This window comes from Trachypithecus francoisi, unplaced genomic scaffold (genome assembly GCF_009764315.1).
Source record: "Trachypithecus francoisi isolate TF-2019V2 unplaced genomic scaffold, Tfra_2.0 Lachesis_group1, whole genome shotgun sequence".
NCBI lineage: Eukaryota > Metazoa > Chordata > Mammalia > Primates > Cercopithecidae > Trachypithecus > Trachypithecus francoisi.
In genome coordinates this window covers 24,329,679-24,473,857 of record NW_022681454.1, presented here as the reverse complement: position 1 = coordinate 24,473,857, position 144,179 = coordinate 24,329,679, and the positions used below count along the sequence as shown (strand labels likewise).

Below are 144,179 nucleotides of genomic sequence, written 5' to 3'. Positions count from 1 at the left end.
AAATAAATTTCCCAGAGGAGGCCATTAAGGCAGTCCTTTTGTTTCCTGTCATACTCTGAATCAGCTACAAGGACAAACTCTATTTGTTTGGGTACATTAATTTTGCTCAATGGCCTTTCTATAAAATGAGCATCAAATTGATGGGACTGGACCTCAGTAAAGAAGAAGTTCCAATTTTCTCTGGATGGATTGTTCTGGACGTGCAGTGGAAAATTATTATTAATAGCAATTCATGTTTACTATCCAGTGAGCACAAGAGAAAGATGGAGTTTAGAAACACAGCTGTATCTGACTAAGCACTGAGCACCACAGGACAAATTACTAGAGAATGATGAGCTCATCTTTGTCTTCGGTGTTGCTAGTCTACTTGGGCCATATTTGGTATGCTGGACCACAGGTTTTCTCTGACTGTGTCTTGGTTCAGTAACTTCAGGGAAGCAAGATAGGTTTTTAACATGATCTAGTCATTTGGGTTGTCTTGTTGCAGGTACCATATGGTGCTGATGTGTTGGATGCCTCCATGTGTTAATTTCAATCATTCAACTGGACACATGGTGAGAGACTGAACAGACATGCTTCCTTCCCTCATGGAGTTTATATTGCGATTGAATCTGGTTCCTAGACCTTCCTGATTCTGATTCAGCCTTCTAAATTCAAACCAAAGCAGAGGTATTCAATGGCCTTTGATTTTCCTTCTCAGGTTAAGGGGTTGGAAGTAAAGCATGCTAAAAGAATGTGTGAAGAAGGAAATTAAAAGAAGGAAAATAGGCCAGGCACCGTGGCTCATGCTTGTAATCCCAGCAGTTCGGGAGGCCAAGTTGGGAGATCATTTAAGGTCAGGAGTTCAAGACCAACCTGGTCAACGTGGTGAAACTCCATCTCTACTAAAAATAAAAATATTAGCCGGGTGTAGTGGCGCATACCTGTGGTCCCAGCTACTCAGGAGGCTGAGGCAGGAGAATCACTTGTACCCTGGAGGTGGAGGTTGCAGTGAGCCAAGATCATGCCACTGCATTCCAGCCTGGGAACAGAGCGAGACTCTGTCTAAAAAAAAAGGAAGGGAAGCAAAATAACTTCATCTTCCTGGGGCTCAGTCAGAATCCAGCAAGTTCCTGCAGACAGTGGGGTATGGAGAGCTGCTATAAATCACATTTCTCATAAATGTATAAGACTTTGCCATTTGCATTCTGTGTGTTAAGCTCATTCCTGATTCTACTTATCTTCTCTCCCATGGAAATAAACAAAGACCTACTCAAATGAGAGCAGGCAAAAGTTCCTTATTTATAGCTGGTTATAGCAAGGGAGTCAGCCACCATCACTTGGGTTTGGCAGAGCTTCAAAGGCAGTTAGAGGAGTGGGAAAGTTCATGGTAACAAAAAGGGAAGGCTTCCGGTACACCCTGATGGGAGGCTGTTGGCATGGAGAAGTTGGAGGCAGCAAAGCAGAAAGAGGGCATCCTATGTGATTGATTTGGGTATAATATTTGGCTTTCTCTGGTTGGCCTTGAGTTGGAAGCAGGGATTAAAATTAGGGAAGCTGGCAGTTATTAATCAAGTCTTGGCCGTTTGGGGCCAATGGCTACAGGGGTTATTGCTTAGCTTCCTGGGCTGTTGGCTAGAGATAATAGGTTGTTTACTATAGACTGTGGGTCAGGAAGTTCTACTTAAAAAAAAATATATATATATATATGTATATATATACACACATACATATATACACATAAACACACATATATATGTAAAGAGAAAGACAGGGAGTGTCTCATTCTGTCACCCAGGCTGGAGTGCAGTAGCTCAATCACAGCTCACTGCAGCCTAGACCCCCTGGACTCAAGTGATCCTCCTACCTCAGCATCCCGAGTAGCTGGAACTATAGGTATGCACCACCATGCACAGCCAATTTTTTTGTATTTTTTATAGAGATGGTGTCTTACTGTGTTGTCCAGTCTGGTCTCAAACTCTTGGGCTCAAGTGATTTGCCCATCTCAGCCTCCCATAGTGCTGTGATTACAGGCATGGACCACCGTGTCCAGCCTCAGAGTTCTACTTTGATAGATGGTCTGGCTATTGTCTTGTATATTCAATATCTCACCATTTTACCTAGATTGCTTCATGTATTTTAACAGATAAATCCTTTATCTTACTCATATCTATTCATAGCCATCAATTCCGCAACCTCCACAGTACATTTTCTAAAAATCTTTAATTATAAAAAGAATATATGTTCATCAAATTAAAAGTTTTAAAGGTAGAGCTAAACAAAAGGAAAAATAATTTCATAAACTCCCACCAACCACATTTCTGCTCTATGTTCTTTCTATGCATATATATCAATATAATCCCATGGTACTTTGTGTATTTGTAACTCTGTTATAAATAGTTGTCAGTGTGTGCTTCCTCCCCCTCCCGGAATTGGGGATTTGCAGAGATAGGGAGTGTTTTTCATTTAACCCTTACTCTCCAAACCTTACATGGTGTGTTAAACCTGATAGCATGTTTAATAAGCATTAAGCACAATTGGGAAATAGAGAAATTGCATGTGGTTAAACCCAGTGATGGATGGATAAATGGATGAATGGATGGATGGATACATTGTAATACCTTTAACCATTGTCAATTCTATTCCACATAACTAATGATTTAAACATCAAACTTTTGAATGAACATGTTGTGGCCTCTTGACAGCAATGGAGAAAATTCTGACTTCTGCTCTCAGCTTAGTTATTTCTCACATTTGTCTATGACTGATAGTTAGCCAATTACTAAATGACAGCGTCAATCCCTTTCATCCACACGTGCATTCAACATTTTTATAAAACTGCAATCTCCCTGTCATGAGTAGATAGATCATTTTCATTTTTCAATTATTTGAGATGCAGTTTAGGACTTTGGTTAATGGTTTTGCAAGTCATTGATTGGAGAGGTCCTTTTCTTTCCTGATTAAAAGCATGTATGATGTCATCTCTCTAGCTATCTTTTATTTGTATCTAGTAATTGTGAATCTAAATATATGACTATGGTGATCTGTCACATACTATATTATGTGAATTTTTCAGGAAGCAAATTAATTCTAAAAAATCATTTCAGAAGATTGTGATTAGTCAGATTTAGGATATTGGAAGTAAATCTTACGTAACATAAATTGTTTTCAATAAAACATTATAATAGAAAATCACTGTTGCCAACTCCTATTCAATATTCTTCCTATTATAATACCTGTGTATCATATCTAAAGAGGAGTTTCTACATAAATTGTCTCTATGGCCGTTGTCCTTGGAGCTTAGTCTTTAAAAAACTACAGTTGGTAGTAGCATGGAGAAGAGTACCAAGTCAGCCATCCTGAGCCCCCTCTCATTCTAGCTGTCTCTTACAGGTTTTGTGATCTCGGATATGTTATCATCTCTGCTGGAGTCTTACTTGCCTACCCTGTACAATGGGGATCAAATGTTATCTTGTAAAAGATAGTCATTCATTGTTTTATTCAATGTACACTTACTTATGTGTCCAAGCCCTATGGTAGGCAGAGCTATTGGGTGATAGCACAACTCCATGCACAATATGTTTCTGTTGTTTTTGATGCTTTGGGGATAAGTAGGATGGAGGCAGGCAAGGGGCTTCTTCAAATCTTCTGTTGTAGTGAAATTGGCAACTCAAAGATATAAGCCAGTTCCTGGTAACAACATGCTGTAGTTGGAGGTAGGAGTATTGGGGCTCAAATCTTTGGCAACTTGATATTGGGAAACTCTGAACTGTTCCCTTTCAATTCTCTCCTGGGCAAAATGTAAATAATGGTTTCTGTTTCACTTACTGTCCAGAATTCTTTAGGCAGTTATATCTGCTAACAGTTTACATTGTTACCATATTCAAATGAGATCATCAAAAGGTATTATCTCTGCACATGACCTTTGTAAACTGTAAATATATAATTGGTGATTAAAATTCTTACTTTTTTATTTTTTAACTCAGGTTGGTTTGAGGAAAGCAATGTTTTTCAGTTTTTTGGTTAAACTTTCCCAGAGGAGTTTGAAACTCTTCCCTGTACCTACCCTAGAGTTTATCCACAGCATCGCATGTTTATTGACATCAACTAGGAAGCATTTCAAAAATCCCGAGGTGTCTTGCCCTAAGCAATTGAATTGTATGTAATCTCTGGGGGTGGAGCAGTCAAAAAACTCCCCAGGTGATCCGAATGTGCAGCCAGGGCAGAGAAACACAGCCTTAAGAAATGATTTTCCAGTTTAACACCTGAAGTTCAGCCAGAAAAACTCCTAAGCATTACAACTGTTCCGGGTGGGCGGGTAGTGGTTTATCCAACCTCCCTCTGACTTTCAGGAAGGTGGAGGCTGCAGCCATTCTGGGTGCTTAGACAGGCGGATAGAGGATCTGCCTCTGCCATTACAAAATGCCATTGTCAGCATTTAATATTTTCAACAGTAGTAATAAAATCACTTTTTATAATTGAAGTGCTTCACAGATTCCAGAGTGCTTTCAAATGCACCGACTCATTGAAATAAATTTACTTTGCCCCCACCAATACAAAGAAACAAGTGCTTTTTAATAGGAATTTTAGAAAGTATAGAAAAGCTGAAAGAAGACATCAAAAAATCTTCCAAATGCCATTACTTAAAGACAATCATATTTTGTAAATTTCTTTCTAATTTTTTAAACAAATTAGTTAACATTTTATCATAAAATTATGCACATTTGTTGTAAAAAAAAGTTAAATACCAAATTTATAGAGCAAAAAATGAAAGTCCCTATCCTCCCTCCAACCCCTCACCTATCCCAACTCCTACCCTCACCTTATTAAATTACACTCTTCAGAGGCAGATGTCGTTAACAGTCTTTGTTTATCCAATTTAGATGATTTAAACTTTTTTTTTCATTTTAAAAAAATTTTCCATAGGTTATTGGGGGACAGATGGTGTTTGGTTACATGAGTAAGTTCTTCAGTGGTGATTTGTGAGATTTTGGTGCACCCATCACCTAAGCGGTATATGCTGCACCCTATTTGTAGTCTTTTATCCCATGTCCCCTTTTTACCCTTTCCCCCTGAGTTTCCAAAGTCCATTGCATCATTCTTATGCCTTTGCATCCTCATAGCTCAGCTCTCACTTATGAGTGAGAACATACGATGTTAGTTTTCTATCCCTGAGTTACTTGACTTAGAATAGTAGACTCCAATCTCATCCAGGTCACCATGAATGCCATTAATCCATTCCTTTTTGTGGCTGAGTAGTAGTCCGTCATGTATACATACCACAGTTTCTTTATCTGCTCGTTGATTGATAGGCATTTGGGTTGGTTCCATGGTTTTGCAATTGCGAATTGTGCTGCTATAAACATGCGTGTGCAAATATCTTTTTCATATGATGACTTATTTTCCTCTGAGTAGATACCCAGTAGTGGGATTGCTGGATCAAATGGTAGTTCTACTTTTAGTTCTTTAAGGAATCTCCACAGTGTTTTCCATAGTGGCTGTACTAGTTTATATTCCCATCAGTCATGTAGAAGTGTTCCCTGATCACCACATCCATGCCAACATCTACTATTTTTTGATTTTTAGATTATGGCCATTCTTGCAGGAGTAAAGTGGTATTACGTTGTGGTTTTGATTTGCATTTCCCTGATCATTAGTGATGTTGGGCATTTTTAAAATATGTTTATTGACCATTTGTATATCTTCTTTTGAGAACTGTCTATTCATGTCCTTAGCCCACTTTTTGATGGGATCACTTTTTTTTTTCTTGCTAATTTATTTGACTCCCTTGTAGATTCCGGATATTAGTCCTTTGTCAGACGTATAGATTGTGAAGGTTTTTTCCCACTCTGTGGGTTGTCTCTTCGCTCTGCTGACTGTTCCTTTTGTCATGAGAAAGCTTCTTAGTTTAACTAAGTCCCAGCAATTTATCTTTGTTTTTATTGCATTTGCTTTTAGGTTCTTGGTCATGAAATCCTTGACTAAGCCAATGTCTAGAAGGGATTTTCCAATGGTATCTTCTAGAATTTTTATAGTTTCAGGTCTTAGATTAAGTCCTTAATCCATATTGAGTTGATTTTTGTATAAGGTGAGAGATAAGGATCCAGTTTCATTCTCCTGTATGGGGTTACCCAATTATCCCAGCACCATTTGTTGAAAAGGATGTCCTTTCCCCACTCTGTTTTTGTTTGCTTTGTCAAAGATCAATTGGCTGTAAGTATTTGGGTTTATTTCTGAGTTATCTGTTCTGTTCCATTGGTCTATGTGACTATTTTTATACCAGTACCATGCTGTTTTGGTGACTACGGCCTTACAGTATAGTTTGAAATCAGGTAATGTGATGCCTCCAGATTTGTTCCTTTTGCTTAGTATTGCTTTGGCTATGTGGGCTCTTTTTTGGTTCCATATGAATTTTAGAATTGTTTTCTCTAATTCTGTGAAGAATGATGGTGGTATTTTGATGGGGATTGTGTTGAATTTGTAGATTGCTTTTGGCAGTATGGTCATTTTCACAATATTGATTCTACCCATCCATGAGCTCCTCCTCAATATAGTACTGGAAGTCCATAGTACTGGAAGTCATAGCCTGAGCAATCAGACAAGAGAATGAAATAAAAGGCATCCAAATTGGTAAAGAAGAAGTCAAACTGTCGCTGTTTGCTGATGATATGATTGTTTACCTAGAAAACCCTAAAGACTCCTCCAGAAAGCTCCTATAACTGATAAAAGAATTTGGGAAAGTTTTCTGGATACAAAATTAATATACACAACTCAGTAGCTCTTCTGTACATCAACAGCGACCAAGCTGAGAATCGAATCAATAATGCAACCCCTTTTACAATACCTGCAAAAAAAAAAATACTTAGGAATATACCTAAGCAAGGAGGTGAAAGACCTCTACAAGGAAAAACTACAAAACACTGCTGAAAGAAATCATAGACAACACAAACTAACGTTCTTTACATACAAACACTTTCTGGCTTTTCCTTTCTTTGTGCATAAGTTTAAAAAGCTTCCTTTTTCATGGTTGTATTCTTAAAGTATATGCAACTTTTATTCAGTTTTACCTCAATGAAAATTATATCATAAGTTTTCTTAAGTATGATTTTTAATGGCTGCTTAATATCCTATTGAATATATGTATTATAATTTGCTTAATTATGTAGTGTTGAATAATTACTTTTTTTCTAGCTTTTGACTATTATAAATCCTGCAGTAACCGTCTTGCACATAAAGCCTTTTCTGTTCTATTTAGGTAAATTCTTTCTTTCTTTCTTTTTTTGAATAGAGAATGGGTTCTCACTATGTTGTCCAAGTTGGTCTTGAATTCTTGGCCTCAAGTGATTCTCCCACCTCGGCCTCCCAAAGTGCTGGAATTACAGGAGTGAGCCACCGTGCCTGGCCTCTTTCCACAATTTCTCTAGGTATATCCATACTCCAGGAGAGCATTCCTGGGTTGCGTTGATGATTCTTTCTGTGACCCTGGGAAGTTGGCTATGCAGGTACCTACCCATTGGATACTAACACAGGAAGGAGCATGGGTTTTGAGGGTCAGACAAACTTGTATTCAAATCCTAGCTTTGACCAAATGTGGTGACTCACACTTGTAATCCCAGCACTTTGGAAGGCTGAGACGGGTGGATCACTTTAGGTCAAGAGTTCAAGACCAGCTTGGCCAACATGTGAAACGCTATCTCTACCAAAAATACAAAAATTATCTGGGTGTAGTGGTTGCACACCTGAAATCCCAGCTACCTGGGAGGCTGAGGCATGAGAATCACTTGAACCTGGGAGGCAAAGATTGCAGTGAGCTGAGATCACACCACTGCACTCCAGCCTGGGTGACAGAGCAAGACTCTGTCTTAAAAAAAGAAAAAAAAAACTAGCTTTGCCATTGATTAGCTGTGTGACTTTGGAAAATAACCTCTCTGACTCTCATATTGTGCATTTGTGATACAGAGATAATAATGCCTACTTAATGGTGCTACCATATTATGAAGATTATTTTGTAAAGCACGTATGGAGATAACTTCCCTGAATTAACACGGAGTAAAAGATATTTCCTGTACTTCCTTGAAAACAACAATGTTGTGAGGACTTTTAAAAAAATAAAGTGTGGCTTATATACTGTAAGGTGCACATAATTTAAACACATAACTTGACGATTTTAAAGCATATGTATAAACCTAAGTAACTACAATTCAGATCAAGAGATAGAACATTTTCATCACCCAGAAAATTCTCTTATGCCTCCCGCTTCCCCATCAGTAACCATTTTCCTTCTCAGAAGTAAGTGCTGATGTCTACCAAAATGGATTAGTTTTTTATCTTAACCTTTATTATTTTTTTCTTTTATTTCTTTAAATAAAGTCTCTTATAGATTTATTTACCTAACAATTTTGTCATTAGGATAGCATTGGCTTTCACCTAGATGACAAGACTTTTCAGCACAAATATAAAGTTTTCTGTGAGTAGCAGTCCTACCTGAATCCAAAACCTCTTATTTTGCTTGTCATTCTTTCCTAGTCTTCAGTTGCACAGCAGAAGGGGAAAAGGGTGGAATTGCAGAGGAAGAGAGGGTGCTATTTTGTCAGGGATAATGAGAGTTCAACATGGCTGGTGAGGCCTCAGGAAACTTACAATGACGGCAGAAGGCGAAGGGGAAGCAAGGCACCTTCTTCACAAGGCTGCAGGAGGGAGAATCGTCAACCTTTATTTGAAGGAATCAAGCAGTATATATTTTTGTGTTTCTTGTATCTTTTGCTCAATAATTATGTCTGTAAGATTTATTCATGCTGTTGTTTTAATAGTTTGTCCTTTTATATTGTGTCATATTTCAAGCTCTGAACATCCCAACATTTGTTTATCTATTCTGCTATTGATGGACATTTGAGCTGTTTCTGGTTTGGATCTATTATGAACACTTTGGTGCATATCTCTAGTGGACACAGAACACTCATTTTTTTTTGGTATATATACCTAGGAGTAAAATTGCTGCGTCATGGGGTAGGTGAATATTTAGCTTTGGTAGATATTTCCATTATCGTCTATGAAAACAGATTTCAAAAAGTTAAAGTCGGTCAGGCGCGGTGGCTCATGCCCGTAATTCCAGCACTTTGGGAGGCCAAGGAGGGCGGATTACCTGAGGTCAGGAGTTCAAGAGCGGTCTGGCCAAGTTGGTGAAACCCTGTCTCTACTAAAAATATTTTTAAAAATTAGCCAGGCATGGTGGCAGGCACCCGTAATCCCAGATACTCAGGAGGCTGAGGTAGGAGAATCGTTTGAACCTGGGAGATGGAGGTTGCAGTTGTGAGCCGAGATTGTGCCACTTGCACTCCAGCCTGGGCGATACAGTGAGACGGTCTCAAAAAAAAAAAAGAAAAAAAGTTACTTAATTATTTATTCGATAAATGGCAAGTGCTACCATGCATCAGCTACCGTCCTAAGTCCTGAGTTGGGGAAGTTCTATGGTTAGTCAATTGAGAGAATCAAAGACATTGGGGACCACTTTTTCTTTTTACCCTCTTTAGAGTGTTTTAGGGCACTGAACTTCATCTCCTTATTCCTACCCTCATGGTCTTAAGATGGTTTCTGCAGTTTCAGGTATTATATTAATATAATTACAAGATCTCATCCACAAACAAAAAGCAGGTGAGGAGGAGGGGAATGGTTCTCCTTGTGTGTGTGTTTTGTTTTGTTTTTTAATCAGAAAACTTTATCATAACTCCCCAGCAAGCTTTCCCTGTGGCCCCATTAGCTGGGTTGGGTGATATGTTCATGCCATAGCAGCAAAGTCTGGAGGAAGAGTTTCCAATGACTGGGTGCGGTGGCTCATGCATGTGATTCCAGCACTTTGGGAGGCTGAGGGAGGAGGATTGCTTGAGCCCAGGAGGTCAAGGCTGCAGTGAGCCGAGATAGCACCACTGCACTCCAGCCTGGGGTGACAGAATGAGACCCTGTTTCAAAAATTTAAAAAAAAGTTTCCAGCATTTTCTTTCTTTTTGAGTTTCCAGCATTTTAACCTTCTTTAATAAGAAGCATGTTCAGCCAGCAAAGAAGAAGAAAAATGGTTATAGACAAGCAACCAACAGCATCTGCCAAAGCTATTTTATAGCTGTTTAAACCTAGGTAAGTAACTTACTCACTTTCTGACTTTTCCATCAGAAAAATGGGAACAATAACAATTGCTTTAAAGATTAGGATCGGTATTAAGTAAAAAAAAAAAACATGTGATGTGATAGGTATCAAATAAATGCTAATACCCTCCCTTTATACTATTCCCACTCTATGGTGCTTAACATTTGTGATTGATTTCATCAATTGTCCAAATGAAAGACCAATTGAGAAAAGTGAAGAGAAGAAACTAAGAGAACGTATTTCATGTTGTGATATGTGCATGTAATTTATAAATTATATGGCTGGAGAAATTGTAGTTTATTATTTTAGGATGCAAAATAGAAGGTGGAAATCTGAATCAGTTACAGGGAGATGTATTGCAGTTAAATGAATTGTTTTGCTTCACAAATACATGAAAAAAAATATAGTCATGTGAAGGATATTGGATACCAAATGGACTTTATTTTTAACTGTTTGTTTTAATAGCTCATGAAAATATGGTGGTGCTTTTATGGCTGCAATGAATTTTAGGAATAGGAGACTTCACTGCAGCTTTCTAGCACTAAATCTTTTTAGTGGAGACATAAGAGACTTAGTATGCTGGTGTCTCTCCATGCATCCTGATGGTCAGTTCCTCCTTTGCTGCTATTCATGCTTTTCTAAAAACTGGGGGCTGTGAGGATGGGTGGAAGGGGTGACAATTTTAAGAGTTGGTGCCTAGGAAAGTCGTATCATCCCTCATGAGCTTCATTTGCTTTTCTTAAGTTGATTCTCTTGATTCACTTTTTTTTTTTTTTTTTGAGACAGAGTCTGTCTCTTGTCACCCAGGCTGGAGTGCAGTGGTGCAATTGTGGCTTACTCAGCCTTGACCACCTCCTGCTTCAGCCTCCTATGTAGGTGGGACTACAGGCCTATGCCATGTTACCTGACTATTTTATTACTTTTTTGTAGAGACAGGGCCTTGCTATGTTGCTCATGCTAGTCTCAAACTCCTGGCCTCAAGAGATCCTCCTGCCTCAGCCTCCCAAAGGGGTTACAGGTGTGAGCCACTGCACCTGGCCAATTCTCACTTCTTAAATACAAGCCTTTTCCTCTTCCTGTGTAGGATATATGATGGCTTCTTTGGAATTGACTTTAAACAGGGGAAGATTTGGGAGGCCAAGGTGGGAGGATCACTTGAGCCCGGGAGTTGGAGGTCATAGTAAGATATGATTGTACCACTGCTCTTCAGCCTGGGTGACAGAGCGATACCTGTTAAAAAAAGATAAAAGAAAAAAAGAGGGGAAGACTTTGTGGGTATATAAGATTATTTTATTTTGATATTAGAAATTCAGCTTAACTTTTTATCCATAAAAAGGGAATTGATGGCTGGGCATGGTGGCTCATGCCTGTAATCCCAGCACTTTGGGAGGCTGAGGCGGGTGGATCATGAGACCAGGAGTTCAAGACAAGCCTGGCCAAGATGGTGAAACCCCGCCTCTACTAAAAATACAAAAATGAGCCAGCTGTGGTGGCGGGTGGCTGTAATCCCAGCTACTCGAGAGGCTGAGGCAGAAAATTGCTTGAACCTGGGAGGCAGAGGTTGCAGTGAGCTGAGATGGTGCCACTGCACCCTAGTCTGGCCATCAGAATGAGACTCCGTCTCAAAAAAAAAAAAAAAAAAAAAAAGAGGAATTAATTAGCTCACACAACTGAAAATCTAGGTAATATGTGACTTCAGGAGTGGCTAGATCCAGGAGTTCCAAAGTGTCAAAGGATTGGTTTGCCTGTTTCCTGTCTTGCCTGCTTTCCTCTATAGTGGCTTCATTCTCAGACAAGCCAATCTCTAGAGGTGACAAAATACCTGCCAGTAGTTTGTCTTCTTGGCAAACTCAGAAAAAAATACCTTCTTTCTCCAATAGTTCCAGAAAAAGATGTCTATTCTGGAGGGCAAGGCTAAGGACAGGGCTGATTCTGAGCCAGAGGGCACCAGTACGTACAGGTAGAACAGCAGTTTCTGGTTGGCATCAGATGGGACAGTGCTTATGCTCTATCTCTTGTTAACCATTTTGAAGTAAGAAGTGGCAAATGAATGATCCCCTTGGGCTTTTGGTAACTTTCATTTCATTTCAATCATCTTCATCTTCGTTTTTCCCTTACCTCTTTCTTTTGCCCTTCTAAAATCTCCGTAAGTGGGTGGGTGAGATTTGATCCTAATTGGGGTAAAGTGAGGGTGATATAGTCATAGTGGTGGTGATTGTGCCTTTGGAAAGTGAGGCCTGGTTATGTCAGTTCTAGTTTTCCACCACAAATTCCTTTGTCCCCTTTAGTTGTCTTAAAGAGCATGGACAATAGAGCTAGAGCTCCCGGTCTTAAAACCAGGCATTTCAGCTCTGCCCTTATGAGCTGAGTGACTTTGAATTTCTAAGCTTATAAGGGTTTATAAGGGTTTTTTTTACCTGTAAAATGAAGATAGCAACAGGGAATTGTTGAGATAATTAAACAAATTAATATATATAAAATACTTACATGACAGACTCGATTTTTAATTACCTATATATAATCAGCTATGGGAAGAATGTATCTCCGCATCCCATTTGAAGTTAGACTTCGTCTTTTTTTTTTTAAGGCAGTATCTCACTCTGTCACCCAGCCTGGGGTGCAGTGACACAATCTTAGCTCACTGCAGCCTCGACTATCTGGGCTCAAGGGATCCTCCCATCTTAGCCCCCCTGAGAAGCTGAGACTACAGGTGCATTACCACCACACCAGGCTAATTTTTCAATTTTTTGTAGAGATGGGGTCCCACTATATTGCCCAGGCTGGTCTTCAACTCCTGGCCTCAAGCAATCCACCTACCTCAGCCTCCCAAATTGCTGGGATTACAGGTGTGAGTCACTGTGCCTGGCCTTAGAAGTTTCTTAAAGGAAGATTTACAAATGGCCAATAAGCACATGAAGATACTCAACCTCAATAGCCATCAGAAAAATGCAAACCAAAATCACATTGAGATACCACATCATACCTACTAGTATAGTTATTATTAAAAAGCCAGATAGGTGGGGCGCTGTGGCTCATGCCTGTAATCTCAGCACTTTGGGGGGCTGAGGCAGGCGGATCATTTGACGTCGGGAGTTCGAGACCAGCCTAACTAACATGGTGAAATTCCATCTCTACTAAAATACAAAAATTAGCTGGGCATGTGGTAGGCACCTGTAATTCCAGCTACTCGGGAGGCTGAGGCAAGAGAATCGCTTGAACCCAGGAGGCAGAGGTTGCAGTGAGCTGAGATCACACCACTGCACTTCAGCCTGGGTGACAGAGTAAGACTCTGTCTCCAAAAAATAAAATAAAATAAAATAAAATAATAAAAGCTAGATAATAACAAGTATTGATCAGTATGTGAAAAAATTAGAACCCTAAGTGCAATGTCTCACACCTATAATCTCTGCACTTTGGGAGACTGAGGTAGGAGGACTGCTTGAACTCAGGAGTTTGAGACCAGCCTGGGCAACACATTAGGACTTTCATCTCTGTATTTAAACAAATACATGAATGAATAATTTTTTTAAAAAAAGAACCCTTATACACTGTTGAGAGGATATAAAATGGTGCAGCTGCTCTGAAAAACTGTTCAACAGTTACTATAAAAACTGTCTGGTAAACTGTGTGGCAGTTACTCTGAAAGTTAAATATAGCTTAACCAAATGACCCATCAATTTCACTCCTAGATATAGACCCAAGACAATTGAAATGATATAAATTGGTATAATATTTCTGGGATGTAATCCTATTTGACCCATAAATTCTACCTCTGGTAATATATTCTAAGGAAGTATTTTCTTGTTTTTTTTATGTCCCAGACTATCCTCAAACTCCTGGGCTCAAGTGATCCTCCCACCTCATCCTCCCAAGTAGTTGGGACTAGACTAATGGCAGGCACCACTGCACACAGCTCTAATAAAATATATTCAGACAAGAGTGCAAAATATATGTATAAGATGTTTATTGAGGTATTGTGTAATAAATTTGGAAATAACCTCAAAGATCTATCAGTAAGAGATAAGTTATGACACAGTTTCTATTAGGCAGTGGAATACCTAGCACTTATTTAAAAGGATTTTGTTGATAGCTAGGTGTAGTGGCTCACACCTGAAATACCATCACTTTGGGAGGCCAAGGCAGGTGAATCTCCTGAGCTCAGAAGTTTGAGACCAGCCTGAGCAACATGGCAAAACCCAGTGTCTACCAAAAATACAAAAAAAGAGCGGGGTGTGGTGGCACACACCTGTGGTCCCAGTTACTTGGGAAGCTGAAGTGGGAGGATCTCTTGAGCCTGGGAGGTGGAGGTTGCAGTGAGCCGAGATCATTTCACTGCACTCCAACCTGGGTTACAGAGTGAGACCCTGTCTCAAAAAAAAAAAAAAAGAAGAAGAAGATAAGGGCAGATGCCGTGGCTCACGCCTGTAATCCCAGCACTTTGGGAGGCTAAGGTGGGCGGATCACCTGAGTCTAGGAGTTTGAGACCAGCCTGGCCGACATGGTGAAACCCCATCTCTACTACAAATACAAAAATTAGCTGGGCACGGTGACTGGTGCCTGTAATTCCAGATACTTGGGAGGCTGAGGCAGGAGGATCGCTTGAACCCAGGAGGCAGAGGTTGCAGTGAGCCGAGATCGTGCCACTGCACTCAAGCCTGGACAACAGAGTGAAACTGTGTCTCCAAAAAAAAAAGGTAAGAGGATTTGGTGTTACTGGACTGATGAACCTTTTACCCTGTAATTTTTATCTTGTTTGGAGATGGAATGAACAGACTAGGACAAACATATGCTTTTCTTATTCACTCACCTCTGGGCCCAGTTCCTAGAAGATACCACATATTTGAAGCAACAAAGGAGAATGTGCAATGTTTGCAAATTCCTTTTCTACAGTTCCTGGTTGTTGGAGGCTATGTTGAGTAGCTTTCTATGTTTCTATTTGACAATTGGGGGTGAAAGATTCCCTTCAGTGTCCCAAATCAGAGAAGAGAATTGTGATTGGGAGTGGCCAAGGTTCACAATTTCAGTCTGGAGGAAAGTTAAAGAGGTAAGGGCAGCTCCCACCTTGGAAAGACAATCTCCCCAGGCCTGCAGAAACAGACCTGCAGGATACCAGAGTCCCCTTGCCTACTTCCACATCACTGAGAGAGCTTCCCTAACTTGAGGCTCAGCAACATTTGCTATCCTACATTTAGGCAGAGGGTTGCAAACAGTAGGGGCAAATGCTTGAACTCTGCTTAACACTGAGTGGTCTTTGCTGCTTTTGGTCCTGAAATTTCTACCATGTTCCAATGAATCTAAGTACAATCTAGTCTCGGGGTCAGGGTGGGGTAGCCAGCCTAAATTTTGGGATTTTTGTTGTTGTTGTTTGTTTGTGTGTTTTGAGACAGAGTTTCACTCTTCTTGCCTAGGCTGGAGTGCAGTGGAGCGATCTTGGCTCACTGCAACCTCCACCTCCCAGGTTCAAACGATTCTCCTGCCTTGGCCTTCCAAAGTGCTGGGATTACAGGTGTGAGCCACCATTCCTGGCCTTTGATAGTTCTTAAGGTATCTATTTATTGAAAGGAAAGATGTCCATGATGTTAAGTAGAAAAGGAAAGCTGACTACGTTAGGACATAGATATGTTCATATGCTGGACCATATTCACATGTGTATCAAAACATCACATTGTACACCTGAAATATATGCAATTTTAAAAGCTGAAAAAGAGTGTGTGTGTGTATATACATATATATACACACACACATACATATATATACACACATATACACACACATATATACACACATATATACACACACATATATATAGTGATTTCTATTTTTTGTATTAAAAGCATACAAGTTGTTTGTATAGAGAAAACATTTTGATGGACATATATCCAGCATGGTAACAGTGGCTATTGCTGGGTGGTGTGTTTGGGAGGTGATCCTTTTTTTCTTTTGTATTCTTCACTAGCATTTTATTTTTATTTTGCAATGAGCATGTATTTTATAAACAGTAGAAATAAAACTATTTTTTAAAAGATGCCAATGTGAGAGGGTCAGGTAGATATTATTCATCTCAATAGCTACACTTCGGAGCTTGACAGATCAACAGTGACCCGTAGAAAAGCACATAACACAGGGTGGTTCCTGATTGCAAGGCAGAGGGTGCTACTTTCTGCCCGATATTTATCTCTCACCAGATGTTTGTGGTCATGTCTCCTCCTGCATTATATCGAAGTTAAAGGAATGTCAGAACCTGGTCTGCTAAATGGAGGATTGCTACGGGCTGAATTGTATCCTGCCCCTTCAAATTCATATGGTGAAGTCCTAACCCATAGTACTTCAGAATGTGGCCCTATTTGGAGATAGGGGCTTTATACAGGTGCTTAAGTTAAGATGAGGGTATGAGGGAAGCCCCTAATCCAATCTGACTGGTGTCCTCTAAGGGAAATTTGGATACACAAAGAGACGTCAGGGATTAACCTACCCAGAGGAAAGGCCACGTGAGGACACAGCAAGAAGGTGGCCGTCTGCAAGCCAAGGAGAGAGGCCTCAGAAGAAGCCAAACCTGCTGACACCTTGGACTTCCCAGCCTTCAAATTTGTGAGAAATAAATTGCTGTTGTTTTAAGTCACTCAGTCTATGATATTTTGTTATAAAAGCCCTAGCAAACTAATACAAGGATATTCATCATTCTGTGTTTTCGTGCATTGAAATGTATAAATATTTCAGCCTCAATATTTTCACAAATGCTGTCTTTTTTGTCTTCATTCAGAGTAGCTTTCTTCAACAAATATTTCTTTTTTTTTTTTTTGAGACGGAGTCTCGCTCTGTCGCCCAGACTGGAGTGCAGTGGCGCAATCTCGGCTCACTGCAAGCTCCGTTTCCCGGGTTTACGCCATTCTCCTGCCTCAGCCTCCCGAGTAGCTGGGACTACAGGCGCCCGCCACCTCGCCCGGCTAGTTTTTTGTATTTTTAGTAGAGACGGGGTTTCACCGTGTTAGCCAGGATGGTCTCGATATCCTGACCTCGTGATCCGCCCGTCTCGGCCTCCCAAAGTGCTGGGATTACAGGCTTGAGCCACCGCGCCCGGCCTCTTCAACAAGTATTTCATAAGAACAACTTCATAATATAAATTGTCTCTATTTATGATTCCACACAATTATGGGCTTCCACAATTTCATTTTATTCCAGTACAGAACATAAATTTATCTAATTAAAAATAGGTGCTTCAGCAAAAGATTCATCCTGCAAGTTGAGATATTCTAAAATGCAATTACAGAATTTCAACATTAATATTGTATACTATTTGAGGGCTTATTGTTTAATTTGTTCAGTACTCACTGTGCTTATGAAAGGATAAACTTGAAGTTTCTCTGTTTGCAAATCATTTTTCCAATAACCGCATTTTGGTATTTCATTTGACAAATACTTTGATTACAACTTTTTATAAGCATATGAAAATGTGCTCAACTTTATTATTCATCAGAAAAATACCAGTGAAAACTCCAGTGAGATACCACTGCACACTAGAATGGGGAATCATGAAGACTGACACTACCAAGTGTTGGCAAAGATAAGTTGCAACTGGAATTCTCAGATGTTGCTGTAGGAACACAAAATGGTATAGTAGCTGGGGCCATGGCATTATGTTATAAAGGTAGATTCATTATGGCCGGGTGCGGTGGCTCATGCCTGTAATCCCAGCACTTTGGGAGGCCGAGGCAGTGGATCACCTGAGGTTGGGAGTTCAAGACCAGTCTGACCAATATGGAGAAACCCATCTCTACTAAAAATACGAAATGTATGGTGGCACATAAGAACATAGCCTGTAATCCCAGCTACTAGGGAGGCTGAGGCAGGAGAATCGCTTGAACCGGGTAGGCAGAGGTTGTGGTGAGCTGAGATCATGCCATTGCACTCCAGTCTGGGTAACAAGAGCGAAACTCTGTCTCAAAAATAAATAAAGTTAGATTCATTACCATATGATCCAGAAATTCTACTTCCAGATATTTACCCAAGAGAAATAAAAACATATGTCCAAACAAAAACATGTATATGATAGTAGGGTGTGGTGGTGGATACCTGTAATCCTGGCTACTCAGGAAGCTGATGCAGGAGAATCGCTTGAACCTGGGAGGTGGAGGTTGCAGTGAGCCGAGATCGCGCCAGTGCACTCCAGTCTGGGTGACAGAGTGGGACTCCGTCTCAGAAAAAAAAAACCCACAAAACATGTACATGAGTGTTTATAGCAGCATTATTCATAATAGCCCCAACTAGAAACAACAGAAATGTCCATCACTATTAAATGGATAAACAAAGTGTGATATACTCATACCACAGAAAACTATTCAGTAATACAAAGAAAGGACATAATACAGACAATAACATGAATACATCCTAAAAACATTATGTTAACAGAAAGAAGTCAATCACAAAAGATTCCATACTCTGTGAATCTACTCATATGAAATTCTGTATTACGTAAAACTATAGGGACAGAAAGAGAATCAATGGTTGCCTGGGGCCAGGGTTAGGGGAGATAAGTGAATATATACAATTATGAGAAAACTTTCTGGAGTGAAGAATTGCTCCATTTTTTGACTTGGTTAAATGATTAGACACAATAACCAAAATTTACCAACCTGGACACTTAAAATTAGTATAAATAGGCAGGGCATGGTGGCTCACGCCTGTCATCCCAGTACTTTGGGAGGCTGAGGCAGGTGGATCACAAGGTCAGGAGTTCAAGACTAGCCTGACAACATGGTGAAACCCCGTTTCTACTGAAAATACAAAAATTAGCTGGGCACAGTGGCAGATGCTTGTAATCCCAGCTACTCAGGAGGCTAAGGCAGGAGAATGGCTTGAACTGAGGAGGCAGAAGTTGCAGTGAGCCAAGATCGTGCCATTGCACTGTAGCCTGGGCAATACAGTGAGACTCTGTCTCAAAAAAAAAAAAATTAGTATAAGTGTTACCTTGATAAACAAAAAGGAGAAAGCAGTTTCCAACCAATTTTGAACAAAATACAACCAAAATTAAGAGGACTTGTTTGTACAAAATTCAGTACAATGGTTGAATATCTATATTGGTTTATAAAATAGATATTAAAATGCTTAAACGTTTTTAAACATCAGACTGATGACAGGTAGCAGAGAGAAAACACATAATACCATATTGAAATATGTTTTTATATTCAGTGTCAACATTGTCACAAGATTTTGTAATATAGTTATTCTGTGCATATGTAAAAATATTTGTAGATTTTGGCAATTACAGGTTTTTGTGTTTTTTTGTTTTTTTTTTTTTGAGACAGAGTCTTGTTCTGTCCCCCAGGCTGGAGTGCAATGGCGCAATCTTGGCTCATTGCAACCTCTGTCTCCTGGGTTCAAGCAATTCTCCTGCCTCAGCCTCCTGAGTAGTTGGGATTACAGTCACCTGCCACCAAATCCAGCTAATTTCTGTATTTTTAGTAGAGACGGGGTTTCACCATGTTGGTCAGGCTGGTCTTGAACTCCTGACCTCAGGTGATCCACCCACCTCAGCCTCCCAAAGTGCTGGGATTACAGGCGTGAGCCATTGCGCCTGGCCCGGCAGTTACAGTTTCTTTTTGAAAATTAAAAGAATTATTTTTTGTGAGTTTGAATATAATTATAAATTATGTGTGTACCAAATCCAAATGCAAGTAAATCTCTTTAGTAAGAACACTACTTTTTTCAAAATGTGTATGTATGTTATCACCACAAACATTAGTCAATTTTCTTTAGCATTGCAATTTTTATGTTTTTAAGCTGGAGTCTTACTCTGTCACCCAGGATGGAGTGCAGTGGCGTGGTCTCGACTCACTGCAGCCTCCACATCCCAGGTTCAAGCAATTATCCTGCTTCAGCTTCCTCAGTAGCTGAGATTACAGGGACACACCACTACTCTCATCTATTTTTTTTTTAATTTTTTAATTTTTAGTAAAGACAGGCAGGCTGGTCTTGAGCTCCTGACCTCGGGGCATCCACCCACCTTGGCCTCTCAAAGTCCTGGGATTACATGCGTAAGCCACCGTGCCTGACATGAAAATTTTAATTTATTATAGAATAACAGTCATAATAATTTCATACATTAAACCTTCAAGAGAATAAACTTCAAAAGCTTTACTTTGATTCTACGCACTGGATAGAAAAAATTAAATAATTACTAGACTGAACTGGTTTTCTATTTGAAGCTGATGGCAATGATATACAATTAGCATTGTTCAACTGTAAAATTTTTCTTCATCACATATACTGCTATCACTTTTTCTATATACACAATAAAAAATGGCGAAAAAACGAGCAAAAATATGAATGTTGTTTCATCTAAAAGCCATGCATCATAGAGTGACAGATAAATCCACTTTTTGCAGCTACACATGTTAACTGTCAACTTTAGGCACAGACTTAAAATAACTTCTAGCTTTAGAAACATGTTGATGTTTCTTCAAAAATTTGTATTTATGGCCAGGCATGATGGCTCACACCTGTAATCCCAGCACTTTGGGAGGCCAAGGCGGAGTGATCACTTGAACTCAGGAGTTTGAGACCAGCCTGAACAACAAAGAAAAAAAATAGCCAGGCATGGTGGCACACACCTGTGGTCTCAGCTGCATGGGAGACTAAGGCAGGAGGATCACTTGGGCCTGGGAGGTCAAGGCTGCAGTGAGCTGTGTTCATACCACCGCACTCCAGACTGGGTGACAGACTGAGACCTTGTCTCAAAACAAAAACAAAAACAAAACCCAAAAACCTTTTGTATTTATTCATATTATCAGTGATATAATTACAGCCTATATGGTGATGTAAATGTTGACATGTTATGTGCAAGTATCCTATCATCGTTAACCTTCTTAGTTAACAGATACTCATTACCTAATTTTTTATTAAATACACACTTTGTATTTCTCAAAGGGGTCAGGAAAAGGAATGGATTATTATTGGCCATTCTTCAGAATTAGGGGGAGAGTTGTCCTTTCTAGATATGCATCTCATGACTACTAGATGAGATCATGAAAGAAGCTAGAAGTATAATGTGGAGGTTTTCCAAACCCATCCTAGTTTATCTTTTTAGTGAGGTAAAGTTTTAGTGAGGTGAAATGCAAAGATTTTAAGTGTATTCCTCATACAGTTTTAACAAAGGTATATGCCCATGTAACCCGTATTCAAATAAAGCATAGAATATTCTCATTACTCCAGAAAGCTCCTTCACTTCCCCTTCCAGTTAATTCCAACCCCTATAGGTTACCTGTGTTTTTTGTTTGTTTGTTTGAGACAGGGTTTCACTCTGTTGCCCAGGCTGGAGTGCAGTGGCATGATCTCAGCTCACTGCAATCTCAACCTCCCATAGCTCAGGCAATCCTCCTGCCTCAGCCCCTCAAGTAGCTGGGATTACAGATGCATGTCACCATGCTTGGCTAGTTTTTGTATTTTTAGTGGAGACAGGGTTTACCTATGTTGCCCAGGCTCAAACGATCCATCTGCCTCAACTTTCCAAAGTACTGGGATTATAGACACGAGTCACTGTGCCCAGCCTATAGGTGACTCGTGTTCTGATTTCTATTGCCACACATTTGTTTTGCTTGTTTAAAAACTGTATAAAAATGGAATTATACAATATAAATTCTTGTGAGTTTGGCCTTTTTTTTTATCTCAACATTATGAAGTAAGATTCAACTACAGTATTGCATGTATCAATACAGTGGTTTGTCCTTTTTTCTTTTTCTTTTTTTGAGACAGAGTCTCACTCTGTCACCCAGGCTGGACTGCAGAAGCGTGATCTCAGCTCACTGCAACCTCCACCTCCCAGGTTCAAGCAATTCTCCTGCCTCAGCCTCCTGAGGAGCTGGGATTACAGATGCAAGCCACCACGCCCAGCTAATTTTTGTATTTTTAGTAGAAACAGGCTTCACCATGTTGGTCAAGCTGGTCTCGAACTCCTGACCTCGTGATCTGCCCACCTTGGCCTCCCAAAGTGCTGAGATTACAGGCATGAGTCACTGTACCCAGGCCTCTTCTTTCAGGTTTTAAACTGCTGAGTGGTATTCTGTTCCATGCATCTATCACTATTTATTTATCCATTTTCCTACTGATGGATATTTTTCTTCAGTGGTTAATACTTTTTGTGTCCTGTCTAAAAAGAGTCATTTTCTTTTTTTTTTTTTTTTTTTGAGACGGAGTCTCGCTCTGTCGCTCAGGCCGGAGTGCAGTGGCGCGATCTCGGCTCACTGCAAGCTCCGCCTCCTGGGTTCACGCCATTCTCCTGTCTCAGCCTCCCGAGTAGCTGGGACTACAGGCGCCCGCCACCACACCCTGCTAATGTTTTGTATTTTTAGTAGAGATGGGGTTTCATCGTGTTAGCCAGGATGGTCTTGATCTCCTGACTTCGTGATCCGCCTGCCTCGGCCTCCCAAAGTGCTGGGATTACAGGAGTGAGCCACCGTGCCTGGCCAAAAGAGTCATTTTCTTAAAAGTGTTACTGGATGAGCGTAAGATTTTAATTTTGATGGAGTCTAGGGTATCAATTTTATTTTTACAGTTAGTGCTTTTGTGTTCTAAGAAATCTTTGCTTACTCCAAGGTTGCAAAGACATTGTTCTATGTTATTTTCTAGAAGCATTATAATTCTAGTTTTTATACTTAGAAGAATGATCTATCTCAAATCACTGTTTATTAGTAATGTCAGGTAAGAATTGGAATGGTTAATTTTTATCTACATTAGGCAACTTTTTTGAGCCTAATTTACCCTGTCTACAAAGTGATTAAAGGCTACCTCAGAGTAGAATTGAACATAAAGTTATTAATATTAGCATTTAGCACAGAGTAGGTGTAGAATAATGTAGTTCAATAAAGATCATCTTATATTTTTGTGGATCTCTTGAATGTCCTACAATAGTCCTGCCCATTTTCTCATGGTCCTTTAAAAGTGTAACACCCTCAATTAGCATGAACACAAGTAATCCAAACTGGCACTTCACGTAAATTTCAGTAACTCTTTGAGCAAGTATGATCTTCATTTTGAAGATGATTAAACCGGCTGAGAAAACATAAATAACTTGCCCAAGGAAACAGCTAGTAAGTGGTATTCCAAATTAGGTCCAAGTTCAAAGCTCACATCATATTCACCACATTCCTTTAACTCTTTTTTTTTTTTTTTTTTTTTTTGAGACAGGATCTCACTCTGTCACCCAGGCTAAGGGGCAGTGTACCATCATAGCTCACTGCAGCCTCAAATGCCTGGGCTCAAGAGATCCTCCCACCTCCGCCTCTGGAGTAGCTGGGACTACAGGCATGTACCATGACACCTGGCTAATGCCTTTGACCTCTTCATTGGGCCTGACATTCGTGTTAACACGATCCTTTGGAGTCATCTGGACGTTTTTGTGATGAGCACTTAGAGATAGCCCTCATTTTCAGCCTGTTTGAAACATCATTTTCCTGGTGCATCTTCTACCACGATCATGATGCTCTGTCAGCAGTCTGCAAATGAGCCTCGCATGTCTTCCCCGCACCTTAGTCTTCTCCATTTGGTCACACTCCTCTCTGCTATCCATCCATGATTCACACCCAGGGAAGTACAGCCCTCCAGGGAGCGGGTGTTTTGGACCTGCTGCACTTAGTGGGCAGGGTTCAGGGATTCTGAACATCATACCGTGCAAGGAGCAGACCCACAAAAGGAGTCCTTCAGCCCAGTCGGCCAATCATATACCTTCCCTCCCATGTTTGACTAACTCCTGACTGTCTTTAGGGACCCATTCTCCTCTGTGAGGCTTTCTCTGTCCAGCCAGGCCCCAGGTCATCTCTGTCTCTTGAATGACAATCTGCTAACGCCACCTCTGCTGCTCCTATAGAGATTTCAGTCCTGTGTTTTCTGGTTTCCTTCTCTTCTGGGTGCCTTTCTGTTGCAACACATTAAGGCACTCTGGCTTCAGGAAGCAAGCTGCTTACTCACCTATCTAGCACTTCATGAGTGCGATGCTTCATTTGCTCAGTCATTCAGTCAAAAAAATGATTTAAAAAGGCCTCAATCAGTAGAGCTGTAGGAATTTCTTCAGGGGTTGTAGGCAGAGAGACGTGAACAATGGCCTTTCTACAGAATGAGTATAAATATGTATGCTATCGATGCCTGTGAGAGACCTGGGAGCAGGGACGGATGCAGGGGAAGGCTTCAGCCATGGCTGACCCTTGCGTAGAGCTCAAGGCAGCAACAGAGATATGAGAGAGCTGAAACCGTCTGTCAGAACTCAATTCTGCACTGGCAGTCCCTGTGATTCATGCACCAGGCCATTAATTCAGTAAGAAGCCGCTCAATGGGCAGATGAACAAAAACAGGAGGCCCTTCTGAGAGCCATAAATTCACTCTCCTAACAGCTTTATATACTTGAAAGTGAAGGGTATTCCAGGAGCACCGGGGAAACGACTCAGAGACTCAGTTTCTAACAGAAAACCAGGAAATTCTATTCTACTGCTAACAAATTGAGGACTTACTTTGTCAAGGTGGCTAGGTTGGCACAGAGATGAATAAAAAACCAGGGTTTACTCTTTCGGGAGTTCAAAAACCGGTATTTTTTCCTCCTCCATTCTACTTTTTCCTCCTCTACCTCCATATCTAATCCTAAGAACTATTCCCTTAATACCCTTGTATGAGTCTGTTTTCACACTGCTATAAAGAACTTTCCGAGACTGGTAATTTATAAAGGAAAGAGATTTAATTGACTCACATTTTCCTATGGCTTGGGAGGCCTCAGGAAACTTACAATCATGGCAGAAAAGGAAGTAGGCATGTCTTGCAAGGCAACAGGCAAGAGAGAGGGTGTGTCAGTGCAAGAGAAACTACCATTTATAAAACCATCAGATCTCATGAGAATTCACTCACTGTCACAAGAACAGCATGGGGGAAACCACCCCCATAATCCAATCACTACCCACCAGGTCTCTCCCTAAACACCTGAGGATTGCAATGCAACATGGGATTTGGGCGAGGACACAAACTCTAACCACATCAACCCTGTCCAGACTGTCTCCTCTTCTTCATCCCTCTGCAGCTGCCAGGCTTTCCTAATGTCTGCATGGATGGTCTTAACACTCCTTACCTGGTTTCTCTCACTACCCCTGCCCCATATTCTGTTTCAGCATCACACACCGGCAGATTCATGTTTCCTAAAAAGCAATCTGATCCTATCGCTCAGTAACTTATATAAAGCCCTTTACTGATGCTCTGTTGTTTTAAGGAGAAAATTCAGACCCCTTACCAAAGCCCTTCCCCATCACGGCTCTGTTTGCCTCTCCGGCCTTTCGTCAATTTAAGTCTCCGGTCCAGACAAAGTGACTCTCTGGCTGGTTCCCAGACCTCTATGCTCCTGCCTGCTGCTTCCTCCCACCATGTGTCCCAGCCCCTTATTCTGCTAACTGTGCTTTCAAAATGCAGCCTGGGCACTATCTCCTCCTCCTCCTCTCGCTCTTGTCCCGAGTGAAGGTTGCCTCCTACGTGTGCTTCCACCACCCCTACCCATTCTCACTTGTCACATGCACCATATCTGACTCCTTGTTCTTCTCTCCTAGCTGACTTTGATTTTCTCAACTAAACTTCAAGAACTAGATCCGATTCATTGTTGACTGCTCAGCACCTAGTAGAGCACCTGGCACCTGTTAGGTACATTATAAGTGTTTGCTGAATGTATTTGAATGAGTGCCTATGCAAGGTCATAATAAATGAGACAAGAATGGCTTATTCAGAGATGACTGTAATGCACATTTATCTCTCCGTGGTCCCTGGGTTGCTTCTAATACTGCACTTGGAAAAGTTGTGATGGGTAATTGAATGCCTCATTGCTCTTGAATGATGTATGGGAGTGGTATGATCTTAGAAGAGAGACAAGGTTTGTTATCTTTGGGGAAATCAAATTACAAGTCTCCAATATAATTCTGTCTCACAAATGATACAAACATTCATGTTCAAAGTAATACACACATCAAAGATCTATAATGTAGTAGGTTGAATATTTTGGTTAAGTACTTGAGTTTGAAACATCATGTGTATTTTATTTTTTTTAAAAAATGTTTTTACTTCTCTTTTTTTTTTTAATAGAGATGGGGTTTCACCATGTTGGCCAGGCTGGTCTTGAACTCCTGGCCTGGGATCCGCCTGCCTTGGCTTCCCAAAGTGCTGGGATGACAGGTGTGAGTCAGTATGCCCGACTGAAACATCATGATTTTATTAAGCAATCTGCCTTGTTTTTGAAACAGTTTTACTTATTTGGTGGCTCCAGACATCCTTTGGTATGTGGCTGCCATCTTTACCTTTGTCTTCACATGACGTTCTCCTCTTCTGCTCTCAATAAGGATACGCCATTGGATTTAGGTAATGACCTAGGTAATCCAGAATGATCTCATGTTATGATACTTAATTACATCCACAAAGACTCTTTTTTCAAATAGAGTCACATTCATAGGCTCTAGAGATTGGGGTGACCATATTTTTGTGGGGGAGTGGCAGCACAATTCACCCCGTTACTGAAAATACATTTATAAAAGCCATTGGGATGGAATTCCAGGAGTTTTCAATGATCATTTTATCTTAGTTATAAATTACTATTTTGAAGTGCTCCAGAGGTGTCTTATTTCCTCAATTTGGAAGGGGCTGCTACTGGATGAGCATTGAGTATTAATATTGCACGGGGACGCCACCTACTGGTTGTTAAGATTCACAACTGATAGACGTTGGAGGTCACACTGAGTAGAATAACATGCATCAGCACAGTTAATAAACTTGATTACATGGAACCACATTTATTATTAGCACATTGAAAATATAGAATGGCTATCCAAATACAGCTCCCTTCCCTCTCTGAGCCTCAGTTTCTTTACCTGCAAAGGTGAAGATTTCCTCACTCATTCCTTCATTTATTAAGACACGATTATTTGGGTATCCACAAGGTGACAGTGACTGGGACTGCAATAAGCCTCTTACAGATTATTTCTTTTCATAGGTTTGTTGTATGGATTAAATGCAATAATTCAAATAAAGGGTCTGGTGCAGTAATTATTGTTAACTTTAAATTATATTTGATCCAAATATCTAATTAGAGTGGCCTACCTTGACATTGGGTCTTACTTGTTGAAGAGCTCTAGCTCTTTTTCCTTCTTTCTTTCTTTCTTTTTTTTGAGATGGAGTCTCGCTCTTTCGCCCAGGCTGGAATGCAGTGGCGCGATCTCAGCTCACGGCAAGTTCTGCCTCCTGGGTTCATGCCATTCTCCTGCCTCAGCCTCCCGAGTAGCTGGGACTATAGGCACCCGCCACCATGCTGGGCTAATTTTTTGTATTTGTAGTAGAGACGGGGTTTCACTGTGTTAGCCAGGATGGTCTCAATCTCCTGACCTTGTGATCTGCCTGCCTCGGCCTCCCAAAGTGCTGGGATTACAGGCCTGAGTCACAGCGCCCGACCTTTTTCTTTCTTTTTAAAAAACTAAAAAAAATTTTTTTTAGAGACAAAGGCTCGCTATATTGCCTAGGCTATACTTGAACTCCTAGGCTCAAGGGATCTTCCTGTCTCAGCCTTCAGAGCAGCTGAGACTACAGTTTCAGCTTCTTCTTCTTTTTTTTTTTATTTTTTTTAATGCTTGTTAGCTCTTCCCTCTGACCTGCAGAAGTTACACACCACCTCATCCAGTTCAGTTAACTCTTTGGATGTGAACCAATTACTGAGTACCATGAATTTCAAAGCAAAAAGAGAGAAGGGGTCTGGCGATAACTTTTCCTTTTCCTCCTTCCACGCCATTCTAAATTCCCCTTAGTGCCATCTAGAAGATACCTCTCAATGTGTCAACACTATTGAATATCTTTCACACATTGGATAATATACTAAATGTTGAACATACAAAAACAATGAACTCTAGTCCTTGAGGCGAAGGACTTCCAAATGCAAGTCCTAAAAATGGACCAGGCAGAACTCAGTGTCTCCAAGAGTGCAAGAAGGATGTTTTTCATTGAACGGTTGAAGCAGTGTTTGGAAAGACACAGATCTCATGATTTTTATAAATTCAAATGCAACACAGAGTCACGTGGGCATAGAATTTTCCTGGATGTCTGAACAATTTGCCAACCAGCTTTTTGCCTCCTTCTGCGTTCACTTTTACTTCACCTGGACGTCTCCTAACATCCTGAGAAGGAAATGTTTCTGAGCTATAAAGAACTTAGAATGTCTTTTTCAAAAGTACACTTTTCAACATTCAAGGAATTTCAAGAAATGTACTATTTGCCTAAGGGTAGATGATTTAAAAGATCTCTCTTGTGATGCCTTCAAATAAGTTGGTGATTGGAAAGCTGATACATGAGTAAAAGGCATTATCATTCTACATTGATGTTTCAGAGGAGGAAGCCAGTTAGGGGAATATTTTCCTCCCTAACATTTTATCCCTGCTGAAATAAGTCAAAATACCCAATGTTCTTTGTATTCAAAAGTGACACTGGTACCAGCATGACTGTCAGCTGCTGTCAGTCCTCGGCTTCTGGAAGCAATGTCACGGTGCTTTAACTTGCTTTTCAGTTTGCTCAGCATGTGTTTGAAGCATCACCTTACTCATCTCTTCCAAAGCTCACTGTTAACCACATTGCACTATTTCAGCAGGAAGTCAGCTAAATACTTAAAAGCTAGTGGGCCAGCCTCCTTCTTGTTGAGATAGAAGCCTGTTTTTCAAAGAGCAGTCCTCAGAGAGACAGTGTCAACATGTCCTGGGTACATGTGACACTGCAGATTCCTGGACCTTGTTCCCAGACCAACAGATTCAGAAACTCTGGGAAAAGATCAGGTAATGTGCATTTTAAACAAATGCCCCTGGTGATTCCGCTGCAATGATGGCTAAGACCTTTGAGTTGAGGGCTTTTGTAGTCACCAACTACAGTTTTGTTGAGCCTGTGTATTCATTTACACACAGGGACATCAACAGTCTGCAGAAGCCAGTTCCCAGAAATACACCTTAGTATCTCCACAAAAGGGAGGTCTGTTCACATGATTCTAATCTTCCCAGAAGACTCTCTGACCCTTACATATACTATGACTTATATTTGGAAAATGTCCCACTTGCAATCAAGTATACCTTTCTAAATGGCTACTTAGATCCTGAATAAAGAGAACACATCAAATTCAAAATGCTAACATACATTAAAAGAAGAGGCACTGTAATCCCAGCACTTTGGGAGGCCGAAACGGTCGGATCACGAGGTCAGGAGATCGAGACCATCCTGGTTAACACAGTGAAACCCCGTCTCTACTAAAAAATACAAAAAACTAGCCGGGCGAGGTGGCGGGCGCCTGTAGTCCCAGCTACTCGGGAGGCTGAGGCAGGAGAATGGCGTAAACCCGGGAGGCGGAGCTTGCAGTGAGCTGAGATCCGGCCACTGTACTCCAGCCTGGGCAACAGAGCGAGACTCCGTCTCAAAAAAAACAAAAAACAAACAAACAAGAAGAGGAGCTTTAGTAGTGAGAATAGAATTATAACCTTCAACAGAAAGTGGGGAGAATATCCTTAGGTTGGCTGATACACAGGCAAGAACTATTTCTGGTATATGTTGAGAAAATAAAAATAAGTGCAACACATTGGGCATCCTTTTTTAAACAGGTAGATGCCCAGCCCTGCCCAGGACAGGTTGCACTTCCTTTTCTGGCTGCCTAGAGACAGTGCCACTGGCAGCTCAGGGCTCTATTTTCATCTGCATTGATTCTACAACCAAGATAGCACTTCTGCCCAGCACTTTTTTTAAACTTTTTTTTTTTTTTTTTTGAGACAGGGTCTTGCTCTGTCACCCAGATTGGGGTGCATTGGTGTGATCTCGGCCCACTGCAACCTCCACCTCCTGGGTTCAAGTGATTCTCCCACCTCAGCCTTCCGAATAGCTGGGATTACAGGTGCCCACCACCACGCCCAGCTAATTTTTTGTATTTTTATTAGAGATGGGGTTTCACTATATTTGAGACCAGGCTGGTCTCAAACTCCTGACCTCGGGTGATCCGCCCATCCTGGCCTCCCAAAGTGCTGGGATTACAGGTGTGAGCCACTGCACCTGGCCAAATTTTTTTAACTTTTGATTTTTGAAAAATTTACAGTTTTGCTGGAAATTGCTATATATATGTATTCCACATACCCTGCACCTAGCTGCCCGAATTAACCTCTGGCACAACTACAGCACAGGAACAGAGCCAGGAAATTGGCACTGCTTATTGGTACAATCTACAGAGTGTATTCAGATTTCATCATTTTTATATACACTCTGTGTGTGTGTGTGTGTGTGTGTGTAGCTCTGTGCAATTGTATCACATGTATACATTAGTATAGCCACTACCACAGCCGAGCTACAGAATTGTTCCATTACCACAAGGCTCCCTCCCTTCACAGCCATACCTAGCCCCTTCCACCCATCCCTAACCCCAGCAAGGGCTAATCTGTTCTTCATCTCTGTGATAATCCACAATTATTTTTAATAGCATTTTAAAGCCTTGAGGCAACTTCCAACCATGTTGAGCTTCCTGCCTGGACTGTCCAAGTTGTCTCTCAAGGTACCAATTACTGTTTTGTTAGTGCTCTAGTTACAAAGTTGCATAAATTTTTAGTGGTCTGACTATAATTCTAATATTCCTGAAAGCAGTCTTTTTAATGTTCGCTTTTGCTGAGTGTGTGTTTTTCAGCAACATCTATTCTGCATCACCACAGAAATATTTGTTTAGTGGCTGAAACATAACAGAGGTTCATTTATTTCATTCACAGAAGAGTCCAAGGAAGATGTTCTGTCTGGCAAGCATTTTGTTTTGTTTTTTTTTGCAGTATTCTTGTCATAAACTTTCAAACCAGGTGGGTGCGGTGGCTCACGCCTATAATCCCAGCACTTTGGGAGGCTGAGGTGAGTAGATTGCTTGAGCTCAGGAGTTCAAGACTAGCCTGGGCAACATGACAAACCTTGTCTTTACTAAAAATACAAAAAATTAGCTGGTCATAGTGGCTTGCACCTATAGTCCCAGCTACTTGTGGGGCTGAGGCAGGAGGATGACTTGAACCCAGGTGGTCAAGGCTTCAGTGAGCCAAGATGATGCCACTGCACTCCAACCTGGGTGACAAAGTGAGACCCTGTCTCAAAAAACAAAACCAAAAAAACCTCAAAACCATAAACTTTCAAACATGTTCTTTGTTATCATCAACTTTGAACCTAAACCTAATATCATTTTTAAAAATTACACTATACAATCTGTATTTTCATTTTAACAGATGATGTCATCAATCAGTCATCATTAAAGAGCATTTCTAAACCATTTAGATTTTAAGACATTCCTAGATGATGATGATGACTGTATTTTATAGAACATATCTGTCTCATTACCACCACCACACATGCCTTTCTCCATTCTTAGAGATTCCTTTTATGCAGAGGCTACTCTCCTGGCACTCTCCAGTCCATCTCTTACTCCCATCCTTTCCCACAACCAGTCCTTTTTTCTTCCTTCTTTTTGGGGAAGGCAGGGGTGAGACTGCCCTGGGCCACAACTGGTAATGGATAAATCTGGCTAATTCTGACTGCTATAGAGGAAGCTCATTTGGCAATGTCTTTAACTTAGACTTTAACAGTGATAAAGATGATATCTTGGCCTCTATCTGCGTCATCATTTGTCTTATTTCTTAATTGGTTCAAAACCTGGATGGGAAAAGCAATTTTTATTTACTGGGGTCTACTCAAAGTTCCCAAGAAAACACACACACACACACACACACACACACAGTTTTGTTATGATACAACTCAATTCAAAGGATAACGGTGGCTTTGTTTGTTTTAGTAATGCAATGGTAGGGAGCAGGTGGAAAGGAAGGGATGTTGAAGCAGCTAAAGAAGTTTTTTAAAAAAATCTAAGCAGAGTAGAAAGAATGAGGTGAGTGCTCAGTGTGGATTCTGTTTTTGGGATAGGACAGTGCCTCTCAAACTGTGATCATGCCAGAGAAATACCTGGGGATGTTGAAATTCCTATTACGATCACTAGATCTAGAGTGGGGCCCAACTTCCATGTTTCCAATAAGCTCCAGGTGATGCTGATGCCTCCGGTCCACAGACAGCACGTAGAGCTGCAAGGCTGTAAGACATCACAAATCACTACCTTTTGCAGGCAGTAATCACTCGTCAATCCATTTATTTATTTATGTATTTATTTATTTATTATTATTTTCTGTGAGGAGGAGGGAGAGAGGAAGGAAGAAGGGAAAAGGAGAAAAAAAAAGGAAGGGAAAAAGGAGGGGGAGCTCGACCTATTTATCTTGAAGCAAATTTATGCAAATAATTATTCTGCTTAATCAAATATTTACAATGCTCCAGTTTCCTAAATGTACATCCATCTGGATGGCATTTCATACCTGCCTATGTCACTCATCTGCCCCCACTTCTAATGCCCACCCCCTCATTTTCAGTAAGCTTTCACTTCTTTCACAACCTATCCCAAAATGTAATGGCTTAAAATGACTACCATTTATTTTGGTCACAGTTCTATGTATTACAGTTTGAACAGGGCTCAGCTGGGCTATCCTACTGGTCTTGACTGGGCTTGCATGTGAATCTATGGGCAGCTACAGAGAGTTGGATTGCCGTGTCTCTGGCAATGCCGGCTGTTGACTGGGATGTTGGAGAGGACTGGGCCACGTGTTTCTCAGCATCACCTGGCTAGAGCAGGCTTGTTCACATGGTGACAGAAATGTGCCAAGTACCGTCAGCCCTCCGTATCCATGCGTTCCGCATCTCTGGTTTCAACCAACAGCAGATAGAAAATACTCAGGAAAAAAACTGAGTCTGTACTGAACCTGTATAGATTTTTTTTCTTGTCATTATTCCCAAACAATTTTGTATAACAACTATTTACATAGCATTTACATTGCATTAGGTAACATAACCAATCTAGAAATGATTTAAAGGATGCAAAAGGATGTGCATAGGCTATATGGAAACACTGCAGCATTTTATATAAGAGACCAGAGAGTCCATTGACTTTGGGAGGTCCTGGAACCAATTGCCCATGGATACGGAGGGATGACTGCACATCCTTGGAGTCAGCCCAGATGTGCAAGCCCTTTGGATGCCTCTACCTGAATCACATTTGCTACTCCACCCATCCCACTGGTCACAGAGAGTTGCATAACCAAGTCCAGAGTCAGAGTGAGACACGATTGCCTAGGGGCGTGGATGCTGGGAGCAGGAAGCATTTGTGGCTACTTTTGCAATCAGACTATTTGAGTTGAAATTGGCCTTTAAGGCCTGTCACAGAAAGGCCTATCAGGCTTCTTTTTATCGCCATCCTATTCCTCCTACACTTTCCTCCTCCTGGAACCCCTTTTCTACCTCTCTTTGGACAGAGCCCTAGTCTACTTTTTTTTTTGAGACAGGGCCCTTCTTTTGCCCAGGCTCTGGAGTGCAGCGGCACGATCATGGCTCACTGCAGCCTTGAACTCCTGAGCTACAGTGATCCTCCCACCTCAGCCTCCAGAGTAGCTGGGACTACAGGGATGTGCCACCACGCTTGGCTAATGTTTTGCTTTTTGTAGAGATAGTGTTTCACTGTGTTGCCCAGGCTGATCTTGAACTCCTGGGCTTAAGTGATTCTCCTGCCTCAGCCTCGCAAAGTGGTGGCATTACAGGTGTGAGCCACCACGCCTGGCCACTATTATTTATTTATGCTAGTTACTTTATATATTTTTAATTCCATGTCAAGTGGGTTTTCTGACTGACTCCTTACAGATGAGGAAAGTGAAGCATAGAAAAGTGAAGTAACTTGTCCACTAGGAAGCTGCATAGCCAAGATTTGAACTCATATTTCTTGAACTCAAGAGGCTGGCCTTTTCAAGTAGTCTTATAATTGAAAACAAATGGTTATAAATGACCCACATGCAGATCATGAAGAACTGGCCAGAGAGTGTGTGCTTGCCCACTTGTTGGGACAGCAAATCAGGCTTTAGGGCTAGAAGAAGATCTCAGGGTTCATGGGTTTCTGGGTCTCAGATTTGGACTCAGATCTTTAGGGTCACAAATTTTTCTCAGTTCTCTTAGAGATAATCGGGCTCTGTTGAATGGAATCATTGTAATCAGTCTCACAAGAGGCTAAAAAAAGAGACTAGAATGCTAATTTATTAGTGTTTATGGATCTAGAGAAGTAACAACCACAGCAGCACAGATGTCAGGTCAGAATGACCAACAGGGAAACCAAGTTGAGATGAGAAGGTTGCAAAGTGAGTTTATTTCCTGCCTCCTTGCAAAAAGGATTTGAGTCCAACGCAACGGGAGCTGCTATTTTTAAGGAATACAGTCACCACTGAGGCATGGTGAGTCACTCTCAATTAAAAGGCTGTATCTGCCAAACTGGCAGGAAGACTCATTGAGTCATCAATGCCCTATCTCTCTTGGACAATGCTGGAGAAAGTATTTTCTCTCAACTCTTCATTTTCAATATTCCATTAAAACATCAGTATCAGGTTTCACTTTATTGGCTTGAGATGGTGAAGTTGCTCTATTGACTCTAATTATTCCCTGCCCAGCATTACAGTTGCAGTTTGTGCAGCTATCACCAGGGAATGGCAATGCCTCAGGTTTAATTATGTAGGAATGGGGTGATTGGTCAGTCTTTCTGTTGATGTAAATAATTCAGGAAAAGTAACACAACCAAGTGAAGTGAATGATGCTTTTTCTAGAAAAAAATATTCTCACTTATAAAAAATGTGGTATACAGTTGGGATTGTGAAGGAAAAAAATGCGAAAATCTGGAGTAAGAGTCAAGATTGAGGGCAGGCGAAAGAAATGACTCAAGATGTCTTAACTTCCAAGGGATTTAGTTCAGGGAATAGGCTGTTGACAAAATCACTGGAAGGTCTAAGGGTATGGGCTTTAGACTAGGTTTCTAGAAATGACTCCCAGAAAAAAGCAGAACTGACCCACCAGAAGAGCTACTACCTCTGAGGCCACCACTAGGGCTACTGATTCCAACTGTGAGACTGTGTTCCTGGATCAGGAAGCCACACTAAACAAGCAGCCTGGCTTCAAAATGGGTTTCAAGATGTAACCTCGAAGCAAACCGCAGAAGCCTTTTCCCTTAGCTTTCAAAAAAATAAACTCCACACCCCTCTCTTTCTCACCGCATACACTCCCTCCACATTTCTCTAACGGTAGGCTAGTATCTAATTATATGCCTTCTTAGAAGTTCCTTGGGCTAATCTTGAGATGGGCAGACCAAGCGTGGAGACCCAGCTGCAAAATTCCAGAGATTATCTCAAGGTGGCTAGTGAACCACCCAGCCATTGTGGAGACGATGTCAGCCCACGCTCCAGCTAGAATGAGACCGAAGATGGCCGCTGGAATGAGACATGCGGACATCGTATTCAGCACAATTCTTGCATGCCTTCCATATCAAGTTTCCCCTTTTTAATCCCTTGCCCCTTGTCTTTCCCCACAAATTCGAAGTGGTCACTTTGGATGGGAATCCAGCCACTTTCCCATTACTAGTTTTGGTTAATAAAGTCACTTTCTTTCCACCAGACCTCACTCTTGTTGAACTCTGCAGGCAACAAGCAACCGGTTCTGCATTTGGTTACAGCGCTGCTCCTCACGCTTCCTCTAGACATGCAGATGGCTGAAGAATGGATGCAGAACGGCTGAAAAGCCTCATGTTCCTACTACCTTGTTTGCCAATGACAACAAAGGCTTGTCATGGAACAGGAAGTTGGCCTCCACCAGATCCACCTTCCAAATCTCAGTTGAGTATAGTCTAATGGCCAAACTTTGTTTCTGGAATGCTAGTTGGGGGGGAGCCTGGATAATATAGTTTGTCGTTTTGTAGCCCCTGGTATGATCGGTTGGAAGGAGTTGGAGGGAGCTAGTCCACACTCTCCACACATCTAGGATCAAGTGGCTTATTTGCCACCATGGCTACGACTAGCTGTATCAGTTGTGATCACGAGCCCTCATATTTGACCCTCCCTACCACGTGGCCATTGCCTTCCCTCTTTATTATTAACCCCTTTCATAGAAGAATCAGCTGAAGCCTAGAGGCGTGGGATATTTTGCACAAACCTATGCTGGAGGAAGAAGGGGAGCCAGGCTTGGAACTCCATCTGTCTGATTCCAGAGACTGCACTCCCCACCAGTACTTGATCCTCCCCACAGCTGCTATCTCTCCAAGTCAAAGGCCCATGAAGCTCTCCTTCACTCTGTTTCAAGTGGCAGCAAGCCCCAGGCTCCAGCCCTGTTCAGGGACTCCTGACGGATCTCCTGCAGCTTTTTTCTTGCTCCTGCTTTTACCGGGAATTATAACTATTTCAGCAGTTTTAGTGCTTGGAGGAAGCTTTCTCTACCTACCTCTCCTCCCTCTGGGGACAGGATTGCTTTACTCATCCCAGGGAAGGCCTTAAATTACCTTCTGCTACATCCACAGATTTTATTTCATCTCTCTCCATTAGAAATAAAGATGAAGGCAAGACCATGGTTTCTGAGTTCTCTTAGTCTCCACAGAATGTAATTACTGCATTTTTTTTCTTTTTCTAATCACAGGAGACTTCTCTCAGCAACCTAGTTACTGATTCTATTACTCCCTCACTCTCCACTTCCAACTGCTCTTTGAAGCGGCTTTGGTAGGGAAGTTATTTCACTTCAAGTTGTTTAAGAGGCCTCATTAATGAGGTTGATGATAGGCAGATCCTGCCATGCCTCTTAAGAGACTTGTCATTTCCTCTACCCTAAACATTGTAAAACAAACGCGGGTGGAATGGTAAAGCAATGTGGTCATTATTTGTCTATTTGCATCCACCATTGGAAAACATCTCCTTTTCAATTTAAAATACTCTCAAAATATGAGGTGTTGCCTATTTGTTGCTGGTCCCTGCTCTCTCTCTCCTGTCTCCACATCTGGGTTCATTTAGTAACCACCAAAAGAAAAGCAACCCTTGGGATCCATTATTATCATTTATCCATCCAAATCTGTGAATGCTTACTATGTGCCAGGCACTGTGCTAAGTGCTCAGAAGAGTAGGTGAATAGGGTTCCTGTCTTCCAGACGCTTCCAATCCAGACATTACACAAGCGATCAACTCATAAAATAATTTAAAGTGGGTGCCGGGTGCAGTGGCTCACGCTTGTAATCCCAGCACTTTGGGAGGTCGAAGCGGGAGGATCACCAGAAGTAGGAGTTCAAAACCAGCCTGACCAACATGGTGAAACCCCTCTACTAAGTACACAAAAATTAGCCTGGCGTGGTGACGGGCACCTATAATCCCAGCTACTCGGGAGGCTGAGGCAGGAAAATCGCTTGAACCCAGGAGACAGAGGTTGCAGTGAGCTGAGATTGCACCGCTGCAGTCCAGCCTGGGCGCCAGGGTGAGACTATGTCTCAAAAAAAAAAAAAAAAAATTAAAGTGAATATATAGGGCATTTCCTCAAAACTAGGTTCCTACTTAGATGAAGTAGAAAGGGAAGGCTTCTCAGAGAAGGTGACGTTTACACTGAAGGAAAAGGAGAAAGCTGCCATGCGAAATGAAGAGAACATTTGGGACAGACGGCACAGCATATAGGAAGGTAGGAAAAGAAAAGGTTGGTGTATTGCAGGTCTGCAAGGAGGCGCTCAGGGTGGAAGCCCATTGGCCAGAGGGAGGCTGATCCTCGAGATCAGTGGGGCCAGACCTTGCAGGGCTTTATAGGTCAAGGAAAGGAGTTACGATCGTATGCTCAGTGTGATGGGAACTGTTGGAGAAGGGGGAAGATGTCTACTCAAGGAATTCTCATGACTGAATGAGGAGTGGACTGGAATGAGGGGATGATGGCAAAGAGGATGCAGAGGGCATTGCACTTGTCCAAGAGGAGCAGACAGAAGCCTGGACTAGGTGGTGGGGAGTGGAGAGGGGGAGGTGGGGGACATGAGATTTGCTGATAGCTGAGATGTGAGTGGTAGTGAAGCAGAGGAGTTAATGATGCCCTCTGCTTTTTCAGATGCTGTTTGGGGCTCAGCAGTGAGGAATCCTAGCACCAAGATGGCGGGGGTGGGGGTTAACCACCATAGGGGGGTTAGTGGGCCTTATGACTTAATAATATGCCTCTTGGCAACCTACCTTTTCTCCCTTGTGGCTATATTCTTGTAATGCCATCCACTCCTAGTAGATAGAGGCTGCATATTTACCTGCCTCAAGTCTAGAACATGAAATGCCCCTTGAATCTGACAGTATGGAGGAGTGGTTAAGCACAGTCTCTGGAGCCAGGCAGCCTCATCCGAATCCTATTTCTCTTGACTATAGATATAATCTCATCTGGCTTCTCTGAGGCTTGGCTTCTTTACTTGTAAATTAGTGTGAAGATAATCGTACCTACCTTGCAGGATTGCTGGGAGGATTGTATGAACTCCTGCAAGGGAAGTCCTTGTAGCAGTGCCTGGCACACGGGCTCAGTGTTAGCTCATATTAGGGTAAATCACAGGGGACCAGGTACTTTTGAGCTGCCTTTATTTCACTCTACACCCACCCTTAAAACAGGATTTAATGCTTTAAGGCCTGCTCCAAATAGATCGAACCCCAGTCACAAGACAAGTCTGCCTCACTAAGTATTTCATAGAGAGTTGGAAGTGGGGGTTTCCTCTAGACTGCACAGTGTTTCATTTCAAAATCCCTAATGAAAATCTGGCAGCCAGGCATGGTGGCTCATGCCTGTAAACCTAGAACTTTGGGAGGCTGAGGTGGGAGGATCGCTTGAGGCCAGGAATTCAAGAAGAGCCTGGGCAACATGGTGAAACTCCATCTCTACAAAAAAATGCAAAAATTAGCCGGGCATGGTGGCGCATGCCTGTAGTCCTAGCTACTGGAGAGGTTGAGGTGGGAGGATCACCTGAGCCTGGAAGGCAGAGGTTGCATTGAGCCAAAGATCTCACCACTGCACTCCAGCCTAGGTGACAGTGATAGAAAATCTGGCCCCTTCTCCCTCTCCATTCACTTGCAACTGTATGGACCTCTCCCCACATTTTCCTCTTCCAGTTTTTCTGGCCTCTGGGATTAGACGCCCCTTCCCAACTCACTCTTAGTCTCTTCACAGAATCCAGCTTTACTAATTCTCTCCTTGTTTTCTGCTATGGTCTGAATATGTCTCTCCCGAACTCGTATGTGAAATCCTAACCTCCAAGGTGATGGTATTAGGGGGTGGAGTCTTTGAGAAGTGAGCAGGTCAGAAGGGCTGAGCTCTCATGAATGGCATTAGCGCTCTTAGAAAAGAGATCCAGAGAGATTCCTCTCCCTTTCTGCCATGTGAGGATACAGAGAGAAGATGACCCTTTATGAACCAGGAAGTGGCCATCATCAGACACTGAATCTGCCAGGGCCTTGATCTTGGACTTCTGAGCCTCAGTAACAGTGAGAAATATATTTCTGTTATTCATAAGCCACTCAGTTTAAGATATATTGTCATAGCAGCCTCTAACAGACTGAGACATTTTCTATTTCCTAATTTCTGATCTTATCTTTATTATTTGTTTTATTTAATTTCCTTTGGGTTTATTTTCCATTCTTTTTAAAACTTCCCAGTGTGTATTTTCCATTATTTTACCAACTCTTGAGATGAAAATCTTAACTCATAAATGTTTAGCTTTTTTTTTTCTTTTCTGTTACATGCTTTTGAAATTATGTTTCCCACAAGCATGATTTTGGCTGCCTCTCATAAGTCTTGATGTGTGGTATTTTCATTATCATTCAGTTGAAAATACTTTATAATTTTTATTGTAACATTTTCTTTGACTTATGGATTATTTTGAATATTGCTTAATTTCTAAATAAGCCTTGCCTGTGTTACTGATTTCTAGCTTAGGTGCATTGTGTCAGAGGATGTACTTTACATGATTTCACTGCTTTGAAATTTGTTGTGACTTGTTTTATGTTATGAACCAGCACATAGTTAATTCTGGTACATATTCCCAGTGATCTTGAAAAGAAGATTCACTCTGCAGTTATTGGGTACAATGTTCTAGGAATGTACATTAGGTCAAGTTTGCTAAACATGGTATTTCTATATCTTTACTAATTTTTTTTTATTATACTTTAAGTTCTAGGGTACATGTGCATAACGTGCAGGTTTGTTACATATGTATACTTGTGCCATGTTGGTGTGCTGCACCCATCAACTCGTCAGCACCCATCAATTCATCATTTATATCAGGTATAACTCCCAATGCAATCTCTCCCCCCTCCCCCCTCCCCATGATAGGCCCCAGTATGTGATGTTCCCCTTCCCGAGTCCAAGTGATCTCATTGTTCAGTTCCTACCTATGAGTGAGAACATGCGGTGTTTGGTTTCTGTTCTTGTGATAGTTTGCTAAGAATGATGGTTTCCAGCTGCATCCATGTCCCTACAAGGACACAAACTCATCCTTTTTTATGGCTGCATAATATTCCATGGTGTATATGTGCCACATTTTCTTAATCCAGTCTGTCACAGATGGACATTTGGGTTGATTCCAAGTCTTTGCTATTGTGAATAGTGCCGCAATAAACATACATGTGCATGTGTCTTTATAGCAGCATGATTTATAATCCTTTGGGTATATACCCAGTATGGGATGGCTGGATCATATGGTACATCTAGTTCTAGATCCTTGAGAATTGCCATACTGTTTTCCATAATGGTTGAACTAGTTTACAATCCCACCAACAGTGTAAAAGTGTTCCTATTTCTCCACATCCTCTCCAGCACCTGTTGTTTCCTGACTTTTTAATGATTGCCATTCTAACTGGTGTGAGATGGTATCTCATTGTGCTTTTGATTTGCATTTCTCTGATGGCGAGTGATGATGAGCATTTTTTCATGTGTCTGTTGGCTGTATGAATGTCTTCTTTTGAGAAATGTCTGTTCATATCCTTTGCCCACTTTTTGATGGGGTGTTTTTTTTCTTATAAATTTGTTTGAGTTCTTTGTAGGTTCTGGTATTAGCCCTTTGTCAGATGAGTAGATTGCAAAATTTCTCCCATTCTGTAGGTTGCCTGTTCACTCTGATGGTAGTTTCTTTTGCTGTGCAGAAGCTCTTTAGTTTAATTAGATCCCATTTGTCAATTTTGGCTTTTGCTGCCGTTGCTTTTGGTGTTTTAGACATGAAGTCCTTGCCCATGCCTATGTCCTGAATGGTACTACCTAGGTTTTCTTCTAGGGTTTTTATGGTATTAGGTCTAACATTTAAGTCTCTAATCCATCTTGAATTAATTTTCGTATAAGGAGTAAGGAAAGGATCCATTTCAGCTTTCTACTTATGGCTAGCCAATTTTCCCAGCACCATTTATTAAATAGGGAATCCTTTCCCCATTTCTTGTTTCTCTCAGGTTTGTCAAAGATCAGATGGCTGTAGATGTGTGGTATTATTTCTGAGACTCTGTTCTGTTCCATTGGTCTATATCTCTGTTTTGGTACCAGTACCATGCTGTTTTGGTTAGTGTAGCCTTGTAGTATAGTTTGAAGTCAGGTAGCGTGATGCCTCCAGCTTTGTCCTTTTGACTTAGGATTGTCTTGGCAATGCGGCTCTTTTTTGGTTCCATATGAACTTTAAAGCATTTTTTTTTCAATTCTGTGAAGAAAGTCATTGGTAGCTTGATGGGGATGGCATTGAATCTATAAATAACCTTGGGCAGTATGGCCATTTTCACGATACTGATTCTTCCTATCCATGAGCATGGTATGTTCTCCCATTTGTTTGTGTCCTATTTTATTTCACTGAGCAGTGGTTTGTAGTTCTCCTTGAAGAGGTCCTTTACATCCCTTGTAAGTTGGATTCCTAGGTATTTTATTCTCTTTGAAGCAATTGTGAATGGAAGTTCATTCATGATTTGGCTCTCTGTTTGTCTGTTACTGGTGTATAAGAATGCTTGTGATTTTTGCACATTAATTTTGTATCCTGAGACTTTGCTGAAGTTGCTTATCAGCTTAAGGAGACTTTGGGCTGAGACAATGGGGTTTTCTAAACATACAATCATGTCATCTGCAATCAGGGACAATTTGACTTCTTCTTTTCCTAACTGGATACCCTTGATTTCTTTCTCTTGCCTGATTGCCCTAGCCAGAACTTCCAACACTATGTTGAATAGGAGTGGTGAGAGAGGGCATCCCTGTCTTGTGCCAGTTTTCAAAGGGAATTTTTCCAGTTTTTGCCCATTCAGTATGATATTGGCTGTGGGTTTGTCATAAAGCTCTTATTATTTTGAGGTACGTTCCATCAATACCGAATTTGTTGAGCGTTTTTAGCATGAAGGGCTGTTGAATTTTGTCAAAAGCCTTTTCTGCATCTATTGAGATAATCATGTGGTTCTTGTCTTTGGTTCTGTTTATATGCTGGATTACGTTTATTGATTCGTGAATGTTGAACCAGCCTTGCATCCCAGGGATGAAGCCCACTTGATCATGGTGGATAAGCTTTTTGATGTGCTGCTGAATCCGGTTTGCCAGTATTTTATTGAGGATATTTGCATCGATGTTCATCAGGGATATTGGTCTAAAATTTTCTTTTTTTGTTGTGTCTCTGCCAGGCTTTGGTATCAGGATGATGTTGGCCTCATAAAATGAGTTAGGGAGGATTCCCTTTTTCTATTGATTGGAATAGTTTCAGAAGGAATGGTACCAGCTCCTCCTTGTACCTCTGGTAGAATTCAGCTGTGAATCCATCTGGTCCTGGACTTTTTTTGGTGGTAGGCTATTAATTATTGCCTCAATTTCAGAGCCTGCTATTGGTCTATTCAGGGATTCAACTTCTTCCTGGTTTAGTCTTGGAAGAGTGTAAGTGCCCAGGAAATTATCCATTTCTTCTAGATTTTCTAGTTGATTTGCGTAGAGGTGTTTATAGTATTCTCTGACGGTAGTTTGTATTTCTGTGGGGCCGGTGGTGATATCCCCTTTATCATTTTTTATTGCATCTATTTGATTCTTCTCTCTTTTCTTCTTTATTAGTCTTGCTAGTGGTCTGTCAATTTTGTGATTTTTTCAAAAAACCAACTCCTGGATTCATTGATTTTTGGAGGGTTTTTTTGTGTCTCTATCTCCTTCAGTTCTGCTCTGATCTTAGTTATTTCTTGCCTTCTGCTAGCTTTTGAATGTGTTTGCTCTTGCTTCTCCAGTTCTTTTAATTGTGATGTTAGAGTGTCAATTTTAGATCTTTCCAGCTTTCTCTTGCGGGCATTTAGTGCTATAAATTTCCCTCTACACACTGCTTTAAATGTGTCCCAGAGATTCTGGTATGTTATATCTTTGTTCTCATTGGTTTCAAAGAACATCTTTATTTCTGCCTTCATTTCGTTATGTACCCAGTAGTCATTCAGGAGCAGGTTGTTCAGTTTCCATGTAGTTGAGCGGTTTTGATTGAGTTTCTTAGTTCTGAGTTCTAGTTTGATTGCACTGTGGTCTGAGAGACAGTTTGTTATAATTTCTGTTCTTTTACATTTGCTAAGAGTGCTTTACTTCCAATTATGTGGTCAATTTTGGAATAAGTGCGATGTGGTGCTGAGAAGAATGTATATTCTGTTGATTTGGGGTGGAGAGTTCTATAGATGTCTATTAGGTCCGCTTGGTGCAGAGATGAGTTCAATTCCTGGATATCCTTGTTAACTTTCTGTCTCGTTGATCTGTCTAATGTTGACAGTGGAGTGTTGAAGTCTCCCATTATTATTGTATGGGAGTCTAAGTCTCTTTGTAAGTCTCTAAGGACTTGCTTTATGAATTTGGGTGCTCCTGTATTGGGTGCATATATATTTAGGAGAGTTAGCTCTTCCTGTTGAATTGATCCCTTTACCATTATGTAATGGCCTTCTTTGTCTCTTTTGATCTTTGATGGTTTAAAGTCTGTCTTATCAGAGACTAGGATTGCAACCCCTGCTTTTTTTTGTTCTCCATTTGCTTGGTAGATCTTCCTCCATCCCTTTATTTTGAGCCTATGTATGTCTCTGCATGTGAGATGGGTCTCCTGAATACAGCAGACTGATGGGTCTTGACTCTTGATCCAGTTTGCCAGTCTGTGTCTTTTAATTGGAGCATTTAGTCCATTGACATTTAAGGTTAATATTGTTATGTGTGAACTTGATCCTGCCATTATGATATTAACTGGTTATTTTGCTTGCTAGTTGATGCAGTTTCTTCCTAGCCTCGATGGTCTTTACATTTTGGCATGTTTTTGCAATGGCTGGTACCGGTTGTTCCTTTCCATGTTTAGGGCTTCCTTCAGGGTCTCTTGTAAGGCAGGCCTGGTGGTGACAAAATCTCTAAGCATTTGCTTATCTGTAAAGGATTTCATTTCTCCTTCACTAATGAAACTTAGTTTGGCTGGATATGAAATTCTGGGTTTAAAATTCTTTTCTTTAAGAATGTTGAATATTGGCCCCCACTCTCTTCTGGCTTGTAGAGTTTCTGACGAGATATCTGCTGTTAAGTCTGATGGGCTTCCCTTTGTGGGTAACCCGACCTTTCTCTCTGGCTGCCCTTAAGATTTTTTCCTTCATTTCAACTTTGGTGAATGTGGCAATTATGTGTCTTGGAGTTGCTCTTCTCGAGGAGTATCTTTGTGGTGTTCTCTGTATTTCCTGAATTTGAATGTTGGCCTGCCCTACTAGGTTGGGGAAGTTCTCCTGGATGATATCCTGAAGAGTGTTTTCCAACTTGGTTCCATTTTCCCCTCACTTGCAGGCACCCCAATCAGACGTAGATTTGGTCTTTTTACATAATCCCATACTTCTTGCAGGTTTTGTTCATTTCTTTTTCTTCTTTTTTCTTTTGGTTTCTCCTCTTGCTTCATTTCATTCATTTGATCCTCAATCGCTGATACTCTTTATTCCAGTTGATCGAGTTGGTTACTGAAGCTTGTAGATTTGTCACGTATTTCTCGTGTCATGGTTTTCATCTCTGTCATTTCGTTTATGACCTTCTCTGCATTGATTATTCTAGCTATCAATTCTTCCACTCTTTTTTCAAGATTTTTTGTTTCTTTGCGCTGGGTACATAATTCCTCCTTTAGCTCTGAGAAGTTTGATGGACTGAAACCTTCTTCTCTCATCTTGTCATTCTCTGACCAGCTTTGATCCGTTGCTGGCGATGAGCTGCGCGCCTTTGCAGGGGGAGATGTGCTCTTATTTTTTGAGTTTCCAGCTTTTCTGCCCTGCTTCTTCCCCATCTTTGTGGTTTTATCTGCCTCTGATCTTTGATGATGGTGACGTACTGATGGGGTTTTGGTATAGGTGTTCTTCCTGTTTGATAGTTTTCCTTCTAATAGTCAGGACCCTCAGCTGTAGGTCTGTTGGAGATTGCCTGAGTTCCACTCCAGACCCTGTTTGCCTGGGTATCAGCAGCAGAGGTTGCAGAAGACAGAATATTGCTGAACAGCGAGTGTACCTGTCTGATTCTTACTTTGGAAGCTTCCTCTCAGGGGTGTACTCCACCCTGTGAGGTGTGGGGTGTCAGACTGCCCCTAGTCGGGGATGTCTCCCAGTTAGGCTACTCAGGGGTCAGGGACCCACTGGAGCAGGCAGTCTGTCCGTTCTCAGATCTCATCCTCTGTGTTGGGAGATCCACTGCTCTCTTCAAAGCTGTCAGACAGAGTCGTTCGCGTCTGCACAGGTTTCTGCTGCTTTTTTTGTTGTTGTTGTTTAGCTGTGCCCTGTCCCCAGAGGTGGAGTCTACAGAGACAGGCAGGTTTCCTTGGGCTGCTGTGAGCTCCACCCAGTTCGAGCTTCCCAGCGGCTTTGTTTACCTACTTAAGCCTCAGCAATGGCGGGCGCCCCTCCCCCAGCCTCGCTGCTGCCTTGTGGTTAGATCGCAGACTGCTGTGCTAGCAATGAGGGAGGCTCCGTGGCCGTGGGACCCTCCTGGCCAGGTGTGGGTATAATCTCCTGGTGTGCCCGTTTGCTTAAAGCGCAGTATTGGGGTGGGAGTTACCCGATTTTCCAGGTGTTGTGTGTCTCAGTTCCCCTGGCTAGGAAAAGGGATTCCCTTCCCCCTTGCGCTTCCCAGGTGAGGCGATGCCTCATCCTGCTTCAGCTCTCACTGGTCGGGCTGCAGCAGCTGATCAGCACCGATTGTGAGATGACCCCAGTACCTCAGTTGAAAATGCAGAAATCACCGGTCTTCTGTGTCGCTCGCGCTGGGAGTTGGAGACTGGAGCTGTTCCTGTTTGGCCATCTTGCTCCTAGCTTGTCTTGTCTTTAATCATCTTTACTAATTTTTTCCGTTAACATATTCTATCAGTTTCTAAAAGGTGTCTTATAAAATTCCACTATGATTGCAGATTTGTCTATTCTTCCTTTTAGACTTTTCATTTTTTGCTTTATGTATTTTGGAACTATATTACTAAGTGTATACAAATTTAGAATTATTTTATCTTCTCATACAATAGTTGATAATGGTAAATTAAACCTTTTGTCATTATGTAGTATCATTTTTCATGGTTAGTAATGTCATTTATCTTAAAGTCTACTTTGTCTAAAATTAATAATTTATGTTAGCTTTTTTTTTTTTTTTGAGATAGAGTCTCGCTCTGTTGCCCAGGCTGGAGTGCAGTGGCGCGATCTCGGCTCACTGCAACCTCCACCCCTCCAGGTTTAAGCAATTCTCTGCCTCAGCCTCTGAAGTAGCTGCGATTACAGGCGCGTGCCACCATGCCCGGCTAATTTTTTTTTTTAGTGGAGATGGGGTTGCACCATCTTGGCCAGGCTGGTCTTGAACTCCTGACCTCGTGATCCGCCTGCCTCGGCCTCCCAAAGTGCTGGGATTACAGGTGTAAGCCACCGTGCCTGGCTATGTTAGCTTTCTTTTTGCTAGTATTTGCATGTTACATCTTTTTCCATTATTTTACTTTCAACTTTCAATATTTCTGTAGCCTTTTGTTTTAGTTACATTCCTGGTTAAAACAATATGTAATAACAATTTTTTTCCCATAGTTTTATTGAAGACTTGTTTTTGTTTGTTTGTTTTTTGAGACGGAGTCTTGCCCTTGTCACCCAGGCTGGAGTGCAATGGCTTGATCTTGGCTCACCGCAACCTCTGCCTCCCAGGGTTCAAATGATTCTCCTGTCCCAGCCTTCCGAGTAGCTGGGATTATAGGCGCCCACCACCATGCCCAGCTAATTTTTTGTATTTTTGGTAGAGACGGGGTTTCACTATGTTGGCCAGGCTGGTCTCGAACTCCTGACCTCAGGTGATCCACCTGCCTCAGCCTCCCAAAGTGCTGGGATTACAGGTGTGAGCCACCACACCAGGACATTTTAAAGAATATAAGTAATTTGCCAGATTGGTAACATCCCGGGATTTCTATGTTACTTTGTAGAAGATCTTAATATAACAACCCGCTGCTCTTCAGGTTATTAATAACCTAGTCTTAATGTTTCTTAGCCTTAGCATATGTGAAAAGCTATAAATTGTAAATTGCTATACACATTTACATCATCTTGTATATGTAATTGTTTTTGTCTTAAAAAATCTAGTCGGATAATCATTGTCTTCTAATACGAATATTTTGCTTACTTACATTTAATTTGGTTTCTATGTATTCAATCTGTTCTGTTTCTTTTTCTTTCTTTCTTTGCTTTATTTTGAGCCGATCATTTTTTACTTTTTCAGTCTCCCCTTGTGTCTGAAAATTATGCAATCTTTTAGCATTCCTTGAGTGGTTACCATAGAGATTACAAAATAAATTCTAGATATGCAAAAATCTAGTATCAATTGGTTCTTTTACTCCCTTTTCAGATAATACACACATTGTGGGAACAATACTTCCCAAACCTTAATATGCATATGAATCACAGAGGATTTTGTTAAAACAGAAATTCTGATACAGTGATAGTTCTGAGATGCTGCCTTCTAATAAGCTCTATGAGCCACTCTATGATTAGAAAGCCTTTAGAACACTTTACTCTCTTTAGCTCCTCTCTATTTAACTGCCAATAATGTCCTTTCTCTATATTTTAAACCCTACAACACATTACTGTGATTTTTTATATAGGTAATATTAATCTAGATTCGTCCACTTATTTATTTATTTAATGTATATTTTTTGAAATGGAGTCTTGCTCTGTCACCCAGACTGGAGTGCAGTGGCACCATCTCAGCTCACTGCAACCTCCACCTCCCAGGTTCAAGCAATTCTCCTGCCTCAGCCTTCCAAGTAGCTGGGACCACAGGTACCCAGCACCACACCCAGCTAATTTTTTTATTTTTAGTAGAGATGGAGTTTCACCATGTTGGTCAGGCTGGTCTGGAACTCCTGACCTCAAGTGATCTGCCCACCTTGGCCGCCTAAAGTGCTGGGATTACAGGTGTGAGCCACTGCGCTCAGCCTCACCCACATACTTACTTACCATTTTTATTGTTCTTTATCCCGTCCTGCATCGTTGATATTTTGGGTTTTTTGTTGTTGTTGTTGTTGTTGTTGTCGTTTGTTTTTGCTTTTTGGTTTTTTTTTTTTTTTTTGAGACAGGTATCACTCTGTCACCCAGGCTGGAGTGCAATGGCATGATCATGGCTCACTGCAGCCTCGACCTCCTGGGCTCAAGCAATCCTCCCATCTCAACCTCCCAAGTAGCTGGGACCACAGAAGTGCACCACCATGCCTAATTTTTGTATTTTTTGTAGAGATGGGTTTTTGCCATGTTGCCCAGGCTGGTCTTGAACTCCTGGGTTCAAATGATCCACCCACCTTGGCCTCCCAAAGTGCTGGGATTACAGGCATCGGCCACAGTGGCCGGCCTTTGATATTTTGGTATTTCACATGGAACCATTTTTCTTTTGGCTTAAGAATACCTTTTGGTATTTCTTTTAGTGGAGTTCTGCTGGTGAAAATTCTGTTTTTGCCTGAAAATGTTTCTAAACTTTTAATTCTGAAATATTTTTTGATTTACAGAGACAGAGCAGGATTCCTATACATCCTTTACTCTTTTTTCTAATGTTAACATCGTATTTACCATAATACATTTGTGAAAACTAGGAAATCAACATAGTTATACACTCTTGAACACACTTCAGATTTTATTTGTATTTCTCCACTCATATTTTCTTTCTGCTTCAGGATCCAATCCAGGATACTGCATTACATTTCGTTATCATGTCTCATTAGTTTCCTTTGGTCTGTAATACTTTCTCAGTCTTTTCTTGTTTTTCATGACTATGACAGTTTTGAGATATACTAGTCAGGTATAAATAGCCAAGTATTTTCTAAAGCATTTTTTTTAAAGGGGCTCTTCGGCATAAACTGGAAAGCCTACTAGACAAATTCTGAAAAGGCTGTAACACCCTAGAACATTTTTCAATTGGAGTTTGTCTGTGTATTAATTTGCTAGGGCTGCCATAACAAGACTGGATGCCTTAAACAATAGAAATTCATTTCTTCATAGTTCTAGAGATTAGTCTGAAATCAAGGTATCAGCAGGTTTGACTTCTTCTGAGGCCTCTTTCCTTGGCTTGTATGTGCCTGTCTTCTCTTTTTGTCTTCGTGGTCTTCCCTTTGTGTGTGTCTGTGTCTAATCTCCTCTTATAAACATACCAATTATATTGGATTAGGAACCCACGCTTAGGACCTTATTTTACCGTAATTACCTCTTTAAAGGCCTTATCTCTATATACAGTCATATTCTAAGGTACTGATGGTTAGGAGTTCAACATATAAATTTTGGGGTGACACCAACATTCAGACCCTATCATACACCTTTCCATGCTTTGAAAGCATGCTTTTTTTTTTTTTTTTTCCATTTGTGCAAGACGTGTCCCAGCATAGTGAATTCTAAATTGGCAGTTATTTATTTCAGCACTTTTCTTAGTTCATTGCCTTCTGGCTTCCATTGTTTCATCTGTGTTCCATATGTTTTTTATTCTCTTACACTCTCTTCTATATTTCCATCTTCATTTTTAACTGCCATGCTTTATTCTGGATAGTTTCTTCTGGCTATCTTTTGATTCAGATTTGAGGTATAGTAGAGTATTTGTTGAGTCTAAGTAGCCTAAGTGACTGGAGGACATCCACGGGGGGATAGGAGGATAAGCTCAGGTGAAAATTCAGGGCTTACAGAAAAAATCTAGATTCTTCAGACTGGCAAGGGAAGCCTTTTGACATATGGCTCTAGTTTTACTTTGTAGCTTTCCCTCCTATGATTTAAGACCAACCAGTTAGACTCATATCTTTGTGAAATACATCTTTATTTCTGATTCTAAACTGAAATCATTTCCTCCTTCGAAGTGCTGATTTCCCCTTGTCTCTACTGAGCTAATCCTCAAAGTTTTGGCTTACATGCCCCTTATTCAATGAAGCCACTTTTGATCATTTTAGACCAGTGGCACAGGGACTTCTGCAGGCTACTTAATGTATGTTAGCTTGTAGTGTTAGTTATCTTGTAATGTTTATGCCTTGTTTTTCAAATAAATAATAATACTTGAAGGAAAGGTATGTCTTGTACCTTTCAGCACCTAACACCTTTGCCTCAGTACTTAAACCTGTGTTTGGCACATATTACGTTAATAAATTTATATTGATTGATTTTTTTTCCTTTGTCACTCTCAATGTACTAGAGAGAGATCCTCTAGCTACCTACACAATGCATTTTAGCTTTCGGTCACTTTTTCTTCTTTTGAGATGGAGTCTCACTCTCTTGTCCAGGCTGGAGTGTGGTGGCAAGATTTTGGTTCACTGCAACCTCCGCCTCCCAGGCTCAAGTGATCCTCCTGCCTCAGCCTCCCAAGTATATACAGGCCATCATGCCCAGCCAATTTTTGTATTTTTGGTAGAGATGGGCTTTCACCATGTTGCCTAGGCTGGTCTTGAACTCCTGAGCTCAAGCGATCTGCCTACCTTGGCCTCCCAAACTGCTGGAATTACAGGTGTGAGCCACTGTGGCCAGCCTTGGTTACTTTTAATTTTATGGAAGGTGCAGAAATTAATGAAGACCATGCAAATGACAGCAGCTAGAGGCTGTGTTCAGAACTTGCTATAGCAGGGAGATCAGTCATTGTCATTTATATTTGGCAGAAGCTCAAAGACAATGAGGACAAGGGGAGTGGAGAAACTTTATGATAGAAAAAAGGAAAGGGTTAGGTATGTGCCATACGGAGGCTGTTGGCACCAAGAAGCTGGAGGCAGGTTAACTAGAAATGGGGCATCCTATGCAGTTGGTTTGGGGAGCACATTTGGCTTTCTTTGGTTGGTCCTGAGTTGGAAGTGGAGGTGAAATAAAGGGAAGCTGGTGGTTACAGGCCAAGTCCTAATTGTTTGGGGATGATCACTGCAGAGTATGTTTGGCTTCCGGAGCTGGTTGCTGCAGAGGTTATGGGTCAGAGTTCTACTGTTATATCGCCTGGCTATTGCTCACCTGTATATTCAGTCCCTCAGTCTCTGTTTTGGCCACTGTCTTACTTGCAAGAGGGTGACCAGTTGAAGGAAGGCTAGTGATCCAGATCTCCAGATCTTGGGGATTGTTTAGTCACCTCCACAATCAATCTTATTGTGAGATCTTTTGGACTTTTTTGTGTTTTACCATTATGGTGATAATCTGGTAAGAGGGTACCTGTATAGAAGAATTTAAGACTCTGGATAGACTGCAAAGGTCCAGCATTATGACAATTATGATGAAAACAAGAACAGGTAATAATTCTTTTAAGATGCTTCAGAACCAGGAACCTCATTGCCCAACTCAGGCAAAGAGAACAAAATCACAGGCTATGCCGGTCAGCTTAAGAAAGCCAAGTAGCTTTTTCTTTAAGGCGACATACAGCCTTTTCTATGTTGCCTTTTTCATTGATTCAAGTACAGCAAAACATTTTGGCAATAGCAAAGATTCTGCTGTGACTGGCCGACAAGGAACCTAGAGCAATGTGATTGTCCATCACTACTCATGCTAAGGAATTGCAACTGATCTGTATTCCATTTAGTTCAGGGGCAGCATCATTGATAATTCTTCAGCTGGTGATACTTTTCTTACAGTTTTTCTCTATTGGTATTCTCACCATTGGGAACAGCATGAACAATGAGTCATTAACTCCTCAGGGGAAAGTGCCTGAGTAATCACAAGTGGCTTTGTTTTGGAGTTCATGTGAGTTAGGATTTCCAGTCTTGGTGACTTATAGAATTAAAGTCTCTTTGTACAGACAGTACTACTTGGAATGCCACTCCTATAGTGTATGAGGTATCAGTTGGAGGCAAACAGGACCAGGTATCCCGGCCACCAAGGAAGTAGTATCTGGTAGGGGTGCATGGAGATACAAGAGAAAAGGAGTTGCTCATGATACAAGGTTAGAACCAAGGCCTTGTGTTAGCTGAGATGCATACTTGGATCTCAATTGGCCTCTTCCAGTATGTGGTCAATCACCATATTAAGGTTACTGAATTCAAATTTAGAAATACCTAGGGTCTGAACAATAGATTATAAAAATTGGTTCTTGTTCAGGGAGAGGGAGAGACACTAGCACAGTTGCAGGTTGATTTCCTGAAGACCATTTGTCTATGTAATTACAATTGGAAACATCATTTTTTAAATAATTCCCTATGGTCTTGTTTAATGAGATGAGCCTTAAAGAGCTCTGAGATTTTTATCATGGAGGTGTGGTAATGGAAGCCATATCCAACAGTCAGTAAGATTGAGAAAAGTGGCTACTGTGTGGAATACCCAAAGAATGGCATTATGATAAGTATGTTTTGAGCTTACAATTATACTAAGGAGAGGATAAAAGGAATAGGGAGGGTAGTCGCAGTGGTTCATGCTTATAATCCCAGCACTTTGGGAGGCTGAGGCAGGCAGATCACTTGAGCCCAGGAATTTGAGATCAGCCTGGCCAATGTGGTAAAACCCCATCTCCACAAAAACATGCAAAAATTAGCCAGGGGTGGTGGCACACACCTGTAGTCCCAGCTGCTCAGGGGGCTGAGGCAAGAGGATCACTTGAGCCTGGGAGGTCAAGGTGGCAGTGAACCGAGATAGTGCTACTGTGCTCCAGTCTGGGTGACAGAGCAAGACCCTTTCTCAAAAACAGTAATAATAAAAAAAAATTTAAAAAAGGAAAAGGGACCATAAGGGGAGGACAAAGCTAGGGTTCTGTATAAAACGAGAAGAATGATTATAAGCAAGCAGGTAAAAAACAAAACAGGAATTACAGATCTTGGTCCAATGTCTTAGGAGGAAGCTGTCCACTACTTTAGGTCATCAACTTCTTCTGAAGGTCTTGGTTTCTGAGGGTCAGCTACCAACTTTAGAAGACTGCCCTATTTCTAGAGGATCTCTAAGCATCCTCAGGTTGAAGCATCTTTTTAGATTAACATTTCAATTGTATAGAATTCTAAATTGCTTCTTTAGTTGTGAAATGTGAATGCAGGGATTGACTTCCTGGAGTTTAATTGTTGTGTTTGCTATTAACACTGCTAGATAAGGCTACTTTCGATGAGGTTTAAGAACAGTTTCTTTCTGTTATCACTTCCACATACATAAAATTTCCTCTTGAAGATCATGAAGAGGCTGTTTAGGAAGATGTTGTGGGGATACTGGCATAATGATCTTGGTGATAGAACTGGGTATGGTACATGAGTTCCTTGAAATATCTTGTCATTTTTGTGTGCAGTAGGACAGAGTCTATTACTTAAAGTGAAATATCTCAATGCATGGGTCTTCTAGTTACCGGTTCTCAGGGGAATATATTCCCAAGGGAATAATGAACCATGTAACCATAAAGGCTAGTGAAAATGGGAGTAGCTTTGGTGAAGGGAGCTCAAAGATTTCTGAAAGTTCTGCTAATTTAAATTTAAGAATGCCATTGGTTTTTTTAACCTGTCCAGGAGATTGTGGGTGGCAAGGATAGTGTAGTTTGGAGTAAGGCGTAGTTATTTTATAATAGTTCCCATAAAGTGTTTGCTTTAGTCATTTGATATAAAAGTTGTTATGCCCCAGGTTGGAAACATAAAACCATGCAACTTTTTTAGAGACTGTAAGGACTGTAGCTTTTTGGCAGAAAAATGCTGCAGTCTACTCTGAAAATAGACATACAATAAAAACATTTTAAAAATCCATTTGAAGGTGTGCAAAAGGGTGTTGAGGCCTTGGTTCTTGGCCATGTCTCACCTTTACAGATTTTTCAGGATTATGTGTTGACAGGTGACACATGACTCCAAAATAACCTCAGCTGTCTTTTTCAAGTTTCCCAACTAATGTCCATGTAAGGGAGTAGGCAATTTGTCTGTGCCATGATGAGCAGTTTTCATGGCGAAATTTAGCTACCTTCCATTTGAAGTCATCTGATGTCACCAAACCACTGTCTTGGGAATTCCAGCGATGACACAAACAGATATTTTTCATTCTTCCTTTTCAAAGGTTTGGCCTAAACATTGATATTTTGTTTTATTTTATTTTATTTTGAGATGGAGTTTCACTCTTTCGCCCAGGCTGGAGTGCAGTGGCACAATCTCAGCTCACTGCAACCTCCGCCTCCCTGGTTCAAGTGATTCTCCTGCCTCAGCTTCCTGAATAGCTGGGATTACAGGTGCCTGCCACCACACCTGGCTAATTTTTGTATTTTCAGTAGAGACAGGGTTTCACCATGTTGGCCAGGATGGTCTCGAACTCCTGACCTCAGGTGATCCACCTGTCTTGGCCTCCCAAAGTGCTAGGATTATAGGCATGAGTCACTGCACCTACCAACATTGATGTTTTATAATTGTCTCTTTGGATACCTCCAGAAATTTATCCTCTGAGGGCTGAGATAGGATCATATACTGGTTAAGGCTGCTTGTTTGTCACAATGAGCTGCTACAGCATTTCCTTTAAGTTTCATATTTTCTCTTTTTGCATGAGCATTTACATTATAATGACCACCACTCAAAGAAACAGGAGGGCATCGAAAAGTATATTAACTTATTGTCTTTATTTTTCTGGGAGTTTCGGTAGAGATGAGAAACTCCCTACTTTTTTTTCTCAAAGCATCTCAAAGTCATGTACTATTCCAAAAGCATATTTGCTTTCTGTACATTTGTTTACTCTCTGATCGTCAACTAATTGGCAAGGTGTAATACACGCATTATGTTCTGGCATTTGTGCTGACTTTTACCCAGGTAGAGAACACTATATTCTAAAGAGAAATTAGTGATACCATAACCTGCTTGATAACCTCCAGTATTAGTTTTTGTTTTTGAGATGGGATCCTGCGCTGTCACTCAGGCTGGAGTGCAGTGGCATGATCATGGCTCACTGCAGCCTTGACCATCTAGATTCAAGAGATCTTCCTGCCTCAGCCTTGTGAGTAGTTGAAACTACAAACATGTACCACCTTACATGGCTAATTTTTTCTTTTTGTAGAGACAAGATTTCACTCTGTTGCTCAGGCTGGTCTTGAACTTCTGGGCTCAAGCAATCCTCCCAGCCAGTTTCAGTTTTGAGGTATGATCCATTAACAAATAGTATTAGGTCAGGGTTCTCAGTGGGAGTCCCTGATAAATATGAATACAGAAAATTTCCTAGCTAAGGTGAGACTATTGTGAGGCTCCCTTTCTGGTTACGGGCAGAAGAGTGGCAGGATTCAGGGTGCTGCAGTAGTGAATGGTAATGTGAGAGGGAGAGTAGCAATATCCTAAGAAGTTAATCAGCTGGCTGAAAAGTGTTGTGTGTTTTCAGTCAGTAGTAATGTCAGTACTATATGAAGGACCATGAGATCAAGTGGGGAAACTAGAACTATTTCAGCAGAAGTATGAATAAGTAACTTTTGTTTTTTTCTTAATTGCAGCTTTCAACACAGATGAGAGGAAAGCCTTTACAACCAGATCAGGCCGGGCGCGGTGGCTCAAGCCTGTAATCCCAGCACTTTGGGAGGCCGAGGCGGGTGGATCACGAGGTCAGGAGATCGAGACCCTCCTGGCTAACACGGTGAAACCCCGTCTCTACTAAAAATACAAAAAACTAGCCGGGCGAGGTGGTGGGCGCCTGTAGTCCCAGCTACTCGGAGGCTGAGGCGGGAGAATGGCGGGAACCCGGGAGGCGGAGCTTGCAGTGAGCCGAGATCGCGCCACTGCACTCCAGCCTGGGCCACACAGCGAAACTCCGTCTCAAAAAAAAAAAAAAAAAAAAACAACCAGATCAAAGGTAAGGCTATACATAGTAAGTCATGAGTTTTGATGGTTACCATCAAGTTGAGTTAAAACTCCAAGGGCTTATCCATATAGCTTATGCATAAATAGACCAAAGGGATTTTTGTAGTTAAAGATGCCCAGTGAAAGAAGCTGTTGAACTTTCTTCAGGCTGCAGAAAGCCTATTCTAAGTTTGGGTTCCCAGAAGAAAAAGTCTCTTCCTGAGGTCTGAGTCAATTCATAAAGGGATATCATGATCTCAGAAAATGTGTATGCAATATCTAGTTAAACCTAGAAGTCCTATCAACTGTCATTTAGTGAGAGGTCTAAAATAAGTTTGGATAATCTTTTGCCTAATGAGAGAATGTTTTTCCCTCCTTAGACATACCATGTCCTAAATAATGGATTATACTTTAGAAAAGTTGAAATGTATCTGTTGAAACTTTGTTCCTTCTCTGTTAAGGCTGAGAGCAAGTAAATGGAACTCTTTTACAAGTTTTCTTGTTCTCTGAATAAAATAGATCATCTACATATGATATCAGAACTAAATCACAAGAGAAATTCAGATCTTTTAAGAATTGTTTGAGGAATTGGGAAAAACAGGAGGGGGCTTCAGTAAAACCCTGGGACATGATTGTCCAGGTATACTGTTATCTTCTCCAGGTGAAAGCTAAAAGGTATTGACTGCCCTAGAAGTGGTCTAGAGGCACATCCAAAAAATAAATAAATAAATAAAAAGGCAGAGCAAAAAAAAAAAAAAGGCAGAGTGAAACAAGTGGCTTCAGGTAGAATTGATGCCAAGATGGTATCTGAGTTAGGTACTACTGGGAAGCAAGGAACAAAATTTTGTTGATTATCCTGAGGTCTTGAAAAATGGATATTCTCACTTATTTGGTTTCTTTACTGGTGAGACTAGAGTGTTACAATCGCTAGTGCAGGGTATGAAAAGACCATTAGATATAAGGCCTTCAAATATAGCTTTGAAATCTTCCTTTGCTCTGTCTTCAAGGGATATTGGGGATGATTGGGTAACAGTTTGGTACAACCTATCTTCTCTTCGGTTTCTACTCCAGTTATTTTTTTTTATGTCCGTGGACTTTTAAGGCCACAGAATGTCAGGTACAGTGTCAAGACCTTCATGCGGGGGTATGCATCAAACATAATGCAGGAGGCAAAGGTATATCCACAGTAGGCACAACTTGATTATGAATAGAGGAGTCTTCTGGAACTTTAAGAAACAATTCCTCTCTTGCACATTTAATATTATGATTCCATTTGCAAAGAGGAGGCTATTAAATTTGCAGGGGTAGTTTCACAGACCAGGAAGGGATATTTTCTCTCAAGGGCCCAGGGGTTACAATTAAGGGCTGGGATATAGAAAAAATCTCTAGGTTATTTGAGAGACCTACCACTTGTGTGTATGTTTACTCTGAGGAGGAGGCTCAGCAAAGATGGTGAAGTTTAATGCAGAAAGAGCAGCACATGGACCTACCAGGAATTGATGAGATTGACCATCTGTCTTCATTCATTTATGCTACTATGACAGAATACTGGGTAATTTATATAGAACAGAAATGTATTTCTCATGGTTCTGGAGGCTGGGAAGTCCAAGATCAAGGTGCTGGTATCTGGTAGTCTGGTGGGTGCCTTCTTGCTATGGTACTCACATGGCAGAAGGTGGAAGGGCAAGTGGGGGCAAATGTGCCCTCACATGGCAGAAGAGAAAAAAGAATGAACTTACTCTGTGAGTTCTTTTTATAGTTGCATTAATTCATTCCTGAAGTAGAACCCTCATGACCTAAATATCTCCCATTAGTCCCCATCCCCCAACACATTTGCCTTGGGGATTAAGTTTCTAACATATAGATTCTGGAGAACACATTCAGACTATACCATCATCTATACAGTTAATTCACTTGAGTGTTTAAGAGCAAAGCAGGATACTGGGAGCATTTTTCTTCTTCTGAGAGCACTCTCATTGATTGGAATTGAGGGATTTTTTGTCTTGGTTTTTCTTTTATAAGATAAGAAAATCTTTTTTTCTGGTTTACAATATCTGTAAGTGTCCTTGTCAAAATGGCTGGTGGGAAGACGGCCACTTAGCTGTTTGATCTGTAAGACCATAGTTTATTTTGGGCCTTGTGTCGTTTTTATTCTAAAGCCCTTTCAAAATGTCCTGAGAGGTGTTTGGTTCAGGTAAAGAGCTATTTTCCATTCTAATTTCTACTTTTGAATTAGCCTTCTAGTTTTGGATTTAACTCCATTGACAAAATAAGACGAAAGGGCTGCTGTTACGCTGGCACTGTTGTTAACTCCTGAATATTGTCAGGAGGTATATTATAGTCTATCCTGAAAATCTCCTATAGTTTCATCTTGTTTCTGTTTACATTACTGAATTATGATACAACAGATTTTTATAGAAAGGATATTGCTTTTAGGAGGCTTTGTCCTACTTTTCAGGGCATTGTTTTTTTTTGTTTTTTGTTTTTGTTTTTTTTTTTTTCATACTCTAAGTTTATTGGGGAAAGAGCAATCCTTGTAGATCCCTTCTCATGTCAGTCCAATCAGCTTTTCTTTAAATCCAAGATTTAACACCTGAGGATCTGGCCAATATATGTATACATTGATATATTTAGGTTAGGTAACCCTGAATCATATGCATTCAAATGAATCCTAAATTCTTCTATAAATAGTTGCTGGTCTTGTTTGGAAGTAGGGAAATCCTTGATTATTGCTCTTAATTCATCTTGGGTACAAAGTTTAAATTCTGCAGTTGCCTGCATACTTGGCTTTTGAGGGGAGATGGATCTTTAGAAGCAACTGACATTTTCGAGTTTTAGGAGAGTTGCTGGGAAAATGCAGGAGGCCTGGACAAGAGGAAGAGAAGGGGGGTGTTGATGGAAGTGAAGAAAGAGAGATATCAGAAGGCTAAGGGATAAGAGGGACATCTGGATATAGGGAGCCAACCCAAAGGGGAAGATTTACTAGGAAATGAGTCTAGTTTGTTGTTGCTTAAGTTGTCAAATTGCTTGTTTGCTTTAGCCAAAGCATCTTTTAGTGGAATAATTCTTGAATCAGAATTTCCTTTGGAGGCCTCTGTGTACCACTCAAAACCTATTGCCCATCAGACCTAAGAAATCTGAATTCCCTTTCTTTTCTAAGTTGCCCATCAAATAAAAAATTTTGTCAAGGCAAGTGTTTCCCAGAGTGGCCATTGAAGGCCCAACTCCACATTGACGAAGTTATCCCACTTAGAGAGATAGGCACAAGCATTAGGATTATAATGAGAGTATGTATAAGCAGCAGCAGTTTTTCCTGGCAGAGAGGATTTAGATTTGGAGCACCCCACGAATGCTGGCTATGGTGTTGAAAGTTATGCTCGTGCTTATCCTGTCTCAGCCCCCAGCCTGATTTTTGCCCCTTTTGAACACAGACCGGATAATCTGTGCCCTCTGGCAGGCAGAATATCAGAATGACCTCTTTCTTGGATCAAAAGCAAGCCCTCAGAACAAAAAATCAAGATGAAGGGAGAACTTCCTCCAGTTTTATTGGTGACCCACAACAAAATTTGTCCAAACGGATGCAGTCTGGTGAGAACTGCAAACTCATCGGTCTGTGAAACTGGCTTAAACAACAGGGTTGTAGGGCCCATGGCCATGTTCTACCGTATGATTCTCCTTCTTAAGGAAAACAACACTTTTAGATAACACAATACAAAATAGAAGTACAAAGGACAGCACCAAGGATGAAAAGGAATTGCCTGATTCCACTAAGGATGCAAATAGGAACCAGTAACAAAATCTGAGTACCACACTTCAAATGAATAGCTTAGGAACTCAAGGCAAACAGGGAGGAGTTCCAGGCCAGCACTGACTTACCAAGTTGGCATGGACTTGACAAGCCATAGGCAACAAGGCACAAGGAGCCCCTGTGGGCACCACAAGTGGCCAAAGGCTGAGGTCCACCGCCATGGACAGCACAGACCATGTCTCAGTGAAGTCTCTGGGAAAACTGGAAATTCAGAGCTTGCTAGAGAAAGGAGTCAGTCACCATCATTTGCATTTGTCAGAGTCTCAAAGACAGGCAGGGGAGTGGGAAAGCTTTATAGTGAAAGATTCAGGTACAGGGAAGAATTCAGGTGTGCCGATTGGAGGTGTTGGCAAGGAGAAGCTAGAGGCTGGCTAAGTAGAAACAGGGCATCTTATGTAATTTGTTTAAGGAGGATATTTGGCTTTCTCTGGTTGGTCTTAAGTTAGAAGCAAGTAATAAAAGAGAGAAGCTGGCAGTCATTGTCCAAGTCTTAACCATTCTTGGCTGATTGCTGCAGAGGTGGTGGTTTGGAAGGTTAGTTGCTACAGAGGTTGTGGGTGAGAGTTCTGTTATCATATATGATCTGGCCATTGTCCATTTGTATAGTCAGTCTATCAAGGGGAAGATGTCATTGAGCAATTACCTCTCATTTAATTATCGTAACTGTGTCTCTTCCATATCCCTATTTTACAGATGAGGAAAGCAAAGCTCAGGAAGTTTGAGTAATGTATTTAAGGTTATACAATTAATGACACTAGCAGAATTTGAATCTGTGTGTTCTCGACCTATTTTAAATGATGCTTCATCTTGTAAAGACCGTGAGGTTATTTTGATGTTGCCCTATCTATTAAAAATAGTAATTACATACTATTATTAAAAATAGTAATTACATACTATTTTAAATAGTAGTTACAAACTATTTACTTTTTAAAATAGTAATTACATACTATTATTAAAAATAGTGATTACATACTATTTTAAATAGTAGTTACAAACTATTTACTATTTTAAAATAGTAATTACATACTATTTTTAATAGATAGGCAACATCAGAATAACCTCATGGTCTTTACAAGATGAAGCATCATTTAAAATAGGTCGAGAACACACAGATTCAAATTCTGCTAGTGTCACTAATTGTATAACCTTAAATACATTACTCAAACTTCCTGAGCTTTGCTTTCCTCATCTGTAAAATGGGGATATGGATAAATACTTGTTGGATGAGTGAACGGATGAAAGTAATTTTAGAATACTTCTCTTGAAATTGCTTCCAAAGCTGGTATCTTTTGAATACCTTTAATGAATGCGTATCTTGACAATGATTAATTTTTGCAAACAGACAAACATTTTTCTGAAGATAGTGAATAAGGTGAGAGAACAAGCTGGCTCGAAAATCTGATGTGTCCATTCAGTAATGAGATTAATTTTGGGATTTTTGCACATTTTGCATGTGACTGACAAAGCAGCTTTGAAGGCTTTTCCAAAGACAAAGTTGCAAAAATAGTTGCATTTTGAGAATAAGAACTCAAGTTTCCAAAAGTTTGAAAGATAATACACATTTTAGAAAGAAAGCTAAATTCTTGTTGTTTTGTGGTTTACCTTTCTGTTTAGTTTTAAGTAGTTAAATGGTCTATGTCATTCAACAAATATTTATCAAACACCTATTACGTAATTAGTGCTGTGCTTTGAACAGATATCAATATAGCCCTTGTCAACCAGGAGCTCACAGTCTAGTTGAGACAGAAAATTAACAACTGAAATGCAATTCAACAAATACCATAAATAGACTGATATATATTAATAGCTGGATGCCCTGGGAACATGCAGTAGAAACAGTGATGAGCTCGTGCATGTTGAACAACTGACTTCTAGGGGAGTGGGTTGGAGGGTAAGGGCCTGATTTGCAGTGTTTACTGATTTCCATGGCGTAAATGCTTCCACCATTGCCAACGTGACATCATCAAAAGGGGAGTTGGAAGATATGCAGTAGTATAACATTATATTGAATTTCCACCATATAGATAAAATGCATGTAAATAACCTGAAGAGCATAGATAATAGTAAAATGTAAAATAATTAGGAAGTGATGAATTTTGGGTATTTTTACTTTGGCTTTTAATACAATATTTGAGTGGCTGTATTTAAAAACTGGCTCACAAAATTCCTGAACACTTAACAATCAGCTCGTGCAAGTGGGTGTGAATCAGTGCATGTGGGCATACCACCAGGTGAAAGCAATGTCAGGAATTACTGTAGGCTCACATAAGATGAAGATTGTAAAGAAACTGAATGCAGGGATCTCCAGCAGTGAACCTCTAGGTTGTTGAATTGTTACAGGACTGCCAGGTTCCTATGTCAGCTGTGCAGGAACAGACCAATACTCCGACAGCAGGCTTGCAGCAGAGAAAGAGTTTTAACAATCACAAGTTACAAGCCAGGAAACAGGAAGAGTTCTCAAGCTTCAATTCGTTTCATCAAGGGGTTCTAGGCTAAGGTTTTTAAGGGGATTTGTGGAGGGCGAGGGGCTGGAAAATTTGGGGTTATCGATTTGTTGGGGAAAGGGAGATAAAATCATCAGGATGTGACAATTGCATTCCTCCATGAATCAGTTTTTTATTGGGCCTTCCAGACAAGCTGGCATCCTTAGTTTTGTTGGAATGTAGGACCTAAAGAAGCAATGCAAACGAAAGTTTATCTTCTCACAATGTCTTAGATTTTATCTATACAGCAGAAAAAGAATGAAGAGTCTTGTGATAGGCTCCACATTCTCCTGGGGGTATTAAGTATCAACCAGATACAATTAAGTCGGCCATACAGCAAACTGGCTTAATGACAGCAGCTGTAAGCCTAGTTGGATTTTTTTTCCCCCTTAATCAATTTTACAAAATGTTCTTGAGGATAGTTTCAGAATGGTCAAACTAATTCATTAATTCAATATCAATTTCTTTTTTTAGGCCCTACTTTATTCTGGGCACTGTTTTAGGTGCCCGGGGGAGGGGGGCACCGCAGCAAAAACCGAGGCCCTGCCGTTAGGTTAGAGAGTTTACATTCATGGGTGCGTGTGCGTGTGTGTATAAACAAACGTCTGGCATGTCACGTGGTGAGTGGTAAGTGCTATGGCTAAACATTCAGTAGTGCAAAGGGGAAAAGGAGTGGGGCACTGCTATTTCCTATGGGGTTGTGTGGCAGTAATAAGTGTGGAAACGTATCAAAGTAAAGATTGAAGGTTCTGGCATCTGACAAACGGTTTGAATAAGGCGGAAGCACAGACCCTGCACATATCTCAACCATCCAACCGGACTGGAACACAGAACTTAGAAAACCCCACGTACCTAGTTCTCACTCTGCTGGCCCGGTCTGCACAAGTGCAAAATCCTTTCCTGAAGTTCCCATTAGGAACACCAGGGTTTAACCAGACCAATCAGCTGCAGCGGGGCGGGGCTAATTTCAGTACCTCCTTTGCCTGAAGTCACCTAAAAGGGCGGACTCCCTCGCGCATGCTCAAATACGCCAACTTCCTCCTGGAGCGCCATCTGAGACGGTCTGCGCATGTGCAAGAGCGATAAGTTTTTTTTGTTTTTTGTTTTTTTGTTTTTTTTGTCCCAAGGTGTTGCCGTACAGTCCAGGAGGCGAGTTGCATTCCGGTTCCGTCGTGAGTTTGGCGTGTGGAGCTGGTGCTCCCGCTTATTCGCCACTGTCGCCACCGCTGTCATGAACCGCGAGAGCTTCGCGGCAGGCGAGCGGCTGGTGTCACCAGCTTACGTGCGGCAGGGCTGTGAGGCCCGCCGCTCGCATGAGCACCTCATACGGCTGCTTCTGGAGAAGGTACCGAGCTGTCGGTCCCCTCCCCAGCCGCCGCGATCCCGGGGCTCTGGCTCCGCCCGGCGTTCCCGCTGGTGCCGCCCCACCGGCAGCTCTTTGCTGCTTGAGACTAGTCCCAAGTCTGCCTTAGCTTGGCTTGCCCTAGCTGACCGACTGCGGTCTGTGCCTTCTCAGCCTTGCCAAAGCCAGTGAAAGCCAAAGGGTGTTCTTAGGAGGGGGTGTTAGGGTCGGTGTTTTGAGTCCCGCTGTTTCTAACTGCGGGATGCGGAAGTGAGGGAAAGTCCCAGTGTACTTTTTTATTCGCGGAAAGAGCGAAGTTCGCACCGCCGTTTTTCACCACGCTCAACGACTCAGAGCACATAGGGAGTTTGTAGACCACTGTATGCTAACTCGAACCACGAGGTTTCTGCCGACCCTCACAGGTCTGCCTCCTGCCAGCGTTCCTGAATTTTAATTTCATTAAAAGTTTTGTTGTGTTTTGTTTTTTTGAGACAGAGTCTCGCTCTTTCGCCCAGGCGGGAGTGCAGTGGCGCGATCTCAGCTCACTGCAACCTCCGCCTTCCGGGTTCACGCCATTCTCCTGTCTCAGCCTCCCGAGTAGCTGGGACTACCGGCGCCCGCCACCACGCCTGGCTAATGTTTGTATTTTTAGTAGAGACGGAGTTTCACCATTTTGGCCAGGCTGGTCTCAAAGTCCTGACTTCAAGTGATCCGCCCTTCTCGGCCTTTCAAAGTGCTGGATTACAGGCGTGAGCTACCGAGCCTGGCCAATACTTCATTGAAGTTTGACAACTGCCGCCCTTCTCCACGTCCTCCCGCCCCAATCGTAACGCCCTGGTTTGAAGCATCTTCATTGGGGATGTGGTGTATTGGTATTCAATTAGTTTAGCTTACGGAAATTTAAATATCTGAGTAAATCTCATTGTATGCATTTATCATCACTTCTCGAAATCTATAAATAGTTGTAATCAAATGTACAAATTTTTTATCTCCTTGCTGTCTCTATGTAGTGCTGAATTTATGCCTGAATTTTAGAAAACAAGGAGCATGGCAAAATACACATTAAAAAGTGAAAATGTATTCCTGTAGTGTTCTAGAGAACGATAGTTTTATTAAATATAATTATAAGTTTTTGTTTGTTTGTTTGTTTGTTTTTTAAGGGCAAGTGTCCAGAGAATGGCTGGGATGAAAGTACACTTGAACTCTTTTTACATGAACTTGCAATCATGGACAGCAACAATTTCTTAGGCAATTGTGGTGTGGGAGAAAGGGAAGGGAGAGTGGCATCCTCATTAGTTGCTCGTCGTCATTACAGGTATCTTTTTTTAAGTAGTATGGGAGACATATCGTTTATTTTTGGTTCAAAATAATGGCAGTAGTTTTCATTTTGTTAGATTATCAAATGTCTGTTTGTAAACCACTTTTTCCCTGCTCAAATGGATATGTAAACCAAATGCAACAGGGAGATGGAAACAATTTTATTTCAGCAGGTGCTTTTCAAAGACAATAGAGTAAAAATATGTGGGGGTTACCCCCTCAGGTTCTGGGTGACTAACACAGGCTATACATTTTCTGAGGAATGGTTACCCTAATAAACATATCTGGTTGTAAAAGTTTAAAATCCATTAAGGTTGTTTATAGTTTTCCATATTTCTTTTCTAACATTGGCAGTGTGTTTTTTTTTTTTTAAGAATGGTTTGTAGTTAGAACTTTAAACTTTGTTTTAAATTGAATCCCATTTTATAAATACCTCTCTGTTGCAATAGATACAGAGAAAGGTGTATTAGATTATTGAGTGACTTTTTTCTTTTGCATTATTGCAGAAAGCTTTTCATCAATTCTGATAGTGATTTAATTGGTAGTTCCAAATATGATCACTCATTGCTCTGTCCACTAACCTTTCTGTGAAGTGTAAACTCTTTTAAATAAAACTCCTCTCTTCCATGCTTTTACATTATAATGAAAATTTCCTGGGCATAGTAGAATTTGTATTTCAGTAAAAATCACTGCAGTCAAAACTGATGATAATGCCTAACTTGGATGAAAATTTCAGTTAACAGTTTGCTGATAACATGGTTGATAATACATGTAAGAAATGTTTTGTACATGAGATTTCAGCGGTGAGGAAGTACATTAGTATTCTTCGATAATCCCCCTATACAGAATTTATGATATATTTGACTGTCAATTAGAAATTACTCAGGTTACAAAAGAGTTTTTTATTTTAAAGAGTATTGGGAAGTATCTTTAAACAATGTATAATATGGTCTAATTTAAAATGAGTAGATTTGCACATTGATTTTCTAGGAGCACATAGTTCTTTTAAAATTAAGGCAATATTTGAACCATCATTGGAACTTAGCCCACTGTGTGATTAGGGGAAAAGGAAAGAAAAAAGATAATTTGGCTGGGTGCGTTGGCTCATGCCTGTAATCCCAGCACTTTGGGAGGCCAAGGTGGGCACATCACGAGGTCAGGAGATCCAGAGCATCCTAGCTAACAAGGTGAAACCCGTCTCTACTAAAAATACAAAAAAATTAGCCCGGCGTGGTGGCAGGCGCCTGTATTCCCAGCCACTCTGGAGGCTGAGGCAGGAGAACAGCGGGAACCTGGGAGGCAGAGCTTGCAGTGAGCTGAGGTCGGGCCACTGCACTCCAGCCTGGGCGACAGAGCAAGACTCGGTCTCAAAAAGAAAAAAAAAAAAGATAATTTATTGTTTCATATATTTCAGTTTTCTATTGCTACAGAACAAACCACCCTAAAATTAAGTGGCTTAAAACAATTACTTATTATTACCTCTCATAGTTTTTTGGATTAACTGGGCTCAGCAGGGTGAGTATTGCTTCGGATCTCTCATGTAGTTGCAGTCAGATACTAGCTGAGAGTTTAGTTATCTGAAGGTTTGCCTAGCATGAAAATTTCACACAGTCACTTCTGCTAGATTCTTCCTGGCCAAGCAAGTCACTAAGTTCAGCCCAGATTCAAGTGGAGAGGAAGTAGACTCCATCTCTTGGTGTGGGAGTAGGATATGGGCACAGGGAGAAAACTAATTGATGGTGGCCGCCATTGGAAACTAGCTATCACAGCATAATTGATGAAGTTGTTTCAGTTTGAGTAGGAGAGTTCCACATCATTAATAGTTGGTGACATGTATCTGTAACAGCCAGATATTGCTCCTGTGTTTTTTGGGTTATTACATTTGCATATTTGTACATTGTATTACTTAGAATGCTGAATGTATTTGTCCAGTTTTTGGCCCATTTTTTGCTTAGGTTCATTCATGGCATTGGACGATCGGGTGATATTTCTGCTGTGCAACCAAAAGCTGCAGGCTCTAGCCTTTTGAACAAAATTACCAATTCTTTGGTCCTGGACATTATAAAGCTGGCTGGTATGTACGATCTTAATCATGCTTTTGGCTGACTGGACACACACACACACTATTGACGATTTCCTTATTATTGCCCCTTTCCAAAAAGAGTATGAGTGACTTTTGAAAAGACTTTTTCTAAAAATAAAAAGTCCTTAGAATAAGATAGAAAATCAGAGCCATAAGCCCAGAAGTTGAATTTGGCATTGAGCTTCCCAAGAGTGAGTACAGAAACAGAAGCACTAGGGCTACGACTCTTAGTATTTTAGAGATGAAATATATTATTTCCTCAAGAAGGGTGCTGGGTGCTTAGCGGGATAACAGATTTCTGTTTGGCTTCTTATTTGTAGGTGTCCATACAGTAGCCAACTGCTTTGTAGTTCCTATGGCAACTGGCATGAGTTTAACTCTGTGTTTCTTAACGTTACGACACAAAAGACCAAAGGCAAAGTATATTATATGGCCACGAATAGACCAGAAGTCCTGCTTTAAATCCATGATCACTGCAGGTAAGAGAAGTGTTGTGTATAATGTTTTAAACATCACAATTAGAAAATTCAAGTGTCTTATATAAAGATAAATGGAAAATAAACTAACTCTGCTCCCTATTGCTTTTTTAAAAGAAAAAATTGTGGTAAAATAAATGTGACAAAATTTAATGTTTGTATTACTTTATACAACTTTTAAGTTTATGGATACCTAAATATATATGGTTCCATAATTATTATTTGTTGCCGGGCCTTTGCTTATATACTAGTTAAGTGTGCTGTTTTAATTGAAAAATGTAAAAGCACTTTTTATCTTTATGCAAAATTTACTGTATACATTTTGTTTTCATAGGAGGGTTTTGTAGGCTATGCAATGGATCAGTGATCCTTAGGCTGCTGAAATTTATTATGTTTTTCTTTAGAGGTAAAACATTGAGTAGATGAGTGTGATTTGTTTCAGCAAGTGAATTGTATTATTATTAATGTCCATCTCTGAAATAAAGTGAGCTTTAAAATAGAAGTATTGCCAGAGAATGAGAGGACTTACTTTTCTGTGGATTGAAATTGAACTGGATTAAAGTGATCCTTTTTGTCATCAGTGTCCATGTTATTACTTCTCTAGATATCTAACATTTGTTTTCCTTACTTTCTAGAATTCATTCTTGTCATATCCTAGTGTTAAATAGACTGATAGTCCTAAAATTGTGTAGTCATCCGTCACATTATTTTGACCTGCCTTTGACTAATACCAGTACTGAGCTGTGTATTTATTACCAGAGGAAGGTTAATCTACCAAAATAAATATTAAGAGTTCTTGTGTAGAATAGCATGCTTCCTAGAGTTTCAGGATCTTCCCTTATTTTAGTTCACCCTAACATTTTTTTTCTGGTTGGTTTGGTTAGGTTTTGAGCCTGTGGTGATAGAAAATGTTTTGGAAGGTGACGAGCTGCGTACAGACCTGAAAGCAGTAGAGGCTAAAGTCCAGGAACTTGGGCCTGATTACATTCTGTGTATTCATTCTACTACATCCTGTTTTGCTCCAAGGGTGCCTGATAGGTAAGTGATTTGTGAATATTGTCCTTTAGCTGTTTATCAGTCTTTTAAATAAAATATGATATACTAACTCTCAAATATGCGTAAATGACACTTCATAATAAATAGGTGAATGGTCTGTTCTAAGAGAATAGATTGACCTTGTGAAGAAATAGCGTAATGGCTTGGGAAAACAACCATTTGAAATAGAACAAGGGAAAACAACTAGTACAGGGTGGGGAGCTCCCTTTATCAGTTGAGTAGATGCAGACCGTCTCTGTTTTCTTGTTCTTTGTCCTGTTTCTGATCTCTTAGCATGTTTTTTCTTATTATTTAATGGAAGTTTCTTTTGTAAGCTAAATGTTGAGTTGACTTCTTTTCATTGCCATCAGTATTAATAAATTAAAAATTTAGGATTGTTTACTTTCAAATTTCTATAATTGGAAGATTAACTCAGATGTATACTTATGTGTGCATAGTGGTTGTCATTGTCTGCATTTTGAGAATAATACAAATATTTAAGAAAATAAAAGCAAAAAGGAAAGAAAAAGCAAAGGTTTACTCTTCTAAAGGATTGCCACACATTTTTATTCTGAAAATGTAATAGGCTCAGGTCTAGTAATATAGATTTCTGTTTTTGACTACATTTTTTTTTGTTTCATTTTAATATTTTGAATGGAAGAAGTAATAATTCGTAGGAACTATATTGACTTTGGGCTTTTCTTGTAGCATCAAGTTATACCTTGGTTTTAATTCATGGAAGTACATTATTTGGCAGTAATGAATGCCATGTTGGCTTTTGTTATAGGCAGATTGTAAGAGACAATTTTTTAACTATGCTCTTAAAAATTTACCTTGCTACATTCATGAGCCTGTGAACTCTATTTTAAGATTACTTTGCATATGCTGCTGTGGTTTATTCATTACTTACCAGATTTCAAATTTATATTGAAATATTGAATAAACATCGTTCTTTATTGGTGGTTTTGATATATATAAAATTTTTAATGTGATAGAAATCACATTTTGCAAAACATCTAATGGATATTTGTATTAGTTGGATTATTTATCCTTGTGGATACTTTGCTTTTGTTTCATTATGACTAACGTCTTTTGAATGTTTACAGTATGCCTGGCACAGTGTTAAGTGTTTTACCCGTATTATCTCCTTTAGAAAAAATTTAATAAAGCTTTTTATCAGTCAGAAAAATTCTTGTTTGTCACTGTTGTGTAATGAATATTTCTGAATAAGAGTGAAGTTTAGGAAGAAGGTGGTGCACAGTAATGTTTGAATTTCCGACTTTATTAAATTTTAAAACTACATTTTGATTTTTTTTACATCAAGCTTCATTCCTTTATAGTACAGTATACATTTGGGTACAGTATTCCTTTTGGGTACAGTATACATTTTGTTTTTATTAGTTAGACAAAAAGTAGACGAAATTCACTTAAGAGAAATGTTGCAAAAAAGAAGGGTATTATTTCTTCTAACTGATAAACACATTAAATTGGCTTCTAAGTTAGAAAACAATTTGATACATATGAAAAATATTTTTTCTGCTTCTCCTTTCATTTAATACATTTGTTTTTTAAATACACCCTAACCATTAACAGATTTAAGTAATTCAGATTATTTAAAAGTACTCTCAAGTTATTTATTTTTTTCTTTTAAAAATAGAGCTTAATGTTATGGAGCCTTATTTTCAAAGTTTTTTATTAAGGAATATTTTCATTAGAACACACACATATGAAAGTGCCTTTTATTTTATGAAGAAAATACTTGTGTGTATCCCAGAAGGTCTATTTTGTTAAAAACATCATCTGATTAGTTTGAAGTAACAAAAAGGATTTCTGTATCAATTTGTAGGGTTTGTGAAAATGAATGATAAAATGAGTTTTTAATTCATAAGACTTCAAGGAAGCAAATTGATAACTTGTTTTTGGTCTGAGGCAAACTGGATAAAAAAAAGAAAACTTGTAACAGATGAACATAATGGTGTTCCTACTTACAGTTAAAAATACATTAATGACATCAACTAGAAATAGTACATGTATTATGCATAAATCGGTAATTCAGACTATGTATTTGAAATATATCCTGTCAAAAAGGACTTTACTTGTATAAAAATGCTTTCAAATTCTTTATACTTTAGAAAGAAAACTTTTAATAGTTTTACTAAAACATCGGATTTAGTTTTAGTTTCATAGCATGAAGACATTTCTATTAAAGATGAGCTCAGTCACAAGAAGTATTTGGCTTTGTGAAAAAACATCTATTTATTATGCTGCCACTGAAATTTGTTACCTTACTTTGCATAAAGTTAGACTCAGATTAATATGAGAGGTGTAAAATGAAAAAGTAGGAGTAGATAAGGGTGGATTTAAAACCAGGAGCTATTTAAAAGATTCCTCAGTAGCCAAGTTGTTGGAAAATGTTAGTTATTTTGGTAATGACACATTTTAATGTTCTGTATTTTTTAATACATTAACGTCTATTTGAGTATGCATTTTTTATTTTATGAGATGTTTAATGTAAGATTTCTTAAGATTCCAGATATGCTAATTATTTTGCAGATACTAGCTTCGGTATGGTAAGCAAACAAAAGTGAAAAAAAAGAGCATACCACCTTGTGAGGGGTCATTATAAATAAATCTTCTGGCTTTCTATTTAGGGAATTTTTAATTTTAAAATGATTTACCATCTACATAAATTTTTGTATTTTTTTCATATATTGATAACATTAATTTAAAAGCCTTTTAAGGTTTATTCAAAAGAGCTTGCTCTGTATTTCCAAGCTGCTGTATTACATGTCAAAATACTGCAATAGAAATTTCAGTGTTTGTCGTTTTTTCCCTTGGTGTACATTAAGGGTAACTATTAAATTTTTTAAAAAGTTTCTGCACTAGCATTTATAAAGCACAGTGTGAGTATGTCTTTCTATTGAATATTTATGTTTATAGATTAGAAGAACTGGCTGTGATTTGTGCTAATTATGGCATTCCACATATAGTCAATAATGCTTATGGAGTGCAGTCTTCAAAGTGTATGCACCTCATTCAGCAGGTAAGAGAGTTTAAAATATATATGTCAAGGAAAAATTCATTTTAACATATTATAGGATTATTACTTTTTCTTGCAATCTGATACAGTAAAAACAGTTATTTATGACCATCTGCTTCAGGTTGTGTTAGGAACTTACATCTGATAATCTCAATAAAAGTCATTCTTCTTTGGTACTGTGGTGGTAATTGGACTGATAGCTTTGGTAGGCTAGAATCAACATAGAAATACTTTAGTAGTTTAGCTTTTAACTTTCTGAGACTGTTTCATTACCAGGATTCTCATTTTTCTAATAGACTGGATTATATCATTTTTTAAAATATGTGATTTATTCTGTATATAAGGAATTATTGTACCTTATTATCTTAGACTAGAAGTGACTTCATTTATAAACATTCTAGTATATAGCTGTGGAATTGGCAGATTTTTGTATTTTTTTTTAAAGCATCAGCTGGATCCTGGTCATTTGTTTGAGGTTCTACTTTTGAAAGTATGTCTTTGTTTCCCATGTCACTTGTAAGAACTATGGCCTGCAAGGCTTTATGTATTCAGGCCTTTGCTGATGTGCTGATTTCATTTTCTGCTTTCCTTTTGCTTGCTGTGCTCCAACCACCCTTGCTGCCTTACTTTTTTTCCATTTTGTCACATGCCTGCACTTCCAGGCCTTTGCTCTTGCTCATCCCACTCACTGGATTGCGCTTCTAGAGAGTTGCGTAGTTTTCTTTTCGTCAGTGAGACTTCCTCAGAAACTCTATCAATGATTGTCATTATTGACAATCAACAACTGGTTACTGGACAAAGTGAACGAATAAATGAAATATTGTATTTATTTATGCGTGTATGATACAGGCTATATAGTTTGTGTGCATAATTATGTTAATATACATACTCAGTTTTGCCAAACATGTCAAACCCTATCTAACACCTCCCCCTTCCTCACTAGCGTTTTCTACTTTTTTATTTTTTTGAGATAGGGTGTCACTCTGTTGTCCAGGTTGGAGTGCAGTGGTGCAACCACAGTTCACTGCAGCCTAACCTCCCACGCTCAAGTCATCCTCCTACGTTAGCCTCCCAGGTAGCTGGGACCACAGGTGTGCGCTATCACACTCAGCCAACTTGTTGTATTTTTTCTAGAAATGGGATTTTGTCATGTGGCCCAGGCTGGTCTCAAACTCCTGGGCTCAAGCCAGCCTCCCACCTCTGCCCCCCAAAGTACTTGGATTACAGGTGTGAGCCACTGTGCCCAGCCCTTGCTAGCGTTTTCTATCCCTCTTTTTGCTTTTTTACCATGTTCATTGATTTTGAGATGCAGTGCTCTACATTTTGACGTCTGAAATTGTGATGTCTTATAATCAGTGGTGTCTTACAACGTTCATAGGCAATTTTTTTTTTACGTAGTGACGTATAAAATAATGATGTTTCTTATTATTGATGGCTTCTTGCTATTTTTCTCCAGAACACTTATCACCATTTGATATAATGTTTGTTATTGACAGTAATTATAGTTAAGGTTCTGTTGGGATAGAACTTTGTTTTGTTCACTGCTGTGCCCTCAATACTTAAGACAGTATCTGGTACATAATGGACAATTAATAACTGGTTACTGAACAAAGTCAGTGAATAAATGAATTATTGTATTTATGCATGTATGATATGGACTACATAGTTTGTGTGCATAATGATGTTAATATACGCATTCAGTTTTGACATACATGTGATTTGTGTTATGTGGGCATAAGTTATTCAGATTACCTGTGGCCTGCTCCAATATGGTAAATGCTCTGAAGCACAATAGATGCTATCTAGTACACTTTTTTGTCTTCTATGTTATTTTCCGTATACTAGTATCATCTTTTACATAAATGTGGTTTATATGAAGTAGTAATCGCTGATTTGCTTAATTTCTTTACTCAACTTTGTATCAGTTAGGATGTCATTGGCAGCAAGTAACAGAAACCCAACTCAAGTTGGCTTAAACCATTAAGGAAATGGATTAATTTATGTAGCAAGTCCAGAGGTGGAGTGGGTTGTAGGCATGGTGTGTCGGGATTTCTTAAAACCTTTAGAGAAAGACTGTTTACCATTTCCTTGGTATTTCTTTTCGTTATTCCTTAACTTTTTAAGGCTTCTTCACTTATTCTAGACTGGTTGTATCTAATTTGTATAGTCATAGAGGAAGGGTGTACTATTTTCTACACTGGAAATCTTGAAAAACATTTTATTTCAGTGATTGATTTTTATTCCTCCTTTCCCTTTCCCCCTTGCTCTTCTTCTCTGTAATTTTTAGCAGCTTCTCTTCTTTTAAAAGTCAAATACCATCAGCATTACTAAAAGTTTAGGAAAATGAGGAAGGAGTAGAAGATCACTCATAACGCTATTACCCTAACAAATATCCTTAACAATCTATGTATTTACTTTTTCTCTTTTTGTATGCATATTGTTTTTACATAGTTATATTCATTGTGTACATTTAATTTTTTTAGTGTTATATTTCTGTACCCTTCAGATGCCTATAAAGTTTTCATAATGATCATTTTAATGATACAACATATTTTTAAATACTAGAAAATTTGGTGGTGCACTTGGAGACGTTAAAACTAAAAGAGGCTGGGTGTGGTGGCTCATCTCTGTAATTCCAGCACTTTGGAAGGCTGAAGCTTGTGGATCACTTGAAGCCAGGAGTTTGAGACCTCCCTGGGCAACAAAGCGAGACTCCATCTCTACAAAACTAAAATTAAAAAAAAAAATTATCTGGGTGGTGTGGTGGTTTGTACTTGTAGTCCCAGCTACTTGGGAAGCTGAGTCAGGAGAATGGGATGAACCCAGGAGGCGGAGCTTGCAGTGAGCCGAGATAGTGCCACTGCACCCAGCCTGGGTGACAGAGCGAGACTCCGCCTAAAAAAAAAAAGAGCTCCAGAATACAATAAGAAAGGTGCCCTTGGAGTTGCACATCCCTAATACTCTGCTTTGTCATTACCTCTCTGCATTTGGGAGGTGGTTTTACTAAAATTTTAACCAAAAAATAAAACTATAAGATGGGTGAATAAACTTTTAAATACAGATATTGTTGCAGATAATGCATTACCTTCTGAAGTTGATATTTCTTTAAAAAATTTCTTTGATACATAATATTTAGATATATTTATGGAGTGCATATGATATTTTGATACATGTACAGATTGTGGGATGATTAAGTCAGAGTATTTAGGCTATCCATTACCTGGCGTTTATTACCTCCTTTTGTGTTGGGAACATTTCACATCCTCTCTTCTAGGTATTTTGAAATATACAATTACGTTGTTGTTAACTATAGTCACTGTACTGTGCTATTGAGCATTAGAACTTACTAAAATGAACATTTCTTTAAAACAAAAAAAGCAAATATATAAACATTCTATTTTTCCCAAATTGGCCTTCACCAAAAGAGGTTGTGGCACTGTTGATTTAAATCAAATGAATACTTGAGTCTTGTTGAGTGCAGGTTGCTGTTTCATGACATTTTAAAAAATTAAAGTTAGCTTTAATTCATCTCAATAGTCCTTATTGTTGATATATACCATTTACTACACACTTTCCATGTGTCAGGCATCCTACTAGGCTTTTAAAGTTATTAACTGAATCCTGACAATTTAAGTGTACTTCTTATTCCCATTCTGCACATGGAGAAATAAAATAAGTGGGATTAAGTGACTTGCCCAAGGTCCTATAGCTACAAAATAGCCCATCTAGTTCAGTGCGACTCCAAAGTCCCATTTTTCTGTTAAAAAACAAAGTACTAAAGTACTAATACTATAAGTCTCTTCTTGAGAAAATAATATTGCAATAATCAATCAGTGAAGGAAAACTATAAAATTTTTTTATTTTTATTGTTTTAACATTATGTTGTTAACTTTTTTATTTTTAAGGTGAGACCCTAGAATGGCTTAATGCTGAGCCTATAGAGTATTCTGTATGCTCACGTAGCCCCCCCAGGGAAATTAGTTTTGAATAACCTATATTTTTGTTTATATTTACTAAAATGAATTTAAGAGATTCATGTATTATGGATGTTAGAATAGATTAATGGAGAGGGATATAGTAGAGTCACAAAAATATGTGTATAAGACTAATTATTTTGAGTCAGAATAGATTGTAAAGCTCCAAAATTGTGGGAAGCGGCAACTTTGCCTATTAAGAATTTGAGAGAAGTAGGTATTACTACTGTTTATTCACAAACCTAATTGCCTCTTCATTCAACAAATACTTAGGCCGGTCGCGGTGGCTCAAGCCTGTAATCCCAGCACTTTGGGAGGCTGAGACGGGCGGATCACGAGGTCGGGAGATCGAGACCATCTTGGCTAACATGGTGAAACCCCGTCTCCACTAAAAAATACAAAAAACTAGCCGGGCGAGGTGGCGGGCGCCTGTAGTCCCAGCTACTTGGGAGGCTGAGGCAGGAGAATGGCGTGAACCTGGGAGGCGGAGCTTGCAGTGAGCTGAGATCCGGCCACTGCACTTCAGCCTGGGCAACAGAGCAAGACTCCGTCTCAAACAAACAAACAAACAAAAAAACAAATACTTTCTGGGTTCCTACTTGTGTACCAGGCACCAGGGTAGGAACTGGAGATGAAATAGTGAATGTGACAAAATCTTGAACCCTCATGGAGCATTCTATTTTTTGTGGGAAAGCAGAGAGTAAACCTTGAGTATGACAAGTCTTGGATAAATGCTCTGGTATTTGGGGAGGATGGATGTTATTAGATGGAGTGATCTAGGAAGCGCTCTTCAAGAAGTACATGTGAATGGAGCTCTGAATGACATGACGGAGGAGGCTTTGCAGCTCTCTAGAGAGAGAGAGGCTCTAGACAGAAGCTAATAGCCAAGACTCTGAGGGAGGAGTGTGCTTGGAATGTGAGAAATAGCAAGGAGGCCAGTATGGCTGAACCATAATGAACAAGGTGAACAGTGGTTGTAGAGCTTTGAGGTGTGTTAAGGGTTTGGGATTTTATTCTTGGTGTGATCATTGGCCATGGAAGGATTTCAAGCAGGAAAGAACGACATACTATGTGGGAAATAGACTGTAGGGAGGCAAGAGTGAACTGTTGCAGCAACTCATATGAGATTTATTTGTGGCTTTGGCCAGGGTGGTAGTTGTGAAGGTGGTAATAAATAATGCTTTTATTCAGATGGATTTTGAGAGTGGATTTTAGAGCATGTACTGGTGACTTAGATGTAGCTGAAAAAAGGGGGCTCTGTACCATTTCTGAGATTGGGTCTGGCCTGTTTGTTTTCTTGCCATAGAATGTGCTGCTTTTTAAATGCTTTCTGTGTTTTAGTGATGGAAGGGTTCTAACAAAGTCTGGTGCACTGATTCCTCTAGTATTTCTGCTTCCAATTTAGGTTCCTGGTTCTCTCAGGAGGCCTTGGGCAGTACTAAAATATTAATACAAAGGCAACTCTCACTGTTCCACTTATTTTTATGTGCTGGCTACTTCGCATGTTTTCCAGTGTTTTTTTTTTTTTTTTTTTTTTTTATTCTGTTAGTCTTATATGCGGCTCTCTGTTTTCCTGTGATATGGTGAGATTTTCTCTGATCATGGTTTATTAGGAAATAAGAAGAGGAAGAGGAAGGTTAAGATTTGAACAGTTGTATAATGGCCTCCAGAGCAGCTGCTCCTCTTCCCTGCTTCAGCTGCTTCCACCTGTTGCCTGGATCTGGACTCTTAGATTAGGCCAGCTATCTGCTCCTTCTATTCTCCCTCAGATAGCAAGGTGTGAAAGTGAAGGTCAAGTATGGTTATAATATTAATAGGAATGCAGATTGTGAATACAGATTGAAAATCTGTGGCTACAGATAAAGGAAAAGACTATCTTAGTTGTAATTTAGATAGTATCTCTATTTTTAAGAGGAGAAAATTGAAGCACATTAGACAGAAGGTCATTGTGTTGGACGAGGACCGAACTTAGTTTTACATTTCTAGTAGGTAAGTATTCAATTTTCACCAGAATATTAGATTTTCACTGGAAGTTCATTTGCAGTGGAATGAAGTCATCTAAGTTTCCAATATTAGGGAGCATGAGTTATGTAGAAACATTGCTTCTAAACTTGCCAGGAGTATACAAATAAAATTTCCGCTAAGTGATGTTAAAAGTAAAACTTTGCATTTCTTTTTTGTTATCTGAGCGCTTAAAATGGTCATACAGGTAGTCGATTGTGCAAGCATTAAAGAGAGGCACACGTATAATTAACTGTTTGGCAACTCGGATGGCTATAGTCCCTTAGGTTATGGTGGCCACCCTCGAACTTACAGAGGGTGTTTAAAACCACTTAATAGTTATAGAACCCATTGTAGACATTTGTTGTCAAAAAGGAGCACAGATGAGACGAATGGGATGAATCCGTTCTCTTTTTTTTTTTTGAGATAGAGTCTCGCTCTGTCGCCCAGGCTGGAGTGCAGTGGCGAGATCTCGGCTCAGTGCAAGCTCTGCCTCCTGGGTTCACGCCATTCTCTTGCCTCAGCCTCCTGAGTAGCTGGAACTACAGGTGCATGCCGCCACATCTGGCTAATTTTTTGTTTTTTTAGTAGAGATGAGGTTTCACCGTGTTAGCCAGGATGATGTCGATCTCCTGACCTCATGATCTGCCCGCCTTGGCCTCCCAAAGTGCTGGGATAACAGGCGTGAGCCACCGTGCCCGGCCGAATCCATTCTTTCTTATCAAATTTTAAGGTGTAAAATTTTGTTTCATTAAAGTTCCCACCTGAGCTGATACTGAAACCATGCTTGCCTCACAGAGTTGTTGTGAAGATTAAATGATTTATGTGTGAAAGCACGTTGTAAGCTTAAAGTTCCATATATAAGCAGCACCATTAAAAATTTTGGTTTAATACTTAAAAACGTTTTCTTGGCACTATTACAAAGAAAATAAAAATAAAAATTTTCAATTGGTTTTTCTGTGCGTTGTTTTAATGGTGTTTATTTTTATTCTAAGGTAGAGTTGGCAGAAATTGTGTATTTTTATGGTGTACAATTTGATGTTTTGATGCATGTATATATTGTGAAATGATTAAATCAGGCTAATATATTAATTAACTCAAATAGTTATAATTTTTTGTTGTGGTATTTATTTGTTAATAGCAGTTGTCTGTTTTCCTAGCAACTAATATGTAATACTGTATTGATTCTAGGGAGCTCGAGTTGGTAGAATAGATGCTTTTGTTCAGAGCTTGGACAAAAATTTTATGGTTCCAGTAGGTGGCGCTATAATTGCTGGCTTTAATGATTCCTTCATTCAGGAAATCAGCAAGATGTATCCAGGTAAATAAATAAGTTGCTTTTCAGAAAAAGTAACTAACAAAAATCCATTTGTACATAGGCTACTGTAATAAATCTTAATTTCCATAGCTACCCCCCCATCTTCTTAATGTAGCTTATCCTTCTTATTTCAGGAAGAGCGTCAGCTTCACCTTCTTTAGATGTGCTTATTACTTTATTGTCACTTGGATCAAATGGCTACAAAAAGCTACTGAAAGAAAGAAAGGTAAGCTTTCCCTTTAGTTATCAAATAACACTCTCGACTAGAACCGTGCTCCAAATCATTGATGTTTCTGCTTATTGGTTTCTTGCATTGGGAGGGAGACATCTAGTATGGTCCGACACTATTTATTCAGATCGATTTATTCAGATCTGTTATTCAGTTTCCTATTAGTTTTTGTCAGCCTGTCTATCCAGATATTACGAGGAATCTTGGTTAGGTGATTTTACTTTTATTTATTTACTTTTTAGAAACTGCTGCATTAGGGACTCTTATTCAGTAAAATTCAATTCATTTATCACTTAAAGGTGGAAGCTCTTAAAAGACAAATGGACAAGTCATCCTTTTAGTTTTTAGAAATGTGAAAATTGTTTAGGGGTGAGATGTCAGTCACAGGAGGAAGAACCAGGTCAGAAGTTAGCTCTATCTTTTTATACTAAAATAGTAAATTTATCTTTTGTCTTTTTTTTTTTTTGAGAGGAGTCTTGGGCTGGAGTGCAATGGCACAATCTTGGCTCACTGCAATCTCCGCCTCCTGGGTTCAATCAATTCTCCTGCCTCAGCCTCCCGAGTAGCTGGGATTACAGGCGCGTAATTTTTTGTATTTTTAGTAGAGACTAAAAATTGGCCAGGCTGGTCTCCAACTCCTGACCTCGTGATCCACCTGCCTCAGCCTCCCAGAGTGCTGGGCTTACAGGCATGAGCCACTGCTCCCGACCTATTTCTTGTCACTGTTGAATGCTGAACTCATGGGTTATATTGGTTGTGAAAAGAAGTTACATATATGCTTGAAAACAGGACTTGATCTCCAACACAGCTAGCTTAATTCAGGACACCTCCAAAAGACAGAGATCGTATAGCTAGGGCAGGCAGTGTTTTATTCATCTTCTATCAGGGAGAGAGTGAATCCTCTGGTGCAGTTTTTAAATCTGATAACTTTCCAGCACTTAATAACAATTGTAGTCCCTTATATTTATAATAGTACTTTATATATTCTAAAGCATTTTCATATGTATTATCTCATAGATCTTCTCATAGCCTTAGGGTGAGTACATAACAAGTTTAAAAATCTTGTGCTCTGTTTTACCCTGGTCCGCCTTCCCCTACTAATTCATTCCATGGGAAAGTAATTGTTTAATTGTGAGGACATTTCTTAAGATCTGTGTGATATAGGAAAAGATGCTCAATGTTATTAGTAATTAGGGAAATGCAAATTTAAAACCACAATGAAATACCACTACACACGTTTTAGAATGGCTAATGTACCGAAATATGCAATAAGATAATGACTTTCAAATGCATTATGCTATGTGAAAGAAGCCAGACTCAGAAGGCTACATATTGTACAGTTTCATTTATATGCCATCCTAGAAAAGGTAAAAAATATAAGGAAAGAAGAAAGATTAATGGTTGCTAAAGGCTAGGGATTGGGGAGGGAACTTTTTAGGGTGATGAAACGTTTTATGTCATGATAGTGGTAGTGGTTTCATGACTGTATACATTTGTCAAAATTCAAAGAAGTGGGCACTAAAAAAACAGACACCCCGAATTTTACTATATGTGAATGAATTATACTTCAGGAAGTCTGACAATGAATTATTATACAATAAGAATAAAACTCTGGTTTTATGAACTCCAATTGTAATCATTCATGGTCGTAGATTGTTGTAGCCAAGAGAAGACTGTGGCAAATCTTTGAAGGAACCAGATCCATATGTCAGATGACAACTCTCTATAGATGAGGAAACCCTGTCATCTGCTTATATGAGAGTTTAGTTGTTTCAGATGCCAGTGGTTCTTAGCTCTCCGATAACTAGTCATTTTGTCCTGGAAAAGTTTTAAAGATTTTATTTCCCCATTTCATTTGTGAAAGACACAATTGACATCTCAGGCCACTTTTAGTTTTAAAAGACTCTGGAATATTTCTTAAAAGAGTTACTTTCTGGACTTTGGACATAGTAATCATGAGAACTGGCCTGTAATTTAGTAATCCAGTATAAGGCATATTGATAATATAAATTAGACATTTTGTAAATTTGAGTTTCTCTTTTTAACAATGGTCTCTTCAGTTTCATGTTACCTCATACCCATTTTTACCCTTATCAAGCTGTCTTGGGTTTCCTCCCTGCATCTGAATAAGCCCATTTTAAATAGCAGAGTCTAAAGTATGGAAATGCAAAGGTAGAGTTGAATGTGAGATAAGATTCATTGAGTAAATATTTAACTTACTGTGTATTGATTGACCACATGTAATGTGTCAGGCATATAGATATAGATAGATATAGCAGTCAATACAGTAGATAAAGATACTTGCTTTTGGGGAGCACACATTGCCTATGGGGGAAACCAGCAATAAACAGGCAACATAATACAGAAATTACAAAGTTTGCTTGAAGGTGATAAATGCTATGGTAAAAAGCAAGATTAAGGAGAATTTGGGATGATGAGGTGGTGGTGGGAACTGATTTTTAAATATAGTGGTTAGGGCAGGGCTCGTTGAGAAGGTGACTGTATTTTTTTTTTTTTTTTTTTTAAAGACAGAGTCTCTCCACCAGACTGGAGTACAGTGGCGTGATCTTGGCTCACTGCAACCTCTGCCTCCTGTGTTCAAGAGATCCTCCCACCTCAGACTCCTGAGTAGCTGGGATTACCGGCATGTGCCACCATGCCCAGCTAGTTTTTGTATTTTTAGTAGAGACAGGGTTTTGCCATGTTGGCCAGGCTGGTCTTGAACCCCTGACCTCACGTGATCCACCTGCCTTGGCCTCCTAGAGTGCTGGGATTACAGGTGTGAGCCTTCGTGCCTAGCCCAATACCCTGACATTTCAGTGAACTTGAAGTTTGAGGGGAGTATACACATATGATGGTGAAGCGCGTTTCAGGCAGAAAGCCGGTATCAGGACTCTAGGCCAGATGTGGACCTTGTGTATTTGAGAAGCAGCAAGGAGGCCATTATGGCTGCAGCAAAAAGAGCAAGGAGGAGAACTGTGGGAGTTGAGGTCAGGGTGGTAATGAGGGTGGGGCTGATCATGTGGGGCCTTTTAGGCCACCGTAAGGTCCATGCCTCATACTCTGACTGAAATAGGGAACCACTGGAGGTTTGAATTGAGTAGAATGATCTGACATGCTTTGAATGCTCACATTGATTGCTGTTTTGATAATAGATTGGGGGGCAAAGGCAGAAGGTGGATGGACACCTGTTAGGAGCCTTTTATAGTGGTTAAGAAGTGATATTGGCTGGGATGGTGGCAATGGAGGTAGTAAGAAGTGGTTAGAGTCTAGGTTTGTGTTGAAGATTGAGCGAGTAGGAGTTCCTGATGGATGGTAGAGAAAAGTAAAGAATAACTCTGAGATTTTTGACCTGAGCAATTGGAAGGATGGAACAGCCATTAGCTATGATGGGGAAGCTATAGGTTTTGGGGGAAGACTAGGAGTTCAGTTTTGGACAAAATTGAATTTGAATTGACCTTAAGATAGAGTTGCAAAGTAGAGAGTAGGATATACAAGTCTAGGATTGAGAGAGAACTGGGCTGGAAATAAAAATCTGGGAGTTAATTGGGCAAGAGACTAGATGAGATGGCAAGAGAGTAAGTCTAAACAGAAAAGAGGTATAAGGACTGAGCTCTGGGCACTACAGCATTAAGAGGTCTGAGAAAAGCAACCAGCAAAGGAGACTTAGAAGGAACATTCAGTTAGGAGGAAGACCAAGAATGGTGTCCTAAGTCATCCCTTGGTATCACTCAGATACCAAAATCTGTAGATGCTCAAGTCCCATATATAAAATGACACAGTATTTTCATATAAATTATGCACATCCTCCTGGTTAAATCAACTCTAGATTGCTTGTAATACTGAATACAATGTAAATGTTATATAAGTAGTTTTTATATACTGTATTGTTTGGGAAATAATGACAAGAGAAAAACTGCATATTCAGCACAGATGTAATTTTTTTTTTCAAATATTTTCAAACTGTATTGAGGAGGAGGGAGCGATTAGCATAACTAATGGCACTGGTAGGTCAAGTAGGGTAAGCATTAAGATTTGACCATTGGTTAGAAAGGTTTCATGTAAAATTCGTTCTTAACATACTCTTTCCATGCCAGGTTTGTGTTTATACAAATACCATATACGTCCTTATACATTTATATACATATGAAATAATTACACGTAATACTGAGCACTTACTATGTGGAAGGCACTCTTCTAAGTACATATTTATGTATACATTTAATCCTCAAAATATTCTTACGAGATATTGTTATCCTCATTTTCATAGGAAATCGAGATTTGTATGAGGTGAATTGTGGAATATGGACTGAAATCTAGGCAATTGGGTCTCCTGTTCTCTGTCTTAACTTCTAAATTCTACTTGCCTTTTTAAATATAGATGATAATCTAGCCTGGTGGCTATGGTGCTGTTTATATGTCTGTAAATCTCAAGATATGGGTCTACTGATATCTAAAGGAGACAAAAACAGTGAATAAATCTAGCTACTCTGGCCAAAAAAGCTCAGTTATATTTTAGAGAGGATATATGTTGTTTGCTTGTGCACAATCGCTGTCATTGGAGAACTGCTTCTCCCTGACTCCAGGTGGTCCTGTTGAGTCTGTCAATTACAGTGTCCCTTCCTCCTCTTTCATAGGTTGGGCAAATGATCTGGCTAGCCTGGTTCACAGGCATGTGGAGATAGTATCCTTCCAGTAGATTTGATTGATCCTTTAGAGACAGGACCTCTTGCTTTGCAGATAGTAAGCTGTAAGGATATAATCTTACAATTGTCAGCTGCCATATTTCTAGCCATGACAAGAGAGACTTCTCAACACTCGGGACTATAAGAAGGAAAACAGAATTAAGTCATTTGAGACTCTATCCAGCCATGCCTGCTTGTGGACTGGGCTGTGAGATGAAGCACTAAATTCCTTTCTCTGTTATAAACTTTCTAATGCTGATACTTTTGATTCCTTTTATACCTTAAGCCCTTATATAATTAAGTCCTTCACAGTGTTTCCAACGTTCATTTCTTTCCATTTCCACTGCTACCCCTCCCTAATTTAAGTCCTTAACACATCACACTTGATGGTTACAATAATTTACTCACACTTCACCTGTTCCCCCACCTTGGTCTACTCTAATTTGTCACATTGTAGAACAGTGCCAAGTTAATATTCTAAAGACACAACTTTCGGAGGCCGAGGTGGGCAGATCACAAGGTCAAAAGATCAAGACCATCCTGGCCAACATGGTGAAACCCTGTCTTTACTAAAAATACAAAAATTAGCTGGGTGTGGTGGCATATATCTGTAGTCCCAGCTACTCAGGACGCTGAGGCATGAGAATCACTTGAACCTGGGAGGCGGAGGTTGCACTGAGCCGAGATCGTGCCACTGCACTCCAGCTTGACAACAGAGGGAGACTCTATCTCAAAAAAAAAGAAAAAAAAAGACACAACTCTTCAAGTTCTTTTGCTTTGGTTCTGGTTGCCTACAAGACAAAGTTCAAACTCCTTAGCCTACCATAATCTGATTCCTTTTTTAAAAACAGTATTGGCCCCTGCTTGTTCGTTTATTCATTCAAACAAATATTTATGTGTAGGGCCTAAAGCTAAATCCACAAACAAGATTGACTTAGTCTTTACCTCCATGGAAATTACAGTTTTGGGAGGAAATCTAGATATTAAATAGTTACAAATCTGATGAGAATTATGAAAGGAAAGCAGAGTGTGTGAGAGCATCTATTACCAAACCCAGCTGGGACACCTACTCCAGCTCTGGAAGGATCAGGTAAAATCTCCCTGGAGAAAAGACAGTGCATTTATTCATTGACATTCGTGGTGCGGTCCTAAGGTAGTACTGATGGCTGGTACAACTATAGAACTATGAAAGGGTGTTTTAAACTGAGTCTAGAAAGCCGAGTACTGTGCAGTTATTTGAGAGTTTATGTTTTGAGTCACTTTATAAAATTAGCTTTCCTTTAGGATAGATTCAGATTCATTAGGTCAGAAGGAGGGCTTAGACAACTGTATTTTTAACAAAATTTTCCTAATGAATTTTGGTGCAGATTCATGTTTGATACCCTTTGTTTTGGGGCACGTAGGTCACTTGTATATATAACAGAAACTTGGAGAGGAAACATACAGTGTCATAGCATTTTAACACACATAGGTGGATAACATTTTATGGCATTTGAGATGGAATGCATAAATATCCCAAATATCAAAACTTGGAAATAGAACATTAGTTATCTGTATTTATTTCTGATCTTTTGTAGTCTTTTTTTCTTAGATTTTTTTTTTCTTTTTTCTTAGCTGCTTTTTGTTTTATGTTGCGCACTCCTCAGATTTGGCTAAAATTATAAATAAATAAATTAATTAATTAATTTTATTTTTAAGTAGAGATAGGGTCTTGCCATGTTGCCTAGGCTGGTCTCAAACTCCTGGACTGAAGCCATTCTCCTGCCTTGGCCTCCCAAAGTGTTGGGATTACAGGCCTAAGTTTATTTTTAAACCAAATAAATGGAATATATTATAACTCTAACAATAAGACCATTATACAAAGTTATAAGTCGTTTTAAAAGTATACTTTATTATATAGATAGTAACTTTTAAGATTTAAAAAAAATTTATTTTAGGTTCTGGGGTACATGTACAGGACGTGCAGGTTTGTTACATAGGTAAACGTGTGCCATGGTGGTTTGCTGCACCTGTCTACCCATCACGTAAGTATTAAGCCCAGCACGCATTAGCTATTTTTTCTAATGCTCTCCCTCTCCCTGCACCCGTCTGACAGGCCCCAGTGTGTAGTGTTCCACTCCCAGTGTTCGTGTGTTCTCATTGTTCAGCTCCCACTTAGGGTGAGACCATGCAGAATTTGGTTTTCTGTTCCTGCTTTAGTTTTCTAAGGATAGTCATCCAGCTGCATCCATGTCCCTGCAAAGGACATGATGTCATCTCTTTTTAAGGCTGCATAGTATTCCGTGGTGTAGATATGCCACATTTTCTTTATCCAGTCTATCATTGATGAGCATTTGGGTTGATTCCATGTCTTTGCTATTGTGAATAATGCTACATTGAACATATGTGTGCATGTATCTTTATAATAGAATAATTTATATTCTTTTGGATATATATCCAGTAATGGGATTGCTGGATCGAATGGCATTTCTGGTTCTAGATCTTTGAGGAATCCCAACACTGTTTTCCACAATGGTTGAACTAATTTACATTTCCACCAACAGTGTAAAAGTGTTCCTATTTCTCTGCAACCTTGCCAGCATCTGTTGTTTCTTGACTTTTTAATAATCACCATTCTGATTGGCATGAGATAGTATCTCATTGTGGTTTTGATTTGCATTTCTCTCATGAACAGTGATGTTGAGCTTTTTTTCATATGTTTGTTGGTTGTATGGATGTCTTCTTTTGAGGAGTGTCTGTTCATGTCCTTTGCCCAGTTTTTAATGGGGTCATTCGATTTTTTTTCTTGTAAATTTGTTTAAGTTCATTGTAGACTCTGGATATTAGACCTTTGTCAGATGGATAAGTTGCAAAATTTTTTTCCCATTCTGTGGGTTGTCAGTTCACTCTGATGATAGTTTCTTTTGCTGTGCAGTAGCTCTTTAGTTTAATTAAATCACATTTGTCAATGTTTGCTTTTGTTGCAATTGCTTTTGACATTTTCGTCTTGAAATTTTTGCCTGTGCCAATGTCCTATATGGTATTGTCTAGATTTTCTTCTATGGTTTTTATAATTTGGGGGTTTACATTTAAGTCTTTAATCCATCTTGAGTTAATTTTTATATAAAGTGAAAGGAAGGGTTTCAGTTTCAAGTTTCTGCATATGACCAGCCAGTTTTCCCAGCACCGTTTATTAAATAGGGAATCCTTTCTCCATTGCTTGTTGTTGTCAGGTTTGCCAAAGATCAGATGGTTTTAGATGCGTGGTCTTATTTCTGAGTTATCTATTGTGTTTCATTGGCCTATGTGTCTGTTTTTGTACCAGTACCATGCTGTTTTGGTTACTGTAGCCTTGTAGTATAGTTTGAAGTTGGGTAGCATGATATATCCAGCTTTGTTCTTTTTGCTTAGGATTGTCTTGGCTATTCGGACTCTTTTGGTTCCATATGAATTTTTAAATAGTTTTTTTCTAATTCTGTGAAGAATGTCAATGGTAGTTTGATGGAAATAACATTGACTCTATAAATACTTTGGACAGTGTGGCCATTTTCATGATAATGGTTCTTCCTATCCATAGTATGGAATGTTTTTACATTTGTTTGTGTCCTCTCTAATTTCCTTGAGCAGTGGTTTGTAGTTTCCCTTGAAGAGTTCCTTCACTTCCCTAGTTAGCTGTATTCCTAGGTATTTTAATTTCTTTGCAGTAATTGTGAATGGGAGTTCATTCATGATTTGGCTCTCTCTTTGTTTGTTGTTGTATAGAAATGCTTGTGATTTTTGCACATTGATTTTGTATCCTGAGACTTTGCTGAAGTTGCTTATCAGCTTACGAAACTTTTGGGCCGAGACCATGGGGTTTTCTAGATAAAGTATCATGTCATCTGCAAACAGAGACAGGTTGACTTCCTCTCTTCCTATTTGAACACCCTTTATTTCTTTCTCTTGCCTGATTGCCCTGACCAGAAATTCTAATGCTATGTTGAATAGGAGTGGTGAGAGGGGGCATCCTTGTCTTGAGCTGATTTTCAAGGGGAATGCTTGCAGCTTTTGCCCGTTCAGTATGATATTGGCTGTGGGTTTGTCATAAATGGTTGTTATTATTTTGAGATATGTTCCTTCAATACCTAATTTATTGGGGGTTTTTAACATGAAGGGATATTGAATTTTATCAAAGGTATTTTCTGCATCTATTGAGATAATCATGTGGTTGTTGTCTTTAGTTCTGTTTATTGGATGAATTACATTTATTGATTTGCATATGTTGAACCAGCCTTGCATCCTGGGGATGAAGCCTACTGAGTGTGGTGGATAAGCTTTTTGATATGCTGCTGGATGTGCTCCCGGTTTGCCAGGAATTTATTGAGGATTTTTGCATTGATGTTCATCAGGGATACTGGCCTGAAGTTTTTTTTTTTTTTTTAATTTCTGCCAGGTTTTGGTATCAGGATGATGCTGGCCTCATAAAATGAGTTAAGAAGGAGTCCCTCCTTTTCAATTGTTTGGAATAGTTTCAGAAGAAATGGTACCAGCTTCTTTGTACCTCTGGTGGAATTCAGCTGTAAATCCATCTGGCCCTGGGCTTTTTTTGGTTGGTAGGCTATTAATTACCGCCTCAATTTCAGAACTTGTTGGTCTATTCAGGGACTTAGCTTCTTCCTGGTCAGTCTTGGGAGGATGTATATATGCAGGAATTTATCCATTTCTTCTTCATTTTCTAGTTTATTTTCATAGCGGTGTTCTCTGATGGTTGTTTGTATTTCTGTGGGTCAGTGGTGATACCCCATTTATCATTTTTTATTGTGTCTATTTGATTCTTCTCTCTTTTCTTATTAGTCTAGCTAACAATCTACCTATTTTTTATTAATTCTTTTTAAAAAAAACCAGCTCCTGGATTTGTTGAGTTTTTTTTTTTTTTTTTATGGTTTTTCGTGTCTGTCTCCTTCAGTTCCACTGTGATCTTGGTTGTTTCTTGTCTTCTGCTAGCTTTGGGATTTGTTTCCTCTTGGTTCTCTACTTCTTTTAGTTGATGTTAGAATGTCAATTTGGGGTCTTTCTGGCTTTTTGATGTGAGCATTTAGTGCTATAAATTTCCCTCTTAACACTGCTTTAGCTGTATCCCAGAGATTCCAGTATGTTACCTCTTTGTTCTCATTAGTTTCAAAGAACTTCTTTATTTCTGCCTTAATTTCGTTATTTACCCAGGAGTCATTCAAGGCAGGTTGTTCAGTTTCAGTTGCATGGTTTTGAGTGAGTTTCTTAACATTGAGTTATAATTTAGTTGTGCTGTGGTCTGAGAGACTGTTATGATTTCAGTTTTTTTGCATTTGTATAAGGTTGAAACTTTTAAGATTTCTATATGCTGTCATTATAATTCCAAATAAGCATGTTATTTAGTATTTCTTGCTTTTGTTCTTGAATTCGAAACCATAAATAATAATATGCAATATTTACTACAATAAACTAATGTAAGTCTTGAGTAATTTTGTAGTTAAACTTATTTAATTAGCAAATTAAACTAAGAGTTTGAGTGTATTCTTCTAAAAAATTACTATTATGTGTCTGAAATGAAACTTGGTCCTTAATTATGAATACTTTGGTAGACTAATGCTCCCCTTGGAATTTGCCATCCATCCCTCTATTCTTAGCATCCCTTACTTGATATATAGTAGATGCTCATCATATGTTTGTTGAATGTATGAACACAGGGTATTTAAGAACACTTGGATCAAATGTTGTATAATCTCATATTTTATATAGAATAAGTATCTTTCTGGAAAATTAATTTTACACGCACATACACACACACACACACACACACACATTTTTAAAGATATGGGATCTTCCTATGCTGCCCAGGCTAGACTTGAACTCCTGAGCTCAAGCAGTCCTCCCACCTCAGCCTCCCAAGTAGCTAAGACTATAGGTATGTACCTCTGTGTCCAGTTGCAAGTAATATTTTGATATCAGTTTCCATTGTGAATTATATATATATATATATATTTTTTTTTTTTTTTTTTGAGATGGGGTCTCATTCTGTCACCCAGGCTGGAGTGTATTGGCATTATCACGGCTCACTGCAACCTTGTGTCACCTGGGTTCAGATGATCCTCCCACCTCAGCCTCCTGAGTAACTGGTTTCCACAGGTGCACACCACCTTGCCCATCTAAATGTTTTTTGTTTGTTTTTACTTTTTGTAGAGACAGGGTTTTGCCATGTTGCCCAGTTTGGTCTCAAACTCCTGAGCTCAAGCAATCCTCTTGCCTCAGCCTCCCAGAGTGCTGGGATACAGGCGTAAGCTACTGCACCCAGCCTTTTTTTTTTTTTTTTTAAGGGATAATCTACTGTATATTTCTATGTTCTTATAGAAACATTTATCTAAATATTCAACTATATGGATATAGTCGAAAACTTGTGAAAAGGAATGGTGATTACCTGTTGTATGTAACAGGCATTGTACTTCCTGCTTACCAGAAGAAGCACTTTTCTAACCTTAAGATTTTGGAATTGTTGATTTTAGAGATTTTGTCATCTTTTTGGAATTTCTGTTATGTCTTCATTGTTCTGTCTTGTGACATTTAGGTTTTTGACTTTAAGAGTTTTGACAACTTGTATATGATTGATTCCAAAGGCCCATACATGTGTACATTTTGCTTAGCGTGAGTGAAAATCCACCTCCTTTGAGGATGACCTGCAGGAATTGTAGCTCAGCTAGTGAATGAATCCAGCAGGCAGCTCAGTTTCATTGGAATTTTGTTCTTTATTATCACTGGGTAAACACTTTATGGGAGAAATTTTATGTTGCAGTAGTATTCATGAATTGGATGCCTTCATCTCAGATGTCAGGAGGTAACTCTCTTTGTAACATTCAGAACTTTGTTCTTTTCCTTTTATCTAGATATATGGAGTAGAGTAGAATAAACAGGAACAGGACAAGAACAGGATTATAGCTACAGTGTATTATCATGTGTCTGTTGGAGTCCTGCTAGCTAACTTTAGTTTTTTTTATCCTGAAAACTCTTTTAGGCTAGGGGAAAAATAGGTGGGTGGGGAGCTAACATTTTTATGAATGTCTCTGCTGTATGCCAGAAACTGTGCTTGATTCATTGTATTTGTTATTTCCTGTAATACCCAGAGCAAGTGTATGAGGTAGGTATTATCCCCATTTTGCAGATAAAATTATTGAGGCCCAGAGGAGTTAAGTACTCGCCCAAGTACCACATATAAGTACCAGAATTGCCATTGAAACCCAGGTCTGTGTGATGCTAAAGTCTCTGCGCTTTCCATCTTACTACTCTCTTCTCACTACTTCCAGTCACTCATCCATTGTTGAGGGAGTGATCACTTGCTCTGTGCTAGGCATTTGAGCCATAAAGATGGTGATCTTGTGACCCTCCCACTCTATCTAGTGGAGGTATGTAAAATCCCAAAGGCTCTCTAATGTACTAATTGGTTTTATTTAAAATTCTGTGTATATAATTTATAAGAGAGAATATCTCTAGGAGTAATTTTCAAAGTATTAAGATGCCCATTTGAGAACTCTGTCATTGTAAGTTAAAGTTTGCTTTTTTAATAACTTCATTCAGTAGGCAGGTTTTTCTGTTGAAAAATGTAGATGTCCTCCATAAACCATAATTGCATACATGTAGCATAAATATTGTTTTTTTATTGGATTTGTTGCAGAAATAAGGGCCTCTTTTGTTTAAATGGACTTGGTTTTGAACTGTGCGAATTTAATCATGATAGTTTATTGGTTCAGCTCTGGAGAAGCTGAGGCAAAGCTATTTTGCTCCAGCCAGAGCTATTTATATACCATCACTGAGAGCTCCTTTTTATATTATTGGTGTTATTGTGTACTAAAAAAAGGAATGTTAGTAGAAAACTTAGGATTTTTTTCATTCTATGCCCTTATTCACCACAATGATATTTTTAGAGGTTATTTCATCTAGCTTTATCTCTTCAGAAAAGGCTTTATCTTTTTCACGGTAGTGGCAGACAAGAACTCAGCTTGAAGCCATTCCTTCCATTCCTTCTTAAGCTTTCTTTTTTGAAGGGTGAAAGGATCAGAGAGAGTGGAGCTCTGTGTGTGAATTGAGCCTCTTTGCCCTTATCCCCTTCCTGATCAACACATTTGCTTCACTGAGGGGAGAAATAACCATGGATTTAACCCCTTTTTAAAAAAGGGGTTAAAACATAGGGCTGTATCTTTCAGTTTGTCTATGCAGAAAGAAAGTCTATGGTCTTAGAAGTTTATCCTCACTTCTGTTTTGCTTCTAGAGAAGATCATTATTCCATTTAGCTTTCCTTTTAGAAGAGTGCTTTGCTGAACAGGGAAGGCAGGTAATCATTTATTGTTGCAAATATCTGCTAAATTGGATAAGTGGAAGAAGAATAACAGCACTATGGCTGCTCGGTGGCTAGAATTTGTGAGCTAAAAACTGGGGGACAAACTAAGTTTTAAAAGAACATTATACACTTCAGTGTCCTTATAGCAGAGCTAAGTTTGGAAACACTACTAGATCTGCAGCCCTGTAAGTGGAGTGGTTCAATCTCTGCAGAAGCATCTGATTTCAGGCCTACATATGGGGCCTTAACAACTTATATGCAAATGGATGTAGCCTCTGAAGCAAGATTTGCCAAGTGTGCCTGGATCCTTTTAGCTGACCACAGTTATAGACAGCAGCATGTCATATTTAGTACTGTTTTCCTCCAATATGGACATCTGTCTGCTTCAGTATTTACCTACTGTCGGTCATCCATCCATCCATTCATGTTGTCTTTGAAATAGTAGACTAGTGGGTATGTTTCTTTTGGATTGTTACCTGCCTTGTGAAACATATTTTAATAACATGTGTGGTTCCATCTTTATTTTATCCTTTAACTTGAAACAGTATGTTTCCAAAGACATGATTACATAAGACCATTTCACTTAAAATTTAGTGAATTATGCACATCTTTGGATTCTGGGAGAGACAGGCTAAATGTCAGATTTCATGACTGCAAATCAATTTGCAAAAGGCCGTATGAAAGATAATGCTTAATATCATTCAGCTTCTCTTCCATTAACATCTTGAACTATGGTGTAAAGTTTTGTATTTTTATTCTAGAAATATAGCTGACATTAGCATTCAGGTATATAGTTCAGTTTATCTCTAGTGAAAAGTCTCTTAAAATTAGGTTAAATACAGTACAGAGAACATGGAAAATCAATAATGTTTCATTTCTTTTAAGTAAGATCTTTCTATATACATTTGCTTGGGTTGCTTATAAATTTCTTTCTTTACAGAAGTATTTTATAATAAATGTCAGTTATAGATTTAAGTGTAGCAAAAAATAGTACAGGTTCTGTAGTAGCTTTAATATATCAGGTAAAAAACTGCTTAGCTAAGTATAAGTGTAGAATAGTGGTATAGTCTCCTAAATGATATTTTTAAAATGTAGTAATATTAACAGGAGAGCATTTAGGAGCTTAACATGTGGAATATTATAGAATTTAGCATATTGTGCTTTAAGATATTTAAAACATATTTGCTTATTGGTTTACTTTTAACTCTTTACACAGAGTAAACATATTATAAATATTTGTTGATGGATGTGAACTTGCTTCAAATTTTTTTATATCTAATTACTCCCATACTAGTGATATAAGATTTAATTACTTTAGTGTTATCTTCGTAGTCTAAAAATAGTATCCTAATATTACCTACAGTTCAAATGGAATTCTAGTGGCATTAGCAAGTGATTGATAGAACTGGTAAAAACTAATTTGTTAAAGTACTAGAAGTTGAACATTGGGCAAATTCACTTTTTAATAGCCATGTATGCATCAGTAAGTTTAAAAGCACCCCCTCTAGGGGTGTTGCTTAGGAAACATTTTCTCTTTTTTTTCAGAAATAGCTAACCTGAGTACAAATTAAGTACTCATCAGGTTCAGCTTATTCACAGATGTGACCACATTGGTATTTAATGTGACTGCCAAAGTAGATAGAATAATATTTTAAATTGTCTTCACCACTGAAATATGTAAACTGGAGAAAATTTTGCTTCATGAATATATGCTTGAGGATAAATGAAGGATGGATGTGGGTTATGTTGTTGTTAGGTGGTTTGTAGGGGGTAGGGCTCTGTAAAAGGCATTTCCTGCCTATGAGATTTGTTTGTGCCTATGGGAGTTTGATGAATTTCAGAGTAAATTGGAAAGACGGAGGCCATTTAAGACTTTGGTGAATGATGTAAGTGAAGAAAAATCAGCATTTAATATCTAAATGAAAATACGTGACTGCTTTAAAAAAATAGCATTTAAATTAGTAACCTAATTACTTTATAGGAGACGAAAATGTATGGATGAAACCCAGGAATTCTCCTCTTTATTAACCCTGGTGTGTTACTAAAAAATTATGAATTGTTCTAATTGCTGGAAAAACTGTTGATTTGTTCCATTTGATTATCTTATTGTTTCACAATATTCCCAATATGGGAATATTGGGTTAAGAAGGAGGGACCAGGGCCAGATGTAATCCCAGCACTTTGGGAGGCTAAGGCAGGTGGATCACCTGAGGTCAGGAGTTCGAGACCAGCCTGACCAACATGGTGAAGCTGGCGCAGTCTTGGCTCACTGCAACCTCTGCCTCCCGGGCTCAAGTGAATCTCATGCCTCAGCCTCCTGAGTAGCTGGGTTTACAGGCTGACACCACTATGCCTGGCTAATTTTGTATTTTCAGTAGATAAGGGGTTTCACCATGTTGGCCAGGCTGGTCTCGAACTCCTGACCTCAAGTGATCCACCAGCCTCAGCCTCCCAAAAATGCTGGGATTACAGGCGTGAGCCACCACACTCAGCCCAAGGTATTTTTATATGTCTAAGGAAAGATGCTTTTTTGTTTGTTTCTGGAAATGATAATGCTATTTGTCTCCTTAAATATTTCTCTATACTTTAAAGAACAAAAGAGAAAGGCTTATCTCATGTAACAGTAACATTTATTAATAGCTTCATTAAGTATGGCCACTGTAGATGTTAAGTTTTTGAATATAAAAGGAATGAATTTCTTTTAGTGATCTAAGATTTTTGTAATTCCAACATTCTGAGAATTAATCTTACAAAGTATCCTAACATTTAAAAATGATTATTCAAAACTTTTAGGTGAGAATATAAAATATATGTACTGGGTTGACAGAAGTGAAACTGTTTGTGGTCTTAAGTAGTCTCATTAATAATTCATAAACTTGGTAGGAGTTTTCCTCTTAATCTTTACCTAACAAAAGATGGAGTTAATCATCTGTGTGCTTCAGACATGAAAAAATTCCTCTGGGACTCAGTGTGGGATCAGAGTACCTTGGCCTTTGAGGGTGGAGAAGTGTCATTTCTTGCTGTCTCTGCTTGGGTACCCTGTTAGTCCCTGGCTGTTTGGTGTATCCTTAGAGTTTATATGTTTTGTCTGTGATTAGAGGAGCTCAGTGCAAATGGGTTTGTTTAGCTGCAGATGTAGTTGGGCAGATACTGATTTCAACACTTTTTAAAGGTCTTGTGAGGAGAAGAAAGTAAAATTTTAGGTCAAATAGTTGCCAACTTAATATTTACTTGTAACTGTTAAACTGCCACTTATATACATGTGACATTTGATACTTGTGAAATATATTTTTATTATATTTTCTACTATTGAATATATTTTATTTTTCAGAGTGGGACAAGTTTTAGTTTTAGTTGCCTTTTTTTTTGTTTTTGTTTTTGTTTTGTTACCCAGGCTGGTGTTGACCTCCTGGGCTCAAGCTTGGACTATGGGAGTTGCTGTATTCTTTTAATTGAAGTAAGGGAATTGTTCACTTTAATGTTGTGTGATTGAAAGGAAATACATTTATAAACTACCTTTTCCTAAATAACTTGTATACTAAAGTCTGGCACATTTTTCTTGGTGTTGGGGCAACGGTGGTGAAGAAGACAAAGTCCTTGTGGTCAAGGAGTTTTTCCCCTGTAATACATAGTAATAGCCAATACTCATTTAAGCAAATACATGAGATAATTTCAGATTGTGGCAAGTATAGTGAAGGAACCAAAATAGGTAATATGTTGGAAGGAGATTGGGATTGGGAAGGAGACTGGCAGAGTTGGAAAGCTGCTTTAATAGGGAAATTAACAAAGGAGGATGTCTTTAGCATTTGACAAGAGGGACCACTTGGGGAATGATCTAGGAAATTCAGGGAAAGCAAGCACAAAGGTTTGAACACTAGAATGATTGGAAAGGAGGCTAATGTGACCGGTGTGTCTAGGGGAAATGATAGTCACTAGGTTGAGTATATTGGCTGGGTCACATTATGTGGGGCCTTAGAAATGAAGAATGTGGTTTTCTGATAGTTACTGGAGGAAGTCATCAGGGGAGAGGCATGAACTGGTATGCTTTTGAAAGACCTCTCTAGTCTCTGAGTATAGAACAGATTATAGAAGGGTGGAGAACAGGCAGAAAAATCATTTAGGATCTGTTGCTGTGTCTAGGGAAGAGGTTGATAGCTACGAGTTCCAGGGTGGTAGATCTGGAAGTTCTGAGAAGAAGATGGATTTGTGATAGATACATACTAGTGAAGAGAGAAAATGTGCTGGTTCTTTGCCTTTACTAAAATCCTGTGGCTTCTGATAGTTGTGGCAGCTTTGAATTTCACTGTATTGTGGCAAAGGAGAGAATTGGTGTTAAGGCACATGGATGAGTTCATTTACAGTGTAGACTTCATACTAATCAGATTTTTGTCTTATTAAATCTGGCAGTAGATATTTGATTTGTTTTAAATGTGACATTTTATTGTTGCAGGAAATGTTTTCATATTTGTCCAACCAAATAAAGAAGTTGTCAGAAGCCTACAATGAAAGACTGTTGCATACACCTCACAATCCCATATCTTTAGGTAATTTCTTTTTTCCTAAAGAAAAACAAATACTTATGATCCATCTCTAGGAGGAAGCTGGTACTTCTAGGAAGAGAGAAAACTCTTTCTAGTTATAATGATATTTCTAAATTCATCACAGTATTTTAATTTGTAAATTGAAAAAGATTAGTTAGGCTTTTGAAATACTTTAATATATTTCTAAGGTAAAGCCTATACATTGAGAGAATCAGAGTCAATATTAAGTATTATAATGAAAATGCAGAAAATAATACTTAAAGTCCTGTTTCTAACCAGAACTCTATTTATAAATAATTAAAGCTTTCTCCAGGTTGGGTGTGGTGGCCCATGCCTGTAATCTTAGCACTTTGGGAGGCTGAGGCAGGAGATCACTTAAGCTCAGGAGCTCAAAACCAGCCTGGGCAACATAGTGAGACCTTGTCTCTATTATTTAAACTAAACAAACAGAACTTTCTGCAGTTAACAAAACCCCAACATATCAGAAATTAAATCTTATGTTGTTTTTAATGTCATTATTGCTTGTTTTCTTTAGCCTATGGATGTTAAAGAAATTTGTATTTATGGTATTTTCATTTGTGTATATAAGGACTATGTTTTTGTCATGTAATATAGGGGTTACTAAAAACAATAATGTGAATATTGACTTTTATGAACTTAATTATCTTTTAAGCTTCATAATTACCCCCTTTTAAATTGTGAATATATGTAATATAATGTTTCATATTTCACATATATCTGAAGAAAGGAAAGTGAATCATTTGTAGCCAAAGCCTTTTTTAGGAATGGGCTTCTGTGGAATACCGTTTGAACACCAATATATAATAAAAACCACCCCAATTAGTCCTTTGCTAATTTATGATCTATGTAGATGTTACAGAAGGTGATATTGTGTAGCTTGAATTCCGAATCTTCCATGTCCTAGCCTCTGACCTCCTTTTCCCTCACATGCAAAATTGTTTAATGATTGGTTGAGATTGTTTGTGAAGCATCTAGTATGGTGAGTCCTTAGTAAATAGTAGCTACGAGTAGTGCTATGTTTGCAATCCAGTTTACCCACACAGCCTCAGAATGATCAATTCCATTTCTATATGCAGAAGTTGATCTTACTTAGTTTTGTATATGTACTGAAATAAATCCCACATCCTCACTTTACAAGTTTTTAAAACTTGGTTGAATTTGAATAAACAGCCATACTGATCATGTTATTGTTCCATCTCTTTAGTTGGAAAAATGTACTCTCCTGAAGGATGATATGGAAATTCTGTTTCATATTCTGAGATGTTAATTTACATTAAAATATTTTTGTCTGATATATAAAGAAATCCCTATGATTTATTAAGTACGTTAAAGTGAAATTGTGCCACTTGACAATGAATCAAAAGTAGTGTATTCATCATTATTATTATTATTTGAATGATTTTTATGCCAGTAAACCAAGGCTTATTAGGGTACTTTTTTCTTTTTCAGCTGTGACACTTAAAACACTAGATGAACACCATGACGAAGCTGTCACTCAGCTCGGCTCGATGCTTTTTACCAGACAGGTTTCTGGAGCCAGGTAAGTATGTTTAAAATAGATGTGGGTTTATTTGGCTTTTCAAAGTTAACTCCGATAAAATACCTTTCCTCAACAATAGTCCCCCAAGTATATGCTGCGAATTCATCATGGAGTAGAGAATCTGTAAGGCTACTGTATGCCCACCAGTTGACTGCTTATGCCTGAAATAGTCACAAAAAGACATGAATCTTGTTTGTTTTCATAGATGTACAGAAACAAAGTTTTGTTACCTCTCTATATAGATTTTTTGTCTTTATTTCCTTTGTTAGATGATCTTCGGCGAGTCACATTATGGTATTAGAAATAAGCCATCTTCATCACTAAATTGAAGTGAAAGTGTTGTTAAGGAAAAGCCTTCTTCCTAAACTGAAAAAAAAAGTATGCAATCCTTGCCTATGTAACTGCCTCAGAAAATTGTACTTTTTCCCCTTCTGTATATATGGCCTGAAAAATGAATCTCGTTTTTCATTTTAGATTTGATGAGGTCAGAGAAAAATGACTTGAAAATATCTTGCTGTAAATACTTTACATGCTTCTATTAAAGAATTTGGGCCGGGCGCGGTGGCTCAAGCCTGTAATCCCAGCACTTTGGGAGGCCAAGACGGGTGGATCATGAGGTCAGGAGATCGAGACCATCCTGGTCTACACGGTGAAACCCCGTCTCTACTGAAAAATACAAAAAACTAGCCGGGCGAGATGGCGGGCGCCTGTAGTCCCAGCCACTCGGGAGGCTGAGGCAGGAGAATGGCCTAAACCCGGGAGGCGGAGCTTGCAGTGAGCGGAGATCGCGCCACTGCATTCCAGCCTGAGCGACAGAGCTAGACTCCGTCTCAAAAAAAAAAAAAAAAAAGAATTTGTAGCTACCGGAGGATAGAGATTTTATATCACAGTACAACTTTTTAAAAGTAAAATCTTAGATTAATTTACTTTTTACCCTGATGAACTCTTATCTATATACAATATAGTTTTGACACTTCTAAAATGGATTTCTTGACATTCCTTTTAGTATTACCACTATTTGTCTTTATGTTTAAGTTGAGCCTCATTGACTTCTTTTAAAAATAGCTAAATGATCAGAGTATTAGAAACCTGCTTATATCTAACATGCCAGTGAAATCAAGCTTTAAAAATGCAGGTGCCTTTGCTGAATATTACTGTTTGCTGACCACCACCCCACTATAAACAGTTACATAACTTCTTCTGTGTCTTTGCTTTAAAACTATCCATTGCATAGCACTGATCAGATAGTTAGACTTTTAGTTTGTTGATTATTTAAGGTAACACATGACAATTACAGTGGTTTGACTTGCAAATTTCAATATTTCAGTAAAGGGTGTATATATGAAGTCATATTCCAGATTTGACACAAAACCAAATCATTTTCTTTTTACTTCTTTAAAGAAGATGTAGAGATGTTTAAGATTCCTAGAGCTTCAGGTAAAGAGAAAAATATACTGGCAAAAATAAAATAAAAAAAGATTCCTAGAGCTTATAGGTCTTTAATAGAAGATAAGTAAACAATAATCAGATAAGTAAACGATAGGCAGGACTTTTCTATGTAAAAAAGCAGTAAAAAAGCAGTGTATTATAGAATTTCATTTTAAAGTAGATGCAGTCTATTTTCGTAGGCCATGATTTATGGCTGTTTTAAACTTCTTAATAAGTGGTGTAAGACTTTGTAACGCATATCTTTTGTTTATGGGTGACATTGTGTTACCATTACCAGACATATTAAATTGGTAAATCTTTCTTCTTTCAGGGTTGTGCCTCTTGGGTCTGTGCAAACTGTGAGTGGCTATACTTTCAGAGGCTTTATGTCACATACAAATAATTACCCTTGTGCTTACCTAAATGCTGCATCAGCCATCGGAATGAAGATGCAGGATGTAGACCTGTTCATAAAGAGACTTGACAAGTGTTTAAAGGCAGTAAGAAAAGAACAAAGTAAAGAGAGTGATGACAATTATGACAAAACTGAAGATGTGGATATTGAAGAAATGGCTTTAAAACCAGATAATGTACTTCTTGACACATACCAGGATGCTTCTTTGTGACATGCGAACGGTTTCTTCTTGATCTTTGCAAATACACATGCAAAGGTGTATTCGAAAGAGATGATAAAGTCTGTAGTACAAGCAAGCAGTTTAAAGATAAGACTTGAGATTTTTGAATTGAGAATTTTATGGAGAATATTCAGTCAAGGAGTAGACTGTGGTCTGAACTAGCCATTGATGATTGTTAAGTTTCCCATTCTTAGACTGCATCAATCCTTGTGATCCTTAACAGGTTATAATATACAACTAGCATTTTTCTAATTGTTAGAATGTCTGTCAATTAAGCATCATGACTCAGATTATTTTTACTAGTGTAACCACAGTAAAATTACCTTCAATTCTCTTTGAAATGTAGAGTGCTTCCTCCTAACCGTTCTTTACCTTTTCTGATCACACAGAATTGAGAAAGATTTCTTATGCCACTAGTTACTAGTTGTTTGTTGAGATGTGTAAGTCACAGTGTGCCTGTAAAATGGACATTCCCCAGGGAAGCAGAGTCAGGGTATAAACTTCCATTTTGACCCAGAAGCAATGGCTCTCAACTGGGGTTGATTCGCTTATCTAAACAGCATCTGCAGACATTTTTGGTTGTCACAACTGGTGGGATGCTGTTAATATCTAGAGGATAGAGGCCAGGGTGCTGCTCAACATCCTACAATGCACGGGACAACTCTCCACAACAAAGAATTATCCAGCCCAAAATGTCATTAGTGCTGAGGCTGAGAAATACACCTCTAAAGTAGATAAACTCCTTGAGTAAAGAGAAAGTTACCATAGCAACTTTCAGTAGTACTTCAAAGAAGATAGCTTTATAAATGTCATCAAACTATACTATATGGAGAATCTTAAGTGATAACCAGGGTCACAGGTTCCAAACATGTCATTATAAGTTGTTTTATATGGCACTGGTGCATTTTTCCTTTTGGGTAAGGGAAAACATTATTCCACTTACTGTTTTTGCTTTAAGCAGCCTACGTATATTGGTTAGTTTGTTCAGATGTTGTGCACAGACATCATCAAAATTAGCTAACATGAGTATTTTTGAACATATTTTTGCTAGGAAGGTAAAAATCACATAGTATAATAAACAGGTGTGTTCCCCCCCTTGCCCATGTGCTCATTTTTCTGAGTCTGAAATTCCAGACTTACTGGCTTTAACAATAATTTTGTTGTTAATTTAAGAAATAGACTGATATGTCGTAGCCTGAAGATTTACTGAAGCTTCTAAACATGCCACCATGCCAAAGCTATGTTTCTCAAAACCAGCTCTGTGGCTCCTGTTCCTGAAAGATGCTCATGGGGAGAAAATGTTTACAGACAAATAATTTTGGGAGCTGCCTTTGCAAACCTGCCTGTTGGCATATAGAAGGCTCTAAGAATTCTTTCACTAAATAACCACTTTTAATATATCCTTATCCAAAGAGAAACTCATTTTTTTAAAGTGAAATACTTGTTAACAGCCTGTTGAACATACTTTTAAAAACACTATGGTGGAGAATGCTGTGTTGCCTTCTGGGCTGCATTTATCTTATTGATTTGGCATTGTAACCTATGTATGAGAAAGGGATTTTCTGGTATTTTGGCGACATTGTACATTGTAACTGTAAACATGAACTCAGACAGACACTACTTCCTTTAATGTGTAAGGTAGACTCCTGTAGTCACTGGCTTGACCACCTTGGAAGTCAGTGACTATTTTGAGATGAAGGATTTAACTATGAATATCATAAAGGTTATTTAAAAATGTATTTATTTTATCTTTGGGGTTCAAACATTAAAAAAATTTACATAGCTATAGTAACTCATTTCAAGGGAATAAATGCTGGATTAAAAAGTGTACATTTTTAATGAGAATTTAGGACTAAATTGCAGGACCAGTAAAGCTGAAGAGTTGCAACCTCTAGATTCAAAAAAAGGGATGAAATGTTGTCGCAAATGTAAATGCTGGCAGCACAGCTTGCTGTACATGTAAGCCAAAATTGTTTCATAGAACAAGTGATCTATGTTGTTGTGATCATCACTTAGCTTAAGAAAGGCCGGAGCTGGGAGAGTAGCAAATGTTTTCTCATCTGCAGTGTATCAGCAGTTCTTGGGCTTCAGCTGCTGAATAGATAATAATTCTAATTGAAGATAAATTACATGAACTCACATGTGAATGATAGATATGTTACAACATTTCATTCCTGATGCAGAAAATCAGCTGTGGTTTTTATTATGAACCCTTTCTTTCTCAGTGGTTTTGGAATTCTAGCTCTCTTCCTCCTGGCTTAAAATTTGACTCTGAGGGCATAAAATTCACAAGTTTTTGAAGAGTTCTGTCTATTCAGGCTTTCCTTTGTCCCCATCCTAGTGTCATTTTCACTCACTCCCATTTCCACACATAAGTATTAAAAAGGATGTGTTTGTTATAATTTGCTAGTACTGATTGGTAAGCCTCATAATTGGCCTTTGTTGTCTTTGTTCTGTGACGAAGGCAGTGGATGATACATTACCAATCATATCCGAAGATAACCTCTTCTATCTTTGCGACCCAACACCCTTATTAAAACTATCAGGTAAAATATTGGAGTTAGGTTTGTAAAGTCATTGGGCTGTGGCAGCCTGCCTAGAAAAGAAAATTGTGTAACAGAATATTCTGTTGGTCACTACACAATGTGTTACTTATACATGGCAGGGAAAGGAATTTTAAATCAAACTCGCAGTTTGGTTCTTAGGTCCTCTGCTGATGAATTCTTGCTCTGTCAGGGAATGGTATGTGACGCCAGCCTTAGGAACCTGGTGTTCAACTGTAAATCTTTCTATTTAGCTTTTTGTATTCGTTGAGTGAAGTTACAGAATATGAATGATTGAATACAGTTCTGTTCAGCCAGTAGGCACTTGATATACAGAATGGTAAATTTAAATATGAATTAAATTTTTCTAATATTATGATCAGCACTTCACTGTGGTTCTGTGTCTTTCACCACCTCATAATACGAACTGTCATTGAGGACTGGGCTACAGATTGTGCTTGTATTTTTAGACTACGTCTATGGCTTCCATAGATTTTAGTAAAATTTAAACAGAGATAATTTGTGTTTACTGCTGATGTTACTTTAATGTTGAATTAGTAGTTCATCCTGAGAGTTATATTTCACAGAAGAAAATAACCAACAGCAAGGCCGGGCGCGGTGGCTCAAGCCTGTAATCCCAGCACTTTGGGAGGCCGAGACGGGCGGATCACAAGGTCAGGAGATCGAGACCATCCTGGTTAACCCGGTGAAACCCCGTCTCTACTAAACAAAAATAAAAAAACCTAGCCGGACGAGGTGGCGGGCGCCTGTAGTCCCAGCTACTTGGGAGGCTGAGGCAGGAGAATGGCGTGAATCCGAAAAGGCGGAGCTTGCAGTGAGCTGAGATCCGGCCACTGCACTCCAGTTTGGGTGACAGAGCGAGACTCTGTCTCAAAAAGAAAAAAAAAAAAATAACCAACAGCTGAAAACAACAACAATAAAACTTGTGAGTCTGAGTCATACTCGGAGAAAGTTTTTGGAATACATACATATTTGGTGCATGTAAGAGTTGGGTTTCCTTTTCCCACTTTCTGAGATGTACTAACTTCTGCCAAACCCTTAAATGATTTTGTTACGTTTTACATTTTTGAGGCCAACCTTATTTTGTAACTGAAAAAAAGTCCAGTTTTGCATGCACAGAAATTTGGTCATTTTAGAAGTCTCATAACCTGAATAATTTGATAATAATTGAATATGCTATTAACAGCTTTTTAAGAAAAGGTTCTATTAGTCAGTTTTTTCCTTGTCTGTCATATTATGTTGGTTAATGTCTCTTATGGCCAATCTTAGGAGACAGACCTAACACTCACTGCATCCTTTTGTGCCTTACTTTTTACTTTTCCTTTTGCCCTTTTGGTATGTGTACATGTAAGATGGTAAGTTTAAGGCTAATGAATATATGTTTATAATTTCCTACTCACTACTCTGCAGTTAAAGCTAAGGCCTTAGGCAGAATCTAGAAATGTTTATATTGTTTTGTTTTTTTATCAAGGGGTGTCAACTTGAGAAATACAAAGAAAAGCTATGCTTAACTGTATAATTGTGGGGGATTTTAGCCATGAGAATATGAAGCTGATGTCAGCCTGCTAACCTGTTTTACCAAAAGGAAAAGATGTTTCCAAAAATGTTTTCGGTGTAGACTGTTTAAAGATAAAAATAAATTATATAATTTGTTACATGAAATAAATTTTTAATAAGTCACTGACAGTACATTATTTTACCTAATCATTACGATAGATAAAATCTGAAAGTACAGATAACTGACACTAAATTACTTGCCCATTTTTGATTCAGTCATCAGTATCAGCTTGTCTAGAAATCAGCAAGAAAAGTCATACCTTAATGAGAAGCATGAGTCATGGCTGGGGGTTAAATTAAAAAAAAAAAAAAAGAGAGACGATATTCCAGCAACCATTTTGCAAAGGATCTATTGACTGTAGAAAGTACTTAGAAGCATTTAATCTTTTCTAAAAGAAATACTGTCCTTTATTTGAAAGTAGATTAATATCACTTTCTCCTTTAGATTTCACATCTAAATTGTGCTATTTGAATTTTGCAGGTAGTGGCCTTTGATTTGGAATTTGATCTCTGCACTAGCACTTATTAACCCTGTGAGGTCACATATTCAGCCTCTTTGAGTCTCAGTCTCATCAAATATAAAATAGATACAACCTTATAGGAGTGAAGATTAAATGAGATAATATATGGCAACGTGATTAACTCAGTATCTATGCATAAAGTACTTACTGTTAATAACTGCTATTATACTCCACAAAAAGCTATACTGCCCTAAGTTGTACTATATTTAAATTTAAATGTATTCATTATTGTGTAGTTTATTCAGTAGAACTTTTTTCGAAGGGAATCATCAATGAATTTTGTCCATTTGCCAGTGGAAGTTAAGTTAAAAGTATTCGGTTGATTTTAGATGACCGTTATTTTTTATTTTCAGGGATTTTCTATTTTGGCTTTTATAGATTTCCTTTTGTTTTGCATTTTTGAGAATTTTTTAAAACCCGTATTTAAAGTGCATTGACTAATTACCTGAAATTTCGGATCACAACCCAGGAAAGATATACAGAAGAAGTTCACATCACAATCCCTTCCATATTGATTATATTATCTGACCAAAATGTATGCTGTAATAGGTAGATCTGCAGGCATGGCAAATGTTCAGTATGTATAGCCCTATTCTTACATGACTTTATAGTAGAATGGCTGATCATGGCTCCCAAATGGATATCTTTAGCAGACTTCTTTCCTGAACCCCGCACTTGTATGCAACTGCCTAGTCAACATCTTTTGCGTGTCTGATGGACATCTCAACCTCCACATGCCACAGGTTATTCCTTGATCTTCTCCCCTAAAAATCTGTTCACCCACAGCCTTCCTCACCTCAGATCACACTTCTCTTCAGTTGATTAGGCCAGAAACCTTGGAGTTATCCTCCACTTTTCTCTCTCACATCCTACGCCAAATCCATCAAGAGATCATGTTGTGTCAATTTACTAATTTATCCAGAATCAAGCCATTTCCCACCTACTCTGTAACCAACCAGTTCTGAACTCCCAGTCTGGATTATGACAGTACCCTTGGTTCCTCTGGTTCTACCCATGTCCCTTTACCATCTCTTCTCACAGCCAGAGTGATCCTCTGGAAACATAGGTCCTGTCACTTGTCTGTTCAAACTCCTGCAGTAGCTCCCATGTCACTCAGAGAATAAGCCCAAGGCCTTGCTGTGTCCCCTAAGGCCCCACAGCACTGGCCATAGTAACCACTCCCCCTTTATCTTTCTGAACCGACTCTTCATCCTTGCCCACTCCATTCCAACCAAACTGGCCATCTTGCTGTTCCTCAGACACTCCAGGCATGCTTTGCCTTAGAGCCTTGGCTCCAGGTAGTTCCTCTGTCCAGAAACATCTCTTAACCCAGATGCTTGGCTAACTCAATTCCTTCATACTGTTTACCGGAGTTCTCCCTTTTCAATGAGCTCTACCTTGACTACCCTTTTTAATACTGTAGCTGTCTCCCCCTCCCCCTACTCCCACTTAACATTGTGTAAAAATGGTCTTAAAATGGAGGGTGGGGCCCGTAAGAATCATCTGGAGTTGTTAAAATGCAGATTCAAATTCACTAGGTCTGGGGTTTTTGCAGCATCTCTAGCAAATCCCTAGGGCGTGCCCACACTGCTGGCCCATGAGCACACACAGAAGCAGAGGTCCGACATAGCGTGTCATCTACGTACTTCTTATGTTGTACTGTTTGTCTCTCTCTCTCTGGCTATAGCATAAACGCCACTGAAGCAGAATCTTTGTTTTGTTCACTCATGTATCCCAAGCACCTAAACAGCACCTGGAACATGACAGACCCTCAAATATTTATTGCATGAATGATTCAATAGGTATTATTAAATATTTATGTAACTGTATGAAATCCCATCATGTCTGATTGAAACTACTCAGTGGTTTTCCATCTCTCCTAGAATAGAGCTCTGAAAATTTTACTTGGGTGGTAGACACAAAGAGGTTCTGTTCAGATCTTGCACAGAAAGAAAGACTACTACCCGGTTGCAAGGAGTGTGCTTAGCGGATAGCCTTCCTGCTATCAGCACCTTCAAGGTTAGCTCAAGCCTGTCTTGGAGCCAAAGTCATGGCCTTCAGCCAGTTTCTGAGCAAGGCCCAGATACAAGGACCCAGCCATTTCCACCCAGTGCGGCTCTGGAACTCCCTGCTGGACTAGCAGACACTTGGTTGGGTCTGCTTCACAGTCCGAGGGCTCCCCCTGCCCTGGCCTGCTTCCCCTCTTTTCTTTTTCAGGTGTTACTCCCCAACAAACCTTTTGCTCTCCTAACTTTGCCTCAGTATGTACCTCCCAGAGAATCCAGCCTTCGATGACCGTGGCCAACAGAATGACCTACATTCTTCTACACACCTTTCTACTCATTCTTCTCTCCCTTGCTCTAAACATGTCTGCTAAACCGATCGCACCCACTTGGTACTATTCCAGTGACACCAATCCTCAGTAAGGTTCATTAGCCTCATGAGTCTTTTCTGTGTTGGCTATCACAGATAATGCCATTGTTTTCATCTGGCATTTTTTTTTTTTTTTTTTTTTTAGCTATTTTATGATTTTAAATACTACTATTTTGAGGAATGGTTCATGACTTAATGATTTAGCACACCTTTGGTAAGTGGTCCTATGCCATGAGATGGTGAATCAGTTGTTCACTGACCACCCTTCAGGAAGAGGTTTCTCCTGGGCCTACAGTGATCACAAAGTGAGAGGCCAGACTTCAATCCTGGCTGTGCCACTTAGTGGCCAAGTGATCTTGCATAAGTTACTTTTGACTCATCAGTATAATGGGGATAATATCTCACAGGATCGAAATAAAGATCAAATGGAAGAATCTATCGTATATAAAGTACTTAGCAAAAAGTCTCATATATAGCAAGTGGTCTGATAGCTGTTATTAAATGAATCTTATTTAAAATTATTAAATGGTTGTTAAAAAAAATAAAACTGGGAAAGATCTTCAATAAAATAGCACCATAAACAGTCTTTGGGAAATGTAGTTGTGTTTATTGGCCTGATCTTTGTTAAATCCTGTTAGTTCTGATAAAGAAAGAAAATTGAGCCTGGAACTGTCTTCAGAGCGCTTGGCTTCAGTGGCCTTTTTGGAGGTGGCCACTCGCTCCCCTCCTCTTTGCTCCTGCCTGACTTGCACTGTTGGATTCATTTCTTTGTCTTAAGGCTTTTTCTGCTGTTAAATGCACATGCCTCTGGAAATAGATAACTGCTATTTATCCTTATTAGTTGGTGACATCTTACTTTGGATGTATTTATCAGATGTTTCCTTAAGAGTGGGCTTTTTGTTAAAAAAAAAAAAAACACTTTTTATTATAGAAACTTTCAAGCGTATGCCAAAAAATGTGATGACGTCTAGTATCCATTAATCAGCTTGGGCACATAGCAAGTCCAATTTTGTTTCACCTACAGCACCAGCCAGTCCTCTCCTCTATCGCTTCAAGCAAATCTCATCATTTCTGGGTGTAGCTCACATTTCAATACATGTCACCAAAGGAAAGGACTAATTTTTGTTTTTTAAGTCACAATACCATTATCACACCTGAAAAATTTAACAATAATGTCTTGATGTCATAAAATATGCTGTCAGTTTCATTTCTGTAACGACCTTTCTTTTACCCTTTAGTCAGGATCCAAATAAGATCACCTAAGGGTAGATTTTAGTGGAAAAAGGATAAAAGGAGGGAATCAGGAAGCATTAGGAACCAGTGGCAATTAGAGAAGTGCAGAGAGGAGAGATTGAAAGTACTTGAGACAGTGTTTGTTTGTTTTTAAACAGCTTTCTCCTGGGTTAATACTGGATTTACAGGAGGTGTTTATACCTGCACACAGGCTCCCAAAGATCTTTCAGGATGCTGGAGAAATTACAGTTTGACATGCTTCAAGTTTTCACTGGTTATCATGAGAAATGGACTTGAGTCCACACTGGTGTGTAATAATTCACTTTCAATGCCAACTTTCCCAACATGAGGCTTTAAGTTAGAACCCCAAATAGGATTAAGTCTGTAATATGCTGGTGGTGGGGTAGTAATCGTTGTAGCTATATAGAGCTAACTTTTATTCTAAAATGGGTCGAAGACAAAGCAAGCTATGCTGGGCTCCCACCAGCTAGGTTCAATGAGCCGAGAAGGCAGAGTGCCATCTCAAAAACAGCATTCAGAGCAAACGGGGGCAGAGGGGCACCCCCGAGGTGGAGCAGAGGAGCTGACTGTGGTGCTCCTGGTGGAAGAGTCCATCTGATGCGCTTCATGGATCACATGAGAGAGATGAAGGAGCTTTCTGGGAGAACTTGGAGCTTCTGACCAGATCAGAAGCTGAGAGAGATCTGTTCCCACTCCTCCCTCCAAAAAACTTGGTCATGGGCAATAAGTGGGTCCTTTACACCACAGTGGCAGAAGGTACTTTTAGTTAGAAAACAAACCAAAACAAACCTCACCTTGGAGACGTTAACCTGGAAGTGTAAGATCCAGAGTCCCTAGGAATCCATTGGTCTAATGAAATCCCCCATTTTAGCTTTCCCAGGTAATAAAACAGATTCTAATAATGACAACCCAAAGCCACACAGCCTCTTCACGACAGCACTGAGGCAGGTTTCAGGCTGCAGCCAGCCACAGGCCCGTGACGGCCAGGGGCAGGTCTAAAGGAGGTAGAGAAACCTTTTGCAAGACAAAAAGTTGATCCAGAAAACGTTTTCCCCATTTTCAGATCAACTTTTCTTTTGTTTCCTTATAAAATTCATTGATTTCTTCAGTTTCCAGTGCCTCTCTCACCACATCCAGTTGATGTGCTGTTCTGTCCTTGCCTGGTGACTCAGACCTTCATGGAGTGGGAGAGGTGGGGGTGGTGGCCGGCAGGAGCTTTTGAACAGTAATCCCTGCTAACTTTTCTTGAAGGCCAGTAAAAACACTCATCAGTTTTTATCTTCTAATGAAAAGCAAATGGACCTTTTAACATTAGGAAATTCAGCATTTTTTGGGTTTGCATTTATGATCATTGTCTATTTTCCATTTATTCCTATCTATTTGCAATAAGTGTATTTTAGAGCCAACTTGGTTTATGCTGTTCCCAGGGAAAAAAAAAAGTAAAACCCACAACCAGCCAAACTGCTTTATAGATCCATCCCCATGGAGCACAGAGCTTCCTAGGCATGAAATTGACTGACGCACACAGAGGCAGCAGGTGCGGGGCCACATGCCACTTGCCGCCTTTTTTTTAGTGTGTGTTTATAATCAGTAAATGGCTGTAGATGTTTAAATGGTTGCCTAATACTGATGGAGAGCGGATGCCATTATAACTTGAACTTGTATTGCCACGCAGATGGTGGAAATAAACATCCAATTCTGCACACAGTTTTGTTTGTTTCTCACTTTTAAAAGATCAGCTGAGTGTCAGGCATCCATGGTGCCAGCAGGGGGGCTGCGGCTGGGGGTGGGGAGCGATAGGAGAGCTGGGCTGCTGTCGGGTTCAGATTGGCTTTTGTGCTGACAGTCAAAAACAGCAGGCTCCCCTGTAAATGGGAGGGGCTTCATGGCAGCAGTGGACTCCACCCCGGAGTTACCAGGCAGCAGCTCCAAATACCCCTTCACACACAATCAAAATGTGCCTCCACAAAACTTAGCTCTGGGGCTCTGCTGCCTCTCACCCTTCTCCATCGTAGGATTCCAGCCCTAACCGTGCCTGCTGGAACTCTTGCTACACCTTCTTTTCTTTCTCCCTTCCCTTTCTTAAACACCTCGAAAAGTGGAGCTGGTTGGACACAGGGGTGACAACACCTGATTCGGTTTCACCCTCCTAGCTTCCCCTGTCTGTCCCTCTAATGCCCATTGGTCTCCTACATTTTGTGGGACCTTAGCAAATATTTCTTGAACAAATGATCAACCAGTTTGTTCACACTCTAGAAGTAACCAACAGGGTTTAATGATAGCCTAGTCCAGAAATATTTGTTTTAACAGATTTGGAATAATCATAGAAATGAATCTCTGTGAAATTTTGCAAATCAGTGAGCAGAAAAGAGCAGAGTGAATCTGGGGACAGGGAAGTCTTCCTAGTACGTTAAAATTGCCTTGTGGAGGAAGCCCACGCCTTGGGAAGAAGCCCAAACCTGTGAATGCCCTGCAAGCCATTTCTCTGGGACAGTGACACTGGCCCCAAATGTAAATGTTTAAGAGATGAATCCATGCTTCAGGGTCAGAGAATACGCTCCATGGGGGAGCAAGGGGCACAGGGTTTATGACAAAGGCCATTCCCAACAGGCTTGGTCTGTTTTATTAATGAATCCTGCAAAAGCAAGGCAACCCTCCCCCCCCTACCTCCTCCAGTTGGCTTCTTTCCTTCATACCAGCCCTCTTTCTCTGAATCAAATAATGCAGTGATCCTTCCCATTTCTGTAGAGTGCTTTCTGGATTACAAAATGCTTTCATGTACATTATTTTGTTTTCATCTTCTGACAGTTTTAGGAGCCAGGCAGGGTGTGATGATTATCCTTATTTTGCAGTTAAGTCCCAGAGAAGTTTGGTGACTTCCATGGCTTGGCTTGTCTGGCGTCATTCTGAGGGTAAGGTCTGGAAACCCTGACGCTCACAGCTCTGACGCCAGCCTTGGAGCTTTCTTGGAACATTAAAACATGGGGTAGCAGCCTTTGCTTTAGAGCAGGAGTGGTCAGCAAACTTTCTCTGTAAAGGGCCAGGCAGTAAATATTTTAGGCTTTGCTGGCCATACCATTTCTGTTGCAACTACTCGAAAGCAGCCACAATCTGTAAAGGAATGGCCATAGCAGTGTCCCAATAAAACTTTATTTATGGACACTGACATTTGAAATTCGTATAATTTTCATGAGTCGTGAAATATTCTTCTTTGGTTGCTTTTTTCCCCCCCAATCCTCTAAAAGTGTAAGAACTATTCTCAGCTCACGGGCCATGCAAAAATAGGCGGCTGGTTGGATCTCACTTGTGGGCTGTGGTTTGCCAACCTCCTTTAGAGCTGGTTCTGCTGTTTATCAAGTGTGTAATCTTGGATAGGTTCCCTGGATAAACCTCAGTGTCCTCAGCTACAAGAGGGGAAAAGTAAGGAGGAGTTCCTCCGGCAGGGACTGGGGGATACCATGGAATAACTGTGAAGTGTTTAGCATAATACTTGCGTAGATCGCTCTTGGGAGTGGGAGGTGTCATGATAAGATGATGCTGAGTCCTTTCAAGTTGTTTGTCCTCCCAAAATACACTGACGGGGGCTTGTCACTGTATAACAACCTCAGCCTTTTTTGCACATATTGCTAGTGAGAAGTTGAGGGAAAATCCAACCATGCCAACAGGACAGAAATACTTTTTTTTTTTAAACTAAAGAAAAGCCTTTTTTAAAAATAGCAATTTATCAGGGACAAGAAATGCCCAAACTAAATGAGAGCAGGCTGCACATTGGAACTGCTGACATGAAGCCAGGGCAAGGTGCTTCCCCACTGTGGCCTCCATTTCCTCCTCTGTATAATGAGAATTTTAGATTCGGTCCTCCCCCAGGTCAGTCCCCCTCTAACACTATCATGCCAGGTGATAACCAAAATATCTAGATCCAGAATTCATGTCTGCAAGGCTCTTACTATTGCTAGCAAGGCCCCTGCCACCAAGGGGAGATCACACATTTTCTAGATGTCCTTTTTTACCTCCGCACAGGGTCAGTGAGGCTTCCCTGTAGGTGAGGTCCTTGGGCAAGTCTACCTCTCTACACCTCAGTTTCCTCATCTGTGCAATGGGGATAATAATGGTCTCGACAGCACAGGGTTGAGGGGAAAATGAAATAGGATGCTAGGTGCAAAGCACATAGCATATGGGACAAGCACTCTGCCAAGGCCGATGAAGAACTCAGTGTTCTGCACGTCATTGGTGCCCGCCTCCATGCTCAGGTCCTCAAGAGACCCGTGACGGTCTTCCCTTGATCTTGGCTTTTGTGTTGGTGATGGCGGTGAGGAATCATCTAGTAGCCAAGAAGAACCTTTTATTCCTGAGGACTAATGAGACTGTGAACTTTGTGCATCCTCCACTCCTAGCAGCCAGAAGAATCAGCCCAGGCCAGAGGTCATGGTCTGTGGGGCTCTGGTGGTCAGCAGAAGAGGCCAGGATAGAGCAAGGTGGACAATGACTGTGAGCACAGCAAGCTGCAGAGGAGCAGGATCCAGGTAGTAGCCAGAGTCTGTCCACTCAGCATGTGTGAACCTGGCCTAGATTTGCCCAAATCCGGCTCCCTGGGCTCCCCTTTCAGAAGCAGAAGCTTGTGACTTGGCACCTGTTTCTGGAACCCACTGTGGCCCAACCTTCTTAGAAGATTTTGCACCTTGAGCCAAAGAGGATGCAGGGCTCTTGGGACCCAAGAGGCTGAGTAGGGCTCCTGCCCTCCCTCTCCAGCCTGAAGTTTCCCATTCATCAGCTGGAAACTTCGCACCTGCCCAGAGGACTGCTGACTCCCACTGACGGTGGCCACAAGGTGACAGCTTGTGTCCTGTGGGGGTAGATGGTGATAACCATCTGGTAACCAAGCAGATGAAGTCCTGGGGTGATGAAGTCCTAGGAAATAAAGAAGATTGGTCTTGTCCTTAGCCATCCTCACTCCCTTGGAGCAAGCCTCCAAAGTCCCTGCCACAGCAGGCCCTGGGCATGAGGGATGACTGATGACTGTCATTGTCAAGGACGGGTATGCCAAGGATGGAAGAGTGGCTCCTTCTGCCTTGCACTATCCCCCTCTCCTGAGCCAGCCTCCTTCCTACCCTTTGACTCCCTCTCAAGCAGTAGTCACAGCCTTCTGGAGACGAAGCTGGCACAAATCACAGGTCAGCTGGCCTGCAGGGCCATGGGAACCCCCAGGGCATGGGTGGAAAGGGTGGAGGCTGGCTGGACCATTTATCTGTCTGTCTGAGATGTACTGAGCACTGGCCAGAGACTGCTCGTTTCTTCTCAGTATTTCCTCCTGTCCCTTAGAATCCTAACTTTAACTGGGAATAACACTGCCCTTCCCAGGGGGAATAACACTAGCCTTCTCAGTAGGATGAGCTTCCTAGCTGATGTAACCATGCATTAAGGTTAGGCCAATGAGATGTAAACTGAATTATTGTATAGAACTGCTAGAAATTTTCCCTAAAAGAAACGTGGTATGCCTTTTTATGCCTTTTTGTTCCTGACACAGAATTCAAATGTGATGGCTGGAGCTTAAGCAGCCATCATGGACCATGAAGTAGACACACTAAACCTGCTGCAAGAGCAAGGTGGAAGGAGTCAGGACCTCTGACGATGACAGTTTCACAAAACTTTTCCTGGGGTGTACACCTCCAGACACCTCTTGTTCCTGAGAGGCAGATAAACTGCTCCCTTTTAAAGCTACTGTTGTTTCGAGTTGATCTGTTACACATAGTCAAACCTGATCCAAACTCAAAAATAAAAGAAAAAGCAAAAAAACCTGATCCAAACTGATTCAAGTCCGTGCTGTGTGACAGACACTCTTTGAGGTTGTGGTGACCCAGCAGTGAGGATAGGATGGTCCCCAGCACAGTGACCATGGTGCCTGCCCTGTACAGCCACATTCTAGTGGAGAGAAAGCTATATATGAGGAAACAGTAATTCTATGAAATAATCAGTGGCATGGAATAAAGAAAACAGGTGATACTGAGTGAGACACAGTTCTGAGACTGTCTCATGTATTAACTAATCTAATTTTCATATCAATTCTGTGAGGTGATATCATATCCATTTTACAGAGGAAAAAGGAGGCCTGGGGGGTGGGTAACACTGCCTGCATAAGGACACACGCCAATGAGCAGAGGAAGCAGCATGTGACTCCCAGCACTCAACCTTCAGAGCTCACACTCCTAGCAGCTCCCCCAACTGCTTCCATAGCAGGGTAGAGAAAGGAACTACTTCTCAGAAACTATGGCCTGACCAGCGCTGGGCCCATTGACTCTGACCCAGTAGTCTTTTTTTTTTTTTTTGTGCCACTTCTCTCCAGGGTGGAGAGAAGTGGCACAATCTCAGCTCACTGTAACTTCCGCCTCCCAGATTCACATGATTCTCCTGCCTCAGCCTCTCTAGTAGCTGAGACTACAGATGCATGACACCACGCCTGGCTAAGTTTTGTATTTTTAGTAGAGACAGGGGGTTCACCACGTTGGCCAGGCTGGTCTCAAACTCCTGACCTCAAGTGATCTGCCCGCCTTGGCCTCCCAAAGTGCTGGGATTACAAGCGTGAGCCACTGCGCCTGACCCTATCCAGTAGTCTTTATAACAACACTATTCCCTTCAGGTGTGACCTTTCAACCATGATGATCCTGGGACATGAGACTTAGTGGTAGCTGTCCCCAAGAGCAGGCCTGGCAAGAGTACCAGCTGGAAACTGCATGACCTTTCTGGGGTGAGGCACGTGGCCTTTCGTCCATTGCCTTTTATTGGTAACAAGTAAATCACAAAGGCTGACCCAGTCTCAGGAGGAGGGGACACAGACTCCCGCCTTTCTCAAAGAATGTATAGATTTGTTTAGAACCATCACATGAATCAGACATGTTCTCAGTGATGGTCACTGGGTAGGGAGGCCCCTAGGAAGCAATTGGAACACAGACATGGTAGCTGGAGCTCAAGCAACCATCTTGGACCATGAGGACTCCACGGACAGACACCAGGAGCCAACAGCACTGCACAGACAGTAGTGACCATGCACGGTGAGTGGAATCTCAACCTGATGCGGCTGAGTCCTAGGGGCTGGGAACTGAGGAGGCCTTGTGTTTCTCTGGGCATCAATACCAGTGGTCAGTGCTGGCTGGGTCTCCTCCCTGTCTATGAGGGCTCTGTGAGCTGCCGACCACTGCAGCGGCTGACTTGGGAAGCACCAAGGGGCTGGTCCAGGGCAGATGTGCCCAGGTAGGTGGAGGTGTCTGCGTGGGGCAGGGCCGGCCCTGGAGCTGCACTGGCCCCTAGGTAGGCCAGGTCAAGAGAGCTGGTGGGATCCTCAGTGGATTGCTTCTAACCATTGACATCTTAGAGAGGGAGGTTTTGAAGTCAACTTCCCTTTATAGGAACCGGCCCAATTGCAGGACAGCTTTCTGGAGGGTCCCAAAAGTTGTGGAATTGCCTGATGTCTGGGGAGTATGGACCAGGGCAGGAGAAACTCAGGGACTTGCTCCAAAAGTCTTCCGATTTCTCCCACAGCCATCACCCCAACCACCACCTAGGAAACAGGAAACCACTCCCCCAAGAAGAGTCAACAGATGGTTCATGGAACAGCAAACATAGGAACACTTGCTATTCAGTAAGGGCCTAGGCTTTTCCTGTATTATCCTACGTTATCTCCTTTCACCTTCACAACAGCTCTGCAAGAGAATATCACTATTCACCTTCTACAGAGGAGGAGACTGAAATTCAGAAAGATGAAGTCATGTGCCTAAGATCACATGACAAGTGGCAGGGACAAGCCTGAAAGCCAAACCTGCCTGGCCGTGAATCTTACTTTCTTTTCTCTGCCCTATCCTAACTCTCACCTCTAGATACAGCACTGGGAGTTGGGCTTGGACACGCTCCAGGATCCTTGAGTGACAGCAGAAATATGTCTGCGGCTGCCTCAGGCCATTCAAGAGTAAGCTCAGCTGGTTCCAGGACAAATCCTATAGGAGGGGAGCACTCTCAATGCTTGGAGGCCCCATGGGGGTTCCACCAGACGCTGCCCAGACCATCGGCAGCTGGGACAGCTGGGGCCAGCCGCTGGGAAAATGACTGTGGAACCATTTCCCAGAGAAGAACAATGGAAAATGGGGCTTATTAGTGGGGAAAAGTGAGGAGTATGGAAATAAAAGAAGGACTGGATTTTCCATATGAAGACTTCTCTCCCTCTCATTCTTCATCTTGCTCTGATTGTGAACAAAGCCCTGTCTGTTTCTAGGTTGAACAAATGGTTTGTCCTCAATGCTTTCTTGGGAACCCTTGGCCCAAAACTCACCTTGGATGAGACCTGAGAACACAGCAGCAGGGGAAAGGCTCTCGGCCCCAGGCATTTTTCCTTCTTAGAGAGGAGAAGTGTGAGCAGACTCCATCTTAGCCAGGCTTGGGCTGCAGAGGAGCCATAACAGAGCCACGCTCCATGAACATCCTCGTAAGTCCAAAATCCTCTGCAAACCTAAAGCTTAAGAAAATCTGACCTGACTCCAACTACGCGAGGCTCTTTCTTGTCTTTGTTTATCTCACAATTGTGTGAATATACGTACATTTTTGCTGCAGAAATGCCAATGCGTGTTTGTGTACAGGAGGCTGCCCCATGTGGGTACTGTGCCCCACAGAACCCTCCTTAAAAATCCCCAGATTCTGAATATGGAAAACACCTGGTCCCAAGAGGATCAGACCAGGAATTGTGAATCCATATCAGAAAAATGCATATTCTTCTTGCCCTTCTCTCATTCTTTGTCCTTTTTCTCTCTTTTCTTTCCCTTTTCACTCCTCCTCTTATTTTTAAAACATTCTGCTTCTTTACCTTCCCTCTCTGCTTTTCATCTTCGTAGTTTTTGTGGTTGCTGTTGTTTGTTTTTTAAGACAGAGTCTTGCTGTGTCACTCAGACTGGGGTGCAGTGATGCAATCATAGCTCACTGTAACCTTGAACTCTTGGGCTCAAGCAATCCTCCCTTCTCAGCCTCCCAAGTAGCTGAGACTGTAGATGCATGCCACTACAACTGGCTTTTTTTTTCACTTTTTGCACAGACGGGGTCTTGCTTTGTTGCGCAGGGTGGTCTTGAACACCTGGTCTCAAAATAGCCTTCCACCTTGGCCTCCCAAAATGTTGGAATTACAGGCATGAGCCACCACACCTGGCTTCATCTTCATAGCTCTTTGGCTCTTGTTTTCCTCCTATACACATATGATCCATCCATCCACCTAACAGATGTCTACAGTGGCCCCGGCATGTCGCTTGGCCATGCAGATACAATGGGGAGCCAGTGGGCATGTCCTGACCTCAGTCTGGTCCTGAGGGTGAGTCTAGTGGGGGAGCCAAGAAAGAGACGATCTTCAGGCCACGCGATGGGAGGGAGGACGGAGGAAGCCTAAGGAGCTAAGGCAGGAAACAAGTGGAAAGAGCACCTTACCCAGACCTGGGGCAGGATGGAGCCTAATGGGGGCCTCGGAGGTGCCTTTATTTCCTCCTAGCCTCACAAGCTTTCCACCAAAGGCACCACAAATAAACACACTAGCATGTTATCCCTGCAACACCATATCAATGCCACATCCTGGTCTTCTCTTCTGCCAGCAAGTTCCACCAGTCCCCTCTTCTATAGGGCCACGGTCAAGGGCTCTGGAAAGGTTTCCCAAAAGAAGGGAATCTAAGAGGAGAGCTGGAGGATTTTGTTAGCTGGAATTTTCTTTTTTCCTCTTTATCATGTGATATTCAGTATATTCCTGTCCTAGGGCTGTGTAACTAAGTACCACAAACTGGGTGGTATAATCAACAGAAGTGTATTATCTCGTAATTCTGGAGGCTGGAAGCCCAGGTCAACGTGTCAGCTGTGCTGGTTCCTTCTAAGGCTGTGAGGCAGCGTCTGTTCCTTGCCCCTCCCTAGCTCCTGGTAGTTTACTGGCAGTCTTTGGTGTTCCTTGGCTTGTAGAAGCATCACCCCATCTCTGCCTTCATCTTCCCATGGAGTTCTTTGTGTGTAGATCTGTGTTCAAATTTCCTCTTTCTCTAAGGACACCAGTCTCATTGGACTGGGCCCACTCAACTCCACTATGACCTCATCTTAATTAATTACATCTGCAATGACCCTATTTCTAAGTAAGGTCACATTCTAAGGAGCTGGGAGTTAGGGCTTCAACATATGAATTTGAGGGGACAGAATTCATCTCATAATATCAAGTCTTTTCTTGGAGTCATGATGTTTCCAGGGGAGAGTCTTTGGTCCTTACCATCCAGCTCCATTGGGCCTGTGGCTCCCAAAAGGACTGATGGGGGATGAGTCAGGAGGCAGACAAGGAGCCGGGTGGGCTTTGCCACTGCAGAGTGAAGGAGGCAGTAGTCCCGTGACTGACGCTCTCAACCAGGGAGAGCCTGAAGGAGGCAGGGAGGCCAGGGGCTGGTAGAGGAAGGCTCAGGTTCCATGAAGGCTGGTGCCAGTTGGGGTGCTAGAGCTATCTCGAAGGGCTTTAAAAACAACCGTTTGATGCAAAACACTTGAACAGAAAAGAGAAAATCATTTCCCATAATTCCGCCTGCCAATCATGAAGGACTTTTCAAGCTAAGCTCAAAAAAAGTGACAAGGAACAGATCAGTGTAGCAATGGCGGTTCAGAATGGGGTTGCATGCCAGCTCTGCCACTTAAGAGCTGTGTGACCTTGGCAAAGTTACCCTCTTTGTGCCTCAGTTTTCTCATCTGCACAAGAGGGTAAACAGCTGTATCTACTGCACAGAGTTGTTGCAAGGATTCCTTGTGAGTCCTATAAGCAGAGCTCTCAGGACAGCGCCCAACACACTCTGCTCTGTTATCATTTAGAGTGTAAGTGTTGAAGCCCAGAACAGACTAGAACCACACTAAGTCTGCTTTTAGATTTTTCAGAGAAGCTTACCTTTAAAGCAACTATTTAGGGAACAAGCAAACTGATCCTTTGGACCCGGAGGATAGTGAAAAAATGTCTAGCTCCTTTAAATTAGTGCCATCCACTTCCAAAGCTCAGCTAAATTGCACCCCAAGACACTGAAAAACTTACTGATACGGCCACAGAACTGCTGTGAGTATTCCCTGGGGAATCAGGAGGTATGGGAGTGGCATGAGAGAGCCGGAGATAGAAAGAGCTTTTTTAGTTCCTTTTTAAGGAAAAAAGGGTAAATTCCAGAAACTCCAGACGGGAGGGTGTTATCCCTTATAAAATTATTAGGCAGTTTGGCACAGTGGTAGAAGAAAAGAGTAAAAATCACCCAGGACTTTCATGGGCTCACTGTCTATTTTGGGATGTGGTTAATATGCATTTGCGAAATGCTCCAGACCTGGTGGACCTTGATCTTGTGAGATGTTATCAGAGATCCTCACAATATCCTTTTGGACAGGAAGGAGAAGCGTGATCTGGCACAGGTAGGTCGATTTGTCCTTGGTTGTAGGCAAAGGATGTTGAGTAACAAACATTTTGAAAGGAAGATCTCGAGAGCTGAGTCCTGGGTTCAAAGGTCTCCCTGTTGCCTTTTAGAAATGGATAACATCCTTCCCAGCACTGGATCAAATCTCCTCTCCCTCCTCACCCCTCTGAATATAGTTTTGACGTTTTCTTGTTTGTTTGTAGAAACACATTAAAATACTAACAACAAACATAGGATAATTTTGTCTTTGCATTTTTTTCCTTAAATTTCACTCCAATGGTGAAATGTATCATGAAAATTCAAACCATTTGGTAATCATTTCACATTTCAGGGGATACTGAAGTCCTGAGTCTTGCTGATGAAGAAGGAAGCTAGTTGGTCAATAGGCGTTCTTTTCTGCTCATGTTTTCACACACACACACACACACACACACACACACACACACACCACCATTTTCCTGCTCAATATCAACTATGTGCCCAGCACTGTGTTAGAACCAAGAGACTCAGAATCATAAAATCAGAAGGAACCTGGATATTTTTGAGGACAAGTGCAAAGCCATTTTCCTGATAATATAGGACTTGCAGAAGCATTTTAATGAAAGCTCTTGCTATACAGTCATCCTCAAAAGGTTTGCAAGCTTCCTTACCCTTTGTGCTGGGGTTTTACTTTTGAAATCAAAGCCGATCTCCTGGGAAAGGCCATAAAGACAAAATTGCAGTCCAGGCTTTTTTTTTTTTTTTTTAAAGCAAGGAAGAATGTTCAGAGAGGAACTCCTGAGTGATTATATTCAGCCAACCTCTGGGAAAAAAACCAAATAACTCCCTTCCCCTCCTCCAACAACTACAAAACCATCTGGCCCCAGGATGTGGAAGGCTGGCTCATGCCCTATCTCAGCCAGCCCCTTTCCTGGCCCTTGCTATGCTGTGTGGTGGGCCCAGCTGTGTACACTATACCCGGCGTTTCACGGGGAAATTTGTTCTTGTAAGTGGAGTGGAACAGAACATGGATCATAGCCGTGACAAGCCAGGAGCCGACGTTCCCCAGTGTTTCCCAAAGCAGCTGCTTTCTGTTCCTTCATAGTACTATAAAGTGTGTTTTCTAAAAATGGCAGGCCGAATCAAAAAGAGAGCTTCTCTTCTTCTCACCTAGTCCATTCCTCACCCCTCACTCACTTCCTTTAAATCAGATCTCAGTTCCATCCATCAGGAGCCGGCCGAGATTGTGTAGGTAATCTAAAGGGAGATGTCTACTGAAACGTGGGGTTGCCCTGAGCTGCTGGGAGTTTGGGAGGTTGGTGTTACATGGTTTTTGTGCAAATGCCTGAAACTGCTTTACAGAAATATGAGCTTCATCCCACATGCCCTGACCAGTGGCTGTTGATCCTGGCTGCCCGTTTGCAGTACTTTGGGAGCATTGAAAAAATTCTGGTTTCTGGGCCCCCACCCCAGACCTGGGGGACCCAGATCTGTAGGGGTTGGCCTGGATCTCTGTAATTAAAAAAAAAAAAAAAAAAATCCAGTATTTCTTTCTTTCTTTTTCCTTTTCTTTTTCTTTTCTTTTCTTTTTCTTTTTCTTTTTTTTTTTGAGGCAGAGTCTGTCTCTCTGTCACCCAGGCTGGAGTGGAGTGGCACAATCTCAGCTCGCTGCAACCTCCGCCTCCCGGATTCAAGCGATTCTGCCTCCTCAGCCTCCCCAGTAGCTGAGACTATAGATGTGCACCACCACACCTGGCTAATTTTTGTGTTTTTAGTAGAGATGGGATTTCACTATGTTGCCCAGGCTGGTCTTGAACTCCTGACCTCAGGTGATCCACCCACCTCGGCCTCCCAAAATGCTGGGATTTATAGGCATAAGTCACCACACCTGGCCTCTTTCCAGGTATTTCTGAACCACTTAGGCAGCAAGAGCTCGGAGTTCAACATCTGAGAGACCTGGGTTTGAAACTTGATTTCACTGCCGACTTGTGAGGGGGCCCTTGAGTCTTATTTCTTAATTTTTTTTTTTTGAGGCAGTTTTCTCAGCTGTAAAATGAGAGATCATAGTAACTACCTTTGAAGGTTGAAAGGATTAAATACAATGTTAGTGCTTGATACATGGTAAGTGCTTAATAAACATTGGATGTTAGGATTATTATCATGGTTTTGAATCACTGACAGGTGCTTGTGGATTTGGACTCATGCTTTCTGTGTCACAGCTTCCTCCATGTGCTGTGGGCTGGATTTGAAGTAACCAGGACCCATCTTCTCTCTGTTTCTCTGCTCTGCCCATGAATGTATTTGGCTTTAGTCTCAAACTGAACATGGGACATTGGCTCCACTCCTACCACCTCTAGTATTCAGGATGAGAGCAGAAGAGTGAAAATACAGCAATAGCCTTGCAGTGTATAATTGGTTCCAGTGATGTCATTGTTCTTGACCAATCGCCCTGGCAGTGAGGGTGTGAGGCTGTGACTGGCTTAGGACTGCAGCACATGGCCCATCTAGAGCCAGTGATGAAGTACAAACTGAAGAGTATGAGCTGGAGATTGGAGAGGGAAACTATGGTTGGGTTTAGTGGATGCTGGGGCAAACACTGTAATGCTTGCCTCTTACAACCTGGCTCACCCATTGTTAGCTATAACTGTGCAAAGAAACAAGACCACTTATTACAGGAACGGGACAGGAAAGAAGATGTTCAAAACCCTGTGCTACAGCTGAGGCTGATATCTAGCTGGTATGCACCAACAGGGTGCAATGGCCTGTGTCTACTCTGTTGGCTGCCATATTGCTTGTTAATTCTTTCAGTATTTCCTCTGCCTGTAAGTACAATGACTTCCTGGATGCTCCCTGTACAGATTCTAATCTCTCTTTGTTCATGCTTGTCCATCTAGCTGGTGTCATGTTCCTCCCTCTATGTGCATGTGCACCCATCCGAATCCTACCTGCTCTTCAAGATCCCACTCAAATCCTCCTTTTCCAGAAAGCCCCTTGCTCCTTCACTTCCTCCCATGACTAAAGGAAATGCATTCAGGTTTCTAGCACTTTCATCTATGCCTATTTTATAGCATGCATCACTTTCAATCTTGTACAATTATTCTAGCACATACCATTGCTTTCACTACTAGCCTAGGACCTTCTAGAGGGCTAGGTTTATTCAGCTCAGTGCCTTCATTACTGTGATGGTTAATTTTATCCATCGGATGAAGATTGGAAGGCTCAGAAGGCTGAGGAGGTGGAAGTGGGGAGAAGGAAGAGAAATTGATGAATGGTTGCAATATACATTATTTGGGTGACAGATACCCTAAAATCCCTGACGCGACCACTATGCAATTTATGTATGTAACAAAATGGCACATGTACCCCATCAATTTATACAAATAAAAAGGATAATAAGCAGATAAAAAGGATTATCCATCAGCTTAGCTGGGCCATGATGCCCCACTATTTGGTCAAAGATTTTTCTGGATGTTTCTGTGAGGGTGTTTTTAGATGAGATGAACATTTAAATCAGTGACCTTTGAATAAAGCAAACTGCTCTACATAATGTGGATGGGCCTTATCCAATCAGTTGAAGGCCTGAATAAAACAGAAACTGACCTCCTATGAGCAAGAAGGATGACCTTTGAATTAACTGCAATTAACCGGATCTCCAGCTTCCTGGCCCACCCTCCAAAATGTGGCCTTGCCAGCCTCCGTAATTTTGTGGTGAATTCTTCAAATAAACCTCCCCCTTTATATACGCACATCTTATTGGTTCTGTTTCTCTGTAGAATGTTGGTGAATATAGTTACCTAGCAGAGTGCCTGGCAAAAAGTAAATCTTTGTGCATAAGTGAATGAATGAATGAATGAATGAGTAAATGGATCCTGCATGGCCCTTGGGTGCTCTGGCTCTAAGGGAAAGCCTGTTTTTTTAACTGCTGCTGATGGGATTATGTATGGAAACAGGCTTTATAAAGGGTAGAGCTTCACACAGATGTTTGTGGTTACAATTGTTACTTCTCCCACCACTGTTACTACCTCCATGGTGGCTACTGGTTCTAGAACTTTTGCCACTGCTGGCCTTCAAGTGGTTGGCAGCTCTTGCCCGCATGGATAACCTGACACCTTATTCCAAGTAACCTCTACCTCATCCTCTTTCTCCAGCTGCCTAATACTGACTTGGTCAACTGGTGTGTAATTTCCTGTCTCCCTCCCCTATCTGAGCCACACCCTTTGAAGCAGTGCCTCAGTTTGTTGGAAGAAAGTCATGAGGAAGGGGCCTTCACTGTTTTCTTTTTCATGAGCAAATCATACATCCATTGAAGAACTGAATGAATTAGCAGCTAGAGGGGGGCTTTTTGCTAGTGTGTCTGGTGGTAGGAGGAAACCAGTTCTTCAAACTCAGTGTTTTTGCCAAGACATGTTACTGTTGCCACTGAAAAACCTGTGCTGAATGAGAACAGTTTCTGAAACCAGTGACGAGCCCTAGATGAGAAATTGCCCCAATTTACTGCAAGTCCAAACAGCTTGGCTCCGAGGAGTGGGCTGGCACCACATTTGAAGAACAGCTGTGAGATCAATTTGGGTATGGGTTTATTAGTCATGAACTGGGTTTGGAAGGGTGTCTGTGGGGAGAAGGGTCTTGGACAGGGGACCCAAACTGCTGTGAATAATCCTGACAGCCACATGTATTGCTCAGGAAGATTTCACTGCCTCAGCTGTGCCTCGTCAGTTGGCCAGTTCAACGAAGCCTCGGTAGATAAGAAAGAACAACCCAGGCCCGGGGCCAGCCGGCCAAATCCCAGCCTGGCGTTGGGCCCGGGTTGATTGTACATGTTGTCAGATGGCAGTCCTGGCCTCTGAGATTCTCAAGCTGGAAGACAGAAGCCCAGGAAGGTCATGGAGCACTTGTCAGGTTACAGGAGACCCATGGGTCTTTCTGGGGTACAAGTGTTTCATCTCAGAACACAGCAGGAGGACAGCAGCCACAACAAAGGGACAAACGGTTATCAGATCCCCACCATGTGCCAGCCCCACTCCTACGCTCCATGAACTGAAATCCTGCAGGGCAAATAGCACGCGAGGCAGTGTGAGGAGTACCAGGCTTACCAGGAGGCTGCTTCACCCTCTGAGGCTGTTAGCGCCTTGGTTGGGCTTTGGTGCTGTTTTGCGTCCTTCCTTCCTTCCTTCCTTCCTTCCTTCCTTCCGCTCACTTTCTCTTCTTTCTCTCTCTTCTTTCTCTCTCTCTTTCTCTTCTTTCTTTCTTTCTTTCTTTCTCTTCCTTCCTTCCTTCCTTCTTCCTTCCTTCCTTCCTTTCTTCTTTCTCTCTCTCTTTCTCTTCTTTCTTTCTTTCTTTCTTTCTTCTTTTTCTTTCTTCTTTCTTTCTTTTGTTCATTCATTCATTCTGCTTGCAAAGATAATATTTGCATTCTGGCTCCATGCTGTTGTAGAAAATTCAAAAACAGAAAGGTAGAAAGAGGAATGTGCTGGAAACAAATTATTTGAACATCTGACATCTGACAGATGATATCTTTGACACCTTTCTCCTATGTATATACTCATGTAGACATTTATATGTAATTTTACATAATAGAATTTTTGGTTTCCTAATTTGCATTTTTTACTCAACAATGTCATAGAGAGCTTCCTCCAACAATAACTATAGATATACACATCAACATTTTTATATTATTATTATTATTATTATTTTGAGACACAATCTTGCTCTGTCTCCCAGGCTGGAGTGCAGTGGTGTGATCTTGGCTCACTGCAACCTCTGCCTCCCGGGATCAAGCAATTCTCTTGCGTCGGCCTCCGGAGTAACTGGGATTGCAGGCATGTGCCAACACACTCAGCTAAATTTTGTATTTTTAGTAGAGATGATGTTTCACCATGTTGGCTAGGTTGGTCTTGAATGCCTGACCTCGAGTGATCCGCCTGCCTCAGCCTCCCAAAGTGCTGGGATTACAGGCATGAGACACCATGCCCGGCCCACCTCAACATTTAAAAAAATTTTATTTATTATCATTATTATTATTATATAGTTTTTGAGACAGAGTCTTACTCTGTTGCCCAGGCTAGAGTGCAGTGGCACGATCTTGGGTTCAAGTGATTCTCCTGCCTCAGCCTCCCGAGTAGTTGGGATTACAGGTGCCTGCCACCATGCCCGGCTAATTTTTGTATTTTTAGTACAGACAGGGTTTCACCATCTTGGCCAGGCTGGTCTCAAACTCCTGACCTCGTGCTCCACCCACCTCGGCCTCCCAAAGTGCTGGGATTACAGGCATGAGCCACCACGCCTGGCCTATTTATTATTTTTATAGAGACAGGGTCTTGCTATGTTGCCCAGGCTGGTCTTGAACTCCTGGCCTCAAGTGATCCTCTCACCTCAGCCTCCCAAAGTGTTGGGATTATAGGCGTGAACCTCCAAGCCTGGCTCACACCAACATTTTAAATGATAGCTTAATATTCTGTTACATGGCTGTATCAAAATGAATGGACTCATGGCCGGGCGCGGTGGCTCAAGCCTGTAATCCCAGCACTTTGGGAGGCCGAGACGGGCGGATCACGAGGTCAGAAGATCGAGACCATCCTGGCTAACACGGTGAAACCCCGTCTCTACTAAAAAAAAAATACAAAAAATTAGCCGGGCGAGATGGCGGGCGCCTGTAGTCCCAGCTACTCGGGAGGCTGAGGCGAGAGAATGGCGTAAACCCGGGAGGCGGAGCTGGAGTGAGCTGAGATCCGGCCACTGCACTCCAGCCTGGGCGACAGAGCGAGACTCCGTCTCAACAAACAAACAAAAAAAAAACACAAAATGAATGGACTCAGACACCCATGCATGGACTCTTAGGTTGTTGCCACATTTTTGCTCTCAGAGACCCCACCAAAGTGATCCTCTCTGCAACCATTCACTCTCGGACATCCTCCTGCCCCTTTCATTTCTACTCTGTGCCTAGTACCTAGCACCTGCCTTGTGTCTGGTAGGTTCTCCATAGATGTTTGGGGAATAACTCGAGCAAACAGCTTCATGTCCTTGTTCTGTTATCTCCTTAGGAAAAGCACCTAGAATTAGAATTTTGGGAACAAAGGGAACAGACATTTTAATTTTGGTCACACATTGCCCACTCGCCTTCCAGAACAGTCCTGCCCACTTATGGTCCTCCATACGTTGTCGGGGTTCCTCCTTGCTCCACCGCGCCTGAGTCTTCTTTTTTTCAATCTTTGCCAATCAAATAGGTTTGATGCTTTATACTTGAAGCTCCATTTATCAGTCTGAGTTAAAATTATTCATCTCCCTTCTTTCTTTTCTTTACCAGCAGCTAGCACAGAGCCTGAAGCAAGGGCAGTACTTAATAAATATGTAATGCAGTTGCTTAAGAATAACTGTAAAACTTGTCACCGTCCTAGGCACCCAAAGACATGCAGAGAAATATGTCATTGTTTCTGCTGCTGGCCACATGGAGACCTGACCTGTTATCTTACATGGTTGGCACCCACCTTTGGAAAGAAACAAGCAATGCTGTGGGAGGGGAGAACACAGGAAAATGAAGGTCCTCCAAGGAGTGGGTTACAGAGGGCGCGTCCTGGGAGCCAATACAATGTCTAAGGTGGAAAGGAGGAAGTGCAGAGCAGTGAGACCTCCCTCAATAAGGCAGACACTCACTCACTGCATTGGCGGTTGGCATCCTTGCCTCACCCCTCAGGGAGAGATTCCATGAAGGAGGAAGGGACTGTGGGCAGTGGCTGCGGTTTCTTAACCTACAGCTGAGAACCACCTGCAAGAGAACCCTGAACGAATATTTATTAAAAGTGCATTTTCCTGTCTTCACCACAAAGCAAATCTCGGAGCTCCTTCGATTGGGCAGGTCCTGACACCTCCAACAGGAAATTCCTTGACATGGGGAAACTTGGGAGCCATGGCTCGGGGCAACACCCACCTAGTAGATGTTAGAGTGAAATAGAGAAGGAGGATTTAGGATTTGCCTCAAAACAAATAACCCGTTCATCTAGCACCCTCCCTGCCCTTTACACCCTCACATCAGCCCCTTTGTTCTGGTGTCACGAGGCGAAATCCCTCTCCCTGGTTCTTGTGTGACCTCGCTGTGGGAGAACATTCTTTGGTCTGCGGGATTTAGAGAACTAGCTAAGTGTGGCTGCTGACGTGTCCGTCCGCCTGCTGCCATGGGAATGTTTGTGGCTAAGTTGTCCATGAAATGCGAAATTCTCTTGGGATTTTTCAGGATTCTCAGGGGAGGACTTCCATTTGCCTACTCGGTGGCCGCAGAGGAGAGCACGCTCTTGCTGCTTTCTGTCCAAGTGACCGTCCCCTTGCCTGGGTCGGGCACCTTTCCGCTCCCCCGGAGGAGTTCTCCAGGGCAGGGCGTTGGAGGCAGTGGCAGCTGCTGGAACCTTCCCAGGTCGTTGCCTTTAGACCTGAAGAATGGGCCTCCCCAAAACGTGCACTGTGGAAAATGCAATTTCTGCTTCTTGCCTCCTGCGGCTTCAACGGCTGCAGAGGTAAAGCCCGGAAGAGCTATGGACATGTCAGAAACCAATCGAGGCGGCTCAATCCTGGCTATCACTATACAGGCGTGCCTAAGTCCCGATCTTGCTTTACCCACGGTCTTGGCTCAGGCCCCCGCTTCTGATGGAGCACGCGGTGGGGGGGTGCAGAGGAAGCTGTGATTTCCAAGAGCCTGCCAGATGGTGGCGAGGGGCCTGGCGCACACATGTCACGCCGACTGACAGCCTCGGAAATGATGCAGATGGAGCAGGAGCCCTTTAACCACAGTGGATGGCATTTATGCAATTCACTGAATGCCTAGGCGGGAAGTAATGCGTCCTGATAACCCGCCAGAACCGCTCACTAGAGCTCTGATAGGCTGAGACCGGTGCATTTCCAGCGGCGCAGGGCTGGTGCAGTCAGCATATGGGGGTAATGAGCGTTGGAACCATCATTCCCTGGAACCAGATAAAGCAGTTGCTCTTGATATTGCCGACTTAAGGCCAGATAAGTGGAGGACAGGCGAAGAGCAAGCGGCTGTGCCTAGGACCGCTCACTCCTCCGGGTTACTCTCTGCCACCTCCCACCAAGAAGACGCTCTTCCTCTGCCTTAACCAGCGAACCCACCCCCACCTTTAAGAAGCCTTCCCGGATTTACCAAGGGCAAAAGGCCACCCGCCCTCTCCTTAGGATGCACTTTTCAAACCAGGAAGCTTCCAATACTAGAATCTCTGTTGTTTCACCCACTGACTGCGTGGCCTTAGGCAACTCTCCAGGTTGCTGGGGAGATGGAGCCAGGTAATATGCAAAGAATGTAGACCTGGCTGGGCACTGTGGCTCAGGCCTGTAATCCTAGCACTTTGGGAGGCTGAGGCAGGCTGATCAAGGTGTCAGGAGTTCCAGACCAGTCTGGCCAACATGGTGAAACCCCCTCTCTACTAAAAATACAAAAATTAGCCGGGCATGATGGCGCAGGCTTGTAACCCCAGCTACTCAGGAGGCTGAGGCAGGAGAATTGCTTGAACCCGGGAGGCAGAAGTTGCAGTGAACCGAGATCGCGCCATTGCACTCCAGCTTGGGTGACAGAGCCAGACTCTGTCTCAAAAAAAAAAAAAATGTAGACATGTGCCTGGAACAAAGGAAAGCTCATTATCAGAATTATTACACATAATATATAATTCATATGTTATTACACATATTACATGTACACATATTATAATATATAATATACATATACATAAACTATGTACATTGTATATATAATTTATCTGTATATATGCAATTTAGTATACCTGCATGTGTCCGATTATATATTGTAATATATAATCCATATGTTATATACACATATTACATATACACATATTATAATATGCATATACATAAAATATGTACATAGTATAATAGTATATCTGTGTATATGTATTTAGTATATCTGTATGTATGCAATTATATATTGCAAACATACAGATATTGCAATACATACAAATATTGCAATTATATATTGCAATACATACAGGTATACTACATATACAATTTATAATACATAATATTAATAACTATGATTAGTTTAACAAACACTAAGCACCTACTATGTGCCAAGCATGGTTCTCCCATTTCTGTCAATGTGTGACAAACACCCAGAAAGGGAGTGGGCCATGTGTGCAACTTGCTCTAACATAAAGTCAAATAAAATACTTTCTAAGCAGAGTCGTCAGGGTATGAGGCTCAGGGAGAGGCCCATGAAGAAAGAAGGAGCTCCCCAAGTCCTGACTGCCAGAAAGGAAGAGAGGGCTTACTGGAAAACAGGAGTGTGTGCTGGACCCAGAAGGACAAGTAGGGTTTGCCAGGAAGAACAAGCATCCTAGGGTATGGGGGTAGAGCAAGAGGAGGGGGCAGAGGCCTTTGCTTATCTAGAGAGCAGCTGGTGAGTGCCCACTGTTTGCCCAGGACCCTGCCAGGCCCTGGGAATGGAGCAGTGACCAACAGGAACAACCGTGGCTTAGCTAGGGTTAAGAAAAAGAAAATATAACATAAAGGGGATGGGAATCCCTTATCTGTATTGGGTCATTTTCGCATTGCTATAAAGAAATACCTGAGACTGGATAATTTCTAAAGAAATTTCTAAAGAAAGGGATTTAATTGGGTCACAGTTCTGCAGGCTGTACAGGAAGCATGATGCTAGCATCTGCTTGGCTTCTGGGAGGCCTCAGGAAACTTAAAATCATGGTGGAAGGAGAAGAGGGAGTGGGCATCTCACATGGTGAAAGCAAGAGCAAGCAGGTGGAGGTGACACACACTTTTAAATGACCAGATCTCGAGAGAGCTCACGATCATGAGGACAGCACCGAGAAAATGGTGCTAAACCATTCATAAGAAATCCACCTCTGTTATCCAGTCACCTCCCACCAGGCCCCACCTTCAACAATGGGGATTCCGTTTCAGCATGAGATTTGGGTAGGGACACACGTCAACACTGTATCACCTTCCATCTGTCCCTGGGGGGTGGGAGACAGTGGTTGTGGGAGAGAAATGGCAATAGAGAGACATTGAAAAGGTCATGTACTGGGGTCTTTGTTTTTCCATTCCCAGAAGCCATGGCTGGAGTGGGTAGCTCTGGGAATATCCAGACAGGCATGAGTGTGATAGAGCACGCAGAGCTTGTAGCTTTTCCACTGGGTAGTCAGGGCTCAGGAGAGGCTACAGGTCTCCAAGGGAACCCAACCTACAGCCTGTCACAACTCGGCTCTGGAGCGATGATGAGAAGCAGAGGACGGAGGGGGAGCTGGCCACCACACAAGCCTGAGGTGGTGCTTTCCAGCTTCCTGCCCTCTTTTGTTTTGAAAAAACCAAGCCCTGAAGGGAGAGAAATTGCTCTTTTTTCTAAATTCTTTCATTTCACTATTTAACATAGGCCGGAAAATGGGCAGTCACAGGAAGAAAGGGACACAGGCTGCTGGTTAGACAGTGAATTTTCTAAAGACCTAAGTTTTTCTTCTGCCTCACAACCCAGGGTACACATGGAGAGATAGAGCTTGGAGGAAGAGAAAGTGAGCCTTCAACCAGCAGTGTGGAAACCAAGCCCAGCTGGAGAGGCCCAGAAGATCTGGAGCTCAGGCCTGTCCAGTGGCCTGCATGTGGAAGAGCAGGAGGGCCAGGGTTTTGTTCTCAGTCTGCTTTCCTGAGCTGCGTGGGTTGGACCCAGAGGTTCCAGCAAACCATGGATAAGGAAACTTGGAAGCAAGCTAAGTGCCAGTGCATATATCTTCCAGGGTCAAGGAAGGCAGTCAAGGCCAGCGGGTGTATACAGAAATGTTTTCTCAGCTGCAATCCCACTCCTGATACCCCTTCCCCACTCTCCACTGAGGAGAGAGCCCTGAGTTTTCTTTCAGGTAGTAGTAGGTAGAGCCCCAGGGGTAGAATGATGATTGACTTCAGCCCATCATGGTAATCCCATCCTCCTTTGCTAAGTATTAAATTTACCAGCCTCTCTTGCAGCTAGGTGTGACCACTGTTTTAGTTAGGCCAATGAGATGTAAAGGAAAGTCTATTGGGGAAATTTTGAGAAAGAGAGGAAGAGCAAGCCAAGGAAGAAGTTCTGAGAGCCAAGGAAGAAGAGATTCTGGCTTTCTGCCTTTGAATGTAGTCATGATGTCTGGAACAATAGTAGCCATCTTGCTACCATGAGGTAACAAGCATGAGGATGAAAAGACATCCACCCATAGATGACAGAGTAGGAAGATAGAACTTGGATCTTTTGCAAGAAGATCTTTTGTTGAGACACTAAACCGAACTTCAGACTGTTAACCTCCAGGCCTTCTCTTGAGTAAATTGTAAATTACCTTATGGTTTGATTCACCAATAGTTGGGTATCTGACACTTGCAGCAGAGTGTATTTTCATTGATATACTAAATATTAGGGTTCAGTCAGGAAAACAGAAACTACATTTATTTTTTCTTCTTTTTGAGACAGAGTTTTGCTCTGTTGCCCAGGCTGGAATGCTATAGTGTGATCTCGGCTTACTGCAGCCTCCACCTCCAAGGTTCAAGTGATTCTTCTGCCTCAGCCTCCTGAGTAACTGGGATTAGAGACTTATGCCACCATGCCTGGCTAAATTTTGTATTTTTAGTAGAGATGGGGTTTCTCCATATTGGCCAGGCTGGTCTCGAACTCCTGACCTCAAGTGATCCACGCACCTCAGCCTCCCAAAGTGCTGGGAATACATGCATAAGCCACTGTGCCTGGCCACATCTATTATTTTAACAGAGATAGTTTAATACAAGGAAGTGGTTGAACCAAGTATTGAAAAGGCGAAGTGGGACCACTGAGGTCTCAAAGAGGTAGTAACTGAAGGAAGCAGCTTCCATCCTTAAGACTGGAGAATCAGAAGAGGTTGGGGTTATGAGGACTTAGAGGCATGGAGGAGGTGCCCTGTAAAGCTGGTATCCAGACTGGCTCTGGAAGGGTGGGAGAAAACTGCTGCAAGGCTGAAGACTGCGGCTGAGGCTGTGCAGATGGAAACAGGAGGAAAACAGAAGGAAACAAGCTCCTTTTCTCTGCTCCTCTGCCTTGCGGTTTCCCCTGAGAAAAAGAAAAGAACTTTTTTCTGAGGAATGCAAGTCCTTTTAAATGATCAAGCCCAGAGAGACAAGACAGTGAGACAGCACTCACATCTTACACTTCACTTTGAGCCATGCATTCATCTCTTGAAACTGCTTGCTATTACCACAAGGAGCTGTAAATTAACCCAGTAATGCCACACTGGACACTATAACCCATACCCTATAGCTTCACAATGTATAACCAATCCCTAATCAATGTTATTTCTGTAAACCAGTGAGGATTCCTGACAATGTTGTAGCAGCCCTCTCCCTCCCTGGCCCCCTTCTTTGCCTTTAAAAACCTGCTTTTAAGAAAGGCAGAATGAAGCACATAGCCTAGGTTACTTGGGTCTGAGTCTTCCGGGCAGCTGTCCTCACTTTGGCTTAAGCAAACTTTTAAAATTATATTTCATGCTTCAGCCTCTTCCTTTAAGGCCAACACTGTCAACCAATAGAATGTGGCAGAAGTGACAAGTAGGTAGGTTCTGGAGCCTGGACCTTGGAAAGCCTTGTACTTCCCTCCTGCCCATCTTGGAATATTGCCCTGACATGGCCATGCCATGAAGAATGAGCAGTGAAAGACCATATGGAGAGAGATGCCCAGCCCAGACAGCCAGAGCCCAGCTGCCTCACCAGCTGCTAGCTGAGTGCAGCTGCGTTAGTGAGCCCAGGTGAGTCCAGCAGCCAAACCACCCAGTCAACCCCACGAACTGGGAGAACTAAATGTTAGAGTTTGTTATGCAGTGATAACAGATAACTGAAACAATGTACAATGAAGACAAGAGTCAACTAAAGCAGGGCACCCAGCAACAGGACTTGATGGTGCTAGGGCAGTTAGGAGGGGAAACAGGTGAGGAGGAAGGGGCAGGGACAGGTGAGAAGGAAGGGCCTGGGTCTCTCTTCTGACCTTTTATAATTATGACTATTACTTTTGAGACAGGTCTTTTCTGTTGACCAGGCTGGAGTGCAGTGCTTCGATCACAGCTCACTGCAGCCTCAAACTCCCAGACTCAAGTGATCCTCCCACCTCAGCCTCCTGAGAGCTGGGACCATAGGCACGCACCATCACGCCTGGCTTATTTTTAAATTTTTTTTGTAGAAATGAGATCTCAGTATGTTGCCCAGCCTGGCATCAAACTCCTGGACTCAAATGATCCTCCCACCTCGGCCTCTCAAAATGCTGAGATTATAGGCATCACCCATGGCACCTGGCCCTGACCTCTTATTATTGAGGCTCAATGAAACCACAGCTGTTAGTTGGTTTCTTTGAGCAACAAACCCATGACAGTGTAGCTCCAAAGCATAGTCCAGTCCTGCTCCCTGGAATGCTGTTCCCTGGCTCCTCCTCTAACTAATGTTATGCACCCTAATCCTCAGCTTCTATTGTCGTGTCTTTAAAGCAGTCCTTCCTGACCCTCAATCAGGATCCTCTGTGTGCTCTCTGGAGGCACAGAGTTTCCCTACAGAACACTCATCTACATTTATAATTATTTATTGTATTTCAAAGGATCCAGGCCCACAAAACCGAAAGAACTGATGCATCCAGACCCTGTGAGACATGAGTAATTGCAGAACCTCCCAGTCCCTCATCCTATGTATGAATTTCTTTAGACCAGCGGTTCTCCAAATGTGGTCTGGAAATCAACATCACTTGGCATCGTCTGGGAACTTATTAGGAATGTAAATTCCTGGGCCCTAATCCCAGGGATACTGAATTAAACTCTGCGGGTGGAGCTCAAGCAGTCTGGGATCCATCCTGGTGATTTTGATGGTACTAAAATTTGAGAACGACTAAGCTAGACATCAGGGAGAAAGCTGAGTTGGGGAGAAGCAAGGAATGAGATGAGATCCTGAGACAAGATAGCCCTATGCCAGGTCCCTCCCTGCCTGGTGTACCCAAAGGAGGAGGGTGGTGTCAGAAATGCCCAGGAGGTTTGGAGGGGATTGGTCTGAATACACAAGGATCTATGCCCAGTTTCCCAAAGAGATCTCAGATGAGGCATGACTGCATGCTGGACCCACAAAGCCACCCCCTGGCCCACTGTCAACAGGGCTTTGGGACATGTTGGGAAGACTTCTTAAGTTCCTCCTGAGGATCATTCAGACTGCAAAGCCAGAAAGGCCCAGATCTCTGCCCTCATATTTTGCCTGCTATTATTATTATTATTATTATTATCATTTGAGACAAGTCCTCACTCTGTCATCCAGGCTGGTGTGCAATGGTGCAATCATAGCTCACTACAGCCTCTAACTCCAGGGCTCAAGCGATCCTCCAGCCTTAGCTTCCCAAATAGTTGGGACTACAGGCACAAGCTGCCACACCCGGCTAATTTTTTTAAGTTTTTGTAGAAATGAGGTCTCATTATGCTGTCCAGTCTGGTCTCTAACTCTTGGGCTCAAGTGATCCTCCCACCTCAGCCTCCCAAAGTGCTGGGATTACAGGTGTGAGCCCCAGCGCCTGGATGCCTGTTATATTTAACAGAACTGGATTATGGGGGAACCCCATTGATGTTTTTCCTGGTCAAACTTCAGGCAGATTGGGAGCTGCTCAGCAAATCTTGAAGACCTATGGTCTAGGGAGATATCCACTGACACCCTGAACTCATCTTCCAATTCCTGGCACAATAATAAAATCTACTATTGACTGGCCTGCCAGGGACTTTTCCTGCATTTTATCATTTAGTCCTCACTATGTCCCAATGAGGGAGGGACTACCATATCCCCATTTAACAGATGAGAAAACTGTTCTTTAGCGTCATTAGGTAACTTCCCCAGACCCATTCAGCCAGGATGCGGCAGGGCCAGGACTTGACCCCATGCCTATCTCTCCCCAGGGTCTGCACTGACAGCCAGCCTGTTCAGCTGCCAGCCTCATCATTTTTTGGAAACACATTTAGCACTTTTCTTAAAGAAGTAACAAAATGAGCATCTCGGCAGAGAAATACACAGTGCGCTGTGCTGGCTCAGGAGGTGGAGGGGGGTCAGAGGCTTCCCCTGCAGCTGGTAGGCTCAGCTGTGGACTCCGAAGATGATATTCATTCTCATTCTCTTTCTCTCTCTCTCTCTCTCTCTCTCTCTCTCTCTCTCTCTCTCTCTCTCTCTCTCTTTCTCTCTCTCTCTCTCTCTCTGTCTCTCTCTCTCATCATCCTTTGCTCCAAGCACCAAAGCTGAAGAGAATAAACAGCGGGCAATGCATCTCCCCGAGTTTATTTATTAAAACAACATTTTTTATTACCAGGACATGTTCAGAGCGAAAATATGACAGCCCACATTTTATGTCGCCATTGATCTTTAATCCGAGCCTGCCTCGAGGTTTCCTATAAAATCAGGGCTTCCTGGTCCCAAATGTGATTGCCGCACCCGAATGAATGACGGCCGGGGCTGCTCTTTTCTCATCTGAAAAGGCTGAAATTGCTTTGTGTAAATGGGTAGAAAATGCTGATATTTGGATTCTATAAATATCTCGCCTCCTGAGCGAGCAGCGCCGGGCTTCATCTGCGCGGTCTCCTTGGAGTGTTTGGGGCCTTATCACTTGTATCCAGGGTGCGGCATACAAATGAGCCCCCGCCCCGCGCGGATTTGGAACATTTGGGCGCATCTGCGGTTCCTGAGCGGGGATGCTGAGGAGTGAAGCAGGACGCGGCCCACGAGAGCGGCGGGGGGCTAGAGATGAGCACGAATCTCGCTTTAGGGGAGAGAGCCGCGCACAACCCCTGCTCCCCACTTCCATTTGCAGCCGGCGCCTGCCTGCGTGGGAGAAGCTTCTATCTATAGTGCGCTATTTTTAGCTCCATCATCTGAGGAACCTGACAGCCAGTTAATGACTGGGACCCATCGCGGTGTGTCTGCCGCGCTGTGGCATTCGCACGCCAGGAGCAGATGTGCTGAGGCTCAAGGTTGTTGCATCTGAAAGTGCCCTTCCTTCCCTGGGTGGTGGGGCTGTTTGAGCAGGCCTATATCGGGGGCGTCGCCCCCCACTTTCTGACAATCCTCACAGAGCAAGGAGGGGGCATCTTGTTCATTTCTGCTGCAGTGAATGTCTTCTTCCTGATGCACGCCCTGGCTCCCCTTCCTAGACAGCGCAGCCTGGAGAGATGGAGGGGACAGGGAAGGCTGGGTGGCAGCTCTGAGCGATGACAGAGGACTCCTATTGCACCCTGGGGAGATCGGAAACCTGGGAAGATCAGGGCACAGGCACCCTAGTTAAGAAGCTGTAATTTTTCCCCAAGGAAGGAAAATTCTGTGTTTCAGAGATTTAATGCCTTTCAGAGAGGCTGTACTCTGTGTTGGACTGAACCCCTGAGTTTATAGATCAGGTATTCTCAGAGAGGCCCAGTGATCTGTCCAGGCCCACACAGACTGACTCCCTGCTCCATGTCCTCTGCACCTGCTGAACCAGGGCCAAGTTACAAGTCAAGCGGCTGGTTCTACTCAGTGAATGACTCCAGGGCTGTGTTAGGTGTTTGTGCACTCATTCGTTCTTTCCCTTCTACATACTTGGACCTGGGGTGGGCTAACTGGCTGAGTACCAGGAAATCAGACCCAGAGCAAGGGGTGACATGGAAAAGCCGGTGTCACGGTCCCAGTTGGGAAGCCTGGGAGAAAGTCTTGGGTTGAGAGTTAATATCACAGATGTGTGCAGGAAGAGGCCCTCTCTCAGGCCTCCTGGATAACATCAACAGCCGACATACGCAGCAGGTAGCATATGCCAGGGCACCGTCCTGAGCATGTTACAAGGATCAGCTTAGAGTCCTCACTGCAACCCCTAAAGTTGGTATGCTGTTATAACCCACATTCTGCAGGTGGAGAAAGAGAGGCCAGAGAGGATAGTGACTTGTTTGAAGTTGCCCAGCTGGTAAGTGGAGGGTCTGCGATTGAAACTGGGACCACCTGGCTCTCTCTTCACACCCTTAACCATTCTTCTGTACTGCATCCAGGTCAGAGCTATCTGACTTGCCCCCCTCAGCCCAGCCCTGCTTGAACTTCCAAACAGGCTCTGTCGCTCTCAGGTTCCCCTAGAACAGCACTGTCCAGTCATGGCACTCTCTATGATGGTGGAAATGTTTTGCATCTGCTCTGTACAAAGGGTAGCCACTAGACACATGCAGCTACTGACTGTTTGAAATGTAGCCACTATGACAGAGAAACTATTTGACTTAATTTCAGTGTCAGTAACCACATGTGGCTAGGGGCTAGCACTTGAACGGTGCAGCTTTAGAAGGCCGCCTGCACACTTTAGCCAACTAGGGAGATTTGAAAGATAATTATGCTAGGATCTATTTTCAGAGATTCTGATTTCGTTTGTCTGGGGTAGACCAGGGCATCATTATTTTCAAAGGGCTCCAGTTGATACAATGCACAATGAAGTGTTGAGAATCACGGGGCTCCATGAGATCCCAAGTCCCGCTAGCCTTGTCTGCCCTGTAGTAAGCAGCCGTCTGTTCATACTGTAAGTGACTCATTCAACACTGTTCCTATTCCTTTTATCCCTCACCTTCCTCTACTACAGAAGCTAGAAAGCTAAACACTTCATTTCTCTAATGGCCATGCAGCTGGAAATGCCCCTATAATACTGCTCTGGCCAAAGAAACCTAAGCAGAATTCTGCTGGCTGTGTTCCATCAGCCGCCTTCTTCCTGCCTAGGATGAAACCAGGTATCTAGTGCTGTGGCAGTCATGAGGGAAAACTGGAAGAGTTGGAGTCAACTTGCCTTGATATTGTGCTAAGGACACAAACCCAGCAACTGCCTACTTCTAGACTTTTTGCTTTGGAAAACAATAACAACCTATTTGTTTAAGTCATTCTAGTTATATTTTCTGTCTGTTACATTCTGAAGCATTTCTAGTACAGCCATCTTTATTATCCTTGGCCTTGAGATTGTTCTGAAGACCAAACATGTTAATGTATGGGAAACCACTTGGCAAACTGTAAAGCACTCAGTGAATCGACAGTTTTTGGAATTGGTTTGGAAATATTGCCAATCTCTGCTTTATGTAAGGAATCTAAAAGAAAGGGCGTGAAAGCCATTCTATTTCAGGGTGAGCTGGGGAGCATTTCCAGGAGGATTTTGGTGAAGGGAGGCACAGAGTCCTGGGAATAAGGTGACCAAGTTGTCCTAGTTTGGCCAAGACATTCCCAGTTTTAGCACTGAAAGTTCTGTGTCCCAGGAAACCCCTGCGTCCTCGGAAAACCGAGATAGTTGGCCACCCTGTCTGGAGCATGCAGCACAGAGACCTACCAGTCACTGCAAAACGTCTGCTTTTGGAGCAGGTTGCTAACTCACCCCAAAGTGCCTGGCCGCTTCTTACTGGGAAATCTATCAGCTGATGCACTGCGAGCCAGAACTTACTCTACTCAGCATTTCAGCTGTGGTTGCTGGTAATGAATTAGTGGCTCTTTGAAATTTTCACATACTTCCTTCAAGGCCTCCATTTCTTTTTTTCTCTAAGAAGGAGGAAGTGTGTGGGAATCTGCCACTCCTGGGGAGCAGGGCTGGCCCGTGGGCTAAGTGTTCAACTGTCTTGCGCAGTGCCCTGCCCAGAGCCAGCCTCCAAAACACACACTGCTTGGTGGAAATGCACCAGGCTGGTCTTTGGCTCCAGTCCTGTTCCCCGTCTCCAAGGTGCTGCATCTGCATCTGGGTCATCCCCCACCCCTGCCTCTCCTCAATTTCATTCCAGCCGGCCTGACTCCTTGCCAGTAATTATGCTCACCCCTTTCATCTGAATGGCATGTTTCCATTTGCAAAAGAATCTCATGCCTGTTATCTCTTTCAGTTCTTCCAGTAGTCCTGAGAGGTGCTTATTAGTCACCCTATCCCCATTTTCTAGATGGGAAAACAGGCTCAGAAAATTAACTCCATGGAGTCCCTTTAATTTCTGCCTGCCATTGCTGAGGTGTGGTTCTGGACAGGGCTTTGGAATCTGACAGATTTGGGTTGAATTCTGTCTCTTCTCCTCCCCGACAGTGTAACGCTGGGCATTTAACCTCCTGAGCTTCACCTCTTGATTACTGGGAGGAGTAGATTAGATAGTGTCTCTGCAGTTCCCAAGAAGGTGCCTGATACCCATAGAGGTTCAGTAAGTGATTACTCCCTTGTCCCTTTCTCCTTTTCCCAGGTGCCACCCCTTCCACTGTGCTTCAGTGTTAACAAGCTTCTAAAAGACTAAAAGTTCAGATTGGGTGCGGTGGCTCACGCCTGTAATCCCAGTACTTTGTGGGGCTGAGGTGTGTGGATCGCTTGAACCCAGGAGTTTGAGACCAGCCGGGGCAACATAGTGAAACCCCATCTCTATAAAAGAGTACAAAAACTAGCCAGGCAAGGTGGCACATGCCTGTAGTCCCCGCTGCTCAGGAGGTTGAGGTGGGAGGATCGCTTGAGCTCAGGAGGTGGAGGCTGCAGTGAGCCCAGATCGCACCACTGCACTCCAGCCTGGGCGACAGAGCAAGACGCTGTATCAAAAACAAACAAACAACAAACAAACAAACAAATAAAACACTAAAAGGCCTTTAAGCCCTTTAGTAATAATAATAACTAACAGCCGTGTGCCCAGCACTATCCTAAGCATCTGTTAATTCTTCTGGTCCTTGAAGTCTGTGCTATTTTCACTTCCTTCCATAGATGAGGAAACCAAGGCACAGGGAGGTTCAATAACTTGTTCATAGTCTCAGCTAGTGGGCTGGGGTGATAAACCCAGGCTGCCAGCTCCAGAAGATATGTTTCCAGCCATGCACTGTCCTGCCTCCATGGACGTCCTGCTGAAGAATTCCAGGAGCTGGCAGCACAGGGTAGCTGGAGGGCCTTTATGGATCCTGCATGCCTTCTGTGCTGTTCCCATCGAGTATGAATTTATTTTAAAATACCATGCTTCCTGAAATGACCATGATGCCCTGGCAGGTTTTGGGGGGTGTGTTAATTTCCTGATGCTGCTGTAACAAATTGGCACAAACTTGGTAGCTTAAAACAGATTTAGCTTCCAGTACAGGAGGTCAGAAGTCCTAACTGGGTCTAATTAGGCTAACATCAAGGTATTGATGGGGCTGTATTCCTTCTGGAGGCGCTAGAGGAGAGGCATCCTTTGCCCTTCCAGCTTCCAGTGGCTGGCTGCTTTCCTTGGCTGTAGCCTCTTCATTATCAAAGCTGGCAGCATCTTCTAGTCTACGACTCTGACCTCTTCTTGGTAAGGATCCTTGTGATTAGGCTCACGTGGATAATTCGAGATCATCTTCCCCTCTCAAGATGCTTGACTTGGGTTGGTCGCGATGGCTTGTGCCTGTAATCCAGCACTTTGGGAGGCTGAGGCAGGCAGATCACAAGGTCAGGAGTTCGAGACCCATCTGGCCAACATGGTGAAACCCCGTCTCTACTGAAAAATACAAAAATTAGCCAGGCATGGTGCCATGTGCCTGTAATCCCACCTACTTGGGAGGCTGAGGCAGGAGAATCGCTTGAACCCAGGAGGTGGAGGTTGCAGTGAGCTGAGATCGAGCCGTTGCACTCCAGCCTGGGCAACAGAGCAAGACTCCATCTGAAAAAAAAAAAAAAAAGATGCTTGACTTTATCACATCTGCAGAGTTCCTTTTGTCATGTAAGGTAACATATTCATAAGTTTTGGGGATTAGGACATGGGCATCTTTGGGAATGCCTTACTCTACTTACTATAAGGTTGAGGCAGAGTTTGAATCCCAGCTCTATCATGTGTAGCCTCTGTGCCTCAGTTTCCTCCTCTGTAAAACGGGGGATGATGAAGTTGCTGGACCTACCTCCCTCTGAAGATTGTGAAGGCCAAAGGGGATGATACATGTTCAAGTGCTTTGCAAAGTTCTATGAATGTATATCTTTATTGTTGAATAAAATAGTACTCAAAGAGAAAGACTGCTTCAGGCCAGCCCAGGACCAGTTAGAAATACTTGCCTTCTGCAGCCCAGAAAACTCAGCTCCAAGGTTACCCACTATAACTCTTGCTTCCATTGCCAGACCTGAAATGTGAAGTAACTGCTCTCCAGCCATTTCATTCAGCGAGTCTCTTCTTTTTGACCAGAATCAAAGTCAAAGTCATGGAAGAGTCCTTTCTCATGTAGGGCTGCATCAACTGAATGCTCTTCCTAAGGGAGGAGACCACCCCTCATATTGTCTTATGCCCAATTTCTGCCTCCAAAGAAAGAAGAAGTAAAAAGTAAAAGGCAGAAATGGAATGCACAGGCAGATCGCCCAGCACCGCACCCTAGTCCTGGTAGTTAAAAATCAACCCCTGATCTAACTGCTTGTGTTATGTATAGATTTCAGACATTGTATGGAAAAGCACTGTGAAAATCCCTGTCCTGTTCTGTTCTGTTCTGATTAATGGTGCATGCAGCCCCCAGTCACGTACCCCCTGCTTGCTCAATCGATCACGACCCTCTCATGTGGACCCCCTTAGAGTTGTAAGCCCTTAAAAGGGACAGGAATTGCTCACTCGGGGAGCTCGGTTTCTGAGACGTGAGTCTTGCCAATGCTCCCGCCTGAATAAAGCCCTTTCTTCTTTAACTCGGTATCTGAGGGGTTTTGTCTGCTCCTTGTTCTGCTACACTCCCACTTCTGTGAAAGATTTAACTTCATCTGGGAACATCTGCTCAACGTGCTCCTCATACCCTTCCCCTCCTCCTAGTCCTGTGTTCTGGGGCACTGTGAGGAACTGCAGTGGATGCAGAATGAAGTCCATGCATCTTGTCTTTTAAGGGGCTGGCACTCCAATGGGGTGAGGCACTCTGGAGGGGTCTCCAGGGAATGCATCTAGCATGGCATGGCATGATGCACCACAATAACCAAAAGCAGTTTTCTCAGTCCTTTCCACAAAATATCTCACTGAATCCTCAGAATAACCCTAGGAGGTAGGTATGGTCATTTTCCCCATTTTGCAGATGAGAAAACTAAGGCTCAGAGAGGTTTAACTGCTTGCCTAAGGTTACACAGCTAATAAGTAGCAATATAGGTGTCTAGAGCCTGTCACCATTGCCCTTTACCACCACTGTGGTCTCATCTTTCTTTCTTTTCCCAACTCAGGGACATTTACATTTTAACAAGACTCATAGGCCTTAACAACTACATAATAATTATGAAAAAAAGAATATAATGATGGAAATATTAATAATGCATGAGGCCAAAGAGGACAGCTATAAAAGTTCAGAGATTCATGGGTAGAAGGAAACTGAGAGAAGATACCACAGTGGACTTTGCAGGGGGTGAACTGTGTGGTGCAGGAGAGGTAGGCCACTTGTGGCCAAGGTTTCTCCAGGCCAAAACGGTGAAGTTAGGCAGGTTTGGAGGCAGTTGAGAATCCTGTTTGATTGGAGTTTAGAGTTTGTGGCCTATGTTGGAAATTGAGGTTAGTCCCACTCATTCATTCAACAAACATTTACTGAATGCCTTCTGCAGGCCTGTTTTTCTCCTTGGTGCTGGGGAAATAACAACCAAAGGACAGATGACCCCAAGCTCCTAGAACTTCCACTGCATTGAAAGAGACAGATAAGGACATACTAATGAGAAAATATCAGGAAGTTAAGTGCTGAGAAGAATGTAAAACAAAGTCAATGGGTGTTGGAAGAAGCAATCCACTGTGAGTTCTGAGCCTTCCTGCTCTTGATTGCTGGGTATGCCAGAAATGCCAAACCATCCTGCTTTTACCTGGGCTATTTCTCAGGGTTGTGTTTGCAACAGGCAATCTTGTTTTCCACCAGACAAAGAGCAGGTTTGTTTACTGCTCACTTTCCCAGGATCAATGTTCTTTGGGTGTGACCAAAATCATCTGTAATGTGTGGCATCTACCTGGGCCTGCCTCTCTCACCACCGTAGGACTTGGGAGACATGGAGACCCAAGCTAACATCATACTCTCTACTTGCTCTGCTGTGACTAATAAAAATTCCTTTGTCTCTGACCCAAGAGTCTCGTATCTTC

At 41.2% G+C, this 144,179-nt stretch overlaps 1 protein-coding gene, 1 long non-coding RNA gene and 1 other non-coding gene across 8 annotated transcripts; 2 read left to right on the top strand and 1 right to left on the bottom strand.

Moving 5' to 3' along the window:
* Positions 1–49,341: 49,341 nt before the first annotated feature.
* Positions 49,342–49,403, bottom strand: LOC117086491. Its single transcript, XR_004438393.1, has one exon. It is a non-coding gene; the product is annotated as a U7 small nuclear RNA (small nuclear RNA).
* Positions 49,404–63,514: 14,111 nt separating this feature from the next.
* SEPSECS (Sep (O-phosphoserine) tRNA:Sec (selenocysteine) tRNA synthase) lies at positions 63,515–103,536 on the top strand. Of its 4 annotated transcripts, none has more exons than XM_033213906.1 (11): positions 63,515–63,836; positions 64,994–65,148; positions 67,106–67,224; positions 67,554–67,712; positions 68,594–68,747; positions 71,685–71,787; positions 78,951–79,080; positions 79,212–79,303; positions 96,765–96,858; positions 98,326–98,416; positions 100,176–103,536. In XM_033213906.1, the coding sequence occupies exons 1-11, from the start codon at positions 63,561–63,563 to the stop codon at positions 100,468–100,470; spliced, it is 1,668 nt and encodes a 555-aa protein (XP_033069797.1). In that variant the 5' UTR covers positions 63,515–63,560; the 3' UTR covers positions 100,471–103,536. The 4 variants fall into 4 exon arrangements, with proteins under 4 accessions (XP_033069797.1, XP_033069800.1, XP_033069799.1 ...); XM_033213908.1 differs by having other exon boundaries at positions 63,691–64,255; XM_033213907.1 differs by lacking the exon at positions 63,515–63,836 and adding an exon at positions 64,488–64,659.
* Positions 103,537–103,933: 397 nt separating this feature from the next.
* LOC117085221 lies at positions 103,934–117,416 on the top strand. 3 transcript variants are annotated; one of them, XR_004437879.1, is made up of 5 exons: positions 103,934–113,271; positions 113,355–113,919; positions 115,383–115,794; positions 116,282–116,381; positions 116,617–117,416. It is a non-coding gene; the product is annotated as an uncharacterized LOC117085221 (long non-coding RNA). The 3 variants fall into 3 exon arrangements; XR_004437878.1 differs by having other exon boundaries at positions 103,934–113,576; XR_004437877.1 differs by having other exon boundaries at positions 103,934–113,919.
* The last annotated feature ends 26,763 nt before the right edge of the window (positions 117,417–144,179 follow it).

Coding starts and splice junctions, on each gene's coding strand:
- SEPSECS (XM_033213906.1), top strand. CDS start 63,561: ATGTGCAAGAGCGATAAGTTTTTTTTGTTTTTTGTTTTTTTGTTTTTT. Junction 79,081..79,211: donor AATCAGCAAGATGTATCCAG/GTAAATAAATAA, acceptor TTCTTATTTCAG/GAAGAGCGTCAGCTTCACCT. Junction 98,417..100,175: donor AGACAGGTTTCTGGAGCCAG/GTAAGTATGTTT, acceptor TTCTTCTTTCAG/GGTTGTGCCTCTTGGGTCTG.